At 40.7% G+C, this 144,179-nt stretch overlaps 1 pseudogene; it reads right to left on the bottom strand.

The window, feature by feature from the left end:
• Positions 1–46,233: 46,233 nt before the first annotated feature.
• Positions 46,234–96,937, bottom strand: LOC140004789 (uncharacterized; annotated as a pseudogene).
• Between the last annotated feature and the right edge of the window lie 47,242 nt (positions 96,938–144,179).

Genomic DNA, 144,179 nt, shown 5'->3' with positions numbered 1-144,179 from the left:
CGAATGCGATAAAGTACACATCACCTAACAAAAATTCATTTATAACAAACATTTATCATTTAATCAAATATCCACAACAAATCATATAGTTCATGGAAACATAACAAACAAAGAACACTCACCTATTTACGCAAAATAACGTTCAAAGTATCTTTCCGGATAACATCCTGTGACAGCCCCACTTTCCCCTGAGGCGAACCAAAGGGGTTAACGGACTGCTTGCCCAACTCTCGCCAGGATTAACGGTTCAGTTCACGTCGATCTAATACGTTTCGGAACATACAAACGCGCGTAACAAGTCAAAATTACAAAATAAAAAAAATGAAAATCGGAGCCGGCCATGAATAGTATCGGCCACGTCAAAATCCGGCCAAACATCACGTAAACATACACATCTTGAAATTCAGCATTTACAAACCAAAATGGCATACAAAATTATCCCATAAGTTTATACATGTACGGTTTGCCAAATCAAAAGAGAAACGGATCCAAAAGTGCATCTAGGGTTTCAATCAATGAGCCATACAAAAGACATGTACATTTAGCTCAATTCGGCAACCAACTATCAAATCCAGTCCAAAAGTATTTATTTTCCTGTAAGGAAAACAAAAGAAACAGAGTGAGTTTACGCCCAGTGGTATACTATCACATAATCAACCAAGTCATATAGGCATAAAGCGGTCAAGAAAGAAATAAACCAAGATCATACATTAACAAGATGGTAAAAGGACGACGGCTCTCAAGAGCCGCTTTCCTCGCTCGTATACTTGATCGGACTTCATTGACCCTCCGTCAATGTTTACAAAGTAACCAACCGTAGGCTCCACTTTACTTCCATTCCTTCCACCCAACATACCCCTACCGGGCCCGAACTCCAAATAGTAGCAATTTGGTAATACTCGAGTATATCGGAATCAAGAGTCTCACTACTACAAGATTCCATATAACAGTCCCCATGGCTCGTCGACCTTCACGACCAAGCCCTCGCTGGCTCGATTCAATCGACTACCAATGGGGTTGAACTCAGTAGTACAGTAAAGGTCGTTGGATACTCATCCAAACGACACCAACACCAGTTTTCCATGAACATTTCCAGTATCACAGCGAAACAGTAGACAGTCATAAATAATATCAAAGGGGGTGAGGGCGATCAAGTACACCCTCACTTCAATCAATTTCAATGGACAATTAAGCCTTCAAGGCATCACATTCACATATAGCAAAGTCACATGGTAAACAAACAAGTGAGTAGTACACTCACCAATCAAGCAAATGATATTTCATGCACTTCCGCTTAAGAGTGTCTTGCACCACCGTCACGTCCTAACATGGTCAAATAAGCACAATAAGACTTGATTACAAGTCATAACCAATTCTAAATACTCTCAAAATAAGATTCCATAAGAATATATAAGCATTAGGGTAAACCAGGAAAATCCAGAAATGGAATTAAACTTCAATCCAAAAAAAATAGTTTTTGATATCATTTTGCGGTTTTGGTACCAATGGCACTATGATTATCGGATGGTGGTGTAAGATACACCATTTCGAAGCTAAGAGATAGGGCTACAATATTACAGAAGGTCACTCAGTCCAGTTCATAGCACAACTAGGTAAAAAATGCAAGATACTAAACTAGAACCGCAGAAACAGGTGGACAAACCACATTCTGGTTAACGAACTATAATTCAGGCTACCTAAATCCAAATCAAGTGATTCCAAAGCCATCCGAAAGCTAAGACATCAGGCTACATTTCCTCAGAAGACCTCAACAACCAGTTCAGAAGTATTCCCAGCCACAATAACGAATTACAGAAGCAATTCTCAAGTTCGGGTGAAACCAGGGTAGCAGGGGTATTTTGGTCTTTTTCACAGGCTACGCTACTCCGATTAGCCTGAAATTTTGCAGAAAACTCGAAAATATCATTCCCTACAACTTTTATGTTTTAACCCAAGGCCAATTCAGCCTCTAACTATGATGAACAGTACCAGCAGAATGAAGGAAAATGAAACCCTAACTTTCCAATTTTTCTTCCAAAATAGAAATTTCCTACAATTAACCACTTTTTCCACCTTCTAGCTTCCTTAAATATCATTCCCAATCATCATACATGACCACATAATAATAATCATATGAAAATAGAAAAATCACCAATAATTATAAAACTTCATCAATTCAACCAAAAATCAAGATATAATCCACAATTTTACATCTTAGACTACCACAAATCATGGATTACACATCATTAGGTGGAGGAGAGAGGTTCCTTCACAACTCACCTTAGCAACACAAGAGAGAGAGCAACTAGTCACCTTAGCTTTCCAAACAATTTCACCAAACACCTCACAAACACTAAGTGTAGAGGTTTTATGGAACAAATGCAAGATCAAATGGTTGATTAGTTGAATTTGAGCAAGATGGAGGCAAGAATTTGAAGAGCTTTTCCCTTTCTCTTTGCTTGAAGTAGCCAGCCAAGATGAGGAGAAAAATGGTGAATTTTTGGTAATTTTTTTGATTTATTTGGTCAATTGGTAAGAAAATGAATAGTGGTCATAAAGTACAACCAACCTTATGGTGACACTTGTCACCCTATTTAATGCATACATACCTCTTTGTTTCCTCTCACACCAATCCATATAACAACCTCTAATTATCTCATAACACCTGGTAATTTAAACCCAATATCCAAAACTTAATCTAGTTGGCCGAATTTTTCCGAACTTTTCGCACTAGTGGGTCCCACGTCCGGTATACGCTCTTAATTTCTCAAAACCTAACCGATACTACAAAAATCATCTAAAAACTATATTTACTCATAAAATTGTCAGGAAAATTTTCCTAATAAAGAAAATGCAGAAAACATGCCATTAACGAGAAAAACCCTAGGAAAAAAAATGAGAAAATTACGGTTCTCACACACCCTCAATCACCAAGGAAGCCTAATATAATCAAAAGAACACATTATGCTTTAACCATCAAAGTTTAAGTGATTCAAAGAAAATCCAAATACTTACTAGTACAATATATACATATGAGTTTTAAAGTGAAAAGAGTACATTTAGATCAAAGGATATGAGTAACTAAGGGTTTTCCAAACCAAACATAAAACTATACTCAAAAAGGTTTTTAGAAAATTTCATCAGAAAATAAATGAACAGTGCCACGTCAGAATACGGCCGGATATGAAAAGACAATTGTGTTCAAATTTTCGTAAAGCTCTTCGTTTGGTCCGAAACTAACTCATATGCAAAGAAATAACGTATCACAAGCGTTTTGAGTAAAATCATATGAAAAGAAAGATAAACAAACCCTAAATTCACACCTAAAGTCTCGTTTGATAAAATTGATTTTGCGGCCGAGAAACCCTATGCAACTCTTCTTTGTTTCGGAAAGAAAATGAATAAATATTTCAAGTTCAAAACTTGACATTTGTAACTAAGTATCATGCTTAAAATGGTTGTCACATTCACCATGCGGAAAAGTATAAGTTCAAATGGAATCTAGCTCAAATAACACCACTAAAGTGGACCTAAGTAAGTCTAAGAAAAGTAAGTCCAACGCATCCCCAAATCACATTTCAAATCTCACTTTTACTTATTCAAATTTCAAGAAAATAAACGGACAGCATTTTCCCTTAATTTCTTCACTTTCCATCCTACAATCAAACACCAAATCTCATCCCAATTCAACCACAATTTCGCATACAAATTATAGGCGATAAAACACCTTTCGGCATAACAACCACAATTGAAGCTACATTTATATGATTGAAACAAATCTTATGGCATTTCGAAGCCAAGACATATACCTACATTCCTTATGAAGGCCTCCAAAGTCAAATCATGGATTTTCATGGTCAAAAATGGAATTCCTCACGAAAACAGAAATCTGTGTGCGAAACAGGGCTCATGGGCAGTCAAGGGTATTTCAGTCATTTCACATGTTACAGTGCTCAGATAGAGCTGAAATTTTGTAGGCAGCTAGTTAACAATATTTTCTACAACTTTCATGTTTTAACCTAAGCCTGATCCGGCCTCTAACATGCACGAATAAAGCCGGTCAGAGCAGGGCAAATTGGAACCCTAAAACTGAAATTTCCGCACGAAACTGAAATTTTTTGCAAACAACCACAACTAACATATAAAAACTTCATTTCACACCATATCAAGTTCACACCATATCAAGCCATCATTCATGGCCAACCAATAACTATCATATAAAATCAGAAAAATCACCAATAAAATCTGAAATTTAATTAACTCTACCTCAAACCACAAAATCTTCCATAAAATAGCATATTTAGCCACTACAAACTACTAATTGACCATTATTAGGAACAAAAGTGAGTTTCCAAGCAAAATACCTTGACACCTCAAGAAAGGTAGTAGCTTAGGAGTTTCTCCTCCAAATCAACTCCACCAATACCTTGAAACTCCCTTAGCAAGTCACTTTGGTGGACAAATTCAAGATTTAATCGGTTGGATTTCAAGATTTAAGCAAGAAATGGAAGAAGTAGTTGAAGCTTTCTTTTCTTTCTCTCCTTGACAGGTTTGGCCAAGAGGTTGGAAATGAAGATGGTTTCTTGGTCAAAATTGGGGTTTTAGTAAAGGTAAGAAAGTTAGGCAAATCCACCATCCAATCGGGTCGCGAAACATGGCACTTTTAATGGTTCAAGCTTATCTTCTTTCTTCCAATGGTTAATCTATCTAGATAACCTCTAATTATCTCCTAACACCTTGTAAAATAATATTCCTCAGTACGAAACTTAACCTAGTCGTCCAAAATTTTATCGCACTAACCGCACTAGTGGATCCCACGTCCTTAATACACTTCCAAATTGACCCGAACTAACTTATACTAGAAAAATGATTTAAAACTGTACTTGCTTATAAAAATGCATAGAAACTTTAATATTTTAAAAGTAAGTATAAAAATGTAGGCAAAAATAAAATAATGCCTAGAAAATGTGAAAATTTTCGGGTTCTCACACTCTCTCTCCCTTAAGAAATTTCGTCCTCGAAATTTTTACCTTCAGATGACTCAAGAGCTTGTTGGTTGTCCAAGGCATATACCTTTGCCAGTACTTTTGCTCGATTCCCTTTTTCATTCACTTGTTTCGGTTTGGTTCCATCCAGTGGTTGAGCACTATTCCCCCTGGGCTGATTCAACGGGCAACTACTAATTTGGTGATCGCTACTCCCACAAATCAAACATTTTTGCCCTTTTTCCCCCAAAGTCCGCTAATTGCAGACTGCTCAAAACCTCTGCTTCGATTCCTCAATTCCTAGCTTTGTTTCCTCAAGGTCTACACCAGCTATCCCTCCCATTTTCCTTGCTTTTCTCTTCTTGATTATGATCAGCAGATGATGGAGTTAACCGAATTTCTCTCCCTCACTCTTAGTTCCACTCCCTCAGTTTGTTTTAGAAGGAAAGAAAGAAAGACAACTGTCTAGTTCGCTGTTCTCTACTACAGTCGGTGAATTGATATGGCCAACAAATTTTTCTTCTTATACTCATTTAGTTCTCTACTTAGAAGACTTTAGGATCAGAAGAAAGTTATTCTACTCGGTGGTCAATGTTTCCAGTCGGTGGTACACTCTTCTAAGATGCTCCTACTCAAGCCAAACTCCAATGTTTCTTTCTCTCGGTTTCTGCTAAAAAACAAATCCTGATGCTTATTTTTGTTGGTTGCATGGTTGATTGTTGAAGCTTTAGGGCTAAATTGGTCTTTTAGCTTTGGTTTATTTACTGGTTAAGGATTTGTTATTCTATCAACTTCAAATATTGCCCAAAACTTTAGTTTGTTCCAATTTACATACCCCTACAAGAATTTTTTTCTACACCATTCTAGGATATTTCTTTATTTTCAATTTATAAGAAATCAATTAAACACTTAATTTAATTAATTGTATAATATATGTATTATTTCTAATAACAAAATAAATAAAATAAATTCAAAGTATACATATAAATTCTCAAGTTCTCACATAACATAAATTAAATGATTCAGAATAAAATGCCTATAAAGAGCCAATACTTTACTCATATAATGGATGAAAACCATAAAGAATTTGTGACAGACCCACTTTCCCCTAAGGCGTACCAAAGGGTTAGCGGACTGCCTGCCCAACTCTCACCAGGACTACAAAGACAGTTATACACGATCTAAGACGTACCGAAGTAAAATAGCGCACTTACACAATTCAAAATTTCAAAGCGAAAATGAAGACGAAAATTGGAACCGCAAATGAATAGTGACTGCCACGTCACCATCCAGCCAGACTCTAATCAAATACAGATAATGTGATATAGCTCAGGAGAAAAATATTTCCAAACCAAATAGGATACATGAGCATGGTTAAATAGTTTTATACATATACGTTTGAAATTTACCAATCAAAAGGAAAATATTTGGATCAAGGTACATTTAGGGTTTTCCATCTTCCAAGGAGCTATACAAAAGGGGTATTTATACAAGCTCACTACATTCTTCAAAATGATCATTGGTACAAAAGATGGTTCCCTGCAAGGAAAAACAAGGATAACAGAACGGGGTGAGCTAGACGCTCATTGAGGTATGAAAAGTATAAACAGTAGAAACAGTAGAACTCATAAGAAATTTCTCTTAAGGCACATATGCACGTCAAATACGAAAAATGAATAAACACCATAAGGCAAAGGATGCAAGTGGCTCTCAGGAGCCAAATCCCCGTTGCAATACTTGATCCAATCTCGTTGACCCTCCGTCAATGTTCAAATAAAGAAACCAGTCCAGTAGAACACCACTTTAATGCCAAAATCCCATTCACCAAACATACCCCGTACCGGGCCCGAACGCCAAACAGGAACAGGAATGGTAATACTCGAGTATACCAGAATCAAGAGTCTCAATATCCAAAGATTTCCCAGGAACAGGTACCCATGGATTGTCAATTATCTCGAGCAATCTCGAGCAAGCCCTTGCTAGCTCGATTTAATTAACTCCCCATGAGGTTGAGCTCAAGTTTAACAGGAAGATTGTTGGACACACTTCCAAACGATCTCATAACAAGTGCAAGTAACAAGTTCAAGTACATAACAAGTATAAGTAATAGATTCTAGTTCATTCAGTACAGGCAAGAGAACGAGTGTGATAAAATACACCCTCTTCTCATACAAAATAAACAGTCGGGAAAGACATTCAAATAGCAATTTTGCAAGTAGAGATAACCAGTTTAGCAATAATTCAGGGGAGTGGTGCACTCACCAGTTCAAACAAGGATAATTTCAAAAGTTTCCTTCCCAAGTGTGGCTTTACTCGCCGGCACCTCCTAGAACAATCAAGGGCAAACACTAAAGACTTGACTCCAAGACCTAGTAAATGAAATTCGCAAGTGAAAAGAGTCATATGCCTATCCAAAAGAGCCATTAATGCAAAGCAAATAGGCGGCTTCGGAGTGAAAAGGTAACAATTGGTCTTAAAAGCATGAACAACCTCAAAGCCCTACCTACAATGATTGACCAACTCCAAATTTGAAGTAGAAAATGAAAGTAAGATTAATACTAGGAAAATAGGATTTTCCAGTTTTGCGCAACCCTATGTGAAAAATCATATCTCAAGTTTTGTAAGTCCAAAATTAATAAAAGTTTATACCGTTGGAAAATACATTCAAAAGCATGAACAACCTCAAAGCCCTACCTACAATGATTGACCAACTCCAAATTTGAAGTAGAAAATGAAAGTAAGATTAATACTAGGAAAATAGGATTTTCTAGTTTTGCGCAACCCTATGTGAAAAATCATATCTCAAGTTTTGTAAGTCCAAAATTAATAAAATTTTATACCGTTGGAAAATACATTCAAAAGGCTATAACTTTCCAGAAAACACCATTGTAAGATTCAGAACATAAGTCAGTCAAATTCAAGTTTCAAGTTGCTGCTTTATCCAGTGGAAGACAGAACTGGTACAATATTTCAGTCAACTTTGAAAAATCACCATAAATTACACAGATAGAAACAGGGTCTCATATTTATATGGTTTATAGCCCTATGAATCTAGTTTAAAAGACAACAAACGGAACTAAATTCCGATTTTCCTACATCAAGATATAGTAGATTCCCCAAGACTGCTCAAGGGTCCTATGAAAATTTCAGCAGCACTTCCCCTAGATTTCCGTACTTTACCATGCTACCATCAACCACCAAATTTCATAACAAACAATCACCATTGCCCATACAAATCATAGTCTATAAAATACCCTTAAGATAAAACCAATTGGTAGCTCTAAAACTACCCCCAATCATGGTCAAATTAAAACCCTAAAGCTGAAATTTACACATCAAAGCTGGAATTTCTTTAGGCAAAGTTAACTAGCACCTAGACACAAGCTTTTCCATATATCAAAGCTAATAAATCATGATCAACCCTTAAGCTTCACAAGTGAGCAGAATTTTTCAATATAAAACTGAAATTTACCATACCTCTACTAAAAACCATGAACTTAGCCACAAAACTACACATTTAACCTCTCTAAACCACTAATTGACAATTATCAAGAGTAGAAGGAAATTTCTAGGGAATTTACCTTGAAACTTGAAGAAAAATGATAGCTTAGAGGTTTTCCTACAAGGATCACTCCACTACAAGCTTTAATCCTTCTTAACAAACAACTTTTATGGAGTAGTTTGTGATTTGGTTGGTTGAATCCTCAAGAATGAGCAAGAAAACGGAGTTGGAGTTGAAGGCTTTCTTTTTGTTTTTCTGTGACCCCCCCACTTCTCCCAAGGGCGAATCCGAGAGTATCGGCGGGACGCCTGCCTAGCACGCGCCAAGACTCGAAATTTCAAAACAATAAAACAAGATAAACCAAAAGAGTACTATTCACAATATATCCAACTCCAAAAGAGTTCTATTTACATTCTCAAAAGGTGCTATTCAGACCACTATATTAAATTATGATAACAACCAGCAGAAAGTAGACCCAAAGGAGGGTCCTTATACAAACCACCAATACAAAAAGAAACATCTTAGTTGTCTGGCTATTACAAACCAAGCCTAACTATTTTAGTGCTAGTGCCAAAAGTTCCCCGCGTCGGCCCTGTTAAGGAAAACAAAGGGAAAGGGGTAAGCTATATGTTTAATAAGTAAACAGGGGGTAGAAATGTAAATTTCACATTACAATAAACAATTACGTCACAAAAATGTCAAATAAAAAATATATAAATAACAACACAAGTAAGGATACGGGTTGGCTCTAAAGCCACGTCATGGTCCAAGTGTGACCTCCTGTCGACACTCCGTCGACCACAAATAAGGTCCGTAGAACTCCACTTGTACTCCTACCTAGCACCTTATCACCCTCACTGGCCAGTCACCTCACAAACTTGCTCGAGCGAACGAAACGAAATTGAACTTGCTTCGCAAGTTCGGTTCACAAACTTGGTTCACAGAACCACAAACTTGGTGACCTTAAGACTAGGTTGGACTGGCTTCGACCAAACCCAGCCGGCTCGAATAGTCCGTCTAGTTCTTGAGATCGGGCCCACAACTTCATCATAATTCACAAATTTCACAAAAGTCACCCCGAGCTACAAGCTCAAGGGGTTTAGTCCCAACGCAAGTCATATACATATATCATGTACAATTATATGCATATATTAGGGTTTAGGTCGAGTGCGATAAAGTACACCTCGCTTAAGTACCCTTACATCCATATCAAAACACATAGGCAACTTATACAAATGAACGGCCTGAATACTTACACAAAGATCAAGTATAGCAAAAATGTGAAGATCAAGTCACGTATCCCAGCTAGTAGGCCCCACTGGCACCGTCTAACCCGTCACCGTCTGAAATAAAAGATTGCATCACAATATATCACAAACAGTTACTAACATGCATAACTCAAGTAAAACGGCAAAATCGGCACATGCATGTGCGAAAACGGCATACGGAAACGGAGACGGACACGGAAATGGAAACAGGCAGATTTAGCACTAAGAACTGTTTAGGTCAAATTTTAGGCTACGGGTGTTGGATCGAAGTGAATGAGGTACCGTTACAAAGCTAAGAAGAAGGGCTACAACTTACATGTAGACACCTCAAGCCAGATCTCAATGGAACTAGGACAAAAATGCATAAAACAGTTCCAGCCATTTCATTTCGGGTTACCAAATAGGCCCTGTTTGAAAGACCATAACTCACGACTCAGAAATCAAAATCAAGAAATTCCAGAGGCGTTAGAAATATTATTTATAAGGCTATAACTTTTGTGTTTTGACCAAAAGCTGAATCAATACAGAGCATAGGGAAAAATGGGTCCAAATTTCCTGTCAGAACTGTCCAAATTCAAAGGCAGTTCTGACAACCGATCTTGTTTTGGTCATAACTGAAGCTACAGAACTCAGATTTGGATGTACTTTATACTGTCTCAAAGCTAAGACCAAGATATACATTTCTTGTGAAGGGATCAATGCCCAATTCGCACGTTATCCAGGCAAACCAAGCATGGCAAGAGGCCAAATTTGAAAACGTAACACAATCCAGTGTTCCAAACAGGAGTGAGTGTTTTGGCTATAACTCGGGCTACACTGATCCATTTGACCTGATATTTTTCAGAAACATTAAGGACTTAAGAGGCTACAACTTTTATATTTTGAGAAACTTCTGAATCAGCATGCAGCATAAAGAAAAATAGAACTCAAGTTTGGATTTGTGGACTGCCCTGTTTCCAGTTTTGCCGGTTTTTGAACTTTGCAAACACATGGTCCATTGCTACAATTCTTATACAAGTTTTCTAACCAATTTCATACCAAACAATACTACCTATACCAGATTCTAAAAGACCTACCAATGGTCCAAAATTTCTTCCCCAAATTACCACAAAAATTACCAAACACCAACCACAATCTAGAATCCAATTTCACTAGTTTTTCACTCACTTCAAAAACCCTAACCAACTAAACCCTAGCCAAGTTAAACTAACTTCTATTTATATTAGGGTTTCATAACCATACCTGATTTTATTAAGAATTCACCATTCAAATGAGATAATCACACCAAAATTTCCCTTATCAAGTTTAATCACCAACCCAATCAACTAAGAAAACCTATAACAAGAAGCCCTAATTTCTCTTGGTTTGACCGAACTTTCAGCAGCAAAATATCACCAAGATGAACCATTAAACTCTATATAATCACCATCTATATCATATAAGATCATAAAAACAACAAAAGCATCACTTTTCATGGATTCAAGACTTAAGCACCAAACTTTAACTTCCAAGAGAGATGACTTACCTTCTAGTTGCAAGTTTCTTAGGTTGATCTTCCAAAACTCAAGCCCCAAGTTGTTCCTCCAAGATCCAAACTCAGGGTTGATGAAAACAAATGCAAGAAACAAAAGCTTTTCTCTCTCTTTTTCTTTCTCTCCCTCTCGGCTCTCTCTCTCTTTCTTTTCCTTTGGTTTGTTTTGTTTTTTTTTGCCTTATGATTATCTTACAAATCCTATGGTATAATATAGTCAAAGCTTATGGAAGATATTTTCCTAACAACCAATCACATAAAAGCTTCAACTTTGCTCTCAAGCCCTTACACCTTCAACTTTGCATTTGATCAACTCTTGCCCTTAAACATTTGAAAAGCTTTCAATTAACTCCATAGGTTATAAACTTAATCTAGTCCAAAACATGTAATCACACTTAATTGCTTCACTAATCACTTTTCTTTCTTAATCACCTATGTTTAATCATACCTTAACCCACATAAAAGCAACTAAACAACAATATTTTTGTCATAGGCAAAATTAGGGTTTTAAACCTAACTTAGAATTCTAACAAATCATAACACTAGAAACTTTTTTCTAGTTTAGGGTTTTCCTAACTTCTAAACTCACTTAACCTATATAAAATGGATCAAATCCTATACTTACCCATACTAAAACACACACTAGTATAACTAACTTTAACCACCAATCGAATTTATGATTAATACAAAAACTAGGGTTTCAATCCTAACCCCAACTTAGAATTTTCTAATTAACCCTAAAACCCCAAATTTTACCGCACAAATAATGAATATCACCTAATATCAAACTTAAGAACTGACCGGGGTCTCACAACCTCCCCCACTTAGAATAATTTCGTCCTCGAAATTAATGCCTTTATTCGTGAACCATACATACAGGGTTTACAAAGGGAAATGCGTGACACCTGGGTCCATTAAACACTTGCGGTGCGCCGAAAAGAGAGAGCGTACCTTCGATGCCTGCCGAAGGGTCAGTCACCTCCGGTGGACCCATTGCATATACTCTAGTTGGTCCTTTGGGTCGATTTTTCCCTGTATTTAACGGCTTAGCTGTGGTCCCTGCAGTCGGTGGCTTAAGTCTCTCTTTTTGCATCTTAGGGCATTGGACAATCAGATGTTCTGTGCTACCACATTTAAAGCATTTCCGTACTGAACTATTCCTCCAACAATTATCGTTAGTATGATTGGCCCCACAGAAACCATAGGTCGGTTTAATACCCACACTTGACCCTCCACGCTGGACACTCTTTTGGGGCCCTTGCCCTACCTAACCTCTCTCAAAGTTACCCTGGTTTGGGGTCCCCACGGGTCGTGGACCATCTATTCCTCTACTCATCTTAGAAGGTGACTCGTTTCTTGAATTTTGTCCGGTCGCAATGTTGCTTGAGCTAGGTTGTTTTCTTTTTCGGTCATGGAAAGCTTTTACTTGTCCCCTAGCTGTCTCAATTCTTTGTGCCTTTTTTAGTGCCTGACTAAATGTATCCAGCTGTGCGGCCGCTAGTGCTTCCTGGATTTCCACAATAAACCTTGAACGAAGCGGCGGATTCATTTTTGCTCCGTTAGCACCAGATCTGGGGCAAAGCAAGAGAGTTTTGTAAACTAGGTTTCATACTCCGCCACACTAGATGCCCCTTGACGCAGGCGAATAAAATCATCTTCCCGTTTCTCTTGCACAATGGGCGGCAGATATTTTTCATTAAATTTTCATGTAAAATTAACCCATGTCCAGGGGGTCTGTTCTCGCTCCCACTTGGCTTTAATCACATTCCACCAAGCTCGAGCTGCCCCCTCAAACTGAAAAACAGCAAAAGATATCTGTCGTTCCTCTAAATACCCAAGTGCGACAAATATATCCATCATACGATCCATCTAACCCTCTGCTAGGTCAGGATTAGGTCCACCTATAAATTTTGGAGGTGCAAATTTTTGGAACCGTTCTAAGGCACGGTCCACTCCCTCATGATTGCCTGGATTATTTCTAGGGTTTCCTATAGTATTCCCATGGCCCTGACCCTGTTGGTCAACCATACGTTCTAACAGGTCAGCCATCCGCTGGATGGCTGTAGCTACTTGATCTGGCTCCTGTTCATTTTTCCTTTCAGGGTTTCGTCCTCGCCCTCTACCTCTACCCCGACCACCGGAGTCTATTTAGATTCAAAGTCTATAAATCCCAATAAAATGTACATTTATTATTCAAAATGTGAACAAGGTAGAGAATACCAAATGAAAATGCACATATACAAGAGTCACACAAAAGATGAACCCAGAAAGATTGTTTTCAACAATATACATATATGTACACAAAAGGTTATATACAGAAAGTGTACCCAAAATTCACATATATATCTACAAAGTCATACCAAAAGAGATACAAATCACCCGACCTCCAGTCGGTACAAAATCCAGTATACACTTGAGCACTCCGGCTCCAAAAATCAAGTCAGCCACCAGATAGCTAAAGAAACCAGGCATACTAGTTATAACAAAACCAAACATGTCAGATAGTCAAAAGAAATCCCAACAACAGTCCTACGCACCTCCCCTAGGGCCCCAATTTCCAACAGAACCTAAAGTATCCACCTCGTCCATCGGCTCTAGGCCGGTAGCTCGTGGTGGTGCCTCCGCGGCTACATCTAATAGGACCTCACAGTCCAGCATGATACCTCGAGCCCTCTCCCTCAATTGCCCCTTCAAAGCGAAGAGGTGCTGGTGTGTGTCCCGGAGCTGACGATGAAGAGCGTCCGTCCTCTCCACCTCAACTCGGAGGCACTGCTCCAAATCCCTAATACGCATAGCCTGCCCGTGGCCAATCTCTCTAGCCTCCTCCAGCTGTCTAACCAAGTGATCGGCCGCCTTCCCCAGGTAACGTCTCTCGTCATCCACCGCTAGGACGACCTTATCGGGATAGCCATACATATGGCGACACTCGCAGGATCGGTGCGGCATCCGACAAAAGGGTGAATACTAAATGTAGGGCTCCTTAGGTCTCCTCTAATATCGGATCTCCTGCCTTCGTAATATTCGGTTCACCAGGCCCCCCGTACTCAGAGGTCTCGGTCCCGGTCCAGACCCTACGCCGCTGGGTCCCGCACCACTAGAACTGCCCGGATCCATACCTACAAACATTAATTCGTTAGTTCACCGGTATTTCAGCTTAATATATGTCATTCATCTTAAAAGAATCAAATATGCATAGTGCCTATCGCGTATGTCCCAATTGCCCAAATCCTCTAACCTAGGCGCTTTGATACCACCTGTGACGCCCCTACTTCTCCCAAGGGCGAACCCGAGGGTATCGGCGGGACGCCTGCCTAGCTCGCGCCAGGACTCGAAATTTCAAAACAATAAAACTAGATAAACCAAAAGAGTACTATTCACAATATATCCAACTCCAAAAGAGTTCTATTTATATTCCCAACAGTAGCTATTCAGACCACTATATTAAATTATGATAACAACTAGCAGAAAGTAGACCCTAAGGAGGGTCCTTATACAAATCACCAAAATAAAAAGAAACATCTTAGTTGTCTGGCTATTACAAACCAAGCCTAACTATTTTAGTGCTAGTGCCAAAAGTTCCCCGCGTCGGCCCCTGTTAAGGAAAACAAAGGGAAAGGGGTAAGCTATATGCTTAGTAAGTAAACAAGGGGTAGAAATGTAAATTTCATATTAAAATAAACAATTATGTCACAAAAATGTCAAATAAAAATATATAAATAATGTGATACCCCAACTTTTAGGATCTTTTTTTTGTTTAGTCTCACAGAGGGTATTACGGTTTCTTTAGTTTATTTTTATTTTAAACCATTATTTTGTTTTAAAGAAGATACTAAAGTTATTTCTTTAGGTTTGATTTAAAACCTTGTTCTGTTTTAAAAGACTAGAAACCCTAAAAGTCTAATCAAAACCCTAGTTTCACTTGTGACTGACCGTTTTATCAAATTTCTCATATTTTAACCGAAACCCTAAATTCAATTTATGGAATTTTAAAACCCCTCACGTTTTTCTTTAAAATGGCCTTTTATTTGGAAATTATTCATTTATTATGGCCCTACTACCCAATCACACCACAATAAGTGTAAAAGAATATAGAAGTGAGGGTTTTTGTTGTCCGTTTTCAAGTTAGCACGAATTAGGGTTTTCACATTTTTCCGTAGTGTGACCATTCGGTACCGAGTGAGGCTCAAATTTGATAGCTAAGAGTGACTTTTAGATGAGAAATAATATGAGATTAGAAGTGAGAATAATAAGTTAGTGAATTATAAGTAAAAATCCTAGTATGTGCGAGTTAAGGAAAAACGAGTGGAATCGACGTGCACCGTTTGTTACTGAGTGAGTGCACCACGTGAACACCACTTTATTACCTTAATACCCTTGCTATTAATGCTATTAATTGAGTCAAATCAGCATCAAAATATCTGATAAAGCAGCCGAAAAGTTGGACAAAAAACAAGAGAGAGAAAAGAAAATGTTGACCACCAATCAAATTGTGACATGTGTTAAACTTTGACCAAGCCTTTTTCTTGCTTTCTTATCTTTCCTTGGGCTGCATTTCTTCTTCATTTCTGCACATTTGGCCTTGAGAGTGAGGAGAGAAAAGGAGAGAAAGAAACACTTCATTCCATCTTGATTTCTTGCTCAATCTTGCAAACTAACCGATAGATTCACCAAATAATTCATGGAAGTTGCTTAGGAAGGTGGATTGCCATCTTGGAGTGGAGAGTTTTGGTGGTTCAAGCTTCCTAGAGGCTGTTGTGCTTCTCCAATACTAGGTAAGGAAGGTATTAGATCATGGTTGTACTACTTAATGGTTTACAAGTGAAAGTTATGGTTTGTTGGGTAGATCTCATGGTTTAGTAGTAGATTTGGTCAATTCCAGCTTTGTAGTGTAAAATTTCAGCTTTGGATTTTGAATGATTTTCTTCTTATACTTTCTGTATGGATGGTATATGATGTATATAAGCTTGTATATGAGGTTGTAGTGCTGGTTTCAAGCTTAAAACGAGAGTTATACCTTGAATGGAGCAAATTACTAGAATTTCGGTTTCTTATGGTTCAGTTCTGCCTGTTTTTGTTTGAGTATGTTAGAGACCAAAACAGCCTAAGCACAAAACATGAAAGTTGTATATAATGATATTTTATGGTTTTCTACAAAATTTCAGCCCAATCGGAGCAACATAGCCTATGAAAAGACCAAAATACCCTCACTGCCCTAGGATGCATCCAGTGATCCGTTTTAGACAGTTCATCCCTTTGACCATGTCTATTCACTATGATCCGTGCTGATTTAGCCATTTTCCAAAACATAAAAGTTTTATTACGTTGTCTTAGCTTTTCAACACCTCTAAGAACGTCTTAAACGGACTTTGGTAGCCTGAGATATGGCCATTTGAAGGTAGTACGGTTAATTAGCCGATTAGTTGGAATTTGGTTCTGTGAACTGGGAATTTGACTGGGTTACACTGGAAATTGGACTAAGTGATCTTCATGAAAATTGTAGGCCTTCATCTTAGCTTCGAAACGGTATAAGTTGTACTTCAATCCAATGAGCATAGCTTTGGTTGTGTCCATTACGCAAAAACACGTAAAATCTGTCTTTTGTGAAACCTCATTTCTGCATTTGTTGTTAGCTTGATTTTTGTCCTTGTATTGTCTTGAGCCTATTGAATGGCTATTGAAATGAGGTTATTCTATGTGTGACTTTGGGACTATTTGAGGAAAATATTGAAGCCATAAATGGCTGGAAAATGAGTAAACACAAGGGGCATGCCGCCAAATTTTCACGAGAAAGATAAACTAGCCTTTGGAGTTCTAGTTCTGTATCTTGCAAATTTAACTTGGATACACTAAAAATTGGGTCGAGGTGTCTTCATGGAAGTTGTAACCTTTTGTTTAAGTTTCGAGACACTACCTAGTACACTTTGATCCGATAACCATAGCTCCAGTTTGGGCAAAATCGTGTAACCTGTTTTGTACCATTTTCATTTCCACGCACGCGCACGTGCATTTCTCAACCGTTTTTGCTGTTTTGGACCGTTTAGGTCTACTTTTGTTATTTTGTTAACATTTCGGCCATATTGGCCAATTTCGACATTCTTTTGGCCTTAACGTTATTTTTTACCGTTTTTTATTATTTTAGACCGTTTTCAACCGTATTCGATCGTTTAAATTATAAACTGCTATTGTATGGCAGTTTCACTTATGTGTGTATATAATCTGTCAATACAGACTGTGAGGCTTTTGACGGTGACGGTCAAGCTCAGTGAGTTGTATCGTTTTTCATGCCAAGCTTTATCAAGTGAGTAATTGGGTTGTTTATTGATGTGGAATTGTTAAAGTACCTTGTATATATGAAATGGGTACTTAGGCGAGAGTGTACTTCATCGCACTCGGCCTAAACCCTAATTTACATGCATATTTATACATGACATGTCTAAATGAGTTATTTTGGGTTTGAGCCCCTTGAGCTTGTAGCTCGGGGTGACGTTTGTGAGTTGGGGTCGATTTTCCGACCTAGATGGACTATTCGAGCCAGCCAGGGGTTGGTCGAAGCCAGTCCAACCTAGTTTGAGGTCACCAAGTTTGTAGGTTCAAGTTGTGAACCAAGTTTGTAGGTTCAAGTTGTGAACCAAGATTGTGAACCGAGCTTGTGAACCAAGCTCAATTTCGTTTGCTTGAGCATGTTTGTGAAGTGACTGGCTAGTGAGGGTGATAAGGTGAACGGGGAAGTTTAAGTGGAGTCTACGGACCATGAGTACTTTGGTTGACGGGGTGTCAACAGGCGTTCAAGCTCGGGGAATTGAATTGGCTTTGAAGCCACCCGTATCCTACCATTGTAATGTTACTTTTCTGTTATTGATGTGAAATATCCTGATTTACTTGTTTAATTATGTGAGTTTACTTTTTCCCCTAATTACTCACTAAGCATATAGCTTACCCCATTCATTTTGTTTTCCTTAGCAGGGGGCCGACGCGGGGATCGCTCGGGAAGGGGTTTAGTGTTTTGATTATAGACGAGTTGAACTTGTACTTGTTATAAATTGACGAGTAAGTATATAGTGTCGTGGGGGTTTACTTTCTGGTATTCGTGGTATGTATGATTTGATGTACTAGTTTATGCAACTTTTGAAGATGTAATAGTTTAAACAGAACTTTCTTTTGGCGTGAATCTATTTTCTAGTTTTATGAGTAAGTGAGTCTCGGCGAGAGCTGGGCAGGCGACCCGCTAACCCTGGGGTACGCCCTAGGGAGAAGTGGGGCCGTCACAAATAACAACACAAGTAAGGATACGGGTTGGCTCCAAAGCCACGTCATGGTCCATGTGTGACCTCCTGTCGACACTCCGTCGACCACAAATAAGGTCCGTAGAACTCCACTTGTACTCCTACCTAGCACCTTATCACCCTCACTGGCCAGTCACCTCACAAACTTGCTCGAGCGAACAAAACGAAATTGAACTTGCTTCGCAAGCTCGGTTCACAAACTTGGTTCACAGAACCACAAACTTGGTAACCTTCAGACTAGGTTGGACTGGCTTTGACCAAGCCCCAACCGGCTCGAATAGTCCGTCTAGGGGTTGAGATCAGGCCCACAACTACATCATAATTCACAAATTTCACAAAAGTCACCCCGAGCTACAAGCTCAAGGGGTTCAGTCCCAACGCAAGTCATATACATATATCATGTACAATTATATGCACATATTAGGGTTTAGGTCGAGTGCGATAAAGTACACCCTCGCTTAAGTACCCTTACATCCATATCAAAACACATAAGCAACTTATACAAACGAACGGCTTGAATACTTACAAAAAGATCAAGTATAGCAAAAATGTGAAGATCAAGTCACGTATCCCAGCTAGTAGGCCCCACTGGCACCGTCTAACCTGTCACCGTCTGAAATAAAAGATTGCATCACAATATATCACAAATGGCTACTAACATGCATAACTCAAGTAAAACGGCAAAATCGGCACATGCATGTGCAAAAACAGCATACGGAAACGGAGATGGACACGGAAACGGAAACGGAAAAGGGCAAATTTGACACTTAGAACTGTTTTGGTCAAATTTCAGGCTACGGGTGTCAGATCGAAGTACATGAGGTACTGTTACAAAGCTAAGAAGAAGGGCTACAACTTTCATGTAAACACCTCAAGCCAGATCTCAATGAAACTAGGAAAAAAAGCATAAAATAGTTCCAGCCATTTCATTTCGGGTTACCAAACAGGCCCTGTTTGAAAGACCATAACTCATGACTCAAAGATCAGAATCAAGAAATTCTAGAAGCGTTAGAAAGCTTATTTATATAACTTTTGTGTTTGGACCAAAAGCTGAATCAGTACAGAGCATAGGGAAAAATGGGTCCAAAGTTCCTATCAGAACTATCCAAATTCAAAGGCAGTTCTGACAACCGATATTGTTTTGGTCATAACTGAAGCTACGGAACTCGGATTTGGATGCACTTTATAAATTCTCGAAGCTAAGACCAAGATCTACATTTCTTATGAAGGGATCAACACCCAGTTCGCACGTTATCCAGGCGAACCAAGCATGGCCAGAGGCCAAATTTGAAAACGAAACACAACCCAATGTTCCAAATAGGAGTGAGTGTTTTGGCTATAACTCGGGTTACATTGATCTGTTTGACCTGAAATTTTGCAGGCACATTAAGGACTTAAGAGGCTACAACTTGTATGTTTAGAGAAACTTCTGAATCAACACGCAGCATAAAGAAAAATAGAACTAAAATTTGGATTTGCGAACTGCCCTGTTTCCAGTTTTGCCGGTTTTTGAACTTTGCAAATGTGAGGCCCCAGTCCGATCGTAAGTCGATATTAGGGTTATTTGATATTCGGTATAGAAAAATCAGGGTTTTATGGCTAGAAAGGAAACCCTAATTCGGTTAAGTTTGGAAATCCTAGTTTACGTATTATTATTATAAGGTTCAAGCCATAATTTATATTCGGTATTCTAGTGTGTGCCTTGACGTAAGTAAATATAGGATTTGTTTTAATTACAAAGGTTTAGTAAGTTTGAATGATTAGCAAACCTCTAGTGTTGCAATATTAGAAAGTTTAAGTGAAGTTTTAGTTATCGCCCGCCTTTTTCCGCATTTTCTTTATTAGAAAATCTCTAGGATAATTTTCATGAGTAAATATGGGTTATAGATGATTTTTCAAGTATCGGTTAGCTTTTGAGAAAATAAGAACGTATATTGGACGTGGGACCCACTAGTGCGAAAAGTTCGGAAAAATTCGGCCAATTAAGTTAAGTTCCGGATACTGTGAAAAATTTATCGGGTGTTAATGGATAAGTAAAGGAGTGTGAGGTGATTGATGTGAGAGGTGACCAAAGGATTGAATTGCATTTAATGAGATGCCAAGTGTCACAAGATCATTGGGTGGACTTTATGATTTTTATTCTTTTGTTTTGACCTTTTGACCAAGTGGTTAAATATCTAAAAATTACCTCAAAAATTCATTATTTTCACTCCTTGGTGGCCGACTTCCTCAAGCTCAAGAAGGAAGAGAATTGCTTCAAATTTCAAGCTTCCATATAGCTCAATCTTCCAAACCACTTGCCTAACCTAGTTTCTATTCCATAAAAGCCTTCCATTAGGTGCTAGTGAGTTGCTTAGTGAAGTTTTTTGGAAGAGCTAAGGTGGTCTACAACTCCTCTTCTCTTGTTTACTAGGTAAGTGATGCTTGAACACTCTACTACACCTAATGATGTTTATGTTATGCTTAGAAGTAGCTTGAGTGATGGAATATGTGATTTATTTCTTGATTTGAAGAGTTTTGGTGAAGTTTTCCATTTTATGATGAATTTTCTGGTTTAATATGAATGGGATGTTGTGGCCTTGTATGATGAATGGTAATGGTTTAAAATGACTCTAGTAGGTGTGAATTGTTGATAAATGCAATCAATTTTGGATTTGGATGGAAAAATGGAAAGTTAGGGTTCATAATCCCCTAATTTTGTCCGGTTTTAGATCATAGGGTTAGAGGCCGAATTGGACTTTGCTCAAAACATGAAAGTTGTAGGTATTGATGTGTTTGAGGTGCCTGTAAAATTTCAGGTCATTTGGATTAGTGTAGAGTGAGTTATGTCGGAATTACTGTAGCTGTTTTGCTTTGGTCAGAATGCGAAAACTGCGTTGGTATTTGGCTAATTTGGCTGGAATCACTTTGGATTTGGATGTTGGTGTCTTCTGATGAAATGTAGCTGGATGTCTTAGCTATCATATGCCTTTGGAATTTCGGCATTTGGACTTGTATAGACTGAGTTATACCGATTACAGTTTTGTGTGTTTTGCAAACCTGTTTTGGTAATTCTGGTTTAGTATTTTGCATGTTTGACCTAGTTGTGTTAGGATTTGGACTGAGTGACCTTCTACAGTGTTGTAGCCCTGTTTCTGAGCTTCGAAACGGTGGGTCTTACACCCCCATCCGATAACCATAGTGAATTTGGTGCCATTACCGCATATTAAGGTCAAATACGGTTTGTGATCCTGTTTTGCAATTCTGGTATAGTGTCTTGCATTTTTGACCTTGTTACATTCAAAATTCGACAAAGTTTCCTTCTTCAACATTGTAGCCCCTTAAGTCCTGGATATCCCTGTAAATTTTCAGGTTAAACGGATTAGTATATCCTGAGCTATAAACGAAATACTCAGACCTGTTTTGACCGTCAAATTCTGTTACGTTTTTGGACAGTTTATGACTGGAACTTTGGCTTCACATTTGACTGGGTTACAAGCTGTTTGGGCTTGCGACCAAAACACCAAACTTATAGCCCTATATCAGAGCTTTCTAACGCCCTTGGAATTTCATGAATCGGATTTATAAAACCTGAGATATAGCCGAGCAAACAAGGCCTGCCCTTGAAAATGACCATTTTCTGGTCAGATCTGTTTTGTTCCTGATGACCAATTTCCGTTCAGAATTTGGATTGCTGACCTTCATGAAAGTTGTTCCATTTGGAATGAACTATCTAACTGCCAATTTTCAGCTCTTTTGACCATGTGTAGCATAGAAAACAGTTCACACTCAAAACTGACCATTTGTGCATTGGCCAGATTTCGTAAGTGATTGTGTTTGGTTCATTTGGGACTGGAGCCTCCAGTTTCAATTCTGGATGTCTTCATAACAGTTGTTGCTCATCCTTTAAGCTTCGATTTGCCATCTTATACGCCTTAATCCGATATTCGTAGCTCAACTTATGGGTAAACTAGAAATGAGTATCAAATCTGCCGTTTCCGTTTCCGTCCGTCATATTTACGTGCGCGCGTGTCGTTTTGCCGTTTTACTTGTTTTGGGCATGTTAGTGGCCGTTTGTGATAAAATCTTCTATTTCAGACAGCGGTGAGCTAGGCGGAGCCGGTGGGGCCCACTACTAGTGAACGCGCGAAGCGATTTTGCTTTCGTACTACTTTCGGTATTTTGAGTAAGTATTCAGGCCAGTTTGGTGTGTTTTCATTGCTATGTGTTTGAGTTATGTGAAAAGGGTACTTAGGCGAGGGTGTACTTTATCGCACTCGACCTAAACCCTAATTTGAATGTATAATTGTACTTGGCATATGTATATGAACCTTTTGGAACCAAAACCCTTGAGCTTGTGGCTCGGGGCGACTTTCGAGTAAAGTTTGTGAAGTTTGTGAAGTTTGTGAGTTCGTGGGCCCGATCTAAGACCTGTTTGGACTATTCGAGCCGGTTAGGGCTTGGTCGAAGTCAGTCCAACTTGGTCTGAGGTCACCAAGTTTGTAGGTTCATGTTATGAACCAATTTTGTGAATCCGGTTCACCGAGAAGGTGACCAAGTTTGTGACCCGAGCTTGTGACTCAAGCTCAAGTTTGTGATTTCGTTCGCCCGGGCAAGTTTGTGAGGGGACTGGCCAGTGAGGGTGATAAAGTGTCGGTGGGTGTACAAGTGAAGTTCTACGGACTATTATTTGTGGTCGACGGAGTGTCGGCAGGAGATCATACATGGCACATGAATTGGCTTTGGAGCCACCCGTATCCTTATTATATGATGTTGTTTTTTTTTTCTGCTTTTGCTTTACTCTTATTGTGTAATGGTTGCTACGTGAATTATGCTTTCGCCCCTGTTTACTTACTAAGCATTTAGCTTACCCCATTCCTTTTGTTTTCCTTAGCAGGGGCCGACGCGGGGATTTTGGCACTTACACTAGTGTAGTTAAGTTTGTTTGTAATAGTTGGACAGTTCGGATGTTTGTTTTTGTTTTGGTGGTTTGTATAAGGACCCTTCTTAGGATCTATCTTCTGCTGGTTGTGGTTATAGTGTATTAGAGTGGTTTGACTCGAGACTTTTGAAGATGTAAATATAACTTTTGGGATTGTATATAGTGCTCTTTCGATCTATCTCGTTTGATTGCTTTAAGTTTTGAGTCCTGGCGCGAGCTAGGCAGGCGGCCCGCCGATACCCTTGGGTTTGCCCTTGGGAGAAGTGGGGTCGTCACAGCAAACACATGGTCCATTGCTACAATTCTTATACAAGTTTTCTAACCAATTTCATACCAAACAATACTACCCATACCAGATTCTAAAAGACCTACCAATGGTCCGAAATTTCTTCCCCAAATTACCACAAAAATTACCAAACACCAACCACAATCTAGAATCCAATTTTACTAGTTTTTCACTCACTTCAAAAACCATAACCAACTAAACCCTAGCCAAGCTAAACTAACTTCTATTTATATTAGGGTTTCATAACCATACCTGATTTTATTAAGAATTCACCATTCAAATGAGATAATCACACCAAAAGTTCCATTATCAAGTTTAATGACCATCCCAATCAACTAAGAAAACCTATAACAAGAAGCCCTAATTTCTCTTGGTTTGACTGAAATTTCAGCAGCAAAATATCACCAAGATGAACCATTAAACTCTATATAATCACCATCTATATCATATAAGATCATAAAAACAACAAAAGCATCACTTTTCATGGATTCAAGACTTAAGCACCAAACTTTAACTTCCAAGAGAGATGACTTACCTTCTAGTTGCAAGTTTCTTAGGTTGATCTTCCAAAACTCAAGCCCCAAGTTGTTCCTCCAAGATCCAAACTCAGGGTTGATGAAAACAAATGCAAGAAACAAAAGCTTTTCTCTCTCTTTTTCTTTCTCTCCCTCTCGGCTCTCTCTCTCTTTCTTTTCCTTTGGTTTGTTTTGTTTTTTTTGCCTTATGATTATCTTACAAATCCTATGGTATAATATAGTCAAAGCTTATGGAAGACATTTTCCTAACAACCAATCACATAAAAGCTTCAACTTTGCTCTCAAGCCCTTGCACCTTCAACCTTGAATTTTATCAACTCTTGCCCTTAAACATTTGAAAAGCTTTCAATTAAGTCCATAGGATATAAACTTAATCTAGTCCAAAACATGTAATCACACTTAATTGCTTCACTAATCACTTTTCTTTCTCAATCACCTATACTTAATCATACCTTAACTCACATAAAAGCAACTAAACAACAATATTTTTGTCATAGGCAAAATTAGGGTTTTAAACCCAACTTAGAATTCAAACAAATCATAACACTAGAAACTTTTTTCTAGTTTAGGGTTTTCCTAACTTCTAAACTCACTTAACCTATATAAAATGGATCAAACCTATATTTACCCGCACTAAAACACACACTAGCATAACTAACTTTAACCACCACTCGAATTTATGATTAAGACAAAAACTAGGGTTTCAATCCTAACCCCAACTTAGGGTTTTCTAATTAACCCTAAAACCCCAAATTTTACTGCACAAATAATGAATATCACCTAATATCAAACTTAAGAACTGACCAGGGTCTCACAACCTCCCCCACTTAGAATAATTTCGTACTCGAAATTAATGCCTTTATTCGTGAACCATACATACAGGGTTTACAAAGGGAAATGCGTGGCACCTGGTGTGACGCCCCCACATCTCCCTAAGGCGAACCAAAGGGTATCCGCGGGACGCCTGCCCAGCTCTCGCCAGGACTCAAGCAATTCTATTCAACTTAATACTAAACCAAACATTTCGAAGAGAGTAACATGAATACAAATAATGCGGAAGCGTTTCAAGCTTAACAATCATCCATTATCCAACCCATAGATAAGGCGTTCAAGATACAACTTAAATCCCAAATATACGTCAGGCCCAAAAGTTACACTTCAATTCCAAAAGTACAACCCCAACAAAGGGCATAACCAAAATATAATAGAAACCTTAAAACAAAAGTACAGCGAAGGTTTTCTCCATACTTCTCCGAGACTCGATCCTGTTAAGGAAAACAAAACTATAGGGGTGAGCAAAACGCTCGTGAGGCCAAGAACACACATGCAAACACGTTGTGCAATTAGCAATCCCAAATTCATTAAATAAAACCAGGATATTTCAAAATCAATTATTCGAGCAGGAAAAGGAATCAGAAACAATTCAAGGATATAGTAGCTCTCAGGAGCTAAGTTCCACTTGATCTGCCGATGTCATTCGTATACCTTCCCGCATTGACCCTCCTGTCAACCGGGTCGGTATTTCCATTTCCGTAGATCACCACTTACTTCCCTCCGTCCACCGTACACCCCAAGGGCCCACCCACAAGTCTATTATTGGGCGATACTCTACGAGTATGCCAAGCAAGACCTCTTATTAGGTCGAGCTTATATGTCTCATGGCTCGCCTAGGTTCCCGACCAAGCCCATTGCCGGCTCGAGTCCAAGGTCGGCCTATGAGTTTGGGCGTCCCCCATTCATTTGAAAGTCGAGGAGGTTCACTCCAACGACGGATGTAGTCATAACATACCATTGCATTTCATTCATTCATTCAATACATTTCATTCATTCATTTGAAATTAGGACGAGTGCGATAAAGTACACACCCGCCCTTATTTTTTTTTAAATCTCCAACAATTACCACAAATAAGCAGATATCAAGGATTCACACACTTGACACTCACCGAGCAATTCAAAAGGATTATTCTCTGGAGGTTCAAGGGTCCACTGTAAAATCCTCTTGGAGGTCTCCTTGTGCGCCTGGCAATTAATAGTGGATAATCGCTCAATAATCCAAATATCAAGAAAGATTGTACACTAGTACAATCTAAAGATTATTTCACAAAAGGAACCTCAATTACACGTAAATCGAGGTTCAACTTGCCTTTTATTATGTACAATATTATTTGAGTTTTTATCATGAAAATCGAGGGCAAAACGTTTGAATAATACTAAGAGAATTAAGAGTTTTGGAAAAACTCCTTTGCCTTGAAAATTGAGAAATTTCAGTTTTATCCTAAATCTTTGAAAAATCGTAACTCACTCGACACAAGTCGAGAATTGGAAAACTTTATACCGTTGGAAACCTCTTAGAAAGTACTATAAGTTCCTAGAAGATACTTTTCCATGAATCGAAGTGGAAAGTGCTCAAAAATGAGCGTGAAGGGCAGATGCGGCTTTCAAGGCAGAATCAAGTTGGTTTTCGGCCAACTTTGAAAATTTGGCACGGTTCACACGTTGCAAACCAGCCTCTGAAATTTGTCACTCAAGTAGTGTTACAAGTGAGGTTTATAACAAAACAAGCGGATCAAGAATCGGAGTTTCGAGTACCGAGATACGGTAGTTCAAAGTTGGGGAAATTCAAGACTGGAGAAGAATTTCCAGATTTGAACCTTTAAATTTAGTAATTTAATTGGGTATCGAAACGAACTTGGATTGATACCAAAATTGGCAGTATTTCAATACTATATGGAAGGTATCCCTCTGTCAAAATTCAGGGAAAAATACCCTCGGAAAGATAGTTAATTAGTCAACCAAAGTTCAGGAAAATTCTAAGGCAATCTGCCTTTAAACTTTCATTTTCCAAATTCAAATCGTTTAATCATGAAAACTATCCAACCATGGTTCATTGGTGAAATAAAGGTCTAAGATACAACCATGATACCTTTGGTAATGGTTTAGCATCAAAATTTCAATTAATAAGATCACTCCCAAGTTTTTGTCCCAAATCAGTCCAAAAATTACATTTTTCCAAAACAGGGCAGTCCTCATGTTTTAGTCACAACTCAATCAATTTAGCTCGGAATTGGGCATGGTTTATGGCGTTGGAAAATACATTCAGAGTACTAAAAGTTCACAGAAGGAAATGTTTTGAAATTTGGCAAGTAACCAGCTCGAAATTGAGCCTCAAGTTACTGCTTCTACAAACCATTCCAGCAGATCCGAGAGACAGGACAGCTATCTTAAAATGAATGGTTCGGCTCCCTCACAAGGAACCAGAAAGTGCATTTTATCTCAAATTAAAGCCTGGGATGTCTAGTTTCAAACGCCACCGACGGCACATGATTTCGACATCCGAGGACAGAGTTATAGCCGAAATACCACCACTGGTCTGAGCCATACGTGAGCAGTTTCCAGGTTTGCTAGTTTTTACAAAAAAAATCATTTGCCCAACTAAACCTCATTATTTTTTCAATGAAATTTTCCACACATCTAATACATCATATAAGCATCCAATTCAAGCCATTAGATCATTTAAAATTGGCCTTATCATGGCCGAACAAAACAGGGGTATTTTCGGAAATTTTTCGCATCTTGCACCCAATGAAGTTTCTACCAATAACACACCGTTAATCCATCATTTTAACCACTAAACCAACAATATATCCACCATCAATCATCAAATCAGCAACAACCCAAGTGTGGGAATTCCTAGAGCCCACTTTTCAAATTTCCAACAATATCAAGTCACCCATACACATGCAAGTACTTAGAGATGCATATCTACTACTATAAATCAAGTTTAAGATTATGGATCATGTTATACCTTCTTAGTGTCCTAGATCAGAATTTTTTTGGCCCTCAAAATGCTCCAAGAAACCGTGAAAAACTCCTCCTTTTGCTAGCTAGATGAACTCTCCAAGTGACAAGCTAGGTGTAGTTCAAATTTGGTGTGAATGTATGAAGGTTTTGTGCAAGAATTGAAGATGAAAATGACAACTTTGTGTTGTTTCTTTGCTGCAGAGAATTCGGCCAAGAGAGAGACTAAGAGAGAGAGTATTTGGTCCAAATTTAGCTTCTTAAGGAAGACACAATGTGTGGTGCAAAATCATCCCCAAAGTCAACTCTCACTAGGGTGCGTTTGGGCGCGTTTCGGCTCGATTTCTCTCGCATTTGTTTCACTAGTGCACTAATCCTCTAATGCACTTATATTCATGTAAATATTATTCACTCTTAATTGTCCCGAAATAAGGGTCTAAAGTCCCTCAATTAAAATCAAGCGTGTGCAAACGCGTACCACCAATTTAAGCGCGATAATGCGAAACCTCCAAGAAATCCTTATAACGATAATACTAATAACAATCACTTGAGTATTTAATCGTTAAAATACCTAATTTAGGTCCATTGTATAAGTCTTTAATATTCCAAGCCTATTGTACTCTCAATCGGGTAAAATTTCCAAGCACTATTCACTGTTCTCACTAAACGCGCTCCCGGAATTAAAATTTTTTGAAACAAGTCACTTTAAAAATATAATGGAGCTATATTTCCACATAATTAGGTTCAATAGGTTTAGAAAATAATACTCGGAATAAATGAACAAGTAAATAATTAAATAAGCTCAAAATAGGGTTTTAATAGGAGTTTTACGAGTCTTTACATGAGTCGAGTATTAACTCCGCAAATCTCCAATAAATTTGTATCCATGCGTCTTTTGGAAAACTACCCACGCGTGAGTAATATATGCTCACTTAGAACTTAATCACCTTTAATTCTCGATTAACTTTTCTTAATCTGCTACTGTCCGTTCTTAATTTCCCCAGGATAATCAAACTCTCGAATATAATATCACCTTGAAACACTCGTGTTCACTATTTCTCACCTAAACAATCCTTCCGAAAATTGAAGTTGTTAACGGGACATTTCAAAAACATAATGAAGACATTATTCCATACGAATGGATTTAAAATGGTCGTAATAAATTATTTGGGAAAAACAGGTGGATAAATACTTAATTAAACCATTAATATTTGATAAAATAAGAAATTTTTTCGGGTCTTCACATCCTCCCCTCCTTAAAAGGAATTTTGTCCTCGAAATTCAAACTTAGAAAAATATCACATCCCTCAATAGTCATGCTTAGCAAGTTAGTCAATAACTTACACTTTCCAATTCTTATCTCATAGTTTCTATCTGCCCAATTAACAATCAAGTTTTTGATCACCAATATGCAATTTAACTTCCAAGTCGGATAGTAGCTTAATTGGCTTCCTGTCTACCTCATATAGGAAATGTTTGTACTTCTTTAATACGAATATCACAGCCACTGACTCCAAATCATGAGTTGGCTACTTTCTCTCGTGATATTGAACTCTTTAGAGGCATATACAATCACCTTATCATGCATCAGTGGTATACATTCTAAACTATCATATGAAACATCTATATAAATCACAAAACTGCCTCCTCAGCTTGGTAAGGCTAACACAAGTGCATCGATTAAACATTTTTTTCACTTTCAAAATTCCTCCTCACATTAAAATCCCACATAACTTGCCAAGTCTTGCACTCTTAGAAAATTCCTTGATCAAACCAAAGGAAAGGTTCGACCACCATCAAGAACTCCAAATTTCGGTAGGATTTTCTAGTCGTTTCCTCTTAAACAACTTCCACTGTAGTTGAGTCAACAACAATTCCTTCCTTAGATATTGTATAACCTAGAAAGGCTATTTCCTTCCAGTCGAACTCACATTTGTCGAACTTAACGAAAGTTGGTGCATTCTTGGGGTTTGTAAAACATCTCCAAGTATCTTTCATGATCTTCTCAAACTTTAGAGTATACCGATATACCATCGATAATGCCACCACAGATTAATCCAATTACGATCTAAAACCCCAATGCATTCAGGTCATAGTTGCTACTAGTGCATTGGTCAATCCAATGGCGTAATGGAAAGTTCAAAGTGTCTCTATCTTGAATTGGAAGTGATTTTAAACACATCAGTTTCTAGAGTCCTCAACTGGTAATAGCTCTACTTTAAATTCAACTTGAATAATATCACGGCTCCTTGCCATTGGTCGTAATTTTCGACTATGTGAGACAATGGAGCATTTGCTCTTAGTGAACACATCGTTCAAGTCTCGTTATTGTATATATATATACACCCTCAAGCTTCCATTCCAAATGTGATATCCGACTCCTCAATCATTATGCTCGGAAATCTACCAAAGATTTTCTTTCACTACCCCAAGTCTCACAGTATTAATATATCAAATTGGTAACCAAACATTGGATTCCAACTTCAACACCAAGCTCTCGATTTGGTCACGATCCCTAGTAGCCTCCAGACCTTAGGGTGGTCTATATTCTCAAGCACAATCTCGACTATGTCTAATACCGTTCGTGTCTTATTATAAGTCTAAAAATGTGGGCAAGATTTTGAATATACATGTAAGTCGTAAAACAAATCAAAAGCGGAGTAAAGTTTCATATGTCATAAGGATCATAATAGGTACATAAAGTTGGAATAGATTTATCAAATCATTTCAAAAAGGAAAAGGGAAACAATAAGATCGTAACAAAACGTGCCAAATTGCCAAGATACAAAACAAAAGACTTTTCCCTTTTTCACAAGGTTAAATTTCCAAAAGTGCTAGTCTAGTCTAGGGTACTACAACCCCTATCCCTCGAGTGTAGTCAAAGCATCCTCACTCGTAAAACTTCCACTACTAGCATCTCCTTCATAACCATTAGTACAAATTACTTCCATCTGGCACTTGATTGCTTTATAGCGGCCTAGCTGGCTGCTGAGTATTTCCTCTTTTTGATAGGGTTACCAGGGCAATTCGAAAACTTATGCTCGGTACTACCGCACTTAAAACATTTTCCTTGCTTTCTCCAACACCCGGCTTCAGTGTGGTTAACCTTGCCACAGTATCCACAAGTGACATGAGAAGTGACGGCCTGACTAGTTTGGGAATTTCCTTTGTGTTTCTTCTCCAGTTCTACGTTCTGGCGTAGCAGCTCAGTTTTCTCTGCATATTCTTGTTTCCACCGTCCTTCCCAGTACTCAGCTAGTTTTCTTTGAAATTCTACCTCATTTCGAAGAATATCCATTTCCTTACGCATTTCTTCCAAGGTTGTCATCTTACCGGTTGGTTTAAGTCAAATGCTAGCCTGCCAGGTAGATCAGAGGATCAAAATAAGTAACTATTCATAATGGAAGCTCAAGTCATAGTACTCATTCATTCTTTTGCTTATAGGTTACCCCGAAATACAAATCTTAACTATCCTCTGCTTAATACGGCAAGTTCTTAAGTCTCCAAGAGATTGTTATCATTATTTACAAATATAACCAGATGCAGGGACCATATTCCTTAATATAAAATTTTCAAGTCTTAGTTCACTCTCCAATACTTACTTATAAGTTACTCGAGAAGAAACTCTAATATTTTGCTTCCACACGTACCTTATTTGATTCCCTTAAATCGATCCTACTATTTCGAGATTAGATTCTCCGTGAAACTTAGATGGAGCGAACTTCAAGAATTGCTCAGCTCCTCAACCTTACTTGATTCTTAGGTTGGTCGATTGGTTTAGGGTTTTAGTGCTCCACTAATCGTGCTAGGGCATCAATCGTCTGGTTAATAACAATAACTACACGATTATTTTCATTCATTTCTAGGGTTTTGATTCAGTCTAGCAGTCGTTCTATAATCGTTTCCTTGAGCTTGGGGTTGCTTAACCCCTCGCCCCCAATCCCTTTCACTCTCTTGGTCACCCATAAATTTAACATATTTAAAAGGCATGACATAAAGTGAGTGCATATAAACGGAGTTTGAAAAGTGATATCTTTATCACGCCAAACAAATACAAGAATAAAAAGGGAAGATACCAAAATAATCGCAAATGGGTACAACCCAATCATGGATTTGAAATCATGAAACAATAAAGTCAATCATGCCATGAGTAACGTTTAATTGCCTCAAAAGGTAGGAAACATTGTGAAACAAGATACAAAATGCAATGGCCTTTAAGCGAGTGCCACCACTTCTATCTTTGGCAAAACTATTAAAATAGTTTAAATCACTAACTTAGTGATTGGCGGAGCCAAAAGTCTTAATTACCTCCGTAGGATCATTTTCATTTCCAGCACTAGGAGTTTTACATCTCATGTCCCTTATCGAATATCTTGTCATTCTCCACTTGTTCAACCAAGATAATACACCCAGCCATCGACTTATCCATCATGTCTTTAATTTCGGACACTACCCCAACAAGTCGATTCTTAGCTTTTTAAAGCTTCTCACAAGGAGCTTTTGTCTTCCTCGCTCCTTAAATATCTCAATCTCCACTTCAGGAATTCTAGTAGTTTAGACATCCGCAATCGCCCCCGGTTCTCGATTGTCCCCTTGAATCACCCTATTTTCCTCAAATAGCCACTTCCGATGATCGGCCACTATAAACACTCCATTACTTGGGCACGAGTAAGTCCTTTGGAAATAACATATTGTACTAATTCGGCGAGTTGGATTACACTTCCAACGAACCCTCCCCTAGGCCCTTCACGGCCATGGTTACCATAATGCGTCTCCAAGACGGTGCAATGCCACCATTACTTTCCGTAACTTACAATTAAGATTAAAAGCTTAAATGAGACCAAATACTCTAAATAAACTAGATTGATCATTCCATACTATCCCACATGTATCACACAAGATCAAGACTCCTTATCATCCACTAATTCAAACCTAAGTTCTAGTTTTCGTTCCCACGAGCAGTCACTTAACTTTCCAACCAGTTCCACAGTCCGGCATCCTAAACTTTTAGGCCTAGGACACACTACAAAGATCTGAAGCCTAGGCTCTGATACCAACTGTGACGCCCCCACATCTCCCTAAGGCGAACCAAAGGGTATCCGCGGGACGCCTGCCCAGCTCTCGCCAGGACTCAAGCAATTCTATTCAACTTAATACTAAACCAAACATTTCGAAGAGAGTAACATGAATACAAATAATGCGGAAGCGTTTCAAGCTTAACAATCATCCATTATCCAACCCATAGATAAGGCGTTCAAGATACAACTTAAATCCCAAATATACGTCAGGCCCAAAAGTTACACTTCAATTCCAAAAGTACAACCCCAACAAAGGGCATAACCAAAATATAATAGAAACCTTAAAACAAAAGTACAGCGAAGGTTTTCTCCATACTTCTCCGAGACTCGATCCTGTTAAGGAAAACAAAACTATAGGGGTGAGCAAAACGCTCGTGAGGCCAAGAACACACATGCAAACACGTTGTGCAATTAGCAATCCCAAATTCATTAAATAAAACCAGGATATTTCAAAATCAATTATTCGAGCAGGAAAAGGAATCAGAAACAATTCAAGGATATAGTAGCTCTCAGGAGCTAAGTTCCACTTGATCCGCCGATGTCATTCGTATACCTTCCCGCATTGACCCTCCTGTCAACCGGGTCGGTATTTCCATTTCCGTAGATCACCACTTACTTCCCTCCGTCCACCGTACACCCCAAGGGCCCACCCACAAGTCTATTATTGGGCGATACTCTACGAGTATGCCAAGCAAGACCTCTTATTAGGTCGAGCTTATATGTCTCATGGCTCGCCTAGGTTCCCGACCAAGCCCATTGCCGGCTCGAGTCCAAGGTCGGCCTATGAGTTTGGGCGTCCCCCATTCATTTGAAAGTCGAGGAGGTTCACTCCAACGACGGATGTAGTCATAACATACCATTGCATTTCATTCATTCATTCAATACATTTCATTCATTCATTTGAAATTAGGACGAGTGCGATAAAGTACACACCCGCCCTTATTTTTTTTTAAATCTCCAACAATTACCACAAATAAGCAGATATCAAGGATTCACACACTTGACACTCACCGAGCAATTCAAAAGGATTATTCTCTGGAGGTTCAAGGGTCCACTGTAAAATCCTCTTGGAGGTCTCCTTGTGCGCCTGGCAATTAATAGTGGATAATCGCTCAATAATCCAAATATCAAGAAAGATTGTACACTAGTACAATCTAAAGATTATTTCACAAAAGGAACCTCAATTACACGTAAATCGAGGTTCAACTTGCCTTTTATTATGTACAATATTATTTGAGTTTTTATCATGAAAATCGAGGGCAAAACGTTTGAATAATACTAAGAGAATTAAGAGTTTTGGAAAAACTCCTTTGCCTTGAAAATTGAGAAATTTCAGTTTTATCCTAAATCTTTGAAAAATCGTAACTCACTCGACACAAGTCGAGAATTGGAAAACTTTATACCGTTGGAAACCTCTTAGAAAGTACTATAAGTTCCTAGAAGATACTTTTCCATGAATCGAAGTGGAAAGTGCTCAAAAATGAGCGTGAAGGGCAGATGCGGCTTTCAAGGCAGAATCAAGTTGGTTTTCGGCCAACTTTGAAAATTTGGCACGGTTCACACGTTGCAAACCAGCCTCTGAAATTTGTCACTCAAGTAGTGTTACAAGTGAGGTTTATAACAAAACAAGCGGATCAAGAATCGGAGTTTCGAATACCGAGATACGGTAGTTCAAAGTTGGGGAAATTCAAGACTGGAGAAGAATTTCCAGATTTGAACCTCTAAATTTAGTAATTTAATTGGGTATCGAAACGAACTTGGATTGATACCAAAATTGGCAGTATTTCAATACTATATGGAAGGTATCCCTCTGTCAAAATTCAGGGAAAAATACCCTCGGAAAGATAGTTAATTAGTCAACCAAAGTTCAGGAAAATTCTAAGGCAATCTGCCTTTAAACTTTCATTTTCCAAATTCAAATCGTTTAATCATGAAAACTATCCAACCATGGTTCATTGGTGAAATAAAGGTCTAATATACAACCATGATACCTTTGGTAATGGTTTAGCATCAAAATTTCAATTAATAAGATCACTCCCAAGTTTTTGTCCCAAATCAGTCCAAAAATTACATTTTTCCAAAACAGGGCAGTCCTCATGTTTTAGTCACAACTCAATCAATTTAGCTCGGAATTGGGCATGGTTTATGGCGTTGGAAAATACATTCAGAGTACTAAAAGTTCACAGAAGTAAATGTTCTGAAATTTGGCAAGTAACCAGCTCGAAATTGAGCCTCAAGTTACTGCTTCTACAAACCATTCCAGCAGATCCGAGAGACAGGACAGCTATCTTAAAACGAATGGTTCGGCTCACTCACAAGGAACCAGAACGTGCATTTTATCTCAAATTAAAGCCTGGGATGTCTAGTTTCAAACGCCACCGACGGCACATGATTTTGACATCCGAGGACAGAGTTATAGCCGAAATACCACCACTGGTCTGAGCCATACGTGAGCAGTTTCCAGGTTTGCTAGTTTTTACAAAAAAATTCATTTGCCCAACTAAACCTCATTATTTTTTCAATGAAATTTTCCACACATCTAATACATCATATAAGCATCCAATTCAAGCCATTAGATCATTTAAAATTGGCCTTATCATGGCCGAACAAAACAGGGGTATTTTCGGAAATTTTTCGCATCTTGCACCCAATGAAGTTTCTACCAATAACACACCGTTAATCCATCATTTTAACCACTAAACCAACAATATATCCACCATCAATCATCAAATCAGCAACAACCCAAGTGTGGGAATTCCTAGAGCCCACTTTTCAAATTTCCAACAATATCAAGTCACCCATACACATGCAAGTACTTAGAGATGCATATCTACTACTATAAATCAAGTTTAAGATTATGGATCATGTTATACCTTCTTAGTGTCCTAGATCAGAATTTTTTTGGCCCTCAAAATGCTCCAAGAAACCGTGAAAAACTCCTCCTTTTGCTAGCTAGATGAACTCTCCAAGTGACAAGCTAGGTGTAGTTCAAATTTGGTGTGAATGTATGAAGGTTTTGTGCAAGAATTGAAGATGAAAATGACAACTTTGTGTTGTTTCTTTGCTGCAGAGAATTCGGCCAAGAGAGAGACTAAGAGAGAGAGTATTTGGTCCAAATTTAGCTTCTTAAGGAAGACACAATGTGTGGTGCAAAATCATCCCCAAAGTCAACTCTCACTAGGGTGCGTTTGGGCGCGTTTCGGCTCGATTTCTCTCGCATTTGTTTCACTAGTGCACTAATCCTCTAATGCACTTATATTCATGTAAATATTATTCACTCTTAATTGTCCCGAAATAAGGGTCTAAAGTCCCTCAATTAAAATCAAGCGTGTGCAAACGCGTACCACCAATTTAAGCGCGATAATGCGAAACCTCCAAGAAATCCTTATAACGATAATACTAATAACAATCACTTGAGTATTTAATCGTTAAAATACCTAATTTAGGTCCATTGTATAAGTCTTTAATATTCCAAGCCTATTGTACTCTCAATCGGGTAAAATTTCCAAGCACTATTCACTGTTCTCACTAAACGCGCTCCCGGAATTAAAATTTTTTGAAACAAGTCACTTTAAAAATATAATGGAGCTATATTTCCACATAATTAGGTTCAATAGGTTTAGAAAATAATACTCGGAATAAATGAACAAGTAAATAATTAAATAAGCTCAAAATAGGGTTTTAATAGGAGTTTTACGAGTCTTTACATGAGTCGAGTATTAACTCCGCAAATCTCCAATAAATTTGTATCCATGCGTCTTTTGGAAAACTACCCACGCGTGAGTAATATATGCTCACTTAGAACTTAATCACCTTTAATTCTCGATTAACTTTTCTTAATCTGCTACTGTCCGTTCTTAATTTCCCCAGGATAATCATACTCTCGAATATAATATCACCTTGAAACACTCGTGTTCACAATTTCTCACCTAAACAATCCTTCCGAAAATTGAAGTTGTTAACGGGACATTTCAAAAACATAATGAAGACATTATTCCATACGAATGGATTTAAAATGGTCGTAATAAATTATTTGGGAAAAACAGGTGGATAAATACTTAATTAAACCATTAATATTTGATAAAATAAGAAATTTTTTCGGGTCTTCACACCTGGGTCCCTTAAACACTTGCAGTGCGCCGAAAAGAGAGAGTATACCTTTGATTCCCGCCGAAGGGTCAGTCACCTCCTGTGGACCTATTGCATATACTCTAGCTGGTCCTTTGGGTCGATTTTCCCCTGCATTTGACGGCTTTGCTGTGGTCCCTTCAGCCGGTGGCTTAAGTCTCTCTTTTTGCATCTTAGGGCATTGGACAATCAGATGTTTTGTACTACCACATTTAAAGCATTTCTGTACTGAACTATTCTTCCAACAATTATCCTTAGTGTGATTGCCCCCACAGAAACCACAAGTCGGTTTAATACCCACACCTGACCCTCCACGCTGGACACTCCTTTGGGGCCCTTGCCCTACCTGATGTCCAAGTTACCCTGGTTTGGGGTCCCCACGGGTCGTGGACCATCTGTTCCTCTACTCATCTTAGAAGGTGACTCGTTTCTTGAGTTTTGTCCGATCGCAATGTTGCTTGAGCTTGGTTGTTTTCTTTTTCGGTCATGGAAAGCTTTTACTTGTCCCCTAGCTGTCTCAATTCTTTGTTCCTTTTCTAGTGCCTGACTAAATGTGTCCAACTGTGCGGCCGCTAGTGCTTCTTGGATTTCCACATTTAAACCTTGAACGAAGCGGCAGATTCATTTTTGCTCCGTTAGCATCAGATCTGGGGCAAAGCGAGAGAGTTTTGAAAACTGGGTTTCATACTCCGTCACACTAGATGCCCCTTGACACAAGCGAATAAAATCATCTTCCCGTTTCTCTTGCACAATGGGCGGCAGATATTTTTCATTAAATTCCCGTGTAAAATTAACCCATGTCCAGGGGGTCTGTTCTCGCTCTCACTTGGCTTTAATCACATTCCACCAAGCTTGAACAGCCCCCTCAAACTGAAAAATAGCAAAAGATATCTGTCGTTCCTCCGAATACCCAAGTGCGGCAAATATATCCATCATACGGTCCATCCAACCCTCTGCTAGGTCAGGATTAGGTCCACCTATAAATTTTGGAGGTGCAAATTTTTGGAACCGTTCTAAGGCACGGTCCACCCCCTCATGATTGCCTGGATTATTTCCAGAGTTTCCTGTAGTATTCCCATGGCCCTGACCCTGTTGGTCAACCATACGCTCTAATAGGTTAGCCATCCAGCGGATGGCTGTAGCTGCTTGATCTGGCTCCTGTTCATTTACCCTTTCAGGGCTTCGTCCTCACCCTCTACCTCTACCCCGACCATCGGAGTCCATTTAGATTCAAAGTCCATAAATCCCAATAAAATGTACATTTATTATTCAAAATGTGAACAAGGTAGAGAAGACCAAATGAAAATGCACATGTATAAGAGTCACACAAAAGATGAACCCAGAAAGATTGTTTTGAACTATATACATATATGTACACAAAAGGTTATATACAGAAAGTGTACCCAAAAGTCACATATATGTCTACAAAATCATACCAAAAAAGATACAAATCACCCGACCTCCAGTCGGTACAAAACCCAGTATACACATGAGTACTCCGGCTCCAAAAATCGAGTCAGCCACCAGATAGCAAAAGAAACCAGGCATACTGGTTATAACAAAACCAACATGTCAAATAGTCAAAAGAAATCCCAACAACGGTTCTACGCACCTCCCCTAGGGCCCCAATTCCCAACGGAACCTAAAGTATCCACCTCGTCCATCAGTTCTGGGCCGGTAGCTCGTGGTGGTGCCTCCGCGGCCACATCTAATAGGACCTCACAGTCCAACATGACACCCCCAACCCTCTCCCTCAACTGCCCCTTCAAAGCGAAGAGGTGTTGGTATGTGTCACGGAGCTGACGATGAAGAGCGTCCGTCCTCTCCACCTCAACTCGGAGGCTCTGCTCCAAATCCGTAATACGCGTAGCCTGCCCGTGGCCAATCTCTCTAGCCTCCTCCAGCTATCTAACCAAGTGATCGGCCGCTTTCCCCAAGTAACGTCTCTTATCATCCACCGCTAGGACGACCTCAACGGGATAGCCATACATATGGCGACACTCGCAGGATCGGTGCGGCATCCGATGAAAGGGTGAATATGAAATGTAGGGCTCCCCAAGTCTCCTCTGATATCGGATCTCCCGCCTACGTAATACCCGGTGAAACGTAATACCCGGTTCACCGGGCCCCCCACACTCGGAGGTCTCGGTCCCGATCCAGACCCTACGCCGCTGGGTCCCGCACCACTAGAACCGCTCGGATCCATACCTAAAAACATTAATTCGTTAGTTCACCGGTATTTCAGCTTAATATATATCATTCATCTTAAAAGAATCAAATATGCCTAGTGCCTATCGCGTATGTCCCAATTGCCCAAGTCCTCTAACCTAGGCGCTTTGATACTACCTGTGACGCCCCCATTTCCCCAAGGGCGAACCCGAGGGTATCGGCGGGACGCCTGCCTAGCTCGCGCCAGGACTCGAAATTTCAAAACAATAAAGCTAGATAAACCAAAAGAGTACTATTCACAATATATCCAACTCCAAAAGAGTTCTATTTATATTCCCAAAAGTAGCTATTCAGATCACTATATTACATTATGATAACAACCAGCAGAAAGTAGACCCTAAGGAGGGTCCTTATACAAACTACCAAAACAAAAAAAAACATCTTAGTTGTCTGGTTATTACAAACCAAGCCTAACTATTTTAGTGCTAGTGCCAAAAGTTCCCCGCGTCGGCCCCTATTAAGGAAAACAAAGGGAAAGGGGTAAGCTATATACTTAGTAAGTAAACAGGGGGTAGAAACGTTAATTTCACATTAAAATAAACAATTACATCACAAAAATATCAAATCAAAAATATATAAAAAAACAACACAAGTAAAGATACGGGTGGACTCTAAAGCCATGTCATGGTCCATGTGTGACATCCTGTCGACACTCCGTCGACCACAAATAAGATTCGAAGAACTCCACTTGTACTCCCACCTAGCACCTTATCACCCTCACTGGCCAGTCACCTCACAAATTTGCTCGAGCGAACAAAACGAAATTGAACTTGCTTCGCAAGCTCGGTTCACAAACTTGGTTCACAGAACCACAAACTTGGTGACCTTAAGACTAGGTTGGGCTGGCTTCGACCAAGCCCAGCCGGCTCGAATAGTCCGTCTAGTTCTTGAGATCGGGCCCACAACTTCATCATAATTCACAAATTTCACAAAAGTCACCCCGAACTACAAGCTCAAGGGGTTCAGTCCCAACGCAAGTCATATACATATATCATGTACAATTATAAGCATATATTAGGGTTTAGGTCGAGTGCGATAAAGTACACCCTCGCCTAAGTACCTTTACATCCATATCAAAACACATAGGCAACTTATACAAATGAACGGCCTGAATTCTTACACAAAGATCAAGTATAGCAAAAATATGAAAATCAAGTCACGTATCCCAGCTAGTAGGTCCCACTGCACCGTCTAACCCGTCACCGTCTGAAATAAAAGATTGCATCACAATATATCACAAACGGCTACTAACATGCATAACTCAAGTAAAACGGCAAAATCGGCATGTGCAGGTGCGAAAACGGCATACGGAAACGGAGACGGACACGGAAACGGAAACGGAAAGGGGCAGATTTGGCACTTAGAACTGTTTTGGTCAAATTTTAGGCTACCGGTGTCGGATCGAAGTGCATGAGGTACCATTACAAAGCTAAGAAGAAGGGTTACAACTTTCATGTAGACACCTCAAGCCAGATCTCAATGGAACTAGGACAAAAATGCATAAAACAGTTCCAGCCATTTCATTTCGGGTTACCAAACAGGCCCTGTTTGAAAGACCATAACTCACGACTCAGAGATTGGAATCAAGAAATTCTGGAGGTGTAAGAAAGCTTATTTATATGGCTATAACTTTTGTGTTTTGACCAAAAGCTGAATCAATACAGAGCATAGGGAAAAATGGGTTCAAAGTTCCTGTCAGAACTGTCCAAATTCAAAGGCAGTTCTGATAACCAATTTTGTTATGGTCATAACTGAAGCTACGGAACTCGGATTTGGATGCACTTTATACCTTCTCAAAGCTAATACCAAGATCTACATTTCTTATGAAGGGATCAACATCTAGTTCGCACGTTATCCAGGTGAACCAAGCATGGCCAGAGGCCAAATTTGAAAATGTAACACAACCCAGTGTTCCAAACATGAGTGAGTGTTTTGGCTATAACTCGGGCTATACTGATCCGTTTGACCTGACATTTTGAAGGTACATTAAGGACTTAAGAGGCTACAACTTTTATGTTTTGAGAAACTTCTGAATCAGCACACAGAATAAAGAAAAATAGAACTCAATTTTGGATTTGAGGACTGCCCTGTTTCCTGTTTTGTCGGTTTTTGAACTTTGCAAACACATGGTCCATTGCTACAATTCTTATACAAGTTTTCTAACCAATTTCATACCAAACAATACTACCTATACCAGATTCTAAAAGACCTACCAATGGTCCAAAATTTCTTCCCCAAATTACCACAAAAATTACCAAACACCAACAACAATCTAGAATCCAATTTCATTAGTTTTTCACTCACTTCAAAAACCCTAACCAACTAAACCCTAGCCAAGCTAAACTAACTTCCATTTATATTAGGGTTTCATAACCATACCTGATTTTATTAAGAATTCACCATTCAAATGAGATAATCACACCAAAAGTTCCATTATCAAGTTTAATGACCAACCCAATCAACTAAGAAAACCTATAACAAGAAGCCCTAATTTCTCTTGGTTTGACCGAAATTTCAGCAGCAAAATATCACCAAGATGAACCATTAAACTCTATATAATCACCATCTATATCATATAAGATCATAAAAACAACAAAAGCATCACTTTTCATAGATTCAAGACTTAAGCACCAAACTTTAACTTCCAAGAGAGATGACTTACCTTTTAGTTGCAAGTTTCTTAGGTTGATCTTCCAAAACTCAAGCCACAAGTTGTTCCACCAAGATCCAAACTCAGGGTTGATGAAAACAAATGCAAGAAACAAAAGCTTTTCTCTCTCTTTTTCTTTCTCTCCCTCTCAGCTCTCTCTCTCTTTCTTTTCCTTTGGTTTGTTTTGTTGTTTTTGCCTTATGATTATCTTACAAATCCTATGGTATAATATAGTCAAAGCTTATGGAAGATATTTTCCTAACAACCAATCACATAAAAGCTTCAACTTTGCTCTCAAGCCCTTACACCTTCAACTTTGCATTTGATCAACTCTTGCCCTTAAACATTTGAAAAGCTTTCAATTAACTCCATAGGTTATAAACTTAATCTAGTTCAAAACTTGTAATCACACTTAATTGCTTCACTAATCACTTTGCTTTCTTAATCACCTATACTTAATCATACCTTAACTCACATAAAAGCAACTAAACAACAATATTTTTGTCATAGGCAAAATTAGGGTTTTAAACCCAACTTAGAATTCTAACAAATCATAACACTAGAAACTTTTTTCTAGTTTAGGGTTTTCCTAACTTCTAAACTCACTTAACCTATATAAAATGGATCAAATCCTATACTTACCCGCACTAAAACACACACTAGCATAACTAACTTTAACCACTACTCGAATTTATGATTAATACAAAAACTAGGGTTTCAATCCTAACCCCAACTTAGGGTTTTCTAGTTAACCCTAAAACCCCAAATTTTACCGCACAAATAATGAATATCACCTAATATCAAACTTAAGAATTGACCGGGGTCTCACAACCACCCCCACTTAGAATAATTTTGTCCTCAAAATTAATGCCTTTATTCGTGAACCAAACATGCAGGGTTTACAAAGGGAAATGCGTGGCACCTGGGTCCATTAAACACTTGCGGCGCGCCGAAAAGAGAGAGCGTACCTTCGATGCCCGCCGAAGGGTCAGTAACCTCCTGTCGACCCATTGCATATACTCTAACTGGTCCTTTGGGTCGATTTTCCCCTGCATTTGACGGCTTAGCTGTGGTCCCTTCAGTCAGTGGATTAAGTCTCTCTTTTTGCATCTTAGGGCGTTGGACAATCAGATGTTCTGTGCTACCACATTTAAAGCATTTCCGTACTGAACTATTCTTCCAACAATTATCGTTAGTGTGATTACCCCCACAGAAACCACAGGTCGGTTTAATACCCACACCTGACCCTCCACGCTGGGCACTCCTTTGGGGCCCTTGCCCTACCTGACCTCTCCCAAAGTTACCTTGGTTTGGAGTCCCCACGGGTCGTGGACCATTTGTTCCTCTACTCATCTTAGAAGGTGACTCGTTTCTTGAGTTTGGTCCGGTCGCAATGTTGCTTGAGCTAGGTTGTTTTCTTTTTCGGTCATGGAAAACTTTTACTTGTCCCCTAGCAGTCTCAATTCTTTGTGCCTTTTCTAGTGCCTGACTAAATGTGTCCAACTGTGTGGCCGCTAGTGCTTCCTGGATTTCCACATTTAAACCTTGAACGAAGCGGCGGATTCGTTTTTGCTCCGTTAGCACCAGAACTAGGGCAAAGCGAGAGAGTTTTGAAAACTGGGTTTCATACTCCGTCACACTAGATGCCCCTTGACACAAGCGAATAAAATCATCTTCCCGTTTCTCTTGCACAATGGGCGGCAGATATTTTTCATTAAATTCCCGTGTAAAATTAACCCATGTCCAGGGGGTCTGTTCTCGCTCTCACTTGGCTTTAATCACATTCCACCAAGCTTGAACAGCCCCCTCAAACTGAAAAATAGCAAAAGATATCTGTCGTTCCTCCGAATACCCAAGTGCGGCAAATATATCCATCATACGGTCCATCTAACCCTTTGCTAGGTCAGGATTAGGTCCACCTATAAATTTTGGAGGTGCAAATTTTTGAAACCGTTCTAAGGCACGGTCCACCCCCTCATGATTGCCTGGATTATTTCCACGGTTTCCTGTAGTATTCCCATGGCCCTGACCCTGTTGGTCAACCATACATTCTAACAGGTCAGCCATCTAGCGGATGGCTGTAGATACTTGATCTGGCTCCTGTTCATTTTTCCTTTCAGGGCTTCGTCCTCGCCCTCTACCTCTACCCCGACCACCGGAGTCTATTTAGATTCAAAGTCTATAAATCCCAATAAAATGTACATTTATTATTCAAAATGTGAACAAGGTAGAGAATACCAAATGAAAATGCACATATACAAGAGTTACACAAAAGATGAACCCAGAAAGATTGTTTTCAACTATATACATATATGTACACAAAAGGTTATATACAGAAAGTGTACCCAAAAGTCACATATATATCTACAAAACATGTAATCACACTTAATTGCTTCACTAATCACTTTCCTTTCTTAATCACCTATACTTAATCATACCTTAACTCACATAAAAGCAACTAAACAACAATATTTTTGTCATAGGCAAAATTTGGGTTTTAAACCCAACTTGGAATTCTAACAAATCATAACAATATAAACTTTTTTCTAGTTTAGGGTTTTCCTAACTTCTAAACTCACTTAACCTATATAAAATGGATCAAATCCTATACTTACCCGCACTAAAACACACACTAGCATAACTGACTTTAACCACCACTCGAACTTATGATTAATACAAAAACTAGGGTTTCAATCCTAACCCCAACTTAGGATTTTCTAATTAACCCTAAAACCCCAAATTTTACTGCACAAATAATGAATATCACCTAATATCAAACTTAAGAACTGACCGAGGTCTCACATTTTCCTTCTCAAGAATTCGGCCAAGATGCTAGGAAAATAAAGATGATTTTGGTCAATTTTTTGGTATTTAGTAAAGGTTATGAATAGTAGGTCAAAGTCCATCCTCCAATAGTTACTTGACACTTGTCCATTCCTATGCTTGATCTCATCCTTTTGTCTCTCCCTACAAATTAATCTAACTAACCTCCAATTATCTCCTAACACATGGTAAATGAATCCCTTAATGCAAAACTTAACCTAATTGACCGAATTAACCGCACTCAACGCACTAGCGGGTCCCACGTCCAATACACACTTCAAATATCGCATGAACTAACTTTTACTAGAAAAATGATTTAAAAACTATATTTACTTATGAAATATCTATAAAATTTACTATAATAACAAAATATATAGAAAACGTGCATAAAGAATTAAAATAATGCCTAGAAATTAAGAAAATTTTCGGGTTCTCACACTCTCTCCCCCTTAAAAGAATTTCGTCCTCGAAATTCCTTATCATCACTTTCTCCGGGATACAAAAATTTTACTGCTTCCATTCTCACAGTCAAATTAAACATCTGTACCCTTTCACTAGCCAGGCTCATTGAATTCTTTGGTATAGCTTCTTCTTCCTTCCCAAATTATAATTCTTATACACCATTCTAGTGGTCAAGTGGTGGAATACCAGAATCTTACCTTCCACGTCCTCATACGGGTCAAGGGCTTGATGTTGCTCTAAGGAATACACCCGAGCTGACACCTTTGGTCCATTCTTTTCCCCCTTCGACTGGTGAGGGTTGGTCGTGGTTGGCTGTCGGTTTCTACTCCCTTCTCGAGGTAGGCCTGGGCAATTAGCAATTTGATGATCTGAACTTCCCCAATGCAGACATTTTCTTCCTTTCTTCCAGCAGACATCCTCCGTGTGATTTGGCTTCCCACAGTACCCGCAGGAACCACGGGAAGCGGAGACTGAGCCTCTCGGTGATGCACCACTTGATATCCCCGGTAGTTGTACTCCTCCGTTTTCCCTTCCAATCTTAGGAGGCGTACTTTTATTCCCTTGCTCCGAACTACTTCCAGAAAATCCCCTTTTCTTGGTTTGGAAGTCCTTGACTTGTAATCTTGCATTTTCAACTCGTTGGTTTTTCCATAGCATCACTAAAGGTACTGAGTTGGGCTACAGCCAGGTCTTTCTGAATCTCAATATTTAATCCCTAGACAAAATGCCTTATTCGCCTTTGCTCAGTCACAATTAGTTCGGGAGCAAATTTAGACAACCTGGTGAATTGGCTCTCATATTCGACGACAGTTTGAATTCCCTGGCAAAGCCTAATGAACTCATCTTCCTTCTTCTCCTGGACCAATGGCAAAAAATACTTAGCATTGAACTCCCTCATGAAGTTCACCCACGTTCTCGGTGTCTGTTCTCTCTCCCACTTAGTTCGAATAATATTCCACCAAGAATGAGCGGCTCCTTCCAATTGAAATACCGCAAAAGTAACCTACCTCTCTTCAGAATAATGTAGAGCAGCAAAAATGTCTATCATCTTTTCTAGCCACTGTTCGGCCACATCAGCATCAGGCCCTCCCAGGAACTTCGGTGGGGAGAACTTTTGGAACCTTTCGAGAGCTCGATCCTCACTCTTTACATAATTTCCAGGGTTTCCAGGATTACCGATAGGTTGATTAGGGTTGTGGCCCTGTTGTTGCACGACCTGTGCGAGAAGATCAGTCATCCACTGAATAGCAGCGGCTACTGAACGTTGGGATCAATTTGGGGTTCAGGGTTCAGTTCGGCCATGGTTTCCCTAGTATCCCCTTCAGTCGTGAGATGTTTACTACCACGGCCAAGACCTCGACCACTACAAGTGCCCTCCATGGTTTTAAGTCAATCTAGGTCGAAGCACACATAAAAAGTAAAAGAGGCATATGGGCATAAGCATATAAACATGAGCAAGTAACCAAAAGTAACACCACATAAGACATGTATACACACAAAACATTTATACATAGAACACGTAACTGTTTCAAACAGTCATACAGAAGCAATCAGTCAAGTACATACAAAACTAATCCCATAAAGAAAAAGGTCCTTCCCAAAAGACAATATACAAAGCTAGGCTAAAAACAGCTAACTAAAAGCTTCATCTCTCTAGGCTCCGTCCACAATCTATGAGAATAACACAATTTATATCTTAGGCAGGGTCAATCATTCTCAATGATACCCTAACACATCGCATGAAGTCCCGTAGAATCAAATTCTAGTTCGCCCAAGTCATTTCTAACCTAGGCTCTCCTCTCTTCGTATTCAGGCACAAGAATCCAAAATAAGATAATTCACCACTCGAGCTAGCCAATCCCAAGAGTAAATCATCTACAATTGTAATTCCTACCTGACATACGTATCTATAGTCTCCAAGTACCAGAATAATGTTTTGAAACCTATAACACATCGTGATTCATAGCTTATGCTCAAAAGAGTACTTAGTCCCTTACGCTCATTCATATGGTCGAGACCACAACACCACTTAACCCCAAACTCACTCCTCGCAGAGACCATGCGGAACAGTTTTGATACCACCTGTGACAGCCCCACTTTCCCCTAAGGCGTACCAAAGGGTTAACAGACTGCCTGCGCAGCTCTCGCCAGGACTACAAAGACAGTTATACACGATCTAAGACGTACCGAAGTAAAATAGCGCACTTACACGATTCAAAATTTCAAAGCGAAAATGAAGACTAAAATCGGAACCGCAAACAAATAGTGACTGCCACATCACCATCCAGCCAGACTCTAATCAAATACAGATAATGTGATATAGCTCAAGAGAAAAACATTTCCAAACCAAATAGGATACATGAGCATGGGTAAACAGTTTTATACACATATATTTGAAATTTACCAATCAAAAGGAAAATATTTGGATCAAGGTACATTTAGGGTTTTCCATCTTCCAAGGAGCTATACAAAAGGGGTATTTATACAAGCTCACTACATTCTTCAAAATGATCATTGGTGCAAAAGATGGTTCCCTGTAAGGAAAACAAGGATAATAGAACGGGGTGAGCTAGACGCTCAATGAGGTACCAAAAATATAAACAGTAGAACTCATAAGAAATTTCTCTTAAGGCACATATGCACGTCAAATACGAGAAATAAATAAACACCATAAGGTAAAGGATACAGGTGGCTCTCAGGAGCCAAATCCCCGTTGCAATACTTGATCCAGTCTCGTTGACCCTCCATCAATGTTCAAATAAAGAAACCAGTCCAATAGAACACCACTTTAACGCCAAAATCCCGTTCACCAAACATACCCTGTACCGGGCCCGAACGCCAAACAGGAACAGGAATGGTAATACTCGAGTATACCAGAATCAAGAGTCTCAATATCCAAAGATTCTCCAGGAACAGGTACCCATGGATTGTCAATTATCTCGACCAAACCATTGCTGGCTCGATTTAATTAAACTCCCCATGAGGTTGAGCTCAAGTTTAACAGGAAGATCGTTGGACACACTTCCAAACGATCTCATAACAAGTGCAAGTAACAAATTCAAGTACATGTTTTGCCAAATGGAGTGGACGGGTTCGCGGTATATGCAGACGCGTCGCGAGAAGGCCTGGGGTGCGTATTGATGCAGAACCGGAATGTGATTTCTTTCGCCTCTAGGAAATTGAAGCTTCACGAGCAAAACTACCCGACTCACGATCTGGAACTAGCTGCAGTTGTCTTTGCACTGAAAAAGTGGAGGCATTACCTATATGGGGTAACCTTCGAAGTGTATTCGGATTACAAAAGTCTTAGGTACCTTTTCTCCCAGAAGGAATTGAACATGAGGCAACGAAGGTGGATGGAATTCCTGGAAGATTACGACTGCACAATCAATTACCATCCGGGAAAGGCAAATGTGGTAGCTGATGCCTTGAGTCGTAAGGTGCAAGTAGCAGGGTTGATGATTAAGGAGTGGGATTTATTAGAATCCGTGTGCGAGTGGAGACCCTGTCTTGGGAGCCATAAGGTGATATTTGGCAATGTTAGAGTGACCTCCGCTCTACTGGAATGCGTAAAAGGGGCGCAAGGCGAAGATTTGATGGTACGGAAGTGGAGAGAGAAAGTGGAAAAGGGAGAAACTATGGACTTCACTTTGAGTCCAGAGGGCATTTTGAAGTATCGAAACCGAATAGTGGTACCAAAGGATGAGTTGTTGAAAGCAGAGATTCTGGAGGAAGCTCATCGGTCTAAGTATACAATCCATCCGGGCAGCAGCAAGATGTATCAGGACCTGAAAGGAACCTATTGGTGGGACAATATGAAGAGGGAAATAGCTCAGTACGTGCAGAAATGTCTTATTTGCCAACAAGTGAAAGCAGAGCATCAAAAACCATCGGGTCTGTTACAACCCTTGGAGATACCCGAGTGGAAGTGAGAAAACATCACAATGGACTTCGTTTCAGGTTTACCGAGGACGCAAAGAGGACATGATGCCGTTTGGGTGATCGTGGATCGATTAACCAAATCGGCCCATTTCTTGCCGGTGAACATGAAGTATTCAATGGACAAGTTGGCCCGACTGTACATGGATGAGATAGTAAGACTACACAGTGTTCCTGTGAGCATCGTCTCCGACCGGGATCCACGGTTCGTATCTCGATTTTGGCAGAAGTTTCAAGAAACCCTGGGGACTAAACTCAATTTGAGCACGACTATCATCCTCAGACGGATGGCCAGTCAGAATGGACAATTCAAACTCTCGAGGACATGCTACGAACGTGCATTCTGGACTTTGGAGGCAACTGGGGTCAGCACATGACCTTAGTAGAGTTTGCGTACAACAACAGCTTCCATTCGTCGATTCAAATGGCTCCGTACGAAGCCCTCTACGGACGCAAGTGGCGGTCGCCGATTTACTAGGATGAAGTTGGCGAAAAGAAAGCACTAGACCCAGCAACTATTCCATGGATGGAAGAGGCTCAAGAGAAGGTCAAGTTGATACGGCAACGAATCCAAACAGCTCAAAGCCGACAAAAGAGCTACGCGGATAATCGAAGAAAAGAATTGAAATTTGAAGTTGGAGACCACGTGTTTCTAAAAGTTACACCTTTACGAAGTATCACAGCGGGCAAAGGGAAGAAACTTCAACCGCGGTACGTCGGACCCTACAAGATCCTGCAGAGGGTAGGAGCGGTCGCCTATCGATTAGAACTGCCGTCCAGTCTCTCTCGAATCCACGATGTGTTTCACGTCTCCATGCTAAAGAAATATCATCCCGACCCATCCCATGTCTTACAACCGGAGGAGATTAAAGTAGACGAATCGCTTGCCTATGAAGAGAAACCGGTCCAAGTGCTCGATCGGAAAGTCAAAGAGCTCAGAAACAAGCGGATTCCGCTAGTGAAAGTGCTATGGAGGAACCATGGGGTAGAGGAAGCTACCTGGGAAGTGGAAGAGGAAATGCGAAAGAAGTATCCAAACCTTTTCGGGAATTAAGGTGAGAAATTTCGAGGACGAAATTCTTTTAAGGGGGAGAGAGTGTGAGAACCCGTAAATCCCTAATAATTTTCTTAGGGTTTTTCCCATTTAAAGGCATAATTTTTGCATTTTCTGGCTTAGGAAAATTCTCCTGGTAAATTTTATGAGTAATTATAGTTTTTAGATGATTTTTCTAGTATTGGAGAGTTTTTGAAAAATTAAGAGTATATAATGGACGTGGGACCCACTAGTGCGAAAAGTTCGAAAAAATTCGGCCAATTAGGTTAAATTCCGGATACTGTGTGAAATTTATCGGGTGTTAAGAGATAAGTAGAGAAGGTGATTTGATTGATGTGAGAAGGAACCAAGTGATAAAGATGCATTTATGAAGTGCCAAGTGTCACTATATCCTTGGTTGGACTTTGTTGGACACTATTCACCCTTTTTGACTTTTTACCATTGAGTTAAATATCTCCAAAAAAAAATCACTAAAATTCACTCTTTTCTTCTCCTCCATGGCCGGTTCTCTCTTGAGCAAAGAAGAAAGAAACTCTTCAACATTTTAGCTTCCATTTAGCTCAATCTTCCAAAACCAATCACATAAATTAGTTTCTACTCCATAAAATCCCTTCCTTTGGTGATAGTAAGTGTTTTTGTGGAAGTGTTCAAGGAAGTTAAGGTGTTCTACAACTCCTTTTCTCTTGTTTACTAGGTAAGTGGTGCTTGAACTTCCTCCTACACCTAATGATGCTTAATTTGTGCCTAGTGGTGGCTAAAGTGCTGAAATTTGTGGTTTATTTCTTGGTTTGAGATGAATTGGTGAAGTTTTTATTTTATCGATGAATTTTCTGGTTTAATGTGATCATGATGTTGTGGTTATTTATGATGGTTGGTAATGAGGGGTAATGACTCTAGTAGGTGTAAATGATTGGTAATTGCAACCAATTTTGGGTTTGGAAGGAATTTGAGGAAGTTACGGTTTCATAACCCCCTTTTCTGTCTGGTTTTGTATCATATGGTTAGAGGCCGAATTGGCCTTTGCTTAAAACATTAAAGTTGTAGGTATTGATGTGTTTGAGGTGCCTGTACAATTTCAGGTCATTTGGAGCAGTGTAGAGTGAGATATGTCGATTTTACTGTTGCTGTTCTGGGTTGATCAGAATGTGCGAACTGCGCTTGTAATCGTTTGTTTTGACTGGAATTGCTTTGGATTTGGATGTTGGTGTCTTCTGATGAAATGTAGCTGGATGTCTTGGCTACCGTATGCCTTTGGAATCAATGCATTTGGACCTGTATAGACTGAGTTGGACTAATTACAGCATAGTATGATTTATAAACCTGTAATTACGGTTCTGGTTTGGTATTCTGCATTTTTGACCTAGTTGTGCTAGGATTTGGACTGAGTGACCTTCTACATTGTTGTAGCCCTGTCTTTTAGCTTCGAGATGGTGGGTCTTACACCCTCATCCGATAAGCGTAACGCATTTTGTTCCATTACCGCATAAGGAGGCCAAAACTGTTTTGTTGTTAGGGCTAATATAGTTACATTTCCTGATTTTCTGGTTTGCTATCATGCTTATATATGCATATGAAACCCTATTGGGGTTGTGTTTGGCATGACTTTATGACTCGTTGTCGAGTCTCATGGTATTTGTTTACGTGTTCTAGGGCGTGACGTTAGTGCACGACGTACTTTGGACGGCGGTGCATGAAACCTCACCTACGTGAGTGGTGAGTATACTACTCACTTGGATGTTTATAATGTGGCTTTGCTATATGTGATTGTGATGCCTTGAAGGCTTGTTTGGCTATTGGAAATGATTAGGGTGAGGGTGTACTTGACCGCCCTCATTCCTTTTATTCCTGTTAATGACTGTTTACCGTTTCACTGTATTACTGTACTTGCTATATGAGTTATTGGATTCCATTCATGAGATATTGTTTGGGTGTCGGTTGGACGAGTATCCAACGGCCCTACTGTATTACTGAGCTCGACCCCGTTGGTAGTCACTTGAATCGAGCCAGCGAGGGCTTGGTCGTGAAAATTGACTAGCCACGGGGACTGAAATGGGAATGTTGTGGTAATGAGACCCTTGGTTCCGATGTACTCGAGTATCACCTAAAGTTACTGCTTGGAGTGCGGGCCCGGTTGGGGTATGTTGGGTGGAAGGAATGGAAGTAAAGTGAGGTCTACGGTTTGGTACTTTTAACATTGACGGAGGGTCAATGAGGTTGGATCAAGAATATAAGCGAGGAAATGGGCTCTTGAGAGCCGCCCGTATCCTTTCACTGATTTGATTTACTTCTTATTTGCATACTTGAACTGAACGGTTACGCTTATGTGATTTTAGATGCTTATGTGGTAGTAACTCACTGAGCTTTAGCTCACTCCGTTCCATTTGTTTTCCTTACAGGAAAATGATCACTTTTGGGGAAAAGTTCATACTTGTCGGTTGCCAAATTGAGCTCTTGTATATGTATCTTTTGAATAGCTCTTTGAATGAAACCCTAATGTGTATTGGGTTCACTTTCTTTTGGATTGGCAAACCGAATATGTATATTCATGATGAATGGTTTTTGTGGCATGCCATTTGGTTGTAAATGTTAAATTTCAATGTATATATGTTGGATTGATGTTTGGTTGAACTCCGGATTTTGACGTGGCCGGTACTGTTCATCATCGGCTTCGATTTTCATTTTTTTTTATTTTGTGATTTTGGCTTGTTTGCGCGCTTTGGTATGTTCCGGAACGTATTAGATGGACGTATACTGATTCGTTAGTCCTGGCGAGAGCTGGGCAGGCTGTCCGCTAACCCCTTTGGTTCGCCTTGGGGGAAGGTGGGGCTGTCACAACAAGATTCCTTATAACTTTACCCAAGACTCATTAATTGTCACGACCAAACCCTTGCCGGCTCGATTCAATCAACTACCAATGGGGTTGAGCTCAATGATAACATTTGTAGTCGTTGGATACTCGTCCGATCGACACCAAGTCAAGTACTTTCATTTCATGTAACATTCCAATAACATGACAACAATGATATAAGGCATATAAGTGAGAGTGATAAAGTACACTTTCACTTCAATCAAGTCACATTCAATTCACTTCAAGCAATTTACATTCTTAGCCATATAGTAACACACAAGTGAGTAGTACACTCACCAGGGTCAGTGTAGATACCTCCCAAAAGAGAGTTTTAATCACCAATAAACCCTAAAATAATCCAAGGAAAACAATTGAAGGTTCCACTTTCAAAATTGAGTATATAGAATGCACATGTGAGGCTCGACTACCAGTCGTATGCCTCGCCAAATAATTACTAAAGCAAGGTGCAAAACATGATTTTTGGTAACGAAAAGGTAACATGAAGACCTAGGCTCAAACAACCCAAAAGCCCTTCGTTCAAATCACAAGTAAATCCAACTAGCCTTCAAGAAAAATTTCGGCAGCATATCCCTTGTTTTTACCTATTTTCCAGCCATCATGGCTTCATTATGTCCTCAAATCAGTCCCAACATCTCGTACAAAAATAATCTCATTCCCAAAAGCCGTTCACTAGGCTTAATGGCATTCAAGTACAAAATTTAGCTAGGAAATAATCGGATATGAAAGTCAAGCCCTAAACTATTCAAATGAGCACAATAAGACTCGATTACAAGTCATAAACCAATTCTATATACTACCAAAACAGGGTTCCCTAAGCATACACAAACATTAAAGGAAACCAGAAAATTCGGAAATACAATTAGCTTTGGCCCTGAACAAAAACAGTTTTTGTCCTCGTTTTGCGGTAATGGCACCAATTTCACTACGATTATCGGATGAGGGTGCAAGACCCACCATCTCTGTGAGGACTCGCAAATTCCTTGTATTTTTCCTCAAAAATACCCTTTTATTTGAAAATTAGTATTTATCAAAGGTCACTACCCAAATATTTCACATTAAGTGTAGATAAACCTAGAAAATAGGGTTTTACGCTTCGGTTTCAAGTTTGGAGCGAAATTAGGGTTTTCGCGATTTTCCGCCGGATGAATTTTCGGTACAGAGTAAGAATTAATTTGGGGATTAAAAGTGACTTTTAAGTGAGAAATAATATGTGACTAGTGGCAATGATATAAGGTTAGTGAATGGGAAGTAAAAACCCTAGTACGTGAGTTTTTAAGAAAAACGGCACGAACCGGCGGGTCCCGCGCACTACCGATTGAACGCACTGCTTGACCACCATTTTTCCTTACCAAACAAATTTATTGAACTTGAGCAAAATATTTTCTCTCTTGGCAACAAGCTTGACCGAATGTGAGGCTAGGAAATAACAAGAGAAAGAGAAAAGAAAGAAAGGTGGTGGTGGCGACACTTGTCGCCACCTTAAGGCTTCTTGACCCAAGACAATTATCATCCATTTAAGCACCAAAATTCAGCATTTTACCCCTTATTTCTGCTGCTGCTGGCCGAGAGAGAGAAGAGGGAAAACACCAAAGGAAAACATTTCATTTAATCTTCAATCCAACAACTTAGGAAGAAATCAAACAAAATAAACCGATTAAACTTGTTCTTGAGTGACTAGTTAGTGAGTTGTGGTGAGTTTTTGAAGGAGAAAGCTTGGGCTACTCTTAGTGACCTCTAGTCAAGGTAAGAGAGCTTATCTCTCCAAGTTTTACTTTCAATCTTGTGAAATTAAGCTTAGCAACTTGATTTTGTGGTGGAATCATGGATGATTATCATGTTTTAGTAGTTTTCCCCTTTTTATTTCATGAACTAGGGTTTGGGGAAATTCTGCCCAATTTGTTGTATGATGCTTATATGTTGCAATTGAGGTGTTATAAAGTGTTGTGGTAGGGATTAGACCAAGAAATTAAGGAAAGTTGCACTAGAAACTCAAAATTCCAGAATCTGGAAAATTTGCCCAACATTCTGTCCGAATTTGTATCTGTGTGTTAGAGGCCGAATTGGTCTTAGTTTAAAGAAGAAAAGTTGTAGATAATAGCATGTTATAGGTGCCTACAAAATTTCAGCTTAATCGGAGCAACGTAGGACATGAAACGTCCAAAATACCCTTACTATTTTAAGTATTTCCTAAGCAGTCCGTGTGATCAGTTAAGTCCAGTTTATCCCGTTTTTTTTTTACTAGGATCCATTCTGATTTAGTGTTTTGCCAAAACATGAAAGTTGTAGCATTCTGAATTAGCTTTCAAATGCCTCTAAGAACACCTGATTCGGACTTGTGTACTCTGAGTTATGTCCATTACCGTGTTCTGCGTTTAAACAGCCGACGAATTGGTTTCTGGTTTAGTAATTCGAGAATTTGACCAAGTTACATTAGAAACTGGACCAAGTGACCTTCATGAACATTGTACCCCTGAGTCTTAGCTTCGAAACGGCATAGGTTGTGTCTTCATCTGATAAGCGTAGCCTCAGATAAGTTATTTCCGCTTTCATACGTCAAATCTGTCTTTTGCTAAATTGAATTTCTGCACTTGTTATTACTGTATTTCTTATTCTTATGATATTGTGAGCCTATGGAACGGCTCTTGACTTGAATTGCTTATGTGTGATGTTGGGTTGTGGTTGAGGAAAAATAATGAAGCCAAAATGGCTGGAAAATTAGGTAAACACAAAGGGCGTGCTGCCCAAATTTTCGCCCGAGGCCTAGGTTTTTCTATTTGAACTTGTATACTTTTGTTAGACCAATACCATGACCGGTTTTCCATTTTAAAACATGATTTTTCATCCTTGGGTTCAAACAACCCTCTTTTTACTTGAAAGTCATCTTTACACGTTTTACTCTTAATTAGTCGGGTTTCTTTGTTTCCCTTAAATGTTTTGCTCGATAAACTATAATATGTTCTCTTGTTCAACCTTAGGTTTCATTGGTGATTAAGGGTAATATCCGGAAGGATATTTTGTACGATATTTTACATTTCTAGGTGAGTGTTCCTTATTTGATTCTATGGCTTGTTGTTATCATTTGCTAATGTGTTAAGTGCTTTTAATGATTTCCAAAACGAGCTTTCTAGGCGAGTGTGTACTTTATCGCACTCGACCTAAATAACTGTGCAATTTTCAAGGATTTAATGATTGAAATGTTACTTGCGCATGAATGTAAGCCTTTTGGGCTGAACTGGCCATTGCCCCTTGTTACCGGTCATCTCGAGCCAGAAGCGGACTCGGTCGGGCGATTAGGGACTTGGGTGAACGTTTGGTATACTCGAGTATTACCCTGTAGGTTGGTGGAGACTGGCCGACGGCCAGGACGGGGGTGAATGAATGAATGAATGAATGAACGAACGAACGAACGAGGGTTTATTGATAAACGAAAAATGCATTTTCAAATGATTGGAGGAATAAGGGGAAATGTCAGGAGAACGAATGAACGAAATAACGAATTGCTCCTTGTGAGCCGTATCCTTTTAATGAATGTGTTACTATCGCTTTCCATTGTAAATGCTTCTTGAATTATTGATACTCCATGTTTAATGTATTGGATTGATTATCTGATTATGTGTTCGGAACCTCACTGGATTTTTAGCTCATTCCTTTAGTTTTGTTTTCCTTACAGGGGAAGACGAGCGAGGACGTGAGCTTGAGATAGACTAGCCAATCTAGTTTTGTTTCTTTTGTTTCTTTTGTAGTGGTTCTCGCCTAGTGCTTGGCACGGGCTGGACGTATGAAGGATTGAGAACCCTTGTATATTTGATGTTTATATTCTCTTTTGGGTTGGCAATGTATATAAGTTCCACTTTAAGTTTGGATCAATGCCCTATTTATTCTTGTGATTTATTTCAATTTTTAATTGAGGACTGTAGCGAACGACTGAGTCCCGGCGAGAGTTGGGCAGGCGGCCCGCTGAACCCTCTGGTACGCCTTAGGGGGAGGTGGGGTCATTACAATCTCGAAGCTAAAAGTCAGGGCTACAACATCACAGAAGGTCAGTCAACCCAGTTTTGAGTGCAAACAGGTCAAAAATGCAAGATACTACATCAAAAACGTAAAACAGATTCACCAAAACGCATTCTAGCGGAAACATCATAACTCAAGCTCTCCAAGTCCAAATCCAGAAATTCCAAAACCAGCTGAAAGCTAAGAAACAGGGATAAATTTCATCAGAAGGCCTCAACAACCAATTCGGAAGCAATTCCAGCCAAAACAACCAATTACAGGCACAATTCTTACATTCGGGTAAAACCAGAACAACAATAGTAATTTCGACTTATCTCATTCTACACTACTTCGATTGACCTGAAATTTTGTAGGCACTCTAAAATGTCATTCCCTACAACTTTCATGTTTTAAGCCAAGGCCAATTCGGCCTCTAACTAGGAGCTATAAATTCGGGCAGAATGTTCCTTCATGAACCCTAGGTTTTTCAATTTTCTTCCAAAACAGAAATTACTTGCAATCTTCCACTTTTTCCACCTTCTAGAATCATTATATACCATTTCCAATCATCATATATAGCCACACAATCATGCTTATATGAAAACAGAAAAATCCCCAAAAATAATAAAATTTCATCATTTCAACCACAAATTAAGAATTAATCCATAAACTTGCATCTTATACTACCACTAAGCATGATTTAAGCATCAATTAAAGGAGGAGGGTAGTTCTTCACAACTTACCTTAAAAACAAGAGAGAGAGAGCTATTGATCACCTTAACTTTCCAAATAACTTCACACAACAACTCACAAACACTACTTGAAGAGGTTTTATGGAAGGAATTCAAGATTAAACGGTTAGTTTGTGAGATTGGGCAAGATTGGAGCAAGAAACTTGGAAGCTTTTCTTTCTTTTCTTGTAGGAAGAGGTTCGGCCAAAAGGAAAAGAAGAATGAGGGATTTTTGGTGAATTTTAAGATATTTAAGTCAATTGGTAAGACCATGAATAGTGGTCTTAAGGTTGGACCACTCAAATGGTGACACTTGTCACCTTTTAATAAATGGTCACCAACCTTGTCTCTCTTGTATCAATCCACTTAACACCCTCTACTTATCTCTTAACACCCGGTAAATTAATTCCAGTATTCAAAACTTAATCTAGTTGGCCGAATTTTTCCGAACTTTTCGCACTAGTGGGTCCCAAACTCTTCATTTCTCAAAATCTATTCGATATTAGAAAAATCATCTAAAAACTATATTTACTCATAAAAATTATCTAGAAAATTTTCCGGATACAGAAAGTGCAGAAAACAAACCATTGAAGATAAGAAAACCTAGAAATATAATAAAACCTAGAAAATGGAAAAATTACGGGTTCTCACATTGAAGTTTGACAAAAGTAGAGAAAAATGTTTCTTATAGTTTTCCTGGAGATACTTTTCCTTAAAAAAAGTAACTAGCATTATTTTCTTGAAATAAGCCGACAAACCACTTGATATCAGGGCTAGAAAGATACTTTGAAAGATTTCTTTAAAGTTACGGTACATGCAAAATTTATCACTAAAAACTATTTTACTTAAAATAAGGTTTCTTGCCGAGCAAGTTTGTGACGCCCCACATCTCCCTAAGGCGGACCAAAGGGTATCCGCGGACGCCTGCCCAGCTCTCGCCAGGACTCAAGCAATTCCATTCAATTTAAAACCGAACTAAACACTTCGATGAGAGCAACATGAATACAATAATGCGGAAGCGTTCAAGCTTAACAAGTCACTTAATGTATCACCAGTACATCGGGTAATCATGAAACGACTTAAATTCAAAGTACACATCAAGGCCCCAAACTTTTCAAGTTTACAATTTCCAAAAGTACAACCCAAACCAGGGCCTAGTCAAAATATATAACAGGAGTCTTAACAAAAGTACAACGGATGGTTCCTTCATATTTCTCCAAGATTCGGTCCTGTTAAGGAAAACAAAACTATAGGGTGAGCTAAACGCTCGTGAGGCCAAGAACACACATGCAAGCACTTTGTCAAATAACAATCCCAAATTTAATAACTAAAACCATGTCTTTTCAATAATCAATCATTCAAACAGGAAAAGTAATCAGAAACAAGTCAAGGATATAGTAGCTCTCAGGAGCTAAGTTCCACTCGATCTGCCGATGTCATTCGTATACCTTCCCGCATTGACCCTCCTGTCAACTGGGTCGGTATTTCCATTTCCGTAGATCACCACTTACTTCCCTCCGTCCACCGTACACCCCAAGGGCCCACAAGTCTAGTATAAGGCGATACTCGACGAGTATGCCAAGCAAGACCTCTTATTAGGTCGAGCTTATATGTATCTCATGGCTCGCCCAAATCCCCGACCAAGCCCATTGCTGGCTCAAGTCTAAGGACGGCCTATGAGTTTGGGCGTCCCCCATTCATTTGAAAGTCGAGGAGGTTCACTCCAGCGACGCAAGCATTCATGACATAACATTGCATTTCATTCATTCATTCAATACATTTCATTCATTCATTTGAAATTAGAACGAGTGCGATAAAGTACGCACCCGCCCTTATTTTTAAAACTTCCAACAAATACCACAATAAGCAAGTATCAAAATTCACACACTTGACATTCACCGAGCAATTCAATAAGAATTATTTTCTGGGAGTTCAAGTGTCCACTGTGAGATCCTCTTGAAGGTCTCCTTGTGCGCCTGGCAATTAACAGTGGATAATCACACAATTAACCCACTTATCAAGAAGATTGTACACTAGTACAATCTAAGGATTATTTCGAGAAAGGAACCTCAATTACACGTAAATCGAGGTTCAACTCGCCTTTTATTATGTACAATATTATTTGAGTTTTTATCATGAAAATCGTGAGTAAAACGTTTAAGAATATTAAAAGAATAAAGAGTTCTTGAAAAAAAACTCTATTTCTTTGAGATTGGAAAATTTTCAGTTTTATGATGAATCTTTGAAAAAATCGTAACTCGCTCGGTATAAGTCGAGAATTGGAAAACTTTATACCGTTGGAAACCTCTGAGAAAGTACTATAAGTTCCTAGAAGACACTTTTCCATGAATCGAAGTGAAAAGTGGTCAAAAATGAGCTTGAAGACACGGTTGGTTTTTATGGCAGAATTAAGTTGGATTTCGGCCAACTTTGGAAATTCGGCACGATTCACACGTTGCAAACTGGCCTCTGAAATTTGCAGCTCAATTAGTGTTGCAAGTGAGGTGTATAACAAAACAAGCGGATCAAGAATTGGAGTTTCGAGTACCGAGATACGGTAGCCCGAAGATAGGGAAATTCAAGACTAGAGAAGAATTTCCAGATTTGAACCTCCAACATTAGAGATTTAATTAGGTATCGAAATGAACTTGGATTGGCACCAAAATTGGCAGTATTTTACTCCCATATGAAAGGTACCACTCTATCAAATTTCAGGGAAAAATACCTTCGGTAAGATAGTTAATTAGTCAGCCAAAGTTCAGGAAAATTATAAGGTAATCTGCCTTGAGACTTTCATTACCCATTTCAAAACGTTTAATCAAGCAAACTATCCAAATCATGGTTCATTTGTGAAATAAAGGCCTAAGAAACATCCATAATGCCTTTGGTAAGTGTTTAGTATCAAGAACATCAATTAACAAGTTCACTCCAATATCTTGTTCCAAACCAGTCCAACATTAGGGTTTTTCCAAAACAGAGCAGTCCACTTGTTTTGGTCACAATTCAGTAAATATAACTCGAAATCGAGCATGGCTTACGCCGTTGGAAAATACATTCATAGGACTAAAATATCACAGAAGAAATCGTTACCAAATTTGGCACCAATCGGGTTCAAAATCGGGCATCAAGTTGCTGCCTGAACACTTCATTCCAGACGAACAGAGCAACAGGACAGCGAACTTAAAACATTTGGTTCGGCTTGTTCACAAATAATCAGAACGTTTATTATATACCAAATTAAAGCCAGGAATGTCTAGTTTCCAACGCCACCAACGGCACATGATTTCAACATCCGAGGACAGAGTTATAGCCAAAATACTACCACTGGTCAGAATCATACGCGAACAGTTTTCCAGATTGCTAGTTTCTCAAGAAAAATTCATTTGCTCAATAAAACCTCAATATTTTCCAATGAAATTTTTCACACATCTAATACATCCTATAAAAATCCAATTCAAGCCATTAAACCATTAAAAATTGGCCTGGAAATGGCCGAACATGGCAGGGGCAAAATCGGAAATTTTTGCTTCTTACACCCAATGAAGTTTCTACTAATTACCCACCACTAATGCATCATTATAACCACTAAACCAACAATATAATCACCATCAATCATCACATCAGCAACAACAACCCAAGTGTGGAAATTCCAAGAGCCCACTATCACATTTTTACACCATACACAAGTTAACCAAATGCATGCATGAACTTAACAAGGTAAGATAGCTTCCAAACTTCAAGTTTTCAAGAGTGGATCATCACTTACTTTGGGTTGATGTTCAGCAGAATTTTCGGCCCTCTATTACCCCAGAAAAACCGTGATTTTCAGCCCTTGTTTGCAGCTCAAAATGATCCTCAAGTGTCAAGCTAGGTGTGGTGCAAGTTTGGTTAAATTTGGAGATGATTTGGGGTGGTTTTGAGTGAGATTAGTGAGCAGAAATTTTGTTGCAAATGAGGTAGAGAGAGGAGGGAGCTGGTCGGCAATGAGGAGAGAGAAGGTGGAGGGAAATATGATTTCCTTTAGCTTCCAAGAGAAGGTGAAATAAGTGGTGGTAATTCACCCAAAAGTCAACTCTCATTAGGGGCCGTTTGGTGCGATTACGACTCGATTTTCTCGCGCGTTTGGTTCACTAGTGCACTAAACCTCCAAGGCATATATATTCATGTAAATATTATCCACTCTTAATTGTCCCGAAATAAGGGTCTAAAGTCCCTCAATTGAAGTCGCGCGTGTGAAAACGCGTACCGTCAAATTTAACGCTATAACGCGAAACTTCCGAGAAATTCTTATAACGATTGCGCTATTAACTATCACTTGAGTTTTTATTCATAAGATTACCTATTTTAGGACCATAGTATAAGTCTCCAATATTCCAAGCTTATTGTGCTATTACGCGGATAAAATCTCCAAGTACTATTCACTATTTTTACTAAACGCGCTCTAGGAAATTAATTTTCGAAACGAATCATTTTAAAAATATAACGAATTTATATTACCATGTATTTAGGTCTAATAAGACTAGAAAATATTCCTTGGAAATAAAATCTAATTAAATAATTTATTAAGCCCTAAATTAGGCATAAATAATAGTTTTTGCGAATTCTCACATCCTCTCCCCCTTAAGAAAATTTCGTTCTCGAAATTTACCTTGGTTGATGAACAAGTCTGGATACTTCTCTCTGATTGTCTCTTCAACTTCCCATGTTGCCTCCTCTACTCCATGGTTCTTCCATAAAACTTTCACTAGTGGTATCTGCTTGTTCCTCAATTCCTTCACTTTTCGATCCAGAAGTTTTACCGGTCTCTCTTCATAGGTCAGGGTTTCATCGATCTCAATATTCTCCGGTTGTAAAACATGAGAGGAGTCTGGATGATATTTCTTAAGCATGGACACATGAAACACGTTATGAATACGAGATAAGCTCGGTGGTAATTCCAGCTTATAGGCTACATTCCCAACTCGCTGAATAATCTTATAAGGCCCTACAAACCTTGGTTGTAGTTTCTTCCCTTTTCCGGACATCAAACTTGCTTTTAAAGGCGTAATCTTGAGAAATACCATATCTCGAACAGTGAACTCCAAATCCTTCCTCCGATTGTCGGCATAACTTTTTTGTCTACTCTGAGCGGTTTGAATTCTTTGCCATACCAATTTCACCTTTTCATTAGCCTCCTCAATCCAAGATACGGTTGTCGGGTCTAAAATTTTCCGTTCACCTATTTCGTCCCAACAAATTGGGGATCTACACTTCCGACCATAAAGTGCTTCATACGGGGCCATCTGAATAGAAGAGTGAAAACTATTATTGTAGGCAAATTCCACTAACGTCAAAAACTTACTCCAATTCTCTCCAAAATCCAGTACGCAAGTCCTCAACATGTCCTCAAGAGTTTGAATTGTTCTTTCAGATTGTCCATCAGTCTGGGGATGATAGGTGGTGCTAAAGTTTAACTTAGTCCCCAACACTTCTTGCTTCTTTTGCCAAAATCTCGAAACAAATCTTGGATCCCTATCTGACACAATACTCACAGGTATACCATGTAGTCTGATGATCTCATCCAAGTACAACCTGGCCAACTTCTCCAATGGATATTTCATATTAATCGGCAGAAAATGAGCCGATTTAGTCAATCTATCTACTATCACCCAAATGGCATCATGGCCTCTCTGTGTCCTTGGTAAGCCTGATACAAAATCCATGGTAATGTTTTCCCATTTCCACTCAGGTATTTCTAGAGGTTGCAAAAGCCCAGATGGTTTCTGATGTTCGGCTTTAACCTGTTGACAAACCAAGCATGTCTGAACAAATTGGGCAATTTCCTTCTTCATATTTTTCCACCAATATAGATTTTTCAAGTCTTGGTACATTTTATTCCCTCCTGGATGTACTGTAAACTTTGATCGGTGTGCCTCTTCCAAAATTTCTTTTCTAAGCCCTTCATCCTTTGGCATAACCACCCGATTTCGAAATCTCAATATTCCATCTGATCCCAAAGTGAAATCGGTCTGGTCTCCCATCTTGACTTTCTCCACCAACTTTCGCATTTCAGGGTCCTTTTCCTGAGATTCCTTAATACGTCCCAATAAAGTGGAGGTTATCACAATGTTTCCCAAAATTACTTTCCTTGGTTCTAACCGAGGATTCCAATAGCTAACTTCCTCCAACAACTGAAATTCCTTAACCATCAATCCAGCCATTTGTACCTGACGGCTCAAAGCATCGGCCACTACATTGGCCTTTCCAGGGTGGTACTTAATCGTGCAGTCATAATCTTCTAGAATTTCCATCCATCTACGTTGCCTCAAATTTAGCTCCTTCTGAGAAAATAAGTACTTAAGGCTTTTGTGATCTGTAAAAACCTCAAATGTTACTCCGTACAAATAATGCCTCCATTTCTTCAAAGCAAAGACCACAGCCGCTAACTCCAAATCATGGGTCGGATAATTTCCTTCATGCGGTTTCAATTTTCTAGAGGCATAAGCTATCACCTTATCATTTTGCATCAAAACACATCCTAAACCTTCCTTAGAAGCATCTGTGTAAACCACAAAACTATCCTGTCCATTTGGTAGAGCTAGAACAGGCGCTCTAGTCAACCGTCTTTTCAACTCCTGAAAACTTCCTTCACACTTAGGACTCCAAATAAATTTTCCATTTTTCTTGGTCAACTCAGTCTTAGGTCCAGCAATTTTCGAAAAATCCTGGATGAATCTCCAGTAATACCCTGCCAGTCCTATAAAACTCCAAACTTCCGTTGGGTTTTCCGGTCGTTTCCATTTCGAAACAGCTTCCACTTTAGCTGGATCCACTTTAATCCTATCCTTAGAAATTATATTCCCTAGAAAAGTCACTTCTTTTAGCCAGAATTCACACTTGCTAAACTTAGCATATAACTGATGTTCCCTCAGGATTTGTAAAACAATTCTCAAATGTTTCTCATGATCTTTCACATTCTTAGAATACACCAAAATGTTATCAATGAAGATCACCACAAATTGATCCAAGTAAGGCTTAAAAACCCTATGCATTAAATCCATGAAAGCGGCAGGTGCATTGGTTAACCCAAAAGGCATTACTGCAAACTCGAAGTGCCCATACCTCGAGTTAAAAGCAGTCTTAGGTATGTCCTTTTCCAAAATCCTCAATTGATAGTAACCTTGCCTTAGATCCAACTTTGAAAACACTACCGCCCCTTGCAGTTGGTCAAACAGTTCATCAATGTGGGGTAGTGGGTATTTATTCTTAACCGTAACATCATTTAAGCCTCGATAATCTATACATAACCTCAAACTCCCATCTTTCTTCTTTACAAACAAAACTGGGGCTCCCCACGGGGAATCACTCTCTCGTATAAAACCCCGTTCCAACAAATCCTGTAATTGTAACTTCAACTCCTTCAACTCAGTTGGAGCCATCCTGTATGGTGTCCTTGATATAGGTGCTGTTCCCGGAGCTACATCAATTTTAAAAGCTATTTCCCGTTCCGGGGGTGGAGACTCCAATTCTTCAGGAAAAACATCAGAAAATTCTTTCACTATCGATGTGTCCTCCAGATTCACCTTATCGCTAGGGGTATTAATAAGAAAAGTCAAAAACCCTTGAGCTCCTTTACTTAACAATTTTCTAGCCCGAATTCCCGAAATAAGTGCAGACGAGGCTAACTTACCCCTCACATCCAATTTCAAGGTTGCCTTCCCTGGAATACACAATTCTACAATTTTCGTCCTACAATTTAACTGAGCATTATATCGGGCTAACCAATCCATCCCTAGGATAACATCATATCCTTTAATCGCCAGGCCTATCAAATCGGCCAGCAATTTTCTTTCCTTCACGCAGATTTCACTATTCTTATACACCAGATTAGCAATTAGACTTTTGTCCCCAGTGGGTGTTTTAACCTCCAAGTCATATGGTAACTTAATTGGCTTCAAGTCTATTCCACTCATGAAATCAGAGTTTACAAAAGAGTGCGTTGCACCCGGATCAATTAGAACCCTAGCTAGGCGGTGAAAGATTGGAATTGTACCTTCGACCACTTCGGTCGCCTCTGGAACTTGTGGATAGTCCAATGCGTAGACCCTAGCCGGTACTTTCGGTCGACTCCCTCAAATTGAAAAGCAGCAAAGTTCACTCGCCTATCCTCAGTGTAGTCTAGTGCGGCGAATATATTGGTCATCCTTTCTAACCAATTCTCCGCTACTTCGGGGTCAGGTTCACCCATAAATTTAGGCGGGTTAAACTTTAGGAATCTTTCCAGGGCTCTATCCTCTCCCCTATCCTGGCCCCTTGGTTGGTTAAATGGTCCAGAACCCTGTCTCTCCGCTAGACGTTCTAGGATATCAGTCAACCTATTGATGGCAGTAGCCACTTGGTTACCCTCAACGTTTTCCTGTCCCTGGGTCGGTCCAATTGCCGATCCCTGGTCATCCCCCTGAGGTTGGGCCTGTCTAGACGCTCGCCCACGGCCTCGACCACTCCTTAATCCTTCCATTAGCCTAAATGTGCCTAGTGCAAGAAATAGATTAATTTAAGCAGAAAACAAGAAATATATCGAAATTAGAACTAACCAAGAAAGCATTGAAATTAACAATAATTTACATTCATAAGCATGTCAAATTCGTACAATTAGCAAGCTAGGGACAATTCACAAAATATAGCACACATGTGCTCAAAAGTATACTTTTAGTCACAGAAGACTAAAGTAAGAACAAGTGCCCAAAAGTAGGCCACACAAGCATGCAAAATACAATGGCCTCAGCACTCGCGTCACCCTAACTAGTCCTAACTGTACCAGTCAAAAGTCAAAAGGGGTCAACGACTAGGATCTTAGTCCATAGCAGGGCTATCAGGAGGAACCTCCTCCTCCGGATCCTCCTCCTCATCATCAGGAATCACCGCAGTAGCGTCCTCAACCAAACTAGTAGCATCAACCAGGATCTCGGAAGCCCGAGTACGGACATCCCGTCCTAACCTAATGAGTCGAGCCCTAGTATCCCGAAGCTCCTCATTAACCATTGCAGATGTGGCTACCTCACCCTCTAGCACCTCCTCAAGCTCGGCAATCCGCTCACCCTGAGCGCTAACCATCTGCCTAAGCGCGTCTACCTCAGCCTGTAGATCGCGGTTGGCATCCACCAACTGACGACGCTCGTCGTCCAAAGCAAGCACCAAGTGGTTCGGGTAGGCGAAAGTCAACCTACACGAACATCGAGGGTATCTATCATACAGTGAGTAGCGTACTTGATCTCCTCCCGCTAGAGCTCGGTAGAAGATAGTCCTAAGAGGCTCGTAATGACCATTCGCATGGTCATTCCCATTAGCTGCCGGGGCTCCGTTTCCATCAGCCATCCCTGCAAAAATAATAACAATAATAATATTTTTCAAGTTAGAAACTTAAATCACTACTCAGTTCCAATATCCTGCAATGCATGCCTATCTTAATCGTTGGTTCATCCCATTCGTCACCTGAGGTAGGACTAACTTAGTTGCTAGCTCACCTCAAGAATCACTTAGGGTAGGATTAAGTCATCCCATATCGAGTCTTAAAGGTAGAGTATCTAATATGTCTCCCATATAGACCTCTAACCTAGTGCTCTGATACCAACTGTGACGCCCCACATCTCCCTAAGGCGGACCAAAGGGTATCCGCGGACGCCTGCCCAGCTCTCGCCAGGATTCAAGCAATTCCATTCAATTTAAAACCGAACTAAACACTTCGATGAGAGCAACATGAATACAATAATGCGGAAGCGTTCAAGCTTAACAAGTCACTTAATGTATCACCAGTACATCGGGTAATCATGAAACGACTTAAATTCAAAGTACACATCAAGGCCCCAAACTTTTCAAGTTTACAATTTCCAAAAGTACAACCCAAACCAGGGCCTAGTCAAAATATATAACAGGAGTCTTAACAAAAGTACAACGGATGGTTCCTTCATATTTCTCCAAGATTCGGTCCTGTTAAGGAAAACAAAACTATAGGGTGAGCTAAACGCTCGTGAGGCCAAGAACACACATGCAAGCACTTTGTCAAATAACAATCCCAAATTTAATAACTAAAACCATGTCTTTTCAATAATCAATCATTCAAACAGGAAAAGTAATCAGAAACAATTCAAGGATATAGTAGCTCTCAGGAGCTAAGTTCCACTCGATCTGCCGATGTCATTCGTATACCTTCCCGCATTGACCCTCCTGTCAACTGGGTCGGTATTTCCATTTCCGTAGATCACCACTTACTTCCCTCCGTCCACCGTACACCCCAAGGGCCCACAAGTCTAGTATAAGGCGATACTCGACGAGTATGCCAAGCAAGACCTCTTATTAGGTCGAGCTTATATGTATCTCATGGCTCGCCCAAATCCCCGACCAAGCCCATTGCTGGCTCAAGTCTAAGGACGGCCTATGAGTTTGGGCATCCCCCATTCATTTGAAAGTCGAGGAGGTTCACTCCAGCGACGCAAGCATTCATGACATAACATTGCATTTCATTCATTCATTCAATACATTTCATTCATTCATTTGAAATTAGAACGAGTGCGATAAAGTACGCACCCGCCCTTATTTTTAAAACTTCCAACAAATACCACAATAAGCAAGTATCAAAATTCACACACTTGACATTCACCGAGCAATTCAATAAGAATTATTTTCTGGGAGTTCAAGTGTCCACTGTGAGATCCTCTTGAAGGTCTCCTTGTGCGCCTGGCAATTAACAGTGGATAATCACACAATTAACCCACTTATCAAGAAGATTGTACACTAGTACAATCTAAGGATTATTTCGAGAAAGGAACCTCAATTACACGTAAATCGAGGTTCAACTCGCCTTTTATTATGTACAATATTATTTGAGTTTTTATCATGAAAATCGTGAGCAAAACGTTTAAGAATATTAAAAGAATAAAGAGTTCTTGAAAAAAAACTCTATTTCTTTGAGATTGGAAAATTTTCAGTTTTATGATGAATCTTTGAAAAAATCGTAACTCGCTCGGTATAAGTCGAGAATTGGAAAACTTTATACCGTTGGAAACCTCTGAGAAAGTACTATAAGTTCCTAGAAGACACTTTTCCATGAATCAAAGTGAAAAGTGGTCAAAAATGAGCTTGAAGACACGGTTGGTTTTTATGGCAGAATTAAGTTGGATTTCGGCCAACTTTGGAAATTCGGCACGATTCACACGTTGCAAACTGGCCTCTGAAATTTGCAGCTCAATTAGTGTTGCAAGTGAGGTGTATAACAAAACAAGCGGATCAAGAATTGGAGTTTCGAGTACCGAGATACGGTAGCCCGAAGATAGGGAAATTCAAGACTAGAGAAGAATTTTCAGATTTGAACCTCCAACATTAGAGATTTAATTAGGTATCGAAATGAACTTGGATTGGCACCAAAATAGGCAGTATTTTACTCCCATATGAAAGGTACCACTCTATCAAATTTCATGGAAAAATACCTTCGGTAAGATAGTTAATTAGTCAGCCAAAGTTCAGGAAAATTATAAGGTAATCTGCCTTGAGACTTTCATTACCCATTTCAAAACGTTTAATCAAGCAAACTATCCAATCATGGTTCATTTGTGAAATAAAGGCCTAAGAAACATCCATAATGCCTTTGGTAAGTGTTTAGTATCAAGAACATCAATTAACAAGTTCACTCCAATATCTTGTTCCAAACCAGTCCAATATTAGGGTTTTTCCAAAACAGAGCAGTCCACTTGTTTTGGTCACAATTCAGTCAATATAACTCGAAATCGAGCATGGCTTATGCCGTTGGAAAATAAATTCATAGGACTAAAATATCACAGAAGAAATCGTTACCAAATTTGGCACCAATCGGGTTCAAAATCGGGCATCAAGTTGCTGCCTGAACACTTCATTCCAGACGAACAGAGCAACAGGACAGCGAACTTAAAACATTTGGTTCGGCTTGTTCACAAAGAATCAGAACGTTTATTATATACCAAATTAAAGCCAGGAATGTCTAGTTTCCAACGCCACCAACGGCACATGATTTCAACATCCGAGGACAGAGTTATAGCCAAAATACTACCACTGGTCAGAATCATACGCGAACAGTTTTCCAGATTGCTAGTTTCTCAAGAAAAATTCATTTGCTCAATAAAACCTCAATATTTTCCAATGAAATTTTTCACACATCTAATACATCCTATAAACATCCAATTCAAGCCATTAAACCATTAAAAATTGGCCTGGAAATGGCCGAACATGGCAGGGGCAAAATCGGAAATTTTTGCTTCTTACACCCAATGAAGTTTCTACTAATTACCCACCACTAATGCATCATTATAACCACTAAACCAACAATATAATCACCATCAATCATCACATCAGCAACAACAACCCAAGTGTGGGAATTCCAAGAGCCCACTATCACATTTTTACACCATACACAAGCTAACCAAATGCATGCATGAACTTAACAAGGTAAGATAGCTTCCAAACTTCAAGTTTTCAAGAGTGGATCATCACTTACTTTGGGTTGATGTTCAGCAGAATTTTTGGCCCTCTATTACCCCAGAAAAACCGTGATTTTCAGCCCTTGTTTGCAGCTCAAAATGATCCTCAAGTGTCAAGCTAGGTGTGGTGCAAGTTTGGTTAAATTTGGAGATGATTTGGGGTGGTTTTGAGTGAGATTAGTGAGCGGAAATTTTGTTGCAAATGAGGTAGAGAGAGGAGGGAGCTGGTCGGCAATGAGGAGAGAGAAGGTGGAGGGAAATCTGATTTCCTTTAGCTTCCAAGAGAAGGTGAAATAAGTGGTGGTAATTCACCCAAAAGTCAACTCTCATTAGGGGCCGTTTGGTGCGATTACGGCTCGATTTTCTCGCGCGTTTGGTTCACTAGTGCACTAAACCTCCAAGGCATATATATTCATGTAAATATTATCCACTCTTAATTGTCCCGAAATAAGGGTCTAAAGTCCCTCAATTGAAGTCGCGCGTGTGAAAACGCGTACCGTCAAATTTAACGCTATAACGCGAAACTTCCGAGAAATTCTTATAACGATTGCGCTATTAACTATCACTTGAGTTTTTATTCATAAGATTACCTATTTTAGGACCATAGTATAAGTCTCCAATATTCCAAGCTTATTGTGCTATTACGCGGATAAAATCTCCAAGTACTATTCACTATTTTTACTAAACGCGCTCTAGGAAATTAATTTTTGAAACGAATCATTTTAAAAATATAACGAAGTTATATTACCATGTATTTAGGTCTAATAAGACTAGAAAATATTCCTTGGAAATAAAATCTAATTAAATAATTTATTAAGCCCTAAATTAGGCATAAATAATAGTTTTTGCGAATCCTCACAAAGTTTCTATGCTTTTAACTAAAATTATTAAAACTCGTATTTTGGAACTTTTCCTATAGTTAACTAACCAAGGACAATTCTTAGAGAAAAGAAAAGGAGTAAAACAAGGCTAGAGTTTTAGAAACTAGGGAAATCATTTTCTAAAGGTAATAAGGCTAGTTTAAACTTAAAGGAAGAAATATCGAGTTGGCGAGGTTGAGAAAATCCCTACATGACGTTTCTAACATTAACATACAGTGCTAGATTTTCATCGCACCATACTAGAGTGAAGATATATTTAAAATGCTTGCTTAAAACTTTCTCAAGTTCACAGGACCAAAATGGATTCCTTACGATTCCGATTTGTAAGCACGTAATATTTCAGATTTGTCCATATACCCAACTCACATTTCAAATAGAAATCTCACTAGGGCTTCGTCAATCATTAGCACTTGGTTTCTGGCAAGTTCATATCACATCTTAACTAAATCAAAAATGAAGGTAAGGCCTCCAAGAAATTTCAGCAATTAAATGTCATCCCCCTTTAATACTTATAAAATCATTCAAATGGCCAAGGCTTCATCAATCATTAGCCTTTGACAACCATCAATCACTTCCAACCACAATTCAATTAGGAATTCAAATCACAAATAAGCTAAATGTTCGATCCAAGTCACAATTTCAGTTTCATGAAGGAACAGAACATTCCAGCAGGTCAGCCTACTTTGAGGAGTCACGGACAGCAGTACACATGGAGGAAAAATATGAAATTTCTACAGAACAACGGCCCATGATTCTAGTTTCAAATGCCACTGACGGCACCTTAAAAGGATTTTCCTACACCAAGATACATGCATTTCACTGAGACTGGTCAGGGACATCCAAAAATCTGGAAACTCATTTTTTACTTGTGAAAAACTCCTTTTTCTCTTTTAACACCATAAGGCTTTTATTCAAACCATCCATACATTTAAATATGACATACATACCAGCATATACCAAGGCAAATAAAGCCTAATTCCAGTAAATGGTTCAGCCAAGAAATCATATATATACTAATCTGTCATCAGCTAAGTACAACAGTCATCAATTAGCAATTCAACGTACGATTACTTCCTTAATTTCTCCTTTGTTAACACTAACTTGACATGCGGAGGATGGTTATTAAGCTACAGAGTATATTGTGCAATAATATGAAATTTACAGCTCAAAACAACATTTTTGGACTAAAATTCGCCACAAGAAATATGGAAAATTCCTTTACTAACTCTATCAACTCGCTTGAAAATTTTCTAGGTCTACACTTCAATATTTTTGATCAATTCAAACCACAATTCAAATGTTTCACATCAACATATCTTATAAGGCTTTAAAACAACATATTCCAGGTATTTCCAACCATTATGCTTTAAAGGAAAATTTTCAAAACCAAGCTAAAATTCCAACTCAACCTGCGGCTATCACAAAAGAAATTCCAGCATTTATATACCAACATTTTTGGTTCAATCTTTCAATATATCGAATATTTCATCGTTAAACCTCTTACACAACTTAAAATTTACATCTCTTATGCATTTCTAAACCATTATATTTCAAGGGAAAAAAAATAAAATTCCAGAAACCAATTAGAATTTCCAAAGACAAACTGAAAATTCTGGTTCATACCTCTCGGCTATCAATACTTTTCCAGCACTTAGGGGTTTATAAATCCAACTTTTCCTTGGCTAAAACATGGTTTTAGATTCTCAAATTCGTCATGCATCAACTTATCTATTGAATTTAACATTTCCAGTTCGTAGTTAAGTTCAAACAACAATCCTGAACCTCAAAATTCCAGGTTCAAGACTCGCAGCAGCTTACGAAATTTTCCAGCAGTTAGAGGTTCTTAATCCAGTTTTTCCTCGGTTAAAACAGAGTTTTAAGTACTCCATCAGGACATGCAAACACGTAGCTAGCTAGTAAAGATTTCCATATCAAAACCAGATTCAAACAACAATTATACTCATCTAAAACAAATCCAGAAATTCTGTTTAGCTTGGCCTCGGTCGAACATACGTGTAGCAGAATTCTAATTCATTTTATTTTTCTGTTTTAAACCCATTAATTAGCTACATGCAAAGCTCAATTATCATGTTATTAACTAGTTAATCATGGTTACAAACTCAAAACAACAAAATTGAATCAAATGAAGCTGTAAAATACAGGACAAGCTCTCGGCTGCAACAATTCATAAAAACAGAATTTCTTATGTTTCTTGATTCATCATCCGGCTGCACAGAGTTAACATGCAAGGCCTTAATCATATTAATCATCCAAGTTTAAGTTAGCTAAACGCACAACCAAGAGAGTCAAATACTTTTCTAGTAAATTCATACTACAATATCCATACAATTCCCAAAACAACTCCATCGGCTAAGCTGGAAAATTGATTAAGCAGTCCAACAACTTCTAATAAAGATTTCCAGCCATGCAACCGAAATCCTAGCCATAAAGTTCACATGCAACACCAAATAAAAGGCTATCTATCAAATTGGCCCAAGACTAAGCTCAGATCATCACAATCAAACAAACTAAAGCTGAAATTCCCAGCTCAAACTCACGGCAGTTCCAATTTCTTTCGAAACCAAATTTTCTGGTAACTTAATTCTTCCTCCAACCGTACACCTCTCACATGCATGCCTCTAAGCAACTTCATCAACCTATAAACATCTAGTCCAGGTCCAGAATTTACCTTAGTTTGGAGCTCAACACCCTCGGCTAGCTGCAAAATGTTTTCCTCCTCTCGGCAGTCCAGAAAATGCAGACCGCTAGCTGCCTCTCTCTCCCTTGCTCTGGCTTGTGGTTGGATAAAAGAAATTTGGTTCTCAGCCTTCACCAACTCACGGATGAAAGGAAAAATGAACCGCAAGTCACTCTCTTCCTCTCTAGTTTGCGGACAGAAAGGAAACGGATAAGGAGCTCGGCTCTCCCTCTCTCGGTTGGTCTCCAGTCGCGGCTCACAGCAGAATGGGAAGAAGATGGGAGGCTCGGCTCACTCTCTCTCTCTGTCGTTAATCACGAGGTGAGGAGTGGATATGGGGTGGAGTGTGGCGGTATCTTGGTATTAAGAAGGAAGAGGAAATGGTTTGCGAGGAGTTTGTGTGACAGCCCCACCTTCCCCTAAGGCGAACCAGAGGGGTTAGCGGACTGCCTGCCCAGCTCTCGCCAGGACTAACGGTACGTTTACGTCAATCTAAAACGTTCCGGAACATACCATCGCGCGCAAACAAGTCAAAACATGAAATAAAATAAAATAAAATAAAACGAAAACCGAAGCCGAAATTTATCTAAACCATAGCCAAGCATATATGTACAACGGAAATCAACATTTACAACCATAATGGCATGCCAAAACCATTCATTAAGGAGTACACATTCGATTTGCCTATCAAAAGGAAATGAACCCGTTATACATTAGGGTTTCACTTCAAGAGCTATACAAAAGACATTTACAAGCTCAGTATGGCAATTGACTATCCAGTCCATTTTCAAAAGCAATTATATCCCTGTAAGGAAAACAAATAACACGGAATGAGCCAAAGCCCAGTGGTATACCACCCAATAAGCAATCAAAGTCATATAAGAATGAACCTTCATTTAAAGTGCACAAATAAGCAATGAAGCAAAACGGTAAAAGGATACGGTCGGCTCTCAAGAGCCCATTTCCACGCTTGCAATCTTGAACCAACCTCATTGACTCTCCGTCAATGTTAAAATACCAAACCGTAGACAACTCTTTACTTCCATTCCTTCCACCCAACATACCCCAACCGGGCCCGCACTCCATTCAGTAATATTTTTGGTAATACTCGAGTTTACCGGAACCAAGGGTCTCATTACCACAAGGTTCCCCAGTACAGTCCCCGTGGCAATTCAATCTTCACGACCAAGCCCTCGCCGGCTCGATTCAATTGACTACCAAACGGGGTTGAGCTCAGTGATACAGTAAAGTAGTAGGACAACAGTCCAAACAACCCAATTCAGTTTCCATGCATGGAATTCAGTATCTCATATAACAAATGCAGTATTTCAGTGGAACAGTAGATAGCTATGAAGAAAAACACAAGGGGTGAGAGCGGTCAAGTACACCCTCACCTCAATCACTTTCAATAACCAATTAAGCCTTCAAGGCATCAAATACACATAGCACAAAGCCACATTATAGCAAGTAAGTGAGTAGTATACTCACCAAGCGAGAAAGTGGTGTTTCATACACCGTGGTCACCAATCCGCCGTGAACTACCGTCACGCCCTAGAATCACGCAACAAATGCAATGAGACTCGATAACGAGTCGTATAGCAATGCTTAACACAACCCCAATAGGGTTTCGTATGCACAAATAAGCATGATAGTAAACCAGAAATTAAGAAAGGGCTTTAACTTAAGCCTTAATAAGAAAATCGGTTTTGCCGTCATAATGCGGTAATGGTACAACTCTCACTACAAATATCGGTTGGGGGTGTAAGACCCACCGTTTCGAAGCTATGGAACAGGGCTACAACAATGTAGAAGGTCACTCAATCCAGTTCCTAGCTTAACTAGGTCGAAAATGCCAAATACTAACCCAGAATTCCTAAAACAGGTTCGCAAAACACAAAAAACTGTAATCGGTATATCTCAGTCCATACAAGTCCAAATGCCGAAATTCCAAAGGCATAAGTTAGCTAAGTCATCCAACTACATTTCATCAGAAGACACCAACTCCAAAATCTAAACCAATACCAGTCAAAATGGCCAATTACTATCGCAGTTTTCGCATTCTGTCCAAAGCAGAACAGCTACAGTAATTTCGTCATATCTCATTCCACACTAATCCAAATGACCTGAAATTTTGTAGGCACATCAACCTCATCAATACCTACAACTTTCATGTTTTGAGCAAAGTCAAATTCGGCCTCTAACACAGTGATCTAAAACCGGACAGAATTGGGGCTTCAAGAACCCTAACTTTCCAATTTTCCATCCAAATCCAAAATTAGTTGCATTTTCCTATCCAATACACCTCATAGAGTCATTATCAACCATTACCATTCATCATGCAAAGCCACAACCTTCATTTCATATTAAACCAGAAAAATTCTCAATAAAATGAAAACTTCACCAAAACAAACCCAATCAAGAAACAAATCACATATTACTCCTCTCATGCCTCCATTAAGCACAAAATAAGCATCATTAGAGATAGTAGGGTGTTTCAAGCTTCACTTACCAAGAACCAAGAGAGAGAGGGATGTTGACCACCTTAGGCCTTCAAACAAATCTCACCAAACTACTTACTAACACTAGAAGGAAAGTTTTTATGGAGTGAAATCAACTCTAAGCTTTGGTTTGTGGTAGATTGGACCAAATGGAAGCTTGCAAAAATGGAGAAGTTCCCTTCCTTCTTGAGCTAAGGAGAGCCGGCCAACAAGAGAAGAAATATGGTGATTTTTGGTGAATTTTTGGATATTTACTTAGTTGGGTCAAAAGTCAAAAAAATGTCAAAAGGTGAATAGTGTTTCATAAAAGGTATCCAATAAGAAAGTGACATGTGTCACTCTATTAAATGCAATCTTATCATTCTTTTCTCTCTCACATCAATCACTTCATATACTCTACTTATCCCTTAACACCCGATAAATTTTACACAGTATCCGAAACTTAACCTTATTGGCCGAATTTTTCCGAACTTTTCGCACTAGTGGGTCCCACGTCCACTATTTACTCTTAATTTTCTAAAAATTCTCCAATGCTAGAAAAATCATCTTAAAACTATAATTGCTCATAAAATCCACTAAGAAAATATTTCTAAGCCAGAAAATGCAGAAAACATGCAATTAAGGGGAAATAAACCCTAGGAAAATATTAGGGTTTTACGGGTTCTCACACTCTCCCCCCCTTAAAAGAATTTCGCCCTCGAAATTTCTCACCTTAATTCTCGAAAAGGTTTGGGTATTTATCTCGCATTTCCTCTTCCATCTCCCAGGTAGCTTCCTCCACTCCGTGGTTTCTCCATAGCACTTTCACTAGTGGAATCTTCTTGTTTCGGAGCTCTTTGACCTTTCGATCGAGTACTTGAACCGGTTTCTCTTCATAGGCAAGCGATTCATCTACTTCGATCTCTTCCGGTTGCAATACATGGGATGGATCAGGATGGTACTTCTTTAGCATCGAGACGTGGAATACATCATGGATTCGAGAAAGACTGGATGGCAGTTCCAATCGATACGCGACCGCTCCAACCCTCTGAAGGATCTTGTAGGGTCCGACGTACCGCGGTTGAAGCTTCTTTCCTTTCCCCGCTGTAAGACTTCGTAAGGGTGTGATCTTGAGGAATACGTAGTCTCCAACTTCAAACTCCAAGTCCTTCCTTCGATTATCCGCGTAGCTCTTTTGTCGACTTTGAGCTGTTTGAAGTCGTTGCCGAATTAACTTGACCTTTTCCTGAGCCTCTTCCATCCAGGGAATGGTTGCCGGGTCCAGTGCTTTCTTTTCACCTACTTCGTCCCAGTAAATCGGTGAGCGGCACTTGCGTCCGTAGAGAGCTTCGTACGGAGCCATTTGAATTGACGAATGGAAGCTATTGTTGTACGCGAACTCCACCAAGGTCATGTGCTGACCCCAACTGCCTCCAAAGTCCAGAATGCAAGTTCGTAGCATGTACTCGAGAGTTTGAATCGTCCGTTCTGACTGGCCATCCGTCTGAGGATGATAAGTAGTGCTCAAGTTGAGTTTCGTCCCCAGGGTTTCTTGAAACTTCTGCCAAAATCGCGATACAAACCGTGGATCCCGATCAGAGACAATGCTCACAGGCACGCCGTGTAACCTTACAATTTCATCCATGTACAATCGGGTCAATTTGTCCATTGAGTACTTCATGTTCACCGGCAAGAAATGGGCAGACTTGGTTAATCGATCAACGATCACCCAAACGGCATCGTGTCCCCTTTGCGTCCTTGGTAAACCTGAAACGAAGTCCATAGTGATGTTTTCCCACTTCCACTCGGGTATCTCCAAGGGTTGTAACAAACCCGATGGTTTTTGATGCTCCGCCTTCACTTGCTGGCAAATAAGACATTTCTGCACGTACTGCGCGATTTCCCTCTTCATATTATCCCACCAGTAAGTTCCCTTCAGGTCTTGATACATCTTGCTGCTACCCGGATGGATTGTATACTTGGACCGATGAGCTTCCTCCAGAATTTCTGCTTTTAATGACTCGTCCTTTGGTACTACCATTCGATTTCGGTATTTCAAAATACCCTCAGGACTCAAATTAAAGTCCGTAGTTTCGCCCTTCTCCACTTTCTCTCTCCACTTCCGCACCATCAAATCCTTGCCTTGCGCCTCTTTTATACGTTCCAGTAGAGTGGATGTCACCCTTACATTGCTAAATATTACCTTATGGCTCCCAAGACAGGGTTTCCACTCGCACACGGATTCTAGCAAATCCCATTCCTTGATCATTAGCCCTGCCACTTGCACTTTACGACTCAAGGCATCCGCTACTACATTTGCCTTTCCCGGATGGTAGTTAATTGTACAATCGTAGTCCTCTAGAAATTCCATCCATCGCCGTTGTCTCATATTTAATTCTTTCTGGAAGAAAAGATATCTAAGACTCTTGTGATCCGAAAACACTTCGAAGGTCACCCCATATAGGTAGTGCCTCCACTTTTTCAAAGCAAACACAACTGCAGCTAATTCTAGGTCATGAGTCGGGTAGTTCTGTTCGTGAAGCTTCAATTTCCTAGAGGCAAAAGCAATCACATTCCGGTTCTGCATCAAAACACATCCCAATCCTTCTCGCTACGCGTCCGCATATACTGCAAACCCGTCCACTCCATTTGGCAAGACCAATACTGGAGCCATGGTCAATCTTTTCTTTAATTCCTGAAAACTCGTTTCGCAACGGCCGTTCCAGATAAACTGGCCATGCTTCTTTGTCAAGTCAGTTAAAGGTCCTGCTAGTTTGGAAAAATCCTTAATAAACCTTCGGTAGTATCCAGCTAGCCCTAGAAAGCTACGAATTTCCGTGGGGGTTTCTGGCCTCTTCCAATTTGTCACGGCCTCAACCTTCGCCGGGTCCACCGAAATACCTTCATGAGAGATCACGTGCCCTAGAAATGCCACTTTCTCCAACCAGAACTCGCATTTGCTAAACTTGGCGTATAGCTGATGTTCCCTCAAGGTCTGCAACACCACTCTCAAATGTTCCTCATGCTCCTCACGTGACTTAGAGTAGACCAAAATGTCGTCAATGAACACCACGACAAACCGGTCTAGATAGGGTTTAAAAACCCTATGCATTAGGTCCATGAAGGCGGCGGGAGCATTAGTCAATCCAAAGGGCATAACGACGAACTCGTAATGCCCGTATCTCGAGTTGAAGGCAGTTTTCGGAATGTCCTCCTTCTTTATCAATAACTGATAGTATCCCTGTCGGAGGTCCAACTTCAAGAAGACCACTGCTCCTTGCAGCTGGTCAAACAACTCGTCAATGTGAGGCAGTGGATACTTGTTCTTGATCGTCACGTTGTTCAGCCCCCTATAGTCAATACACATCCTCAACGTTCCATCCTTTTTCTTCACGAATAGAACCGGAGCTCCCCAAGGAGACTCACTCTCGTGGATGAACCCCCGCTCCAAAAGGTCTTGCAATTGCAACTTAAGCTCCTTTAGTTCTGCGGGTGCCATTCGGTAAGGGGTTTTGGAGATAGGTGCGGTTCCAGGTAAAAGATCTATTCGGAATTCTATCTCCCTTTCCGGAGGTAAGGCCACTAACTCATCAGGAAACACATCCGGAAATTCCCTCACTACGGCCACGTCTTCCACTTTTAACTTATCCGTAGGGGTGTTAATTAAGAAGGCCAAAAATCCTTGCGCCCCTCTACTTATCAGTTTCCTAGCTCGAATGCCCGAAATGAGAGCAGATGAGGCTAACCTACCCCTTATATCTAACCTTAAGGTTGCCTCGCCAGGAATGCGAAATTCAACTATTTTCGTTTTACAGTCCAGTTGGGCGTTATATTTGGCTAACCAGTCCATACCCAGGATTACGTCGTACCCCTTAATGGATAAGCTAATCAAGTCCCCTAGAAACTTCCTTTCACCTACCCATACATCGCAATCCTTATAAACCATACTAGTCACTAAACGTTGATTCTCCGTAGGTGTACTAACCTCTAAGTCATATGGTAAGCTAGCAGGTTTTATATCGATGCCACACATGAAATCAGGGTTAACAAACGAATGAGTGGCACCAGGATCAATTAAAACTTTGGCAAAGCGGTGGAAAATAGGGATCGTACCTTCCACCACCTCGGAAGACTCTGGGATCTGGTGAGGCTCTAAGGAATATACCCTAGCCGGAACTTTTGGTTTGGATCCGTCTCCCTTGGCCGATCCAGTATTGGTTCTCGACGGTAGTTGGCTCCCCTTTTCGTCTTGTTTCAGGACCGGACATGTAGCCAGTTGATGGTCCGCACTTCCACACCGCAGACATTTCCCCAGTTTCCTCCAGCAATTGTCCTCGGTGTGGTTTGTCTTCCCACAGTGTCCACAGGGACCGCGAGGTGCAGAAGCCGAGCCACTCTGGGTGTTTCCCCTTGGTCCTCGCCCAGCTTGTCCGCCCCTGAACGGAGTCCCTCTGCCTGGTCCAGAATGACGACCACCTCCAGTTCCTCGTCCAAACTTGGAGGGAGTGCTCTTCTCACCTTGTCCAGACGTACTCCCAGGAAATCCACGCTTCTTAGCCTGGAAGTTTCGGACCTGAAGCCGTGCACTCTCAACGCGTTGGGCTTTTTCCATAGCCTCGCTAAACGTGGTAATTTGAGCCGCCGCGAGGTCCTTCTGGATCTCAACGTTCAAGCCCTGAATGAAGCGCCTCACTCGTCGTTGCTCGGTCATGATTAGTTCAGGCGCGAATTTGGACAGGCGGGTAAACTGGCTCTCGTACTCCGCCACCGTCTGAGCCCCTTGCCGGAGCCGGATAAACTCGTCTTCCTTCCTCTCCTAGCTAAGGGAGGGAAAAACTTGGCATTAAATTCCCGGATGAAGTTCATCCAAGTCCTCGGTGTCTGCTCCCGTTCCCATTTCTGTCTAATTACGTTCCACCAGGAACGGGCAGCCCCTTCAAGTTGAAACACGGCAAAAGTGACCTGCCGTTCGTCCGGGTAGTGTAGGGCCGCGAATATATCAACCATTTTCTCAAGCCATTTCTCAGCCACATCAGGGTCGGGTCCCCCAATAAACTTTGGCGGAGAAAACTTTTGAAACCGTTCTAGTGCTCTATCTTCACTCTCGACATGATGGCCAGGGTTTCCGGGGTTAGGGTTTGGGTTCTGGCCCTGTTGTTGCACTACTTGTGCGAGTAGGTTGGTCATTTGCTGCATGGCAGCAGCTATTTGTACATTGGGGTCTAATTGCGGTCCAGGGTTAGGTCCAGTAGAGGGTTCCCCCGTTTCCCTAACCGGTGCGGTTTGTCTAGTTCCGCGCCCGCGTCCCCGACCACTTCGTGTTCCTTCCATAAATTCACTCGGTCTAGGCAAAAGTACTAAACCAAAGCAGTAATAAAGCAGGTAAGTAACCAATAAACTTTCACTTAACACATATTGATACATTTCAAACAGGGTCACAAGCACACATATATACAAGCCAAACATATATACAAGCAGTCAGTCAGGTACGGCCAAAGCACGTACGTACACAAAAGATCCTCCCGAGGATAGGCCTATCAAAAGAGATTTACACATAGCTAACTCTACATCCAAAACGGTTAGCTAAGGCACTATCCCTATCCCTATATACACACAAGAGCCACCACTAGCCCAAAAGGTGCCTAGATATCATAGCTTAGTCGGTTGCCGGGGTCTGAGACCCAGGCGATGGGGTAGACTCCTCCCCAGCCTCGGCCCCAGCATACGAGGCCTCGTCACTAGACTCCTCGAGTCCGTCGTCGCATAGGTTAAGGATCGCCTCAGCACGACCCCTGACCTTACGAGCTCGCTTAGTCTCGCGCTCGCGTGCATCTCTCAACTGATCACATAGATCATCAACTCTTTCCTCGACCTCTTGCACGTCATATTCTAGCTCTTTAATACGCGAGGCTTGCTTCTCATTGGTCGCCTTAGCCTGAGTCACCTCAGCTTCCAACGCAGCAACCACAGCTTCAAGCTTAGTATTTTCCTTAGCAAACTCCTCGCGTTCCTTTGCCACCGACAAAACTAGTGTATTTGGGTAGGCAAAGTTGCTACGACACCCACACTGTCGAACGCGGCTGGCCGGGCTCCAACGGACCACGGCCCCCTTCTGCCTAAGTTGATACTTAATCGGCGGCAACGTGCTATGAGGACGATCTCCTGCCGAACGGTCACTCGGGTCACCACTGGCATCCATCCTATAGCAAAGGAATAAACAACATGAATAACCTTAAAAACCATAATCAATAAAACCCTCAAGTCGAGCACTTCTATTACACCCAAGCCAATTCAAACCTAGGCTCTGATACCACCTGTGACAGCCCCACCTTCCCCTAAGGCGAACCAGAGGGGTTAGCGGACTGCCTGCCCAGCTCTCGCCAGGACTAACAGTACGTTTACGTCAATCTAAAACGTTCCGGAACATACCATCGCGCGCAAACAAGTCAAAACACGAAATAAAATAAAATAAAATAAAACGAAAACCGAAGCCGAAATTTATCTAAACCATAGCCAAGCATATATGTACAACGGAAATCAACATTTACAACCATAATGGCATGCCAAAACCATTCATTAAGGAGTACACATTCGATTTGCCTATCAAAAGGAAATGAACCCGTTATACATTAGGGTTTCACTTCAAGAGCTATACAAAAGACATTTACAAGCTCAGTATGGCAATTGACTATCCAGTCCATTTTCAAAAGCAATTATATCCCTGTAAAGAAAACAAATAACACGGAATGAGCCAAAGCCCAGTGGTATACCACCCAATAAGCAATCAAAGTCATATAAGAATGAACCTTCATTTAAAGTGCACAAATAAGCAATGAAGCAAAACGGTAAAAGGATACGGTCGGCTCTCAAGAGCCCATTTCCACGCTTGCAATCTTGAACCAACCTCATTGACTCTCCGTCAATGTTAAAATACCAAACCGTAGACAACTCTTTACTTCCATTCCTTCCACCCAACATACCCCAACCGGGCCCGCACTCCATTCAGTAATATTTTTGGTAATACTCGAGTTTACCGGAACCAAGGGTCTCATTACCACAAGGTTCCCCAGTACAGTCCCCGTGGCAATTCAATCTTCACGACCAAGCCCTCGCCGGCTCGATTCAATTGACTACCAAACGGGGTTGAGCTCAGTGATACAGTAAAGTAGTAGGACAACAGTCCAAACAACCCAATTCAGTTTCCATGCATGGAATTCAGTATCTCATATAACAAATGCAGTATTTCAGTGGAACAGTAGATAGCTATGAAGAAAATCACAAGGGGTGAGAGCGGTCAAGTACACCCTCACCTCAATCACTTTCAATAACCAATTAAGCCTTCAAGGCATCAAATACACATAGCACAAAGCCACATTATAGCAAGTAAGTGAGTAGTATACTCACCAAGCGAGAAAGTGGTGTTTCATACACCGTGGTCACCAATCCGCCGTGAACTACCGTCACGCCCTAGAATCACGCAACAAATGCAATGAGACTCGATAACGAGTCGTATAGCAATGCTTAACACAACCCCAATAGGGTTTCGTATGCACAAATAAGCATGATAGTAAACCAGAAATTAAGAAAGGGCTTTAACTTAAGCCTTAATAAGAAAATCGGTTTTGCCGTCATAATGCGGTAATGGTACAACTCTCACTACAAATATCGGTTGGGGGTGTAAGACCCACCGTTTCGAAGCTATGGAACAGGGCTACAACAATGTAGAAGGTCACTCAATCCAGTTCCTAGCTTAACTAGGTCGAAAATGCCAAATACTAACCCAGAATTCCTAAAACAGGTTCGCAAAACACAAAAAACTGTAATCGGTATATCTCAGTCCATACAAGTCCAAATGCCGAAATTCCAAAGGCATAAGTTAGCTAAGTCATCCAACTACATTTCATCAGAAGACACCAACTCCAAAATCTAAACCAATACCAGTCAAAATGGCCAATTACTATCGCAGTTTTCGCATTCTGTCCAAAGCAGAACAGCTACAGTAATTTCGTCATATCTCATTCCACATTAATCCAAATGACCTGAAATTTTGTAGGCACATCAACCTCATCAATACCTACAACTTTCATGTTTTGAGCAAAGTCAAATTCGGCCTCTAACACAGTGATCTAAAACCGGACAGAATTGGGGCTTCAAGAACCCTAACTTTCCAATTTTCCATCCAAATCCAAAATTAGTTGCATTTTCCTATCCAATACACCTCATAGAGTCATTATCAACCATTACCATTCATCATGCAAAGCCACAACCTTCATTTCATATTAAACCAGAAAAATTCTCAATAAAATGAAAACTTCACCAAAACAAACCCAATCAAGAAACAAATCACATATTACTCCTCTCATGCCTCCATTAAGCACAAAATAAGCATCATTAGAGATAGTAGGGTGTTTCAAGCTTCACTTACCAAGAACCAAGAGAGAGAGGGATGTTGACCACCTTAGGCCTTCAAACAAATCTCACCAAACTACTTACTAACACTAGAAGGAAAGTTTTTATGGAGTGAAATCAACTCTAAGCTTTGGTTTGTGGTAGATTGGACCAAATGGAAGCTTGCAAAAATGGAGAAGTTCCCTTCCTTCTTGAGCTAAGGAGAGCCGGCCAACAAGAGAAGAAATATGGTGATTTTTGGTGAATTTTTGGATATTTACTTAGTTGGGTCAAAAGTCAAAAAAATGTCAAAAGGTGAATAGTGTTTCATAAAAGGTATCCAATAAGAAAGTGACATGTGTCACTCTATTAAATGCAATCTTATCATTCTTTTCTCTCTCACATCAATCACTTCATATACTCTACTTATCCCTTAACACCCGATAAATTTTACACAGTATCCGAAACTTAACCTTATTGGCCGAATTTTTCCGAACTTTTCGCACTAGTGGGTCCCACGTCCACTATTTACTCTTAATTTTCTAAAAATTCTCCAATGCTAGAAAAATCATCTTAAAACTATAATTGCTCATAAAATCCACTAAGAAAATATTTCTAAGCCAGAAAATGCAGAAAACATGCAATTAAGGGGAAATAAACCCTAGGAAAATATTAGGGTTTTACGGGTTCTCACACTCTCCCCCCCTTAAAAGAATTTCGCCCTCGAAATTTCTCACCTTAATTCTCGAAAAGGTTTGGGTATTTATCTCGCATTTCCTCTTCCATCTCCCAGGTAGCTTCCTCCACTCCGTGGTTTCTCCATAGCACTTTCACTAGTGGAATCTTCTTGTTTCGGAGCTCTTTGACCTTTCGATCGAGTACTTGAACCGGTTTCTCTTCATAGGCAAGCGATTCATCTACTTCGATCTCTTCCGGTTGCAATACATGGGATGGATCAGGATGGTACTTCTTTAGCATCGAGACGTGGAATACATCATGGATTCGAGAAAGACTGGATGGCAGTTCCAATCGATACGCGACCGCTCCAACCCTCTGAAGGATCTTGTAGGGTCCGACGTACCGCGGTTGAAGCTTCTTTCCTTTCCCCGCTGTAAGACTTCGTAAGGGTGTGATCTTGAGGAATACGTAGTCTCCAACTTCAAACTCCAAGTCCTTCCTTCGATTATCCGCGTAGCTCTTTTGTCGACTTTGAGCTGTTTGAAGTCGTTGCCGAATTAACTTGACCTTTTCCTGAGCCTCTTCCATCCAGGGAATGGTTGCCGGGTCCAGTGCTTTCTTTTCACCTACTTCGTCCCAGTAAATCGGTGAGCGGCACTTGCGTCCGTAGAGAGCTTCGTACGGAGCCATTTGAATTGACGAATGGAAGCTATTGTTGTACGCGAACTCCACCAAGGTCATGTGCTGACCCCAACTGCCTCCAAAGTCCAGAATGCAAGTTCGTAGCATGTACTCGAGAGTTTGAATCGTCCGTTCTGACTGGCCATCCGTCTGAGGATGATAAGTAGTGCTCAAGTTGAGTTTCGTCCCCAGGGTTTCTTGAAACTTCTGCCAAAATCGCGATACAAACCGTGGATCCCGATCAGAGACAATGCTCACAGGCACGCCGTGTAACCTTACAATTTCATCCATGTACAATCGGGTCAATTTGTCCATTGAGTACTTCATGTTCACCGGCAAGAAATGGGCAGACTTGGTTAATCGATCAACGATCACCCAAACGGCATCGTGTCCCCTTTGCGTCCTTGGTAAACCTGAAACGAAGTCCATAGTGATGTTTTCCCACTTCCACTCGGGTATCTCCAAGGGTTGTAACAAACCCGATGGTTTTTGATGCTCCGCCTTCACTTGCTGGCAAATAAGACATTTCTGCACGTACTGCGCGATTTCCCTCTTCATATTATCCCACCAGTAAGTTCCCTTCAGGTCTTGATACATCTTGCTGCTACCCGGATGGATTGTATACTTGGACCGATGAGCTTCCTCCAGAATTTCTGCTTTTAATGACTCGTCCTTTGGTACTACCATTCGATTTCGGTATTTCAAAATACCCTCAGGACTCAAATTAAAGTCCGTAGTTTCGCCCTTCTCCACTTTCTCTCTCCACTTCCGCACCATCAAATCCTTGCCTTGCGCCTCTTTTATACGTTCCAGTAGAGTGGATGTCACCCTTACATTGCTAAATATTACCTTATGGCTCCCAAGACAGGGTTTCCACTCGCACACGGATTCTAGCAAATCCCATTCCTTGATCATTAGCCCTGCCACTTGCACTTTACGACTCAAGGCATCCGCTACTACATTTGCCTTTCCCGGATGGTAGTTAATTGTACAATCGTAGTCCTCTAGAAATTCCATCCATCGCCGTTGTCTCATATTTAATTCTTTCTGGAAGAAAAGATATCTAAGACTCTTGTGATCCGAAAACACTTCGAAGGTCACCCCATATAGGTAGTGCCTCCACTTTTTCAAAGCAAACACAACTGCAGCTAATTCTAGGTCATGAGTCGGGTAGTTCTGTTCGTGAAGCTTCAATTTCCTAGAGGCAAAAGCAATCACATTCCGGTTCTGCATCAAAACACATCCCAATCCTTCTCGCTACGCGTCCGCATATACTGCAAACCCGTCCACTCCATTTGGCAAGACCAATACTGGAGCCATGGTCAATCTTTTCTTTAATTCCTGAAAACTCGTTTCGCAACGGCCGTTCCAGATAAACTGGCCATGCTTCTTTGTCAAGTCAGTTAAAGGTCCTGCTAGTTTGGAAAAATCCTTAATAAACCTTCGGTAGTATCCAGCTAGCCCTAGAAAGCTACGAATTTCCGTGGGGGTTTCTGGCCTCTTCCAATTTGTCACGGCCTCAACCTTCGCCGGGTCCACCGAAATACCTTCATGAGAGATCACGTGCCCTAGAAATGCCACTTTCTCCAACCAGAACTCGCATTTGCTAAACTTGGCGTATAGCTGATGTTCCCTCAAGGTCTGCAACACCACTCTCAAATGTTCCTCATGCTCCTCACGTGACTTAGAGTAGACCAAAATGTCGTCAATGAACACCACGACAAACCGGTCTAGATAGGGTTTAAAAACCCTATGCATTAGGTCCATGAAGGCGGCGGGAGCATTAGTCAATCCAAAGGGCATAACGACGAACTCGTAATGCCCGTATCTCGAGTTGAAGGCAGTTTTCGGAATGTCCTCCTTCTTTATCAATAACTGATAGTATCCCTGTCGGAGGTCCAACTTCAAGAAGACCACTGCTCCTTGCAGCTGGTCAAACAACTCGTCAATGTGAGGCAGTGGATACTTGTTCTTGATCGTCACGTTGTTCAGCCCCCTATAGTCAATACACATCCTCAACGTTCCATCCTTTTTCTTCACGAATAGAACCGGAGCTCCCCAAGGAGACTCACTCTCGTGGATGAACCCCCGCTCCAAAAGGTCTTGCAATTGCAACTTAAGCTCCTTTAGTTCTGCGGGTGCCATTCGGTAAGGGGTTTTGGAGATAGGTGCGGTTCCAGGTAAAAGATCTATTCGGAATTCTATCTCCCTTTCCGGAGGTAAGGCCACTAACTCATCAGGAAACACATCCGGAAATTCCCTCACTACGGCCACGTCTTCCACTTTTAACTTATCCGTAGGGGTGTTAATTAAGAAGGCCAAAAATCCTTGCGCCCCTCTACTTATCAGTTTCCTAGCTCGAATGCCCGAAATGAGAGCAGATGAGGCTAACCTACCCCTTATATCTAACCTTAAGGTTGCCTCGCCAGGAATGCGAAATTCAACTATTTTCGTTTTACAGTCCAGTTGGGCGTTATATTTGGCTAACCAGTCCATACCCAGGATTACGTCGTACCCCTTAATGGATAAGCTAATCAAGTCCCCTAGAAACTTCCTTTCACCTACCCATACATCGCAATCCTTATAAACCATACTAGTCACTAAACGTTGATTCTCCGTAGGTGTACTAACCTCTAAGTCATATGGTAAGCTAGCAGGTTTTATATCGATGCCACACATGAAATCAGGGTTAACAAACGAATGAGTGGCACCAGGATCAATTAAAACTTTGGCAAAGCGGTGGAAAATAGGGATCGTACCTTCCACCACCTCGGAAGACTCTGGGATCTGGTGAGGCTCTAAGGAATATACCCTAGCCGGAACTTTTGGTTTGGATCCGTCTCCCTTGGCCGATCCAGTATTGGTTCTCGACGGTAGTTGGCTCCCCTTTTCGTCTTGTTTCAGGACCGGACATGTAGCCAGTTGATGGTCCGCACTTCCACACCGCAGACATTTCCCCAGTTTCCTCCAGCAATTGTCCTCGGTGTGGTTTGTCTTCCCACAGTGTCCACAGGGACCGCGAGGTGCAGAAGCCGAGCCACTCTGGGTGTTTCCCCTTGGTCCTCGCCCAGCTTGTCCGCCCCTGAACGGAGTCCCTCTGCCTGGTCCAGAATGACGACCACCTCCAGTTCCTCGTCCAAACTTGGAGGGAGTGCTCTTCTCACCTTGTCCAGACGTACTCCCAGGAAATCCACGCTTCTTAGCCTGGAAGTTTCGGACCTGAAGCCGTGCACTCTCAACGCGTTGGGCTTTTTCCATAGCCTCGCTAAACGTGGTAATTTGAGCCGCCGCGAGGTCCTTCTGGATCTCAACGTTCAAGCCCTGAATGAAGCGCCTCACTCGTCGTTGCTCGGTCATGATTAGTTCAGGCGCGAATTTGGACAGGCGGGTAAACTGGCTCTCGTACTCCGCCACCGTCTGAGCCCCTTGCCGGAGCCGGATAAACTCGTCTTCCTTCCTCTCCTAGCTAAGGGAGGGAAAAACTTGGCATTAAATTCCCGGATGAAGTTCATCCAAGTCCTCGGTGTCTGCTCCCGTTCCCATTTCTGTCTAATTACGTTCCACCAGGAACGGGCAGCCCCTTCAAGTTGAAACACGGCAAAAGTGACCTGCCGTTCGTCCGGGTAGTGTAGGGCCGCGAATATATCAACCATTTTCTCAAGCCATTTCTCAGCCACATCAGGGTCGGGTCCCCCAATAAACTTTGGCGGAGAAAACTTTTGAAACCGTTCTAGTGCTCTATCTTCACTCTCGACATGATGGCCAGGGTTTCCGGGGTTAGGGTTTGGGTTCTGGCCCTGTTGTTGCACTACTTGTGCGAGTAGGTTGGTCATTTGCTGCATGGCAGCAGCTATTTGTACATTGGGGTCTAATTGCGGTCCAGGGTTAGGTCCAGTAGAGGGTTCCCCCGTTTCCCTAACCGGTGCGGTTTGTCTAGTTCCGCGCCCGCGTCCCCGACCACTTCGTGTTCCTTCCATAAATTCACTCGGTCTAGGCAAAAGTACTAAACCAAAGCAGTAATAAAGCAGGTAAGTAACCAATAAACTTTCACTTAACACATATTGATACATTTCAAACAGGGTCACAAGCACACATATATACAAGCCAAACATATATACAAGCAGTCAGTCAGGTACGGCCAAAGCACGTACGTACACAAAAGATCCTCCCGAGGATAGGCCTATCAAAAGAGATTTACACATAGCTAACTCTACATCCAAAACGGTTAGCTAAGGCACTATCCCTATCCCTATATACACACAAGAGCCACCACTAGCCCAAAAGGTGCCTAGATATCATAGCTTAGTCGGTTGCCGGGGTCTGAGACCCAGGCGATGGGGTAGACTCCTCCCCAGCCTCGGCCCCAGCATACGAGGCCTCGTCACTAGACTCCTCGAGTCCGTCGTCGCATAGGTTAAGGATCGCCTCAGCACGACCCCTGACCTTACGAGCTCGCTTAGTCTCGCGCTCGCGTGCATCTCTCAACTGATCACATAGATCATCAACTCTTTCCTCGACCTCTTGCACGTCATATTCTAGCTCTTTAATACGCGAGGCTTGCTTCTCATTGGTCGCCTTAGCCTGAGTCACCTCAGCTTCCAACGCAGCAACCACAGCTTCAAGCTTAGTATTTTCCTTAGCAAACTCCTCGCGTTCCTTTGCCACCGACAAAACTAGTGTATTTGGGTAGGCAAAGTTGCTACGACACCCACACTGTCGAACGCGGCTGGCCGGGCTCCAACGGACCACGGCCCCCTTCTGCCTAAGTTGATACTTAATCGGCGGCAACGTGCTATGAGGACGATCTCCTGCCGAACGGTCACTCGGGTCACCACTGGCATCCATCCTATAGCAAAGGAATAAACAACATGAATAACCTTAAAAACCATAATCAATAAAACCCTCAAGTCGAGCACTTCTATTACACCCAAGCCAATTCAAACCTAGGCTCTGATACCACCTGTGACAGCCCCACCTTCCCCTAAGGCGAACCAGAGGGGTTAGCGGACTGCCTGCCCAGCTCTCGCCAGGACTAACAGTACGTTTACGTCAATCTAAAACGTTCCGGAACATACCATCGCGCGCAAACAAGTCAAAACACGAAATAAAATAAAATAAAATAAAACGAAAACCGAAGCCGAAATTTATCTAAACCATAGCCAAGCATATATGTACAACGGAAATCAACATTTACAACCATAATGGCATGCCAAAACCATTCATTAAGGAGTACACATTCGATTTGCCTATCAAAAGGAAATGAACCCGTTATACATTAGGGTTTCACTTCAAGAGCTATACAAAAGACATTTACAAGCTCAGTATGGCAATTGACTATCCAGTCCATTTTCAAAAGCAATTATATCCCTGTAAAGAAAACAAATAACACGGAATGAGCCAAAGCCCAGTGGTATACCACCCAATAAGCAATCAAAGTCATATAAGAATGAACCTTCATTTAAAGTGCACAAATAAGCAATGAAGCAAAACGGTAAAAGGATACGGTCGGCTCTCAAGAGCCCATTTCCACGCTTGCAATCTTGAACCAACCTCATTGACTCTCCGTCAATGTTAAAATACCAAACCGTAGACAACTCTTTACTTCCATTCCTTCCACCCAACATACCCCAACCGGGCCCGCACTCCATTCAGTAATATTTTTGGTAATACTCGAGTTTACCGGAACCAAGGGTCTCATTACCACAAGGTTCCCCAGTACAGTCCCCGTGGCAATTCAATCTTCACGACCAAGCCCTCGCCGGCTCGATTCAATTGACTACCAAACGGGGTTGAGCTCAGTGATACAGTAAAGTAGTAGGACAACAGTCCAAACAACCCAATTCAGTTTCCATGCATGGAATTCAGTATCTCATATAACAAATGCAGTATTTCAGTGGAACAGTAGATAGCTATGAAGAAAATCACAAGGGGTGAGAGCGGTCAAGTACACCCTCACCTCAATCACTTTCAATAACCAATTAAGCCTTCAAGGCATCAAATACACATAGCACAAAGCCACATTATAGCAAGTAAGTGAGTAGTATACTCACCAAGCGAGAAAGTGGTGTTTCATACACCGTGGTCACCAATCCGCCGTGAACTACCGTCACGCCCTAGAATCACGCAACAAATGCAATGAGACTCGATAACGAGTCGTATAGCAATGCTTAACACAACCCCAATAGGGTTTCGTATGCACAAATAAGCATGATAGTAAACCAGAAATTAAGAAAGGGCTTTAACTTAAGCCTTAATAAGAAAATCGGTTTTGCCGTCATAATGCGGTAATGGTACAACTCTCACTACAAATATCGGTTGGGGGTGTAAGACCCACCGTTTCGAAGCTATGGAACAGGGCTACAACAATGTAGAAGGTCACTCAATCCAGTTCCTAGCTTAACTAGGTCGAAAATGCCAAATACTAACCCAGAATTCCTAAAACAGGTTCGCAAAACACAAAAAACTGTAATCGGTATATCTCAGTCCATACAAGTCCAAATGCCGAAATTCCAAAGGCATAAGTTAGCTAAGTCATCCAACTACATTTCATCAGAAGACACCAACTCCAAAATCTAAACCAATACCAGTCAAAATGGCCAATTACTATCGCAGTTTTCGCATTCTGTCCAAAGCAGAACAGCTACAGTAATTTCGTCATATCTCATTCCACATTAATCCAAATGACCTGAAATTTTGTAGGCACATCAACCTCATCAATACCTACAACTTTCATGTTTTGAGCAAAGTCAAATTCGGCCTCTAACACAGTGATCTAAAACCGGACAGAATTGGGGCTTCAAGAACCCTAACTTTCCAATTTTCCATCCAAATCCAAAATTAGTTGCATTTTCCTATCCAATACACCTCATAGAGTCATTATCAACCATTACCATTCATCATGCAAAGCCACAACCTTCATTTCATATTAAACCAGAAAAATTCTCAATAAAATGAAAACTTCACCAAAACAAACCCAATCAAGAAACAAATCACATATTACTCCTCTCATGCCTCCATTAAGCACAAAATAAGCATCATTAGAGATAGTAGGGTGTTTCAAGCTTCACTTACCAAGAACCAAGAGAGAGAGGGATGTTGACCACCTTAGGCCTTCAAACAAATCTCACCAAACTACTTACTAACACTAGAAGGAAAGTTTTTATGGAGTGAAATCAACTCTAAGCTTTGGTTTGTGGTAGATTGGACCAAATGGAAGCTTGCAAAAATGGAGAAGTTCCCTTCCTTCTTGAGCTAAGGAGAGCCGGCCAACAAGAGAAGAAATATGGTGATTTTTGGTGAATTTTTGGATATTTACTTAGTTGGGTCAAAAGTCAAAAAAATGTCAAAAGGTGAATAGTGTTTCATAAAAGGTATCCAATAAGAAAGTGACATGTGTCACTCTATTAAATGCAATCTTATCATTCTTTTCTCTCTCACATCAATCACTTCATATACTCTACTTATCCCTTAACACCCGATAAATTTTACACAGTATCCGAAACTTAACCTTATTGGCCGAATTTTTCCGAACTTTTCGCACTAGTGGGTCCCACGTCCACTATTTACTCTTAATTTTCTAAAAATTCTCCAATGCTAGAAAAATCATCTTAAAACTATAATTGCTCATAAAATCCACTAAGAAAATATTTCTAAGCCAGAAAATGCAGAAAACATGCAATTAAGGGGAAATAAACCCTAGGAAAATATTAGGGTTTTACGGGTTCTCACACTCTCCCCCCCTTAAAAGAATTTCGCCCTCGAAATTTCTCACCTTAATTCTCGAAAAGGTTTGGGTATTTATCTCGCATTTCCTCTTCCATCTCCCAGGTAGCTTCCTCCACTCCGTGGTTTCTCCATAGCACTTTCACTAGTGGAATCTTCTTGTTTCGGAGCTCTTTGACCTTTCGATCGAGTACTTGAACCGGTTTCTCTTCATAGGCAAGCGATTCATCTACTTCGATCTCTTCCGGTTGCAATACATGGGATGGATCAGGATGGTACTTCTTTAGCATCGAGACGTGGAATACATCATGGATTCGAGAAAGACTGGATGGCAGTTCCAATCGATACGCGACCGCTCCAACCCTCTGAAGGATCTTGTAGGGTCCGACGTACCGCGGTTGAAGCTTCTTTCCTTTCCCCGCTGTAAGACTTCGTAAGGGTGTGATCTTGAGGAATACGTAGTCTCCAACTTCAAACTCCAAGTCCTTCCTTCGATTATCCGCGTAGCTCTTTTGTCGACTTTGAGCTGTTTGAAGTCGTTGCCGAATTAACTTGACCTTTTCCTGAGCCTCTTCCATCCAGGGAATGGTTGCCGGGTCCAGTGCTTTCTTTTCACCTACTTCGTCCCAGTAAATCGGTGAGCGGCACTTGCGTCCGTAGAGAGCTTCGTACGGAGCCATTTGAATTGACGAATGGAAGCTATTGTTGTACGCGAACTCCACCAAGGTCATGTGCTGACCCCAACTGCCTCCAAAGTCCAGAATGCAAGTTCGTAGCATGTACTCGAGAGTTTGAATCGTCCGTTCTGACTGGCCATCCGTCTGAGGATGATAAGTAGTGCTCAAGTTGAGTTTCGTCCCCAGGGTTTCTTGAAACTTCTGCCAAAATCGCGATACAAACCGTGGATCCCGATCAGAGACAATGCTCACAGGCACGCCGTGTAACCTTACAATTTCATCCATGTACAATCGGGTCAATTTGTCCATTGAGTACTTCATGTTCACCGGCAAGAAATGGGCAGACTTGGTTAATCGATCAACGATCACCCAAACGGCATCGTGTCCCCTTTGCGTCCTTGGTAAACCTGAAACGAAGTCCATAGTGATGTTTTCCCACTTCCACTCGGGTATCTCCAAGGGTTGTAACAAACCCGATGGTTTTTGATGCTCCGCCTTCACTTGCTGGCAAATAAGACATTTCTGCACGTACTGCGCGATTTCCCTCTTCATATTATCCCACCAGTAAGTTCCCTTCAGGTCTTGATACATCTTGCTGCTACCCGGATGGATTGTATACTTGGACCGATGAGCTTCCTCCAGAATTTCTGCTTTTAATGACTCGTCCTTTGGTACTACCATTCGATTTCGGTATTTCAAAATACCCTCAGGACTCAAATTAAAGTCCGTAGTTTCGCCCTTCTCCACTTTCTCTCTCCACTTCCGCACCATCAAATCCTTGCCTTGCGCCTCTTTTATACGTTCCAGTAGAGTGGATGTCACCCTTACATTGCTAAATATTACCTTATGGCTCCCAAGACAGGGTTTCCACTCGCACACGGATTCTAGCAAATCCCATTCCTTGATCATTAGCCCTGCCACTTGCACTTTACGACTCAAGGCATCCGCTACTACATTTGCCTTTCCCGGATGGTAGTTAATTGTACAATCGTAGTCCTCTAGAAATTCCATCCATCGCCGTTGTCTCATATTTAATTCTTTCTGGAAGAAAAGATATCTAAGACTCTTGTGATCCGAAAACACTTCGAAGGTCACCCCATATAGGTAGTGCCTCCACTTTTTCAAAGCAAACACAACTGCAGCTAATTCTAGGTCATGAGTCGGGTAGTTCTGTTCGTGAAGCTTCAATTTCCTAGAGGCAAAAGCAATCACATTCCGGTTCTGCATCAAAACACATCCCAATCCTTCTCGCGACGCGTCCGCATATACTGCAAACCCGTCCACTCCATTTGGCAAGACCAATACTGGAGCCATGGTCAATCTTTTCTTTAATTCCTGAAAACTCGTTTTGCAACGGCCGTTCCAGATAAACTGGCCATGCTTCTTTGTCAAGTCAGTTAAAGGTCCTGCTAGTTTGGAAAAATCCTTAATAAACCTTCGGTAGTATCCAGCTAGCCCTAGAAAGCTACGAATTTCCGTGGGGGTTTCTGGCCTCTTCCAATTTGTCACGGCCTCAACCTTCGCCGGGTCCACCGAAATACCTTCATGAGAGATCACGTGCCCTAGAAATGCCACTTTCTCCAACCAGAACTCGCATTTGCTAAACTTGGCGTATAGCTGATGTTCCCTCAAGGTCTGCAACACCACTCTCAAATGTTCCTCATGCTCCTCACGTGACTTAGAGTAGACCAAAATGTCGTCAATGAACACCACGACAAACCGGTCTAGATAGGGTTTAAAAACCCTATGCATTAGGTCCATGAAGGCGGCGGGAGCATTAGTCAATCCAAAGGGCATAACGACGAACTCGTAATGCCCGTATCTCGAGTTGAAGGCAGTTTTCGGAATGTCCTCCTTCTTTATCAATAACTGATAGTATCCCTGTCGGAGGTCCAACTTCAAGAAGACCACTGCTCCTTGCAGCTGGTCAAACAACTCGTCAATGTGAGGCAGTGGATACTTGTTCTTGATCGTCACGTTGTTCAGCCCCCTATAGTCAATACACATCCTCAACGTTCCATCCTTTTTCTTCACGAATAGAACCGGAGCTCCCCAAGGAGACTCACTCTCGTGGATGAACCCCCGCTCCAAAAGGTCTTGCAATTGCAACTTAAGCTCCTTTAGTTCTGCGGGTGCCATTCGGTAAGGGGTTTTGGAGATAGGTGCGGTTCCAGGTAAAAGATCCATTCGGAATTCTATCTCCCTTTCCGGAGGTAAGGCCACTAACTCATCAGGAAACACATCCGGAAATTCCCTCACTACGGCCACGTCTTCCACTTTTAACTTATCCGTAGGGGTGTTAATTAAGAAGGCCAAAAATCCTTGCGCCCCTCTACTTATCAGTTTCCTAGCTCGAATGCCCGAAATGAGAGCAGATGAGGCTAACCTACCCCTTATATCTAACCTTAAGGTTGCCTCGCCAGGAATGCGAAATTCAACTATTTTCGTTTTACAGTCCAGTTGGGCGTTATATTTGGCTAACCAGTCCATACCCAGGATTACGTCGTACCCCTTAATGGATAAGCTAATCAAGTCCCCTAGAAACTTCCTTTCACCTACCCATACATCGCAATCCTTATAAACCATACTAGTCACTAAACGTTGATTCTCCGTAGGTGTACTAACCTCTAAGTCATATGGTAAGCTAGCAGGTTTTATATCGATGCCACACATGAAATCAGGGTTAACAAACGAATGAGTGGCACCAGGATCAATTAAAACTTTGGCAAAGCGGTGGAAAATAGGGATCGTACCTTCCACCACCTCGGAAGACTCTGGGATCTGGTGAGGCTCTAAGGAATATACCCTAGCCGGAACTTTTGGTTTGGATCCGTCTCCCTTGGCCGATCCAGTATTGGTTCTCGACGGTAGTTGGCTCCCCTTTTCGTCTTGTTTCAGGACCGGACATGTAGCCAGTTGATGGTCCGCACTTCCACACCGCAGACATTTCCCCAGTTTCCTCCAGCAATTGTCCTCGGTGTGGTTTGTCTTCCCACAGTGTCCACAGGGACCGCGAGGTGCAGAAGCCGAGCCACTCTGGGTGTTTCCCCTTGGTCCTCGCCCAGCTTGTCCGCCCCTGAACGGAGTCCCTCTGCCTGGTCCAGAATGACGACCACCTCCAGTTCCTCGTCCAAACTTGGAGGGAGTGCTCTTCTCACCTTGTCCAGACGTACTCCCAGGAAATCCACGCTTCTTAGCCTGGAAGTTTCGGACCTGAAGCCGTGCACTCTCAACGCGTTGGGCTTTTTCCATAGCCTCGCTAAACGTGGTAATTTGAGCCGCCGCGAGGTCCTTCTGGATCTCAACGTTCAAGCCCTGAATGAAGCGCCTCACTCGTCGTTGCTCGGTCATGATTAGTTCAGGCGCGAATTTGGACAGGCGGGTAAACTGGCTCTCGTACTCCGCCACCGTCTGAGCCCCTTGCCGGAGCCGGATAAACTCGTCTTCCTTCCTCTCCTAGCTAAGGGAGGGAAAAACTTGGCATTAAATTCCCGGATGAAGTTCATCCAAGTCCTCGGTGTCTGCTCCCGTTCCCATTTCTGTCTAATTACGTTCCACCAGGAACGGGCAGCCCCTTCAAGTTGAAACACGGCAAAAGTGACCTGCCGTTCGTCCGGGTAGTGTAGGGCCGCGAATATATCAACCATTTTCTCAAGCCATTTCTCAGCCACATCAGGGTCGGGTCCCCCAATAAACTTTGGCGGAGAAAACTTTTGAAACCGTTCTAGTGCTCTATCTTCACTCTCGACATGATGGCCAGGGTTTCCGGGGTTAGGGTTTGGGTTCTGGCCCTGTTGTTGCACTACTTGTGCGAGTAGGTTGGTCATTTGCTGCATGGCAGCAGCTATTTGTACATTGGGGTCTAATTGCGGTCCAGGGTTAGGTCCAGTAGAGGGTTCCCCCGTTTCCCTAACCGGTGCGGTTTGTCTAGTTCCGCGCCCGCGTCCCCGACCACTTCGTGTTCCTTCCATAAATTCACTCGGTCTAGGCAAAAGTACTAAACCAAAGCAGTAATAAAGCAGGTAAGTAACCAATAAACTTTCACTTAACACATATTGATACATTTCAAACAGGGTCACAAGCACACATATATACAAGCCAAACATATATACAAGCAGTCAGTCAGGTACGGCCAAAGCACGTACGTACACAAAAGATCCTCCCGAGGATAGGCCTATCAAAAGAGATTTACACATAGCTAACTCTACATCCAAAACGGTTAGCTAAGGCACTATCCCTATCCCTATATACACACAAGAGCCACCACTAGCCCAAAAGGTGCCTAGATATCATAGCTTAGTCGGTTGCCGGGGTCTGAGACCCAGGCGATGGGGTAGACTCCTCCCCAGCCTCGGCCCCAGCATACGAGGCCTCGTCACTAGACTCCTCGAGTCCGTCGTCGCATAGGTTAAGGATCGCCTCAGCACGACCCCTGACCTTACGAGCTCGCTTAGTCTCGCGCTCGCGTGCATCTCTCAACTGATCACATAGATCATCAACTCTTTCCTCGACCTCTTGCACGTCATATTCTAGCTCTTTAATACGCGAGGCTTGCTTCTCATTGGTCGCCTTAGCCTGAGTCACCTCAGCTTCCAACGCAGCAACCACAGCTTCAAGCTTAGTATTTTCCTTAGCAAACTCCTCGCGTTCCTTTGCCACCGACAAAACTAGTGTATTTGGGTAGGCAAAGTTGCTACGACACCCACACTGTCGAACGCGGCTGGCCGGGCTCCAACGGACCACGGCCCCCTTCTGCCTAAGTTGATACTTAATCGGCGGCAACGTGCTATGAGGACGATCTCCTGCCGAACGGTCACTCGGGTCACCACTGGCATCCATCCTATAGCAAAGGAATAAACAACATGAATAACCTTAAAAACCATAATCAATAAAACCCTCAAGTCGAGCACTTCTATTACACCCAAGCCAATTCAAACCTAGGCTCTGATACCACCTGTGACAGCCCCACCTTCCCCTAAGGCGAACCAGAGGGGTTAGCGGACTGCCTGCCCAGCTCTCGCCAGGACTAACAGTACGTTTACGTCAATCTAAAACGTTCCGGAACATACCATCGCGCGCAAACAAGTCAAAACACGAAATAAAATAAAATAAAATAAAACGAAAACCGAAGCCGAAATTTATCTAAACCATAGCCAAGCATATATGTACAACGGAAATCAACATTTACAACCATAATGGCATGCCAAAACCATTCATTAAGGAGTACACATTCGATTTGCCTATCAAAAGGAAATGAACCCGTTATACATTAGGGTTTCACTTCAAGAGCTATACAAAAGACATTTACAAGCTCAGTATGGCAATTGACTATCCAGTCCATTTTCAAAAGCAATTATATCCCTGTAAAGAAAACAAATAACACGGAATGAGCCAAAGCCCAGTGGTATACCACCCAATAAGCAATCAAAGTCATATAAGAATGAACCTTCATTTAAAGTGCACAAATAAGCAATGAAGCAAAACGGTAAAAGGATACGGTCGGCTCTCAAGAGCCCATTTCCACGCTTGCAATCTTGAACCAACCTCATTGACTCTCCGTCAATGTTAAAATACCAAACCGTAGACAACTCTTTACTTCCATTCCTTCCACCCAACATACCCCAACCGGGCCCGCACTCCATTCAGTAATATTTTTGGTAATACTCGAGTTTACCGGAACCAAGGGTCTCATTACCACAAGGTTCCCCAGTACAGTCCCCGTGGCAATTCAATCTTCACGACCAAGCCCTCGCCGGCTCGATTCAATTGACTACCAAACGGGGTTGAGCTCAGTGATACAGTAAAGTAGTAGGACAACAGTCCAAACAACCCAATTCAGTTTCCATGCATGGAATTCAGTATCTCATATAACAAATGCAGTATTTCAGTGGAACAGTAGATAGCTATGAAGAAAATCACAAGGGGTGAGAGCGGTCAAGTACACCCTCACCTCAATCACTTTCAATAACCAATTAAGCCTTCAAGGCATCAAATACACATAGCACAAAGCCACATTATAGCAAGTAAGTGAGTAGTATACTCACCAAGCGAGAAAGTGGTGTTTCATACACCGTGGTCACCAATCCGCCGTGAACTACCGTCACGCCCTAGAATCACGCAACAAATGCAATGAGACTCGATAACGAGTCGTATAGCAATGCTTAACACAACCCCAATAGGGTTTCGTATGCACAAATAAGCATGATAGTAAACCAGAAATTAAGAAAGGGCTTTAACTTAAGCCTTAATAAGAAAATCGGTTTTGCCGTCATAATGCGGTAATGGTACAACTCTCACTACAAATATCGGTTGGGGGTGTAAGACCCACCGTTTCGAAGCTATGGAACAGGGCTACAACAATGTAGAAGGTCACTCAATCCAGTTCCTAGCTTAACTAGGTCGAAAATGCCAAATACTAACCCAGAATTCCTAAAACAGGTTCGCAAAACACAAAAAACTGTAATCGGTATATCTCAGTCCATACAAGTCCAAATGCCGAAATTCCAAAGGCATAAGTTAGCTAAGTCATCCAACTACATTTCATCAGAAGACACCAACTCCAAAATCTAAACCAATACCAGTCAAAATGGCCAATTACTATCGCAGTTTTCGCATTCTGTCCAAAGCAGAACAGCTACAGTAATTTCGTCATATCTCATTCCACATTAATCCAAATGACCTGAAATTTTGTAGGCACATCAACCTCATCAATACCTACAACTTTCATGTTTTGAGAAAAGTCAAATTCGGCCTCTAACACAGTGATCTAAAACCGGACAGAATTGGGGCTTCAAGAACCCTAACTTTCCAATTTTCCATCCAAATCCAAAATTAGTTGCATTTTCCTATCCAATACACCTCATAGAGTCATTATCAACCATTACCATTCATCATGCAAAGCCACAACCTTCATTTCATATTAAACCAGAAAAATTCTCAATAAAATGAAAACTTCACCAAAACAAACCCAATCAAGAAACAAATCACATATTACTCCTCTCATGCCTCCATTAAGCACAAAATAAGCATCATTAGAGATAGTAGGGTGTTTCAAGCTTCACTTACCAAGAACCAAGAGAGAGAGGGATGTTGACCACCTTAGGCCTTCAAACAAATCTCACCAAACTACTTACTAACACTAGAAGGAAAGTTTTTATGGAGTGAAATCAACTCTAAGCTTTGGTTTGTGGTAGATTGGACCAAATGGAAGCTTGCAAAAATGGAGAAGTTCCCTTCCTTCTTGAGCTAAGGAGAGCCGGCCAACAAGAGAAGAAATATGGTGATTTTTGGTGAATTTTTGGATATTTACTTAGTTGGGTCAAAAGTCAAAAAAATGTCAAAAGGTGAATAGTGTTTCATAAAAGGTATCCAATAAGAAAGTGACATGTGTCACTCTATTAAATGCAATCTTATCATTCTTTTCTCTCTCACATCAATCACTTCATATACTCTACTTATCCCTTAACACCCGATAAATTTTACACAGTATCCGAAACTTAACCTTATTGGCCGAATTTTTCCGAACTTTTCGCACTAGTGGGTCCCACGTCCACTATTTACTCTTAATTTTCTAAAAATTCTCCAATGCTAGAAAAATCATCTTAAAACTATAATTGCTCATAAAATCCACTAAGAAAATATTTCTAAGCCAGAAAATGCAGAAAACATGCAATTAAGGGGAAATAAACCCTAGGAAAATATTAGGGTTTTACGGGTTCTCACAGTTTGTGCAGAGGAAAAATGAAATGGTGGTTTGAGATGTGAAATGAAGAGAACGGTATAAGGTGCCGCGGTATTAGGAGCAGAGGTTGCGTGTGTGCGAATCGGTTGCATATCGAATTGGATAAAATGTGATTGGCCAATAGTTGCGGTGATTGGAATTTGCGGTCAGAGGATTTGTTTGGTTTGCATGGAAATGTAAGGGCATTTTAGTCTTTTCACTTTGCTCCCTAACCTCAACTTAATTTCTCAATTCTAACTTAATTCTAAAAATTATCCCCAAGTGTGATTTGAACGCCTAATTATACACTAGTATACTTAAACCATTTTTATCGAATAATTATCGATTAAACTTTAATATTAAGGTTCCTAGTAATTCCTACATTATTTAGTGATTAATTTAGTTATTAGAATTTCTAATTATTATTTCTCAAGAAATAGAGTTAGTCTAACTCGAAATTTATTGGTTTAGTAATATAAAGTCAAGTGAAATAATAATTTAATCCAAGGGTGTCAATTTGCACATAAAAATTATTGGTTTTGGTCTTAACGTGAAAATTCTTATTAGTATTTAACGTTATTCACTAATTAGGATTAATTATTGGAATTCAAGAAATTTTATATAATTAATCTACTCAGGTAGCATTAATTTTTAACATAAAGAAAACTAAGTATTTTAGCATTTTATTTTAAGGCGATAAATTATTCTAACTCCAGATGTATTAATTTAGTCTAGCAAAGTCAAGAAAATTCATAACTTGGGAAAATTATATTATTTCTCACATAAAATTGTTTTTACGGACTTATTTGCAGACAAGGGAAATTAATGCTAAAATTTATTAAAGAGTTAAAAGAAATGCAAATGAAATACAAAATGATATTTATATATATATTTTTCAGGGTTCTCACAATTATCAATCAGCCTTGACTCAAGGATGATGTGTGCACGGACTCAAGCCCACATAAGGATCCAGTTCAAGTGCCATTGGGCCCAGTTACACGTGCACGGGCTAGATGTTTCAAAGAATCACTCCAAGCCCTCGTTCGAAGTGTCCAAGACCCACATGGGATTCATAGGAATATTGAAGGCTTGGATGTGGCGGGCCAAGGCATCTACACATTGCTCCAAGCCCATGAAGAGCCAAGTTGTGAGGATTCACAAAATTCATTTATTTTAAAAACCCTATTTCGAGCTCATTTAATCATGTAATTGTCCATTTATTTTGAATATCATTTTCTAGCCCTATTGAACTTAATTACATGGAAGTATAGCTTCAAAATATTTTTAAAGTGACTCGTTTCAAAAAAATTAATTTCCGAAAGTGCGTTTAGTGAAATTAGTGAAAAAGTATTTGGAAATTTTAACCATTGGAGAGCACAATAAGTTTCGAACATTGGAGACTTGTACTATGGACCTAAATTAGGTATTTTAAAGTTTAAATACTCAGGTGATAGTTAGTAGTACTATCGTTATAAGAATTTCATGGAAGTTTCGCTTTATCGCGTTTAAATTGAAAATTCGCATTTTTGCGCGCGATTAATTGGGAGACTATAGACCTTCATTTTATATCTTTAAGAGGAGATAATAATAGTATGAATATAAGTATATTGGAGGTTTAGTTCACTAGTGAAATGAACGCGAGAGGAATCGAGCACAAAACGCGCGCGTACGCGCACTATTAAAGAGTTGACTTTTGCACCAATTCTAGCCACACAAATGAAGCTTCCTTAGGAAGCCAAATTATATCAAAACACTCTCTCTCTTCCTCACAAAGTGGCCGACCATCAGCTGCAAAAATAACCCAAGGAGTTCTTTATTTTTCATATCTAAATCTTAAACAAATAATCTCCAATTCCTTCCAAATTTCACAGTTTTCTTGAGCTAAGAGAGGGCTAAAATTCTGCCCTTGTTCACCAACACAAGTAAGTGACAATCAACCCTCAAATTCTTGGCCTATGGAAGTTGATTTACACTTAAGAGCTTAGATATTCATATGGGTGACTTGTTATTGTTGGAAAATTTTGAATGTGGGCTCTATGAACTCCCACTCTTGGATTGATGGCTGATGTGATGCTTGATGATGGATTTAATGTTGGTTTAGTGCTCAAATTGGTAGATTAATGGTGCATAGCTAGTATAAACTTCAAGGAGTGCATGGATGTAAAGTTTCCAATTCTGCCCCTGTTATGATTGTGCCTCTTTTTGCGGAATTTTGAGGTTTTAATGGCATGTATATGATGTTTATATGTTTTATAGATAGTGTATAAAGTTTCATCGAAAAATATTGAGGTTTCGTTGGTCAAATGGATTAATCTCGCAAAGCTAGCAAACCTGGAAAAATTTCCCCGTAATGCTCAGACAGCCTTCTTGTTTCATCCATAACTCTGTGTTCCGATGTCAAAATCAAGTTCGGTCAGTGGCATTTGAAACTAGACATTCCCAGATTTCGAACGGTATAAAATACAATCCCTAATTCCACTTGAGTATCCCGTACCAACCATTTAAAGATGACTGTCTTGTTTCTCTATTTTCCTGGAACGAAGTTCAGAAGCTGCAACTTGAGGCTCGAATTTGAACTAGTTGTGTTCTGAATTTCAGAACAATTTCTTCTGTGAAATTATAGTTTTATGAATTTATTTTCCAACGCCACCAACCATGCTCAATTCTGAGTTGAATTGAGTGATTTGTGGTCAGAATATGAAACCTGCCCTGTTCTTGAAAACCCTAAATTTTGGGCAGAATTGATGCTAGACTTGGTGTGGGCTTGCCAATTGAATTTCTTGGAGTTAAAACACTTATCAAATGTACCATGAATGTTTCTTAGGTTTTTCCTACACAAATGAACCATGTTTGAAGGATTTTCCTTGGCCAAATGTTTGGAATGGAAAACAAAAAGCTCAAGGCAGTGTTGCCTTAGGATTTTTTCAAAACTTTGGTTTTTGGTTGACTACCTTCCCGAAGGTATTTTCCATGAAATTTTATAGAGGGATACCCTTTATATAGGAGTATTATATTACCGAATTTGGTACCAATCCGAGTCCATTTCGCTGCTCGACTAAATTACCAAAGTTCATAACTCGAGTTTGGAAAACCCTTGTTTCACAAGGGAATTTTGGTAACTTTGAGTTGCCATATCTTAGTGCTCAAAACTCTGTTTCTCATTCTTCTTATTTTTTTGTAAACTTGGATTACGACTCTAATAGATTTCCAAATTTCAAAGGCTAGTTCCAATCAAGTGAATTTTGCCGAATTTTTAAAGTTGGCCAAAAACCAACTTAAATCTGCCTTATGAACCAAAACAGCGACTTTGAGCTCATTTTTGAATGTTTTCCATTTGGAATCTTAGAAAAGTGTATTCTAGGAACTTTTAGTAGTTTGGAAGAGGTTTCCAACGGTAGCAAGTTTTCCAATTTTCGACATGTGGAATGTGAAATACGATTTTTCAAAATATCGTATCAAAACTAAAATTTTTCGAATTTCAAGGAAATGGAGTTTTTCAAGTATTCCTTATTCCTTCGATAGTACTTGAACGTTTATGCTTGATTTCCAAGATAAAAAAAAAACTCAATTGCTCTTGTACTTTAAGAACTCCATTTGAACCTCAATTTACGAGTAATTGAGGTTCATTTTCATGAAATTTTCCTAGATTGTACTAGTGCACAATCTTCCTTGATAATTGGGATGTGTGAATGAAAATTCACTATTATTTACTCAGGCGCAAACGAGGACCTTCAAAAGGATCCCACGGTGGAAGCTTGAACCTCCAAGTGACACTTTTGCTATTGACTCACAGTGAGTGTCAAGTGTGCGTATTATGTGATATATCTACAAAGTGATAAGTGTTATATAAATTGAGATTTTGAAACCTTTGAGTCAAGTGTGTACTTTATCGCACTCGTCCTCATTTAAACGAAGTGAACTTGAGTTCGTGAAGCGAAGTGCTTACTTGTTTAAGTAACTTGTTAAGTGGATATATGTGAAGTGTTTAAGTGATTATTTATGCTGTGATTGCATAAGTCGTTGGAGTGAACCTCCTCGATACAAAAGTGTAAAAGTGGGGGATGCCCAAACTCTCTTATTGGCTAGCCTTGGACTCGAGCCAGCATGGGTTTGGTCGAGCTCCTCAGTGAACCATGAGATTTCATAAGCTCGACCTATTGAGAGGTCTTACTTGGCATACTCACTGAAATATCGCCTCATAAATGTATTGCGGGCCCGGTGTGGTATGTAAGGTTGAGAAGGGGAAGTGTAAGTGATGTTCTACGGATTAAACCTACCCGGTTGACGGAGTGTCAACACGTGGAGGTTCGTGATCGTGTAAGTGGAAAATAGCTCCTGAGAGCTCCCATATCCTTGAATTGTTTCTGTTTACTTTTCAATAAAGTGCTCTTTATTGAATAGTTATTGTTTTAAATTGATTAATTTGGGAGTGTTACTTGAACTACGTGCTTGCATGTGTGTTCTTGGCCTCACGAGCGTTTTGCTCACCCTATAGATTTGTTTTTCTTAACAGGAATGGACATGGATTGAGACATGGAAGAAACCTTTTGTGATATTTTGTAATAGGGTCCCAGTGTTAGTGGCCAAGTATTGTGGCTACGAAAATTTTGGTATTTGGGATGTATTTTGGAAACCCACCGTAAGGATTGAATAATGGTTATGTGTTGTTAAGTTTGAAAACTTCCGCACTATATGCAATTACTTTATCTAGTTGTAATTTAGTGTTGTATTAAGCATGAATGGGAATTTGCGTGAGTCCTGGCGAGAGTTGGGCAGGCGTCCCGCGGATACCCTTTGGTTCACCTTAGGGAGAAGTGGGGGCGTCACACAAGTGAAATCCACGAACTCCCTGAGTAGAGTCGGCCACTGTTAGGCCTTCTTTTAGTCTTGAGTTGTTTAGTTATTGTTTGGATTAGTTACTAGTTGTAGGCCTTGTTGAGTTATGGATTCGGCCCACCTTGTCCAATGATGGCCGAACCATTCCCCATTCCTTTAGTCTTTAGTTTTTAGTTTTTCATTAGTCCCTTAGCCTATATAAAGGCTCATTTTGTACGGTTAAATGGTTAGGTACTTGATAATAAAATTCTACTTGTTTTCTCTTCTATTGTTGAGAGATTCGAATTCCCTTACTTGCTTTGGCAAGGGTTCTTGAGCAATCTCGCGATTGTTCTTGATTGTTCTACCGACCTATCTGCTAGAGTATTCACCTCGATTGGATTGTCGTTCTACCACCTTCAATCAAGTCTGTCGTCTGACTTGGTTTTGGGTTTTGCAAGCCAAACGTTGGACAACCTCGCTAGATCCTTGGGCAAACGTGTTACGTGTCTCGAGACGTGTTGATCGAGGAGCATATCAGTTGGTTTCAAAGCTTAGGTTGAGGTATCTTCCGTTATATCCGTTGTTTTGTCCTTGTTGAGTCGTGTCTTCTAGAGTTTACCCGTGTTTCTTGTTGCATTGTCTTGTGAGTCATAGTTGGTTGCAAATTTGTTCGTATCATTGTTTGCATTGTTCAAAAAAAAACACATAATCTGTCTGCACGTTTTTGTTCATTTGTTGCGTTAAGTTTCTGTCTGTTTGTTGTTTCTTGTTGTTCGAAGTTGCTGCCCAAATTTGTTGTGTTGTGTCCAGCAAGGAAACAAAAGAAGGGAGTTGTGTTGGCAGCTGCTAAGGTTTCTTAATCGTGCTAGGGTTTCTTGTGTCTCCTGTCGCGATTTGCCCAAAACCTTTCTGTACGCTGTTGTGTCCAGCATTGTGTCATGCAATATGACCGTGAGTTGTGTGTTTCCTTGGCAACAATTCAGTCTGCAATTCACTTGATAATTGTTTGCATGAAGTTAGTGTCCTTTGTGTTAGAACGCCATTGCCGTTCTTGGCCTTGTTGAGTCAAATCTGTCCAAGTTGTGCGTTGGTCATCCAAGTTGCTTTACTTGTTTTTCAAATCTGATTTATAGTTAAACTTGTTGGTGTTTGTGCATCTTGAAGGGAACCTACAAGATTCTAGGGTTTCTTGAATTTCTTGATTGCTATCTTGAAGTTCTTGAGGGATCTTGACCGTTGCTTGTGTGTGTTTAGCCGAAACCAAATCTGGAAATTTACTTCCATTCGGCCAAGAGTTCTTGTTGTTCGTTGAGATAAACAAAAAAAAAAAAGAAATGGAAAGGAAAAGAAAGAAAGAAACTCGGGTGGCAAGAAAAAAAAAAAGAAGGGAATCGCACTTTTATTGCCCAAATCAGTTTGAATACATCTTGTTCCTACCCAAAAACAGAAAAATAAAACAAGGGAAAGACTCAAAAGTTTTGATCTACCACTTCTTGAAGTTCTTGAACATCTTGTTTCTTGGGAACTTGTTTCACCCTTCTAGCAAACATCTTCTTGTACTCTCTAGCGGTGGTAAAGGGTTTCCTTGGAGTTGGTGTGAATTTCTTGGGAGTGTCTTGGGTAACCCGTTGGGAGGGAGCCCGAGGAGGGTTAGTTCCTTCACTTGGTTGAGCATCCATTATCTTGACACCAAGAACCGAAATTGCCTTGTTCTTGAAAAAAGAAAAGAGAGCACCGAAGCTGCCTTGTTGAGCCGATTGATCGTGTGTGTGAGGGAGTTGTGGATTGGCCGTGAGCTTTATAGCTTGGTGCCAACTGACTTGAACAAGGGTTTTGTGGGCAAGAAGACCGAAATTTGATTTCCTAAACCTAATTGGGAAGGAATTTGGGAGGTTTCCTAAACCTTTTAGGAAATCTGATTTCCTAAAAGTTGTTTCCAAGAGAAAAGGGGTTTTCTAAAAGGTTTCCAAAACTAACTTGTTTTCCCAAGTCAATTAGGAAACTAAGTAGAGCACTTGGGTAACTCTTCTAATTCCACTTGGACACACTCCTACATTTTAGGAAGCTAGGGTTCCATTTGATTCCATTCACACTAGCGCCTCTCCCTTGTTGTCCACCCTAAGAACCTTCCAAAACCGTGTCCTAGTCCATTCCTTTTGCATTCCATTTGTGTCTTGCTTCTTGGTTACTCTTGTGGAAAAAGTTGGTGACATTTGTTGGACTTTCATGATATTTCCCACCTACCTAAGCCAACAGGTAAGGAGTTTTGGTGAATTCATTCGAGTGATTTAAAGTTAAAATATGAGAGTGAGTGAAACACTAAGGGAGTGAGGTGAGGTTATATTTGTACTATTTCCTTGTTCACTAACCTTTTGTAGGACCAAGAGAGACATGGAGCAAGCTCATCCAACCACTAACTACTCATTGATGTTCACCGCCATGAAAAATGAACTTAAGCGGATTAGTGAGCAACAAATGGAGGAGATGCACAACCACTTTGATGAACTCTCCAAGAGCTTCACAAGAATCTCTCATTCTAGGTCTCACAACCGAAGTAACCATGGTACCAGAGGGGCAAATAGTGAAGACTACTCAGCTAGTGAAGATGAGGAAAGAGCTGAGAGGCCTAAAAGGGACACGTCTAAGAACGAGCTCAAGGGACTTAAAATTCAAGTTCCCGCGTTCAAAGGCAAAAGTGACCCTGAGGCTTACTTGGAGTAGGAAGGCCGTATTGAAATGGTCTTCAATTGCTATGACTCTAGCGAGGAGCAAAAGGTGAAGGTTGCCACTATTGAGTTCACCGACTACGCACTAGTCTGGTAGGACCAAGTAAGGACTAATAGAAGGAGAATAGGTGAGCCACGAGTCCGAACTTGGTGAGAACTCAAAGCACTAATGCGCAAGCGGTTTGTTCCGAGTTACTACAACCGCGACCTCCACTCAAAACACCAAACTCTCACTCAAGGCAACATGAGTGTTGATGACTACTACAAGGAGATCGAGATGGCAATGATGAGGGCAAACATTCAAGAAGATGGTGAGGCCACAATGGCAAGATTCCTTAGAGGTCTTAACCCCGACCTCCAAGAGGCCTTGGAGCTACAACAATACATGGACATGAATGATCTATTGGAATTGGCCATCAAGGCTGAAAGGGGGAAGAAGATGAGGCGAGGTGGCCGACCCTATCCTACCTCAAACTCGAATGCTTGGAGAGGCAGCCAACCAAAGAAAACCATCCATGAAAGTGGAAACTAGACATTCGGCTACACCAACCACTAGTCGAACACAAGGTAACTTTTCTAGCCGAAATGTCAATTCTACCCCTAACAAAGTTGTTGATACATCCAGGTCCACTTCTAAGGCACCTCATGAGACTCCTAAAACTAGGAGTAGGGACATCAAGTGCAATGTCCAAACCAAAGAGTCATGTTAGTCACTCACAATGGGAAAATCGTGTCCGATGATGATGATTGTGAGGAGATGCCTGGATTGGTCAAGAGTGATTACTTGGAGGATGACTCGGCTGAGGAAGAATGTTCTCCTACCCAAGGATAAATAGGTTGTTTGGTGGCACGACGAGTGCTAACCACCCGAGTCAAGAAGGACGAGCAATTGCAAAGGGAAAACTTATTCTGCACTCATTGTAAAGTAAGTGATAATGTGCCTCATCATTGATGGTGGGAGTTTACTCATGGTTGAAAGCTTGGGCCTTCCTACAACTAAACATCCACAAACATACCACCTCCAATGGCTAAAAAAGGAGAGGTACGTGTCTACAAACAGGTACACGTTCCTTTTTCAATTGGCACCTACATTAATGAAGTTGTGTGTGATGTAGTCCCTATGCATGCGACACATGTTATCTTAGGAAGACCTTGGCAATTTGACAAACATGTCACATTTGATGGTAGGGCAAATAAGTACACTCTTTTGCGCAATGGTAAACGCATGGTCCTAACACCTCTTACACCTACACAAGTATATGATGAGCAACTCAAGTTGCAAAGGGAGTGTGACTTAGACCGCCAAAAGAGGAAACAAAAGTCGGTCAGCCTTGGTAATTGCTCTGCTTCCACGAGTGAGCAATCAACCAAGGACTAAGTGAGCATACCTAGTGTACCATATGACTATGCATTGACTAAGACAAACACTAGGAAGCAAAACATGATAATTAAGGCTAAGGATATTCGAAAACTTGTGAATACTGACCAGCCTATATTACCCATGATTTTGTAAACATGTGCTACTGAATGTTGATGAGCTCGATAAGGCATTGCCTTTGAGTGTACTTACTCTTTTGCAGGAATTTGAGGACGTGGTTCCTGATGAGATCCCCGATGGCTTACCACCCATTCGAGGGATCGAGCACCAAATAGACTTGATTCCTGGAGCACCACTACCCAACAAACCTGCTTACCGCATGGGCCTTGAGGAGACAAAGAAACTTCAAAGGCAAGTTGATGGCCTACTAGGTAAGGGTTGGGTAAAGGAAAGCCTGAGTCCTTGTGTTGTGCCTGTGATACTTGTCCCTAAAAAGGATGGTACTTGGTGCATGTGCACCGACCGCCGAGCCGTAAATACTATTACTGTTAAATATCACCATCCCATTCCCCGGTAAGATGATATGCTTGATGAACTTGATGGTATTGTTATCTTCACTAAAATTGATTTAAGGAGTGACTATCATCAAATTAGGATGAAAGAAGGCGATGAGTGGAAAATGGCTTTTAAAACAAAACATGGTCTTTATGAGTCGCTAGTCATGCCCTTTGGGTTGACTAACGCCCCTAGTACATTCATGAGATTAATGAACCATGTTTTGAGACATTTCATTGGGAAGTTTGTGATTGTTTACTTTGATAACATCTTGATTTACAGTCATAACTTGCAAGAACACATGGAGCACTTGAGATTAGTTCTTAACACACTTCGAGAGGCGCGTCTATACGCTAACCTTAAGAAGTGCACCTTTTGTACTAATGAGCTTGTGTTTTTTGGCTATGTTGTGAGTTCACAGGGCATCAAAGTAGACGAATCCAAAATTGAGGCCATCAAGCAATGGCCGACACCAAAATCCGTCTCTGGGGTGCGCAGCTTCCATGGATTGACAGGCTTCTATCAGTGATTTGTCAAAGACTTCAGCACCATTGCTGCACCATTGACCTCCGTGACAAAGAAAAATGATAAATTCCATTGGAGAGAAACCCAAGAACAAGCATTCCTTACCTTCAAGGACAAACTCACACATGGACCTATTTTGGCATTACCAAACTTTAACAAGACTTTTGAAATTGAGTGCGATGCTTCTAGTGTAGGTATTGGAGCTATCCTGAGCAAGACAAGAGGCTTTGTGCTTATTTTAGTGAGAAACTGGGAGGTGCTGCCCTGAACTACCCCATGTATGACAAGGAACTGTATGCACGTGTGAGGGCCTTGGAAACGTGGCAACACTATCTCCGTCCAAGGGAGTTTGTGATACACACCGATCATGAATCATTGAAGTTTTTCAAGGGACAACCAAAGTTGAGCAAGGGACATGCCAAATGGGTAAGTTTCATTGACACCTTCTCTTATGTCATTAAGTACAAAACTAGCAAAATGAATATAGTAGCTAATGCTTCATCTCATAGACATTCTTTGCTTGCTGTCCTTGATGCTAAGTTGTTAGGGTTTGAGATGCTCAAAGAACTATATGCCCATGACAATGGCTTTGGTGAAATCCATGCACCTTGCATTAAGAGTCCACATGGAAAGTATTTCTTGCATGATGGGTTTTTGTTCTATGTGGATAAGTTGTGTGTGCCTAACTCTTCCATTTGTGATCTTTTGATTCGAGAGGCACATAGTGGTGGTCTCATGGGACATCTTGGCATCGTTAAGGCTTTAGTAATGTTGCAAGAGCATTTTTACTGGCCTCACATGCGTAGGGATGTTGAACGCATGGTTGGTAGATGTGCCACTTGCCATAAAGCCAAGTCTAAAACAAATCCATATGGCTTGTATACCCCGTTGCCTGCCACATTATCCTTGGGTAGAATTGTCTATGGACTTTGTTTTGGGACTACCTAGGTCACCAAGGGGTAATGATTCCATCTATATAGTAGTTGATAGATTCTCTAAGATGGCTCATTTCATCCCTTGTCACAAAACTGATGATGCACCTCACATTGCTAACTTGTTCTTTAAAGAAATTGTTCGTTCGCATGGTATGCCTCAGACCATTGTTAGCGATAGAGATGTGAAGTTTTTGAGTTATTTTTGGAAGACTTTGCGGTCCAAACTTGGCACTAGATTGTTGTTTTCAACCACAAATCATCCACAAAGCGATGGACAAACTGAGGTTGTCAATTGCACACTTGGTACATTACTTAGGGCCTTGATTAAAAAGAATCTTAAATCTTGGGAAGAGTGTTTGCCACATGTTGAATTTGTTTATAAGAGAACTGTTCATAGTGAAACACACTGCTCACCATTTGAGATTGTTTATGGCTTTAACCCCCTGACTGATACGAACGGCACCAACCTTGTGATGCAACCCGTACAGACAGGATAGGATCTAGAAGGCGAGGACTCACGTTGATGACACGCAAACGCAGCGGAATCACCTAAACTCGTTGATCACGTGGTCAACGAACCTCGGTATTGGTAGAAGACACCACAATCTAGCGCAGTCCTAGATTGATAAGTTGAATTGAATACCTAAGAATGATTCTAGGATATTCAACGGTACTTCAATGAAGCTTTGAGAGAACTCTCAAAATGTATTTTATTAATCATCAAAAACTGAATGTAAACAATGACTTAAGGCTATTTGTAGTTGTGACTAAGGCCTAAGCCCAACAACATATATACTATAAGCGAGACCCCCGAACCAGCTCATCATAGGGACTAACTACGTAGCTCACTAAAGTGCTATTGGCCCTAAGGCCCACATGGCCTAGCCCATTGACCCAAGGACTAACAGCAACTAAGGTCCAAACCACAAGCTAGTTGGACCTCTTTATTACACTCTACTAAACTAATAATGGGCCATGGACCCCTTAGCCGACTCATGGGCTTCTAATCTTCAGTGATGGCCGAAATGAGGACAACAAGCCTAGTTTTGTTGAGGCCCTCGATGGCCTTTGGCCTTCCATTTGACTCTCGGGCCGCACGAACCAATGTTTGTAGTGTCTCATTCAATCTTTTCGAGCGAGCTCGTGTCATAGGCCCTAATGGCACCTTCACTTGCTCCACTTGGATAGCTCTCTCGACCTCCTCATCACTGACCCCCTTGACCTGGCACCATTACCTTCCACTGAACACACAAGCTTAGATGGGATAAAGAAAGCTGATTTTGTGTGCAAGTTACATGAAGCCATTCGAGCAAACATTGAGAGGCGTACTCAACAATACATCCAACAAGCTAACAAGCATCGTCGTAAGATGATTTTCAAGCCTGGAGATTGGGTTTGGCTGCACTTAAGGATGGAGCGATTTCCTAAACAGCGCCAAAGCAAGCAGTCCCCAAGGGGTGATGGACCCTTTCTAGTACTCTAACGAGTCAATGACAACACCTACAAATTGGAGCTACCTGGGGAGTACAATGTTAGCGCGACCTTCAATGGCTCGGATTTGAGCCTGTTCCTTTGAGGAAGATGATCCAGATTTGAGGACAAATCCTTCTCAAGTGGAGGGGACTAATATGTGGATGGACTCAAGCTCACATGAGGATCCAGTTCGAGTGCCATTGGGCCCAGTTACACGTGCACGGGCTAGATGTTTCAAAGAATCACTCCAAGCGCTCATTCGAAGTGTCCAAGACCAACATGGAATTCATAGGATTATTGAAGGCTTGGACGTGGCGGGCCAAGGCATCTACACATTGCTCCATGCCCATGAAGAGCCAAGTGGAGTCCACGAACTCCCTGAGTAGAGTCGGCCACTGTTGGGCCTTCTTTTAATCTTGAGCCGTTTAGTTATTGTTTGGATTAGTTACTAGTTGTAGGGCTTGTTGAGTCATGGATTCGGCCCACCTTGTCCAAGGATGGCCAAACCATTCCCCATTTCTTTATTCATTAGGTTTTCATTAGTCCCTTAGCCTATATAAAGGCTCACTTTGTACGGTTAAAGGGTTAGGTACTTTGATAATAAAATTCGATTTGTTTTCTCTTCTATTGTTGAGAGATTCGAATTCCCTTACTTGCTTTGGCAAGGGTTCTTGAGTAATCTTGCGATTGTCCTTGATTGTTCTACCAACCTATCCACTAGAGTATTCACCTCGATTGGAGTCGTCATTCTACCATCTTCAATCAAGTCGTGTCGTATGTCTTGGTTTTGGGTTCTGTAAACCAAACGTTGGACAACCTTATTAGATCTTTGGACAAATGTGCTACGTGTCTCGAGACGTATTGATCGAGGAGTGTATCAAAGGATGTCATCCGTGCACATATCATGATAAGGAGGTCGAGAGTACTATCCAAGTGGAGCAAGTGAAGGTGCCATTGGGGCCTATAACACGGGTTCATGCGAAGAGGTTAAATGAAACACTACAAACATTGGTTCGTGCCGTCCGAGAGTCAAATGGAGAACCAAAGGCCATTGAGGGCCTCAACGAAGCTAGAGATGTTATCCTACTTTTGGCCATCCATGAGGATTAGTGGAGTCAAATTCGGCCAAGGGCCCATGGCCCATTACTAGCTTTAGTAAAGTGTAATAATGAGGTCCAACTAACCTGTGGTTGTTCAGTACTTGAGTCAATGGTCTAGGCCATGTGGGCCACCTTAGTGAGTAGTTTGGCCCATTAGTCTTTATTACTAGTTTAGTATTTAAGGAAGCATTGTTGCTTGTAAGAGTAGTTTTTGATGATTAATAAAAATACACTTGAGAGTCTCTCAAAGCTTCATTGAAGCAGCCTTGAATATCTTAGGTATTCAATCGACTTATCAATCTAGGACCGCGCTAGATTGTGACATCTTCTACCAATACCGAGGTTCGTTGATCACGTGATCAACGGGTTAAGGTGATCCGCTGCGTTCGTCGTCTTCAACGTGAGTCCCTACTTTCTAGATCCTATCCAATCTGTATGGGTTGCATCACAAGGTTGGTGCCGTTCGTATCAGCTGGCATCAGAGCTAGTTGAAGGTATCACGTATATCTCTTTTTTCCTTTGTTTCGTTTTGTCTTTTTTTTTTTTGGTGTCATTTTCTGCTCTTGTTGGAGTCAAAAAAAAAATTCTGTCCAAGTGTCTCTAATCTGTCCAAGCTTTGTCGCATTGGTTTTGTCTTGTTTTGGAGTCGAAATTTCTGTTTTGTTGCTCCATTATTTGTGTCGTTGTTCTTTCTTGTGTTGTGTCAGATTTTGTCCGTGGTTGACTTCAATCTGTCCGCGTTAAGTCTGAAGTTGTTTGTCATGTTTGAGAGTCAAAATTTCAGTCCAAAAGCGTCTCCAAATCTGTCCAAGTCAGTCCGCAATCGTGTCCTCTTGTTCTTGCATTGAAAAAAATTCTGTTTTGTGTCCCTCTTCGGTTGTCTTGAGTCGTGTGTGGCTGCCACACCTTGTGGTGAGTCCGTGAATCCTTAGGGTTTAGGGTCCTTGAGTCAAAAAAAAAAAAAAAAAGACAAGAAGAGGAAGGAGCGGCTGCCGTACCTTGTTGTTCCTTGTTTGTCCGAAATTAGGATTGTTCCAAGGAGGGAAACCATTGTGGGCTGTCCAAAATTTTTCTCCTTGCAATTCGTGAGTTTTGTGGACTATTTTGGGGTGGTTGTACACCGTGCTTGGGAAGTTGAAACCATCTTGACTGTATTGAAATTTTGGAGTCAAACCCATGTGCGTTTGAGTAAGTTGGCAGGTGCGTGAATCTGATTTGGGTTTCCTTTCAACCATACACGAATTAATTGCGGCTGGCCAAGTCCAAAAAGAGAGAAAACCCTAGCCGTCCTTTGTTTTGCTTTGTCGTTCAAAAAAAAATAGCAAGCAAAATAATTATTTCGGCCAAGCCAAATTCCAAAAATTTTATTGCCAACCATTCGAAGGGTTACATAGTGGTCTGAACTACTAATCAAAAGCAAAAACAAGCACAAAATCAAAATTTTTGGTCCACTACTTCTTGAAATTCTTGAGCACTTCGAGTCTTGGGAGTTTGTTTCACTCTCCTAGTGAACAATTTGTATTCTCTTGTGGTGGTGAAGCTTTTCCATGGTTTTGGAGTAAATTTCTTGGGAACCACTTGGGTAACCTGGTGGGGGGGAACCTGAGGAGGGTTGATGTGTGCACGGACCTTGGCCCACGCAATGACCCAGTTCGAGTACCATTGGGTCCAGTCACACGTGCACGGGCTAAGCAATTCAAGTAATCACTCCAAGCCCTTGTGCGGAATGTTCAAGACCAACAAGGAGTTCATCGAGACATTGAAGGCTTGGAAGGTGATAACCCAGTTGTCTACACAATGATCCAAGCTCGTGATGAGAGCCCGTGAAGAGCCAAGTGGGCCATGGCCGATTAGGCCTTGGTGATTAGGAGTCTTAAGTTTAGATTAGTCCTTTTGTTAGCCATGGATTCGGCCCACCTTTGTCTAAGGATGGCCGAATCCACTAGATCCTTTTTACTGAGTCCATGGATCGGCCCACCTTGTCCAAAGAGTGGCCGACCATCTAGCTTTTCGATATTAGGGTTTCGGATATTAGGGTTTCATTAGTTTTGCCTATATAAAGGCTTGTTTTGTAAGCATGAAGGGTAGGCTCGATTGATTAATCAAATTGTTCTTTCGATTTTCTTATTGTGAGAATTTCGTTCTTTTACTTGCTTTGGCAAGGGTGTTTGAGCAATCTTGCAAAAGTCCTTGATTGTTCTACCGACCTATCCATTAGAGTAGTCACCTCTGTTGGAGTCGTCGTTCTACCACCTTCTACCAATTCGTGTTGTCTGTGTTTGTTTTAGGTTCTGCAACCTAAGCGTTGGACAACCTCGCTAGATCCTTAGGCAATGTGCTACGTGTCTCGAAACGTGTTGATTGAGGAGCGTATCAGTTGGCTTCAGAGCTTTGCTAGAGATACCTTCCATTATATCCGTTGTTTTTGCCTTTATTTGTCATCTAGAATTCCATGTTTCCGCTGCCGTGTTAAAAAAAAAAAAACAAATCTGTCCGCACTTATTTTCCCTTGTTGTGTGAATCGTTTGGCTCCAATCTGCCCACCCTTTTTGTCATTTGTTTTGTTGTTGAGTCGTGTCCAATCTGTCTGTTTTGTGTCCACATTCATAAAAAAAAAACAGCAATTCAGCCCGCAGTTGTTGTTGCGCTTTTGTTGTCAAAAAAAATCTGTCCGCACCTTCATTCTTGCATCACTAAATTTCTGTTTGTGTAGTTTCGTGTCCTTGTCGCTTCCATTGCTGATTCATAGAGTTGTGTCAAAACTGTCTTGGTCGTTAGTCTTCGCCCAAGCAACAAAAACAAAACAAAAAAAAGGAGAAACCGCGCATGTGGCAACTAGGGTTTTTGCCCTTGTCGCAAACGTTGAGTACAATCTGACCGCGTCGTTGTGAACGTTTTGGCATGCAAACTTCTATTTTGAACTTACCCAATTTTGTTTTGCTCATGTAGTGTCTCTTGGGCAGCAAGAAAGTCGAAACTAGAGGCGGCTAGGGTTTCTTGTTTTGTGCTAGGGCTCTTGTTGTCAAATCTGTCCAAGCTTGCTTCATGAGTCATCCAAGTTGCTTTCTTAATTTTCTAAACTGATTTTGGGTTAAACTAGTTTGGTATTGTGAATCTTGAAGGAAACCTACAAGAATCTTGGGTTTCTTGAGTTTCTTGAAATTAATCTTGAAGCTCTTGAAGTTCTTGTTAATTTCTTGGTAAGTTCTTGCAAGATCTTGGAGTTTTTGGGGTGTTGGTTGTGGTTAAATTAGGGGCTGACCAGAATCTGGTTTTGAACCATTCGGCCAAGTGTTGTGACGTCGCTAAGTCAAAAAAAAAACAGAAACGAAAAGAAAAGAAAGAAGAGCATTCGGGTGACACAAGAGAAAAAAAAAGTGGGGAAGTTGAATTTTATTGTCAAACATGTTCTTACATTGTGTTATACTCCAAAACAGAAATTTAACTCCAAGCAAAGGTTCAAAAGTTTTGACCCACCTCTTCTTGTGGTTCTTGATCATCTTGTGCCTTGATAACTTGAACCACCCTTCGAGGTTCTTGAATTTCTTGACCACCTTGTTTCTTGAAAACTTGAACCTCCCTTCGAATAAACAACTTCCTATACTCTCTTGCGGTGGTGAAGGGCTTCCGTGGAGTGGGAGTAAATTTCTTGGGAGGGTCTTGAGCAACCCGTGGGGAAGAAATTTGTGTAAGATCACTTACCTCTTCTTGTTGGGACCCCATAGTCGAAACTGTTTATGTGTTGCGCAAGGAAGGAAGAAACCGAACTGTTTTGTTTCTTGAAAGTAAGAAGCCGAATCTGAATTGTGTTGGTGTGAGAGGGTGTCGGCTGCCTTGGGGGATTTTATAGGATCCCAACCGACATTGGTAAAGTGTTTTGGATGGAGAAAATCTGGAAATTTTCGGTTGAGAGAGGTGGAGACCAAATCTGACTTGGAAGCCTTCTTGGAAGGGAGTTTGGAAGTTTCTAAAAGTTGTTCAAGGAGGGTTTTCTAAAAAGTTTCCCAAGCCAACTTGTTTTCCAAATCAATTTAGGAAACTAAGTAAACCACTTGGATAACTCCTTTGTTTTCCACTTGGCTACTCTCCTATATTCTCTCCTACGTTTTAGGAAACCACTCCTACTTTTTAGGAAGCTAGGGTTTCTTTCTCTTGTGTTCACATTAGCTGATGTGTGCAAGGATCTTGGCCCATGCAATGACCCAGTTCGAGTACCATTGGGCCCAGTCACACATGCACGGGCTAAGCAATTCAAGGAATCACTCCAAGCTCTTGTGCGGAATGTTCAAGACCAACAAGGAGTTCATCGAGACATTGAAGGCTTGGAAGGTGATAACCCAGTTGTCTACACGATGATCCAAGCTCGTGAAGAGCCAAGTGGGCCATGGCCTATTAGGCCTTAGTGATTAGGAGTCTTAAGTTTAGATTAGTCCTTTTGTTAGCCATGGATTAGGGCCCCCGTTGTCTAAGGATGGCCGAACCACTAAGCCCTTTTTATTGAGTCCATGGATCGGCCCACCTTATCCACGGAGTGGTCGACCATCTAGCTTTTTGATATTAGGGTTTTGGATATTAGGGTTTCATTAGCTTTGCCTATATAAAGGCTTGCTTTGTAAGCATGAAGGTAGACTCGATTGATTAATCAAATTGTTCTTTCGATTTTCTTATTGTGAGAATTTCATTCTTTTACTTGCTTTGGCAAGGGTGTTTGAGCAATCTCGCGAAGGTCCTTGATTGTTCTACCGACCTATCCATTAGAGTAGTCATCTCTATTGGAGTCGTCGTTATACCATCTTCTACCAATTCGTGTCGTCCGTGTTGGTTTTAGGTTCCGCAACCCAAGTGTTGGACAACCTCGCTAGATCCTTAGGCAACGTGCTATGTGTCTCGAAACGTGTTGATCGAGGAGCGTATCAGTTGGCTTCAGAGCTTTGGTGGAGGTATCTTCCATTATATCCGTAGTTTTTGTCTTTGCTTTCCTTGTTCTGCTGCCTTGTTTTACAAAAAAATAAATTCCTATTCGTTATCGTTGTTGTTCTTGTTGCATCGTTTTCGTTGGAAATTCTCTGTCTGCACCTTAGTTCTCTTGTGGCGTCTAGATCTGTCCATGTAAGTAGCTTGTTGTTCCTTGTCGAAGTCTTATTTCTAATCTGCTCGTATCATTGTTGCATCGTTAAAAAAAAAATTCTATCCGCACTTGTTCTTCACCAAATTTCTGTCCGTAGTTGTTGTGTCTTGTTGTCTACTGGCCGCTTGTGTCTCCATCGTGCGTGGTTGTTGTTCATCAAATCTGTCCGCAACTTGTTCTTGTCATTGAGCTGTTAGTTGTTCAAACAATTCTGTCCGTGGTTTGTGTGTCTTTGTGGTGTTCAAAATCCTGGTTTTGAGTTACCAAATCTGCCTTGTTAGTTAGTCATCGCTTAAGCAACAAGAAAACAAGTGGGGCGTGTAGACACCAAATTTTTATTTTTTATTTTATTTTATTGTTAATTGTTACCTATTTTTACTTATCAATCTCAGGACTTTAGTTTAGATATTTTTAGCTTTTTAGATACTGTATTTATTTATTTAGCTTTAATTGTTATTATTTTTCATTTTTATGGATTAAAGGCATTTATTATTCATTTCTTAATTAGTCGCTTAATTTTTATTTAAAAAAAATGCTGAACTTCCTAATAGCAGCGTACTAACAGAATGCAGAAAACAAAAATGCAGCTCCATTTTTCCAGCTTGTTTTCCGGGCATTTTTGCCCATTATTTTGCTCTATCAGATTGGCATAGTACAAGGCCATCTAGCCTTCATCCGACAACTCAAGGTTTTGAGAAGCAAAAGCCATCTAAGGGCTCCCGGAGGATCACAGAAAATGCAGCAGCTGTGCACCGTGGATACTAGGTTTCGGGTGCTTATAAGAAGCCTTGAAATGAGAGGGTTTGGGAGGAGCATCTAATGACAGCTGAAAAATCTGGAGAGAAAAAAATGCCTGACGGCTAAAAGGTGGATAAGGTTGGCAGCTAAGGAACACAGAGGGTAGGAGGGAGATTGAGAGAACGAGGGAACGGGGAAAAGAAAAGAAAAGCAGAGGGGAGGAAAAGAGACCAAGGGAGTGACGGCTGAGAGATTGGAGAGAGGACTGGGGTAACGGCTAGGGTTGAAAAGGAGAGAGTTTTGTGGGCAAGGAAGGGGAAGTGAAAGAGAATCAGGGTGGCGGTAAGAGAGAATAGAAAACAGATAGAGTGACGGCTGATGAAGGAAGATTGGGAGGCGGCTGAGTTTGATAGAGAGAGAGCTTTCGTGAGAGAGTCGGAGAGAATAGAAGGACGGCTGAAACTTGGGGCTTAAGCTGAGAGTAAGGGCAAGACTGGACAGTGGAGAGAAAAAGCTAGGTTTTGAAAAAGGGGGCAGCGTTGAGTGTGAGGGAGAAAAACAACAGCGGAGTGAAGAACTGAAGAAAGAGCTGGGGGAGGTTTTTTGACGGCTGGAGAAGAAACCGAGAGAGAGTGGGAGGCGGAGAAGAAAAGAAGACGGCAACGAAGGAACTAATAGTGGAAGGGGAGATAGCAAGCGCGAAAGGGAGAGAAAGAAAACTGGACAAAGGAGAAGGAGAAAGGCTCTGGAGGGGAATGGAAAACAAAGACTAAACAAGAAAGTCAGAGAAGCAAGAAGGAAACTGGACTCAGAAGCAGCCTCTGATCATCCTCCTGGTTTTCATCTCAACTAAGATTCATCCTCAAGTAACTCTTAATCTGCTTCTCTGTTTTCATTCCAGTTCAATGAGTCTACTGGGTATGATGCATCTGGCTTGATTAAGAAACGAAAAGACCTAGGAGATACTGTGAAGGTCATTAGATATGAATAATGTGCTGCAAACGTTATTTGGAATCCACGCATAGAAGATTTCTGCTTTGCTTTGTGAATCTGGTTGGGCTTAAGGGAAGGGGGGAAGGGCTCTAATCCATGGGTATGGGTTAAGCTAGATTTTTCGTTGTTTGTTTTTGATTAAGTTCCCTTGATTCTTGTTGAAGTTCCATTAGTTTTCCCATTGATTTCTGCTCCTTCGATTTACGGTTGATGCGTGGGTTTGGCCTGGATTTGGAGGATAGAGATTTGTGAGTTTTATGGGGATATACGATGAATCCATGGAGTTTTCGTTTGATGTTTATGGTTGATTCTTGTGTGTTTGAACAAGCAAATCCAGAAAAATGGCATACAACTATGGGCAGGTCTGATTGATGTTTCCTTCTAGCTGTTTACGTGCGATAGTCTTCACTGCTGTTTTCTTGTTGTTTTCCCTTCCATTTCATTCTTAGTACCTTGTTTGTCATCTTGGTTAGATTTTAGAATGTTGTTTCGAAAGTTTTGAGCTAGGAGTCAAGCAAATGTTTATATCTCCTTCTACTAGTGCCGCATTTCGGTTGGGGATGGGTGAATCCATATCTTTGCCCTGCTGCATTTCATGTTCAGGAGCATTGTTGAATCCTCCCTCTCCCCTTCATCCCCAGTTTTGTGCTGGAATAAGTCAGGATTTGTAGTGAGTCATCTCTAGGTTAGTACATCAGAGCTTAGAGGAGTTAAGAGCCACTCTCGGTCATGTTGCAGCTATGTGAACAGTTTTCTTTCTCCCTTGAGTTGCTGAGGTTTTGGTTTGTTTAACTTTTGGGATTTGTTTGCTATCTCTGGGTTGCATTTGTCTTTCCTTTTGCTTTGTCTCTAGTTTAGTCCGATGGGTGCGTAATGGGAATGGTGTCCTTTGCAAAAGAAATTTCTTTTTTCAAGACCAGAAACTAGCAAGGAAGTTTGTGATTTTGATGTTCCTCGAACCAAGTTTAAAGCCACCTATCTTTGTTTTGCGGTTTGGATGTATTTATCTACTTCATTACAATGAATTTGATTGTATATAAATTACCTTGGTCATGATAAAATGCATAATGCTAATCCTGGTTGCTTGAATAAGAAATTGAGAAAGTTGCAGCAGCTTGTTCTTCAAATGTTAGCATGTTTTCCAGATCATCTTATTGCATTTTGTATCCTGAAGCCTGTTAGATTTTTCTCTACCTTTGTTGGAAATCTCTGCACTTTGTGTTTGAATGAGTGAAGATGTGTTGAGTCATTGGCATGAATGTTTGTCTCGGCCGAATGAGTAAGAAGTTGCAGAGATTGCATAACCGAAGAGCTGTAGAGGCTTTGCATGAAGTTTGTATGGATTTTGCATGAAAAAGTTTTCCAAAATTGCAAATCCACCCCACACTTTCCTCCTCATGCTACTAAGCCCCATTGTGTTCCAATTTATTGCAATTGAGTCCTACGGTAATTGCATTTTGAATCATTACTTGACCTTTTCATTACTTATGGGCCTTTGAAGTTCCAAAAGTGTTTTAATTGGACTTGAATGATTGGTTAATGCTTCCCATTGGGTCCTTATTTAGTGAACATGGATTGTTTAGTCGTTTAAATGTTTTTTTAATGGTTCAATTTCATAGTTATTGGTGGTGCCTTGACCTTTTTCTTTTATTTTGGAGGATAAATAAGTAATTTCACTCCATGAGGGCCCCAACTCAAGGGAGGTACCCCTATCCCTTATGTCTTACTTTATTTGACCCTACGTGTGTGACGACCCCACCTCCCCCAAAGGAGTACCAGAGGGTTCAGCGGATCGCCTGCCCAACTCTCGCCAGGACTCACTCACACGAATCACATGCATACATCCATGGACCATAAATAATATCACAGTTCAAACTTATAATTTACATTGATACAAAATCAAGGTACAAAGTCTCGATAAACCCAAATTGGTTCAAAGTGTATAAAATCCCATTACAAAACATTCTAGTCAAGGAATAGCGTGAGTATAAGTCAAAAGTCAAAATAACTAGACTACGCTAGCCTTTATACGTCTCACGCGTCACTCGTACCCCTGTAAGGAAAAACAAAACTAATAGGGTGAGTCAAAGCTCAGTGATGTTCCAGATATCAAATTGTCCAGCAAACAAGATTATAACAATGTAATAGTGAAATAGCGAGCAAACAAGTTCAAGTAAAGAGATAACACTTCAAGTAGTCAAGAGATGTATGGATCATGTTCACAAGTAAGGATACAGTTGCTCATGTCTCAGCTCCATTCCAGCTTGATCGAATAGTAGTTGACACTCCGTCAACTTTCAAGTAATAACTAGTCCAGAAAGAAAACTCCACTTCTCGCCAGTCTCCGTCCACCAATCAACCCTCAACCGGGCCTGAACGTCACATGAAACACGGGTGGTAATACTTGAGTATACCGATTTACCGAGGAGGTAACACTCCACTCGACTTTACTAGTGACCCAGGGTTTGTTATCTAATCGACCAGGCCCTTGCCGGCTCGACTCGATTAACTAGCCATAGGGTTTCTGGAATTCCAGGCACGATATAATTCATGTGCATGTAAAGCAAGTCAAGTGAAATTGATAAACAAGAATAAATTTGGATAGGGCAAGTGCGATAAAGTACACCCTTCCTCTATCACATCACATATATCTCACGTATTCACGTGGATCAGAGATAAATAGCAAATATCGAGTTCAATCAGATATTTGGAAGCACTCACCAAAAGTAGTGCCTCTAGTGCTCGTGTCTGGGTGATACTCCGGGTTTGGAGTCCAAATCTGCGATAAAAGTGGACTTGAGAACTTTGAAAATCGACTAAAGTTCGAAACTTAAGCGTTTCGTTCAATAAGAATCAAGAAATTGAAATTCATTTGAGAAATAGTCGTGAAATAGTTGCTCCTTTTTCAAATGGAAAATTTTGATAACATGTTTGCTTGGAGATGACTTTTGAGTCGAAAGTGCAAGTAAAACGGTTTCATAGTGATTCATATCATTTTCCTAAGGGTACAAGTTCGACCAAATCCTAACATATAACCCTCGATAAACAAAGTAGCAAAGGTCCTCGATAGTTCAAGTGATAATCACTTCTAACCGTTACTCAAGTTGCAAGTATAGTTTTCTAGTCCTCGAGCGTAAATTTGGGCAGCATGCCCTTTGTGTTTACCAAATTTTCCAGCCATATATGGCTTCATTATTTTCCGTCAGCCAATCCCAAAGTCATATATATCATAAATTCAAGTAAATAGCCGTTCCATAGGCTCATAACAACATAAGAACAAAAACCAAAGTGATAACAAGTGCGGAAATGTAACCTAGCAAAGACAGATTTGACGTGTGGTTGCGGAAAGAACACATCCGAGGCTACGCTTATCAGATTGAGGCGTAACTTATACTGTTTCGAAGCTAAGACATAGGGGTACAATGTTTATGGAGAGCACTTAGTCTAATTTTCAGTGTAACCTAATCAAATTCCCAATTCATATAATCTGGTTTCAACTATTCGGCTAATCAACTGTACTGCATTCAAATGGCCATATCTCAGTCTACCAAGATCCGTTTAGGGCGTTCTTAGTGGCGTTGAAAATCTAAGATAGAGTACTAAAACTTTTATGTTTTGGAAAAAGGCTAAATCCGAACGGATTATAGTGAATAAACACAACCAAATAGACTAAACTGTCCACGCGGAACTCTGGAATGTAACCTAGAATAGTGAGGGTATTTTCATCTTTTTACAAGCTACGTTGCTCCGATTGAGTTGAAATTATTTTTTAGGCACCTATAAAATACCATTTTATACAACTTTCATGTTTTACTCCAAGCCTAATTCGGCCTCTAACTATGAGCACTAAAACCGGGCACAATGTAATCCTGAAATTCCAGAAATCTGGAATTTTTGAAATCTCAAGTCAATCCTTCCATTTTCTTGCTTCCAATTCTACCAAAGCCCCTTATCTACTCTTATATACAACATATACTAAATATAAAACAAGGTTAGGTAGAAATTAATCAAACCCTAGCTTGCATATATCATCCAAGAATCATCACAACAACTTGCTTATCTTGTAATCAAGCTAAAACATGATCTAAATAACATCTTAAACCAAAATTTAAAGGAACAAGGATCATGATCAGATTTTTATACCTCAAAGACAAGGCTTGGAAAAGTGATACTTCACCCCCTTTGAAATTTCTTAGTTCCTCAAGCTTCCCAACTCACAACCCACACTTTAATCGGTTTAGAATTGGATTTTCTCACTTGGTTGAAGCAAATCAAGAAGGAAATTTGTTTCTCTTGCTCTTCTTTTCTCTCTCTCTTGTCTCGACCCTAAGCAAGAAAAAAATGAGGGAGAAAGGGCTTAGTTTGTCTTATAAGAAGGTAAGAGGATTAGGACTAATTGTAACCACAAGTTGGGCCAACACTTGGCTCAACTTTCACCACAAAATTTTCTTTTCTTTCCTTGCATTTTTTTGTCCCAATTTTCGGCCAAGAGATGACCATGAGGGGGGGGGATATTTTGCTCAATTAGTAATGAGCTTGTAGGGTAAGAAAGTGGTGATCAGGTGGTGGTTAAATTGGTAGTACACGGTACGCGTCGGTTCGCGCCGTTTTTCCTTAAATTACCCGTACTAGGGTTTTTAATTTCTTTTCACTAACTTTTATTCATTGCTTCTAATCATATATTATTTCTCACTTAAAAGTCACTCTTAAGCATCAAATTTGATCCGTACTGTGTACCGGATAATTACACTGCGGATACACGAAAAATTCTTATTTCACCTTGAATTGAAAACGAATAGGAAAACCCTAATTTCCTATAACTTTTTACACTTTTCTAGGGTGGTTGAACTATAGGATGGCATGAAATAATAATTACCAAATACTTTTCAAATAAAAGGGAATTTTGCGGAAAAATATAAGGAATTTGCGAGTCTTCACATTCTCTCCCCCTTAAAAGAATTTCGACCTCGAAATTCATACCTTTCGTCGTGAACAGGTCGGGATATTTCTCTTGCATGTCCTTTTCTAGCTCCCAGGTTGCTTCTTCCACTTCATGATGCTTCCATAGAACCTTTACTAATGGAATCTGCTTGTTTCTCAGGTCCTTCACCTTCCGATCCAATATTTGAATAGGTCGTTCTTCATAGGTCAAGGACTCGTCTAGTTCAACATCTTCTGGTGGCAAAATGTGGGTCGGATCCGGATGATATTTCTTAAGCAGAGAAATATGAAAAACGTCATGGATCCAAGACAAACTAGCGGGCAACTCAAGTCGATAAGCCACCTTCCCTATTCGTTGGAGTATATTGAAAGGTCCTATGTATCGTGGTTGCAACTTTTTCCCTTTTCCTGGTCTAATTTTCCCTTTCAACGGGGTAATTCGAAGAAACACCTTGTCTCCTATTTCAAATTCCAAATCCTTTCTCCTATGATCAGCATAACTTTTCTGTCGACTTTGGGCTGTTTGAAGTCTCTGGCGGATCACCTTTACCTTCTCGTAGGTTTCCTCAACCCATGGTATTGTAGCCGGATCTATAATCTTTCTTTCTCCTACTTCTTTCCAATGGATTGGAGATCGAGATCGTCGTCCATACAAGGCTTCATATGGGGCCATTTGAATAGAGGAATGATAACTATTATTATAAGCGAACTCAACCAAGGTTAAGTATTGACTCCAACTTCCTCCAAAATCCACAATACAGGCTCTCAGCATATCCTCAAGAGTTTGGATGGTTCTCTCAGATTGTCCATCAGTTTGTGGATGATACGTTGTACTATAGTTCAACTTAGTTCCTAGAGCCTCTTGCAATTTCTGCCAAAATCGAGATACAAATCTAGGGTCTCTATCCGATACAATACTCACTGGTACCCCATGTAGTCTCACTACCTCATCCATATAAAATTTAGCAAGTTTCTCCAAAGGATATTTCATGTTTACTGGCAGAAAATGTGCAGTCTTAGTTAATCGGTCCACTATTACCCAAATTGCATCATGCCCCTTTTGTGTTCGTGGCAACTCTGATACAAAATCCATCGTTATGTGCTCCCATTTCCATTCAGGGATCTCTAAAGGCTATAACAAACCTGACGGTTTTTTATGCTCAGCCTTCACTTGTTGGCACGTAAGACACTTTCGTACAAACTGGGCAATCTCCGCCTTCATATTCTCCCACCAATACAGGCCTTTAAGATCTTGGTACATCTTATTATTCCCTGGGTGCACCGTATACCTAGAGCGGTGTGATTCCTCCAAAATCTCCCTCCTTAATTCCTCATCCTTAGGTACAACAACACGATTTCGGAACTTCAAGATTCCATCAGGACCTATGTTAAAGTTAGGCAACTCCCCTTTCTTCGTTTTTTCCACCCACTTTTGTACTATTGGATCCTTTACTTGGCCCTCTTTGATCCGCTCCATCAATGCCGACCTCACCTCAATATTTCCAAAAATCACCTTCTCCGGTTCCAAACGAGGTTTCCACTCACAGACATCTTCTAATAGGCTCCACTCTCCCACTATGGAACTTGCTAGTTGAGCCTTTCGGCTTAAAGCATCTGCTACAACATTAGCTTTTCCAGGATGGTAGTTAATTGTACAGTCATAATCTTCTAAGAACTCTACCCGCCGGTGTTGTCTTAGATTTAGCTCCTTCTGAGAAAACAGATACTTAAGGCTCTTATGATCCGTATAAACCTCGAAAGTTACATCATAGAGATAATGTCGCCATTTCTTCAAAGCGAACACTACAGCTACAAGCTCCATGTCATGGGTCGGATAATTCTGCTCATGAGGTTTTAACTTCCGAGATGCATAGGCAATCACATTCCTATTTTGCATCAACATGCACCCTAGCCCTTCTTTTGAAGCATCGGTATAAACCATGTAGCTATCGTTCCCATTGGGCAAAGCTAAAACTGGAGCCATAGTTGACTGCTTCTTAAGCTCTTGGAAACTACTTTCGCACTTAACATCCCAAATATACTTTCCTTGTTTCTTGGTCAAGTTAGTTAAGGATCCCGCAATTCTCGAGAAGTTCTTTATAAATCGGCGGTAGTACCCTGCTAAACCTAGGAAACTTCGTACCTCAGTGGGATTCTCTGGTCACTTCCATTTGGCTACAGCCTCCACTTTCGCCGGGTCTACAGCAAGTCCATCCTTTGAGATTACATGACCTAAGAACGCTACTTCTTCCAGCCAAAATTCACACTTGCTGAATTTAGTGAACAATTGGTGCTCTCTTAAGGTTTGCAGCACTATCCACAAGTGTTGTTCATGCTCCTCTCTTGACTTTGAATATACTAGGATATCATCAATGAACACCACTACAAACCTATCCAAGTAAGGTTTAAACACTCGATGCATTAAATCCATGAATGCCGTTGGAGCATTGGTTAAACCAAATGGCATTACTGCAAACTCAAAATGCCCATATCGAGTGTTAAACGCCGTTTTTGGCACATCCTCCTTTCTAATTCTCAATTGATAATACCCTTGTCGCAAATCCAATTTAGAAAACACCACAGCCCCTTGTAACTGATGAAACAACTCATCAATGTGGGGCAAAGGATATTTATTCTTAATAGTTACTGCATTTAACCCTCGATAGTCAATGCACAATCTTAAGCTCCCGTCTTTCTTCTTAACAAATAACACTGGAGCTCCCCACGGGGACTCACTCTCATGAATAAACCCTCGTTCTAGTAGGTCCTGTAATTGCACCTTTAACTCCTTAAGTTCAGCAGGTGCCATACAATAAGGGGTTTTCGAAATAGGAGTAATTCCGGGTACTAGGTCAACTTTAAATTCAATCTCCCTTTTGGGTGGCAGAGACTCCAACTCCTCCGGAAATACGTCCGGGTATTCACTGATTACTGGCATGTCTTCCAACTTAATCTTTTCTCCCGGAGTGTTAATCAGAAAAGCTAAGTAACCTCGTGCCCCACGACTAAGCAACTTCCTAGCCCTTATTCCTGAAATAAGCGCAGATGAGGCTAACATACCCCTCACGTCCAACTTCAAAGTTGCCTCACCTGGTATGCAGAACTCCACTACCTTCATTCTACAATCTACCCGAGCATGGTAGTGAGCTAGCCAATCCATACCTAGAATGACATCGTACCCTTTTATGGCTAGATTAATGAGGTTAACTACTAACTTTCGTTCACCAACCCAAATATCGCACTTTCTATATACTTCATTCACAAGTAAAACTTGGTTACCCGTAGGTGTTCTTACTTCTAGGTCATAAGGTAGCTTTTCAACTTTCATGTCAATTCCAAGCATAAATGTAGGGTTAATGAAAGAATGAGTAGCACCAGGATCTATCAAAATTTTTGCTAACCAGTGAAAGACAGGGATCGTACCTTCAACTATTTCCGTTGGTTCAGGCACGGATTGTTGGTCCAGTGAATATACTCTGGCCGGAACTCTCGACCTAGTCCCTCCGGCATTGGTCGGTTTTGGGTTTGACCTGGCAGTCGACTGGGTATCACTGATCAACGGGCAATTGATTATTTGGTGTTCCGTACTCCCACACCTTAGGGACTTTCGAGCCTTTCTCCAGTATTCATCCTCTGTATGATTCGGTTTTCCACAATATCCGCACGTCACTCGGGGAGTAGAGGTCTGGCCTCCTTGTGGAATTCCCCTACCTTGCCCCTTACCACTTTGGCCTCCCCTCTGAGTACCTCCTCTCTGAGTACCTCCTCTCAGAGCACCTCCCCTAGACGCACTTGAAAACCGTCCACCTCCAGCCCCACGATCGGACTTGGCAGGTAGCGCGTTTTGATCACTCCGTACTGACCCTTGGGCTCCACTAGGTCCTCCTTTCCGTTTGGCGTGGAAATTTTTCACTTGTGCCCTGGCAGTCTCTATTCTTAGGGCCTTCTCCAAAACCTCCGTAAATGAATTAATCTGGGCTGCCGCCAAAGCTTCCTGTATCTCCACATTGAGCCCTTGCACGAATCTCCGTACTTTTCTTGGCTCCGTAGCAATCAACTCAGGAGCAAATTTTGACAATTTTGTAAACTGAGTCTCATACTCAGATACACTAGAAACGCCCTGTCGAAGCTTAAAAAAATCGTCCTCTCGCTTCTCTTGGACGATAGGTGGAAGGTATTTCTCGTTAAACTCCCGTACAAAGTTTAACCAGATCCACGCAGTTCCTTCTCTCTCCCACTTGGCCCTAATTACATTCCACCATGCCCTAGCTGGCCCTTCAAACTGGAAAACAGCGAACTACACTTGCCTATCCTCTGTATAGTTTAAGGCGGCAAAGATGTTGATCATGGCCTCTAGCCATTTATCGGCTCCTTCCGGGTCTGGTCCTCCCAAGAACTTGGGTGGAGAGAACTTTTGGAATCTCTCTAAAGCTCTATCTTGTCCCATTTCGGGATCCCTAGGATGATTTACAGGGGCTTGACCCTGTTGTTCCACTAAACGAGCCAAAATATTGGTCATTTGCTGGATAGCTGTTACCACTTGATCTCCTCCTACAGCTTGGGGTTCAGGTTGTGGCTCAATCGTGGCCTCTCTCTCTTCCCTCGATTCTTGCACAGGTTCTTGTGCGCGTCTATCCCCACGGCCTCGACTAGGACCGCGTCCTCGGTTAGTTCCCCTGGTTTGACTTCGTCTACCCTCCATGTTTTGAATTTAACCAGCTATAAATATGCAGACAAAGTAAGGTATGACTCGTATAACACGTTGCAAAAGAATAAATAGAGGCAATCGAGCACATAATAAACAAGCACTTTATACACATAGCAAACAAGTCATATATACAGGCCAACAAGTCACATAGTCAGAGGCTATAATAGCCAAGGAACATAGAACAAAAGGTATTTACATCCACCATGACACGTCAAAATCAAAAACAAAAGGAGACGTGTCGTCCCACTATGTTCCTAACTATCCCCCAAAAATCTCCTCAAACCCCAATCCTAACAAGTGGTCTGGCTAGACGCCGACCCAACCGACTCCGAGGATGCACTCAGCTCCTCCTCTGGGTCCTCCTCAGGATCCTCATCCGGATCCTCCTCAGGAGTACCAGGAACCTCAGGGACTACAGGCGCTTGACCTTCCTCAGCCAAGTCCTGTATCACATCATCTACAAGTGCCTCGCAATCGGTCAGGATGTGGTCGGTTCGGTCTCGTACATCTCCAACTACTCGCATCAGACGTCCAGTCGTCGCCTGAGCCTGCGCGCGGAAAGCATCGGTCCGCTGCTGCTCCTCCAGAACCGAGGCCTCCAACTCTCGGATCCGGGCTCCCTGGTCTCGGAGTGTAGCCCGAAGACGCTCTATCTCCGCATAGCACCTATGATTGGTGCTACCCAATCGTCTCCGCTCGTCATCCACTGCGAGCACTACTCGGTCAGGGTAGGAGTAGGTCTTCTAGCAATCGCAGCGTCGGATCTTGCGTGCTGGGGACCACCGCTGCACTGGCCCACCGGGGATCTCCTGGTATGAAATCACGCGGCATACGGGTCCCTCTAGATATGGCTCGACCACGGGAGCATCGGTAGGTACGTCAGTAGGCACATCAGTGGGTACATCAGTAGGTACGTCAGTAGGTACGGGCTGAGACGGCCCCGCACCCCCAGAAGCGTCAGTGTCTGCCATCACCTAAGTTTGTAAATAACATTGCAAAAGTAAGTACTCAACACGCAGAAAACAAGGTTAAAGGCTAAACTCAAGGATAAAACCCTAGCCTATCAGGTCAAGCACTCAATCTATCCAAATCAATTCAAACCTAAGCTCTGATATCACCTGTGACGACCCCACCTCCCCCTAAGGCGTACCAGAGGGTTCAGCGGATCGCCTGCCCAGCTCTCGCCAGGACTCACTCATATGAATCACATGCGTACATCCATGGACCATAAATAATATCGCAGTTCAAACTTATAAGTTACATTGATACAAAATCAAGGTACAAAGTCTCGATAAACCCAAATTGGTTCAAAGTGTATAAAATCCCATTACAAAACATTCTAGTCAAGGAATAGCGCGAGTATAAGTCAAAAGTCAAAATAACTAAACTACGCTAGCCTTTATACGTCTCACGCGTCACTCGTACCCCTGTAAGGAAAATAAAACTAATAGGGTGAGTCAAAGCTCAGTGATGTTCCAGATATCAAATTGTCCAGCAAACAAGATTATAACAATGTAATAGTGAAATAGCGAGCAACCAAGTTCAAGTAAAGAGATAACACTTCAAGTAGTCAAGAGATGTATGGATCATGTTCACAAGTAAGGATACAGTTGCTCATGTCTCAGCTCCATTCCAGCTTGATCGAATAGTAGTTGATACTCCGTCAACTTTCAAGTAATAACTAGTCCAGAAAGAAAATTCCACTTCTCGCCAGTCTCCGTCCACCAATCAACCCCCAACCGGGCCCGAACTTCACATGAAACACGGGTGGTAATACTCGAGTATACCGATTTGCCGAGGAGGTAACACTCCACTCGACTTTACTAGTGACCCAGGGTTTGTTATCTAATCGACCAGGCCCTTGCCGGCTCGACTCGATTAACTAGCCACAGGGTTTCTGGAATTCCAGGCATGATATAATTCATGTGCATGTAAAGCAAGTCAAGTGAAATTGATAAACAAGAATAAATTTGGATAGGGCAAGTGCGATAAAGTACACCCTTGCTCTATCACATCACATATATCTCACGTATTCACGTGGATCAGAGATAAATAGCAAATATCGAGTTCAATCAGATATTTGGAAGCACTCACCAAAAGTAGTGCCTCTAGTGCTCGTGTCTGGGTGATACTCCGGGTTTGGAGTCCAAATCTGCGATAAAAGTGGACTTGAGAACTTTGAAAATCGACTAAAGTTCGAAACTTAAGCGTTTCGTTCAATAAGAATCAAGAAATTGAAATTCATTTGAGAAATAGTAGTGAAATAGTTGCTCGCTTTTCAAACGGAAAATTTTGATAGCATGTTTGCTTGGAGATGACTTTTGAGTCGAAAGTGCAAGTAAAACGGTTTCATAGTGATTCATATCGTTTTCCTAAGGGTACAAGTTCGACCAAGTCCTAACGTATAACCCTCGATAAACAAAGTAGCAAAGGTCCTCGATAGTTCAAGTGATAATCACTTCTAACCGTTACTCAAGTTGCAAGTATAGTTTTCTAGTCCTCGAGCGTAAATTTGGGCAGCATGCCCTTTGTGTTTACCAAATTTTCCAGCCATATATGGCTTCATTATTTTCCATCAGCCAATCCCAAAGTCATATATATCATAAATTCAAGTAAATAGCTGTTCCATAGGCTCATAACAACATAAGAACAAAAACCAAAGTGATAACAAGTGCGGAAATGTAACCTAGCAAAGACAGATTTGACGTGTGGTTGCGGAAAGAACACATCTGAGGCTACGCTTATCGGATTGAGGCGTAACTTATACCGTTTCGAAGCTAAGACACAGGGCTACAATTTTTATGGAGAGTACTTAGTCTAATTTTCAGTGTAACCTAATCAAATTCCCAATTCATATAATCTGATTTCAACTATTCGGCTAATCAACCGTACTGCATTCAAATGGCCATATCTCAGTCTACCAAGGTCCGTTTAGGGCGTTCCTGGTGGCGTTAAAAATATAAGACAGAGTACTAAAACTTTCATGTTTTTGAAAAAGGCTAAATCCGAACGGATTATAGTGAATAAACACAACCAAATAGACTAAACTGTCCACGCGGAACTCTGGAATGTAACCTAGAACAGTGAGGGTATTTTCATCTTTTCACAAGCTATGTTGCTCCGATTGAGCTGAAATTTTTTAGGAACCTATAAAATACCATTCTTTACAACTTTCATGTTTTTGGTCAAGCCTAATTCGGCCTCTAACTATGAGCACTTAAACCGGGCAGAATGTAATCCTGAAATTCCAGAAGTCTGGAATTTTTGAAATCTCAAGTCAATCCTTCCATTTTCTTGCTTCCAATTCTACCAAAGCCCCTTATCTACTCTTATATACAACATATACTAAATATAAAACAAGGTTAGGTACAAATTAATCAAACCCTAGCTTGCATATATCATCCAAGAATCATCACAACAACTTGCTTATCTTGTAATCAAGCTAAAACATGATCTAAATAACATCTTAAACCAAAATTTAAAGGAACAAGGATCATGATCAGATTTTTATACCTCAAAGACAAGGCTTGGAAGAGTGATACTTCACCCCCTTTGAAATTTCTTAGTTCCTCAAGCTTCCCAACTCACAACCCACACTTTAATTGGTTTAGAATTGGATTTTCTCACTTGGTTGAAGCAAATCAAGAAGGAAATTTGTTTCTCTTGCTCTTCTTTTCTCTCTCTCTTGTCTCGGCCCTAAGCAAGAAAAAAATGAGGGAGAAAGAGCTTAGTTTGTCTTATAAGAAGGTAAGACGATTAGGACTAATTGTAGCCACAAGTTGGGCCAACACTTGGCTCAACTTTCACCACAAAATTTTCTTTTCTTTCCTTGCATTTTTTTGTCCCAATTTTTGGCCAAGAGATGACCATGAGGGGGGGGGATATTTTGCTCAATTATTAATGAGCTTGTAGGGTAAGAAAGTGGTGATCAGGTGGTGGTTAAATCGGTAGTACACGGTACGCGTCGGTTCGCGTCGTTTTTCCTTAAATTACCCGTACTAGGGTTTTTAATTTCTTTTCACTAACTTTTATTCATTACTTCTATCACATATTATTTCTCACTTAAAAGTCACTCTTAAGCACCAAATTTGATCCGTACTCTGTACCGGATAATTATACTGCAGATACACGAAAAATTCTTATTTCACCTTGAATTGAAAACGAATAGGAAAATCCTAATTTCCTATAACTTTTTGCACTTTTCTAGGGTGGTTGAACTATAGGATGGCATGAAATAATAACTACCAAATACTTTTCAAATAAAAGGGAATTTTGAGGAAAAATATAAGGAATTTGCGAGTCTTCACAACGTGCCCTATGTGACTTTACGTGTTTAATTGCATGCCTTTTGAATGTTTATTTATTTATTTATTCACTTTATTTGTTTAATCTTATTTATTTATTTTAATTTAATTTGTAATTATTTGGTGAAGGCAATTAATGCCACAATTGTAATAGTTAGGGATTTGTTTTATTTATTTTATTCCCCCTTTTAGATTGTAGTAGGGCCTCCCAAGTGTAATAGTTAGGGATTTATTCGCTTTATTTGCTTTGTGTGCTTTTGCATGCCTATGTGCTATGTGTTTAATTGTTTTCCCTAGGCTTCTGCATCTCGACAAGCACGCCTATGTGTTACGTGCTATGTGAAACTATGTGTTTTGCATGCCTATTTGCTTTTAGTATTTTATCTGATTATGTGGATGGAATGTACATTATCGTGGCAAGTCAAATGCTAGTCATGGTCTTCCCTTCGAGCTCTTACAAGTCCAATGCTTGTGAGAGAACGTTAGTTAAGGGCTAGTCCAACGCTAGACCCTTAGGAACCATCCGCACGTTAGATCATGATTGTGTGATAAAATCATTTCATCTCATGCATATTTTCACTTTTTAGGGTCTTTTATCATTTTTTGCATGACATGCCTCCTTATACGTATATCCCTTCCCCCACATTTTCCCTTATATGTATATTACTTACCCCTTTGTATGAAACATGACATTAGACTTGCATTTCATCTAAGCATTAGACCTAGGTTAGTATATTTGCTTGATTAGACTAGGGAAAACCCCTTGAATATGGGATATAGACGAGTTTGGCTTTTTAGCCTTAGCACGCTCGTATTCCCTCTATAAAAGGGGAAATTGAGTCACGAACATTAGTTCCCCGTACCCGACATGATGCATTCCTTTAGGCCACATATATTTGTATAATTATTTTATTTTCCTTTTCTTTTCTTAGAGTCTCATTTTTTTTTGCATTATTTGTGACCTCTTCGAAGAGTCTTTATTGGGCGTCACAATTAATGTGATTGGTACCAATTGAGTTTTGAAGAGAAATTTCGATCCCCCCGATACTCTCTTAGGTCTAGGGTCTGCATTCATATAGTACATCCAAATGTGATAAATCTTTAGGTTAAAATAAGAAAATCTTTGACTAAATCGCGCAACTAGCTTTGGCTAGGTTGAAAGGGTGGATTCTTATCCTTGCCTTCCCTTTCTTCAAATGTGACTCCCGAATCTTTTCTCTGATTTTCGTAGACTTGGAGTCGTTTAAAATGGGTTTTCTACTTTTTCTTTAAAAATTCATTTTTTAGGTGACCTGGTACACCTCAACTCAATACCAAGTGGCGACTCCGATTTTTTCATTCAAAAACCCTTTTTAAATTATTATTTTGGGTCAATCGTCGCATTTTCAAGTCCCATTTAGACCCATGTTCTTTATTTTTCTTTTAAATCAAAAAGTTCATTTTTTACTCAAAATTGAATCAAAAGCCATTTTTCTAAACTCGTCTTTTATTTTTCTTATTTAAAAAATGGGGCGGCGCGACAACTGGCGACTCCACTAGGGACCTTAGAGTGTCCGAGCAAATTTGATTTAGTCAATCTTTTTCTTCTTTTAACCTTTTCATATATCGCATTTGGATATTTAGGGTTGTATTTTTCCCTTTTTAGGATTTTGCATTTCACGCGTATCAACTCACTCCCTCACACATTTGAGTATGATTGATTTGATGGATGAATGGTTTATTTATGTGATCCCGTGCTTTGCATTGCATTTGGGTGGGGGAATATTACCCTAGAGCCTCGCGTTGGGTCTCAAATTCCTCCCCTCCAAACGGAGCACCTCATACGTGCATGCATAGTTTTATTTACCCTATTTTTTTCTTTTTCGTGGGCGCTATCCCACATCTCCCTGTAGGATTAGGATCGATTTCCTTAGATAGGCGGATGGTGTGCACTGCGCCCATAGCGATGCCTAAGGGATCACTCGAGCCACCGACCGAAGGCCCTGGGAATGTTGTCCCTTCGCCTTTAGGTCTGAAGACTTGGGAGCCGAAACCTATCGAGTCTAGATGCATTAGTGAGCCAAAACCTCATGCATCCATGGTAGTTTATCTAGGGTAGAGTCTGCCTTACCCTATTAGGGACACTATTCACGAGGGGAAGGATCCAACCCCTCTTTTCCTTTTATTGTCTTATCTCTTTGTATTGTTTTCCTACAAATGTGTTATGTGTATTTATCTGATTGAACTAACTTTTTTTATTTTTTTTCTCCATTTCATTCATAAGCCCTAGAAAATAAGAGTCTTGGCATGGTACTCTCTAGGAGCCTACCCTATTTAATATGACACGTTTAAATTCAATGCTTCGCATTTGCAGCATGAATACATTTCATTTTAGGCTCACCCCGACATACAAAAAGGGGTTCCTTTAGGTCACGCTTCATTGGTGTACTGCATGTTTTATTGCTTTAATAAACTGGCATCATGCATCCACCTTAGAGGGAATGCCATTTTGGGGATCCCGTGATAGGAATGAACCGCCCTGTGTCTCGGATATATAATCCAATGAGACTTGCACGTTTATATTTTTCGTACCATCCAAAGGGGTAGAGCACGAGGTAAGGTAGGATCCGATCTTTTCAAAGACGGTAAAGCAATTTTTGCACATTAGAATATGGGCATCTAACAATCATCTTTTGGCCATTTTAAACAAAATTGGTAAAAAATTCCCTTGCGTAAAGGACATTAACTCGAAGTAATTCACAAATGATTCCTCATTGTTGAGACAATAAATATAGAGGCCAAATCTTGATTTTAGAAGGCTCATAGACCAAATCTTGATTTTAGGAGGCTCATAGACTAATGCATTGCAATGATTTTTGAAACTACCAATGGGTAGATAATTCAATCGATTTTTGAATAAACCATCGATTTCATTCAATCGTTTTTGTCAATTCATTCAATTTTAGGACAATCTAATCATTTTTTGAATAAATCATTAACTCCATTTCATTCATTTGGCCAACTTACCCATTTTTTAGGGCAATCGAGTCGATTTTGAAGAGATCATCAATTTCATTCAGTTCAGTTGACTAGTCTACCTATGTTTTGTGCAATTCGTCGATTTTGAATAAATCATCAATTTCATCCTATCCATTTGACCTGTTTATTCCCTTTAGGGTTTAAGTCTAAGGTTCGTTGAATAAATTAGTCAATGCATTGCAATCCTTTCAAGAGTAGGCTCTTTTACACATTATTTTATGTGTTGATCAAAGCAGGCAATCCATTCAGACTTTGTCCTCATTTTTTTTAGGACGAATGTCTCTTTTCACTCCAATTGGCCAAATTTTTCAAATCATTTTTCACTCAATCAATTGATCGGATTCATCAGGTATTGTATGGTGTCTACCCTAGAGGATTGCATTTTCATGCTAGGCCTGCCCTTGGCATAAAAGGGCTCCCCCATAGGACATGCATACCGATTTTGTAGCCTTGCCTACTAACTCGGAATATTTTTTCTTTTGTTTTCTCCCCTCTCCTGCATTCATAAAAATGCTTCAATAAGGTAAAGAATATTTTTCTATATCTGATAACAATTTGGATCGAATAAAGTATGAAAATTACAAGTATTATTTGATTCTTGGGCAGATCCTACAATGAAAACATGAAAGAACCATCTGAAAGCTCTAGGCTAAAGTCTCTGAGAGACTTTATAATTGTTTTTCAAAGGGAAATTCTGTTTATTTGATTTGTTAATACATTTTTGTTCCAAAAGAAAGGGAGACAAAAAGTGTATATATGAGGAGCTTTTTAGAAGTTTTCTCTTCTCATTTGTATTATAATTGAACGAGAAATTTTGTTTTAAACTTTTTCAGCAATAAAGTTTTTGGACAATTATTGTTTTGTGTATATTCATGTACATTTCATTCTTTATTTTTGCTCATTAGAAATTTCATGATGAATTTTAAGAAATAAGACCAAGTTAAGATTTTTCAACCTCTTGCCTGAAAATTCACAAGATTAGTGATCCAAACTGTACAATAAGAGTGCCCGGAATTAAAAGAAGCCACTCAAACTGATCGGTCACTCAAAAGGCCCAATGAAATACCTTTTCTCCTTCACTTAACCCCAAAATAAAATCAGTCACATTGACTGATAAAGTGCAAATTGGAGCAACCTTGGCTTGAAAATGTCCACTACGTCTAATTATATTCAATTCACATCTAAGTGAAAGCAAAAATGTGCATTATTCTTGTTTGTTTTAAAAATTTGGAATGATACTTCAAACGTTCGTTTCTCTATCCATACAGCTTTTATCATTTGCTCTCCCATTTGAGCCTTTAAAAGAATAATTTTGTTTCAAATAAGCGTCTTGATGATCACTACCCTACATTGGAAAATTTTCAAATATCAAAAAGAGAATGGATTCTCAATGAGCATTTTGTTACTTTGGTTGTCATGAAGTGTAAGAATGATGTTTTGGCCATCATTTCTACAACCTAAATACTATTTATCCCTTGCATCCTTGTTTGAGCTAAAATGGGTGGTTCTTTTCAAAAGCACTTATGATCGCACCCCACATTGGGGAAGGAGATTGGAGAATTTTTCAAAAGAAAGAGAAAAAGAAAAAATGCTAAAATTAAAAGAAAAGAGAGAATTGCAAATTGGGAAAATTTGATTCTACCTGGGCTTCAATTTCGAAGAAAAAAAAAGAAGAAGAAAAGAAAAGAGAGAAAGAGAAAAGAAGAAGGAAGAGTGTCCGGCAAATCACCTATGTTTCACAGATATGGATGAATAAGGGTCTTCCCCAGTCAGTTAATTCAAATACAGGCAAGAAATTTCGCATTAATGAAAGTTTTCTTTCAGAAATAATGTAAGGAACGGAATAAAAGTCAGGCCTTCTTCTTTTCCAATTTAACATTCTATCCCTAGTTATCCCTTTTGAGCCTTCGGAATAAATTACTTCGTTTGACAACCCCTGAGAATCGCAAACCCCACACTGGGGCAAGTTTGAGTTGAAAAGGGAAGAAAAGCATTAAGAGTTGAAGAGTGATAAAGCATGTGACGGCCCCATTTCTCCCTAAGGCGTACCCCAGGGTTCGGTGGGTCGCCCTAGGGAGAAGTGGGGCCGTCACAGGTGGTATCAGAGCCTGCTTCGCGTGGTCTCTGCGCGGAGTGAGATTGGACTAAGTGGTGAATAAGTACGAAGGATTAAGTGCTCGTTGAGCTTAAGCTATGGAGTCATGAATTGTTTTTAGGCTTTAAATCTTTCTCGTGACATGTGAGGCCAATAGATAGGTACGTCAGGGAGGAATTTCGATTGTAGATAGTTTACTCTTGGGACTGGCCAGCTCGAGATGTGAATTATCTTATTTCGGATTCTCATGCCTGAGTACTCTAGAGTTGAGATGCTGCTAAGTACTTGAGACTTGCATTTTGGAAACATGAACAGGCTTTGTCTGGCTAGAGTGAGTACAAGAGATCAATGGGCACCTTGGGAAGTGGAGTAGGAAACCAGACGGGGGTGATTTTCACTGAGTGTGGGACGACAAGTCGTGTTTTCTTTCATTTTGCCCTTGCATTGTTCCTACATGTCATTTACTTGTGGTATGTTAATGCCAACATATATAGTACTTACTGCACTTGACTTTGTCTAACTTGAAATGTCCCTTAGTGTATATGGTGCTTTATATTGTGTATATTTTGGCATGACTTGTATATATATGTACACATTTTGATCTTTTGAATATTTCATGCATTTTATCACTTTTCAACACTTTGATCTCGTACCCTATTTGGTCCCAATTATAGAAACTATAAAACCATCAAATGAAAACTAGTGGTAGAGGACGAGGACGAGGACAAGGAACCGAATGAGTAACCAATGAAAATGTGAATATAAAAGCCGAAACCTAGGTAGCTACAACCATACAGCGAATGGCTGATTTATTAGAACAAATGATCAACCAACAGGGTCAAGGCCAAGTACAGCATCCTGGAAATCATGAGGGAGAGGACCGTGCCTTAGAACGGTTTTAGAAATTTCTACCGCCAAAATTATTGGGTAGACCTAGCCCTGATATAGCGGAGAGTTGGTTGGAGCGAATGTTAGACATTTTTGCTGCGTTAGGATACTCAGAGGGGCGGCAGATAGCTTTTGCCGTTTTTCAATTTGAGGGACCGGCTCGTGCTTGGTGGAATGTGATTTGAGCCAAATGGGATAGAGAGCAAACCCCATGGACATGGGTGAATTTCACTCGTGAGTTTAATGAGAAGTACTTACCGCCACTTGTTCAGGAAAGGCGAGAGGATGAGTTCATACGCCTACGTCAAGGGATTATGAGTGTGGCGGAGTACGAGACACAGTTTACCAAACTTTCTTGTTTTGCTCCAGAATTAGTACTGACAGACCAAAGGAGAATTCGTCGTTTGTTCAGGGTTTGAATGTGGAGATTCAGGAAGCACTGGCAGCTGCTCAATTGGAGACTTACAGTCAAGCGATTGAAAAGGCACAAAGAATTGAAAGTACCAAGAATCAAGTAAAGGCCTTTCATGATAAGAAAAGAAGGCACCCAGATACAAGTAGTTATATTGAGGGATAGAGCTCAGGGAGCGAGCCACCACCTAAGAAGGGTCGAGGAGGAGGTGGACCACGATCCACTGGGATGCCAAATCAAGGAAATGTTGAGAAAAATCAGGTAGGGAAAGAGACCCAAAGGGGTACCTCACGAGGAGGACCGACATCAGGACCTAGAATGGCATGCGGATTTTGTGGGGCTGCTAATTACATAGAAGATAATTGTTGGAAGAAAGGACAAGTACGGAAATGCTACCGATGTGGTAGTGCTGAGCATCTGATTACTCAGTGCCCTCACCTGCCAAAAGAAAGAAATTTGCCAAGGGTAGAAGGGAACACGTCTAAGCCGACTAATGCCACGGCTAATCGACTGAAAGTGCCGGCAAGGACCTATGCAGTAGGAAACCAAGAGGTGACAGACCCATTGGCAATCACCAAAGGTACCTTCTGTAACGCCCCGAAAGGTTGAGTGTGAGGACTCGCAAATTCCTTATATTTTCTCAAAAATGACCTTTTATTTGGAAATTATTCTTTTACTATGGCCCTACTACTCAATCACCCCACGATAAGTGTAAATGAACCTGGAAAGTAGGGTTTCACTTTTCGTTTTCAAGTTGGAGCAAGTTAGGGTTTTCACGTGTATCCGTAGTGTAATTATTCGGTACCGAATGAGGATCAAATTTGGTGTTTAAGAGTGACTTTTGGGTGAGAAATAATATGTGATTAGAAGCAATGATATAAAGTTAGTGAATAGGAAGTAAAAACCCTAGTATGTGTGATTTAAGGAAAAATGGTGCAAACCGACGGGTATCGATCACTACCGATTGACCGCACCACTTGACCACCACTTTCTTACCACATGAGCTCATTAATATTTGAACAAAATATCCCCTC

This window comes from Coffea arabica, chromosome 1c (assembly GCF_036785885.1).
Source record: "Coffea arabica cultivar ET-39 chromosome 1c, Coffea Arabica ET-39 HiFi, whole genome shotgun sequence".
NCBI classification, from domain to species: domain Eukaryota; kingdom Viridiplantae; phylum Streptophyta; class Magnoliopsida; order Gentianales; family Rubiaceae; genus Coffea; species Coffea arabica.
Note: the sequence above shows the minus strand (reverse complement) of the source record. Positions and strands in the feature narration are given on the sequence as shown.